The 117,235-nt window shown below is 43.4% G+C and overlaps 2 protein-coding genes and 2 pseudogenes across 2 annotated transcripts; 3 read left to right on the forward strand and 1 right to left on the reverse strand.

Annotated features, from left to right (window-relative positions):
- Nucleotides 1-27,900: 27,900 nt before the first annotated feature.
- LOC131831198 (mitochondrial fission regulator 1-like) lies at nucleotides 27,901-74,669 on the forward strand (annotated as a pseudogene).
- On the forward strand, nucleotides 69,836-69,962 carry LOC131832791 (U4 spliceosomal RNA; annotated as a pseudogene).
- Nucleotides 74,670-96,641: 21,972 nt separating the features above from the next.
- On the reverse strand, nucleotides 96,642-99,225 carry PROP1 (PROP paired-like homeobox 1). Its single transcript, XM_059173374.1, has 3 exons — nucleotides 99,114-99,225; nucleotides 98,730-98,962; nucleotides 96,642-97,981 (listed from the first exon to the last, which is right to left on the reverse strand). Exons 1-3 carry the CDS (start codon nucleotides 99,223-99,225, stop codon nucleotides 97,643-97,645), a joined length of 684 nt encoding a protein of 227 aa, XP_059029357.1. The 3' UTR covers nucleotides 96,642-97,642.
- Nucleotides 99,226-113,325: 14,100 nt separating this feature from the next.
- Nucleotides 113,326-114,264, forward strand: LOC131832638 (olfactory receptor 1E1-like). Its single transcript, XM_059175884.1, has one exon. The coding sequence runs from the start codon at nucleotides 113,326-113,328 to the stop codon at nucleotides 114,262-114,264; it is 939 nt and encodes a 312-aa protein (XP_059031867.1).
- The last annotated feature ends 2,971 nt before the right edge of the window (nucleotides 114,265-117,235 follow it).

Raw genomic sequence — 117,235 nt, forward strand, 5'->3', positions numbered from 1 at the left:
CTGCCACCACTATCAGATCCTATAGGCTCTTCTCTCCTAGTCTTTCTACCCTATGTAATTTCCTTTTAATGTCCAGAGCGTCTTGGTTAACAAAAGCCATAATTATGGCAGCTTTGGTCTCTGGGGCCTCTGGATTCATAGGGGTGTGCTGTCTGAATGCCTCTATTATCCTTTCTAGGAATGCTTCCAGACTCTCATCTTTACCCTGTTTTACATCATATACCTTGGCCAGATTGGTAGGCTTGCATGCTGCAGCCTTGAGACCTGCCATTAGAGTCTCGCGGTAGACCCGGAGCCTCTCCTTACCTTCTGCCAAGTTGCAGTCCTAAGTGGGGCAAGACAAGGAGAAAGCTGCATTTATAAGATCAGATTTCTGAGTTGGCTGTCTGTTGTCATCCAGGATGGACTTCCGGGCATCCATCTGTATTTTATCTCTTTTCTCAGTGGTAGAGAGAACCTACAAGAGCTGCTGACAGTCATCCCAGGTGGGCTGTTGGGTGAAAAGAACAGTATCCAAAAGACCAATCAGATCTTTTGGTTTATCGGAGAACTTTGCATGTTGGGTTCTCCAGTTGTATAAATCACTAGTAGAGAATGGCCAATATAACATGGGCTGTCCCCCTGTTTCATCGGGGGGTCCCATGGTGCGGAGGGGAAGGACAACGGAATCGGCTGGTCCCAGGTTTGAGGCTGGGGCCGCTGCATGGGTCCGTCCACATGTCCCTGCTGCCGGCCCATGCATGGGGGCCCCTCCATCTGGGAGGGGGAGCAGCACTCCCTTGACAGCCCCTGATGCCTCTACTGGAGGAGATGGGGGTGGGGAGACCTGGTAGGGCGGCAGTAAAATCAGGTCCTCCGTGGGAGTGTCCTGGAAGACCAGGTAAAGTGGAGTCTTTGGTTTGGACTCTGCTTTCTTGTTAAACTTAGGAGTTGGTTTCTGCAAGGCCAGGATCTTGGGTGTAGGTCCTGCTTCAGGAGGGAGAAAAGGTTTAGACAGGAGGGAGGATTCTCTATCATGTCTTGCCAGACCAGTATATAAGGTATTTGGTCAGGGTGGCCGTGTGGTTTTTCTCTGAAGATGACGGCCTTAACCTGTAGGATAATAGGCAGTTGAAAGGTTCCCTCCCGGGGCCATTTTACATTAAAAGCTGGCCACTCAGACATGCATAAAGTCCGAAACTTTCCCTTTTGTATGTCTGTGCTCAGATTATAAGCTCTCTCCCTGACGTCTGAGAAGTGGTTAATCATCAGGGACAGAGGGGTAGTCTGTGTCTGTCCCATCACGCCTTCAGTCCACAACAAGGCACATACACTTACAACAATTAACAAGAATACACTCACACAGACAAACGATCCGGCGTGGTTGCGAAGACAAAACTGAAAGGAAGTTAAGGTAGAATCTGACTGCAACAGCAGCCAGCTCTCTTCACAGATGAGGATCTTGTCCTCCAGGCGGGGATAAGGGATGCCTCTTCCAAAAATTCCCATAAACTTAACAACCAGCACAACAGACAAAATTCCCATACATTTAACAAACAGTATAACTGACAACAAGAACAAGACACCTGATCGCCTAGGGGGACTTGAACCCTCTGGCTGCCTTGGGGGACCACAAACCCACTGGTGACTGCTTAAGGGGACTCTAACCCACTGAAATGGTGGGGGACTCGAACCCCCTGGTGACCGCCTAGGGGGACTCTAACCTTCTGAAGCGGCAGGGTACTCGACCCCCCTGTGGGAGCAAGGGACGTCTCCCAAGACCCCCTGTTGATGGCCCAACATGCGTCCGCTTGAGCCTGTGTCGACCCAGATACAAGTTGGAATTCCTACGGGTAAAAATGCAGATTGGAGCTTTCAAAGTATGCGCGCAAATAGATTAAAACGAGTGCACTCACCAGCTAGCTCAAGACACTCCAGGTTGGGGTCGTGGAAGTCTCCCAGATCTCGGTGGGACTGCGAATGTTGTATCCGAGTATTCACGTCTGAGAGACCACCAAAGAGGCAACACCGATGCAATCACATGAGGATTTATTTAACAAGCTTAAGCTTGGGCCCAAGTATACCCAACACAGTGGAGTAGGGTCTTGGACCCCGAGCTTAGTTAAGGCAGGGGTATTTATGGGTTCCTGTTACAAAAGCAGGGTGGGGATTCCTGTTACTAAAGCAGGGTGGGGGTCTCTGAAACCAAAGCAGGGTGGGGGTTCTTGTTACTAAACAGGGTGGGGGTCTCTGGAACCAAAGCAGAGTGGGGTTCTTAGAACTAAAGTAAAGTAGGGGAAAGTTCAGCCGTTGGGCACAGGGGTCTGAGATGGCTGCCGGAGCTAAGATGGCTATACTTATGCTAAGGCTAAACCTGAGGGGGGATGGCCTTAATTTTTCTCAGCCTCCACACAGCCTGTTTTGACTTTTTCAGTAATTTAAAGGGAAATGGTCATGTATGGCTTCATAAACACCATTGGGATTGTTTGGATCACATCTTGGAGCTATATATTCCCTAATAGCAACTGGGAAATTAAAATGGAAAGTATTTAGAGCTCCTGCTCGTTTTGCCCTAATGAGGCCTTTTTGAATGGCATTTCTCCCTCTTTTCATTACATGGCACCCTCTCCCAAGATGGTGGAGTGGATGGCCGTGGCACAGTAACAGTTGCTCCCTCCTTTTGTTCTATTATTGGAGGAGGTAGAGGAGGGAATTCCTCTTCTATAACTTCCTTTACAATAACCTTAGTAATCTCTCTTCCCTCTGGAATGGAATACTCAGTTTCTTCCTTCTTAGTTCCTCCTGAACATTCATTATCACTCTCTGAATCAAGGGTTGGGAAGGGCTCCAGAATAGAGTGAATAAGGTCCAAGTAGACCATATAGTAATTGGAATTGGTTTTCCTTTAACATGTAAAAGTTTCAACTCATGATCTGCTTTTTCCCATGTTTGTAAGTCCGAAGTCCCTAACCTAATGTAGGGAACCAGGAGCAGTGTTCTTTGATTTCCTTTAAAAGCTCCAAAAGTTGGCCCTCGCTGAATTTTGCTCCTCCTGCCTTTAGGAGCTGTCTCAATAAACATATGTAAGGGCAATGTTGGTCTGTGCTCTCTGTATTTCCCATACCCTGAGAAAAGTACCCACAACTCAACAGCGGGAGTTAGACACAGCTGTGCAAAAACTCACGTTGGGGTTTCTTCTCCAGTTTTGATTCAGGTCCCTGTTAAGGCGCCACTTGCCACTTCCTGATGGCGCATGGGAGAAGAATGAGGCACAAACAAGTCAGCAGCAAGAGAAAGGAAGTAGGGGTCGAGCGTTGAGAAGACTGTCTCCAGGAACAATTCTTCACTTTCCTATTTATTGGAAAGTAGATAACAATTAACAAAGAAGCCTAAGTAGGTTGTACACTAACCATAAGTCTTGTAGAAGAAAGGGGGAATATACATTAACCATAAGTCTTATACATAGGTAAGAAGAAAGGCAGAATATGCCTTGTCACATAGTGCATAACTTATAGTTGAGGAAGTACATTCAAAGGGATTATCTGATTAACTGCAGGTGATCTCTGGGGAAGGGCAGATAACAGAAAAATGAAGCAGGCAGTTTTGCACAGCTGTGTCTCGTTCTGCCCTGAGCTGGCCGGGCATTCCCGGCTTCTGGGCTTCCATGATGTCTATCATCCTCTCCCACAGAGAGGCCTGTTGCTAGTATGTTTTTCTTAAGGCTGTATTTAAGCATGCTTGCCTGACTAGTACAATTTCTTGTGGATTATATTTTAAGAAGTACATTGTTCTGAGGGACCCTCTTCTTAACTTCTCAAACCCTTTCCCAGCCTGTGGACCCAAGGAACTCCCTATTGGATGAAGAAACTCTTTATCCCCTCTATGGACTCCTTGTCTACTTGTGCTTCTGAAAGGAGCTGCACACTAGTGTCTTACTTCTTGGTCCAGCACTAAATCCAGGTCTAGCTCCCTTTCCTGACATGTTATGTTCCTTGTCCCGTGGTATACTAGTTGTGGATGGCACACCATCTTTAATGACTTCTAGAACAATCTGCTTCTGGAGGTTTCTTTGCCAGATCCTTGTTATCCTCCATGTTGACTTTCATGGAGCTAGGATCCTGCCTCAATGAAAGAAGGAATGTGGGTGAGCTGGCTGATGATGGTGTCACCTGTGTTCAGTGTGGACTAGGCCTCTGTCTTGGGGCAATTAGCCTTGCTGTAGGTAGGGGCACTGGGGATGGCTGAGGAAGCACTCTATTCCTCCTGGTCCAGAAGGACCATATGGCCCAGAAGGACCAGGTCATTCCTGTCCCCAGTGTGGCTCCTGGAGAGTAAACTCTGGGGCCTAGAAATGTTTTAAATTCCACCTTCTGTTCAGGATCCATATCTTACTGCATTTGCTCCTGTGGATTTTCCATCAAGTTCTTCCCCCCACCACTGCCCCTCATTCAGTTTCCTGGAAATCCTACTTTAGACCATTGGAAGCAAAGCAAAATAGAATATTTTGAATTAATTGCAAAATGGGTCTCAATCACAGTCCTTAACTTCACCACAGAAGAAAGCCAGTGTTAATTAATGAAACGACAGTGTCCAAGTCCCAACAAGCAAAAGGATGGATGGTGATTGTATCTCAAACAGCAGGCACACAACCCACTACAAGCAGACAATGGGAAATGACAGAGGAGGAAATCTGAGAAGAACTTGAAAGCATCTGATAAACAGACTTTAAACAGATTGCTGTGGTGAAGCATTTAGGGAGAGTCTGAGCACAGAACATATGATAAGAACCATAATCAGGACCTAAATTCAATATTGGAGATGCACAATAGAATGAGGGAGCTCACAGAGCAGAGCAGACACAAAGGCCCCTTAACATCAGGAATGTTGCCAGAACAGCCCAGGAAGGCTTTCAGGAGCATCATGTAGCAGCCCCCTGCACTGGAGCCTGAGTGCTGAGTCTATTCCCAGCTCAGAAGAGCAGCTGGATCAAGGAGGCCACCACCCTGCTCTGTGAATACTATCTAGAAGGCCTGTCTCAAGGATCCAATACTTCCCTATTTGTAAAATAGAAAAGTGTATGGCATGTATTTCTCAGCTGGGAAAATGCTCGTGTAATGAAATGAAAGACCCTCTACTTTTCATTGACACTCAAGAAGCTGCCTCCTGGACTGGCCTCCTTTTTCATTCTTGAGTCTGCCTTTTAATCCATTTCTTGGCAGCAACTAGGCTGCATCCAGGGCTCAGAGGTGGCAGTTCTATGTTTTGCTGGAAGTTTGGGAGTCAGAAGGTCCCAAGTGTAGAAATGAGTTTATGGTCTTCTGTGTCTGGCTGTTTCTGGTGCAAATGGACATCTTGCCACTACTGAAGGGCTTGGGTATGATTTAGACTTGTCCCACATAGAGTGGCCAGTCAGCTCACAGGAGGACAATTCTCTCCAGAACCAGTGTCTTGTCCTGGGCATCAAGAACTCCATTCCAGTGAGAGGGTCTGTGATGAATCTCAGCACTCCCACTTGCCCTGATCTGGGCCCTCCTTTACATTCTCCTGAGTCCTGGCATCTTGCACTGCAAAAGAAGAACACTTCTGTCTCACTCCCTTGATAGGGCAATCCAGGAATCATGTTGTTAATTTAAGAACTGGGGACTTGAGTTGCATCTGGGGAAGAGATAGGAAATGGGTGTGGAAGTACCATGGAGGACTGGGGGTGCAAGGGTCCTATTGGAGACCACAGGATGTTCCATGTGGATCACATTTCTGGGGCCCACAGCATCTCCTCCTAGAGAACAATTCCTGAATTTCCTTTATCCTTCACACACAGTTTCAGCTTAAGCAGAAATCTTAATCCTGGATTATAAATACACAATGAGTGGGATGTTCTTTTCACACTAGAACAAAAAGTCTGAGCATGAAAGGTCACTCTCATGGAAAACCACTGTAGCATTCTTATGGGGAATCTATTTACATTGTCCTTGATGTGCAGACCAAAACTATTTGGTCAGAACAGAGGTTTCTTCTGTGTCTATTTAGTAGATCAGATCAGGTTGATGCTCTCTCCACCCGCCCAATTCATGCTCCAGCCACATTTCTCTTCATCATCCTGAGTAATGGAACATGATTTTCTTAGGAGGCTGATCTGTTATTGTTGCACATTTCCCTTCAGTGCTACTCATCCAGCTGGCTCCTACCCCTGACTAAGGTGTTACTCACTTTGTACGTGAAGCCCTTCCAGACCGTGCCCTGTATAGATGCTGTCCCCTTGGTCTGTCTTTGCCCTCAGCCAACACATGGTAAAGTCCAGTGTAAGTCCTTGTTCAAGACCCCTCTCAAAGCTCCAGTGAGCTCAGCCAGCTCATGGATCATGTGTGCAAGTGAATTTAGTTGGCAGAACAGTTTCCTAGCTCTGATGCTATACTACGCTTCTCTCAAAGGTCAGTCCCAGTGTTTGAGCTCTCAAAACATTTGGACAGAGGTCCAGGGTTTTATTTATTTTTAAAAAAGATTTATTTATTTGACATAGAGAGAGAGAGAGAGAGAGAGAGAGAGAGAGAGAGAGAGAACACAAGCAGGGGCATAGGGAGAGGGAGAAGCAGGCTCCCCACTGAGCAGGGAGCCCAATGCAGGGCTCGATCCCAGGACCCTGGGACCATGACCTGAGCCGAAGGCAGAGGCTTAACAACTGAGCCCCCCAGGTGCCCCTGGGGTTTTATATTTTTGATGTCTCTGGGTGATTTCAATATTCAGCCTGGGAGACATCTACTTCCATAGAGTAATAGCATGCTCTGTCATAAGCTGCACCTGAGAATGGGGGCCTCTTGTCCTGAGCTGCTTTCTGGATTTTTTCTTTGTCTCTGAGACTTCTAAGTTTTACCATTAGATGGTGGGGAGTTGACCTATTTTTATTGATTTTTGAGGGGGGTTATCTGTGCCTCCTGGAATTTGAAGCCTGTTTCCTTCCCCAAATTAAGGAAATTCTCCTCCATAGTTTGCTGCACTGTACCTTCTGCCCCTCTCTCTTTCTTCTTCTGGGATCCCAATTATTCTAATATTTCATCTTATCATATCATTTATCTCTCCTTCTCCCCTCATGACCCAGTAGTTGTTTCTTTTTCTCAGCCTCTTTATTCTCCATCACTTGGTCTTCTATATCACTAATTCTGTCTTCTGCCTCATTGATCCTAGCAGTAAGAGCCTCCATATTTGATTTCTCCTTACTAATAGCCTTTTTTATTTAGACTTGGTTAGATTTTAGTTCTTTTATTTCTCCAGAAAGGGATTCTCTAGTATCTTATATGCTTTTTTCAAGCCCAGCTAGTATTTTTTTCTAAGATTTTATTTATTTGACAGAGATACAGTGAGAGAGGGAGCACAAGCAGGGAGAGCGGGAGAGGAAGAAGCAGGCTTCCTGTTGAGCAGCGAGCCTGATGGAGGGCCTGAACACAGGACCCTGGGATTGTGACCTGAGCCAAAGGCAGACACTTAATGACTGAGCTACTTAGGCATCCCCCAGTTAGTATCTTGATAATTGTCATTCTGAACTCTAGTTCCAACCTCTTACTAATGTCCATGTTGATTGGGTCCCTGGCAGTCTGTACTGCCTCTTGTTCTTTTTATTTGGACACAAGTTTCCATTTTGTCATTCTGTCCAGAGAAGAACAGATGAATGAGAGAACATAATGCTAAAAGCGTAACAATGAGACCAGAAACATATACAGTAAGCAAACCAGAAGAGATCTGAAACCATGGGGAAAAGAAAGAAAAAGAATATGATCAGGCTGGTGAGCAGAACAAAGTCACACACTAGATTTTGGGTGTATTTTGTTAGAAGTACACCCAAATAACAATAGGTTATCCTGTTAGAAAAAACTGCCTCCCAAAATTTTAAAGAAAGAAAGAAAGAAAAATATATATATATATGTACACATACACAAAAATAAGGGTAAATATGATGAAGGGATGGAATATGACTGTAAAGATGAAAATTAAAAGATTTTTAAAAAGTAATTGATAAGATGTTGGTTGAAAAAGGAAAGAGGAAAAATGAGAAAAAATAAAATAAGAAAAAAAAATTTAAATTTAACTTTGAAAGACTAAAGAATCATGGGGAAAAAAGCCATGAATTCTATATGCTACATTCCCCTGTCTCTGGACTTCTGCAGTACTTTGATCAGTCAACTTGGTCTTGGCTGGATGTTTTTGCTGATCTTCTGGGTGAGGGGCCTGATGCCGTGTTTCTTAAATGTGTTTGCCTGGGTCAGAATTGCACCACCCTTGCCAGGGGCTGGGCCAAGTAATCCGCTTAGGTTCGCTCTTGGAGCTTTTGTTCCCTGAATGCTTTCCGTAGAGCTCTGGAGGGTGGGAATGAAGATGGTGGCTTCCCAATCTCTGGCCCAGAGGAGCCGAGAGCTCAGGGCCCCTGCTCCTCAGTGCACCCTCAGAGAAAAGCGCTCAATCCCTCCTGTCTCTCTGGTCTCCGGCTGTGCTCTGAGCTCACCCAGCCTGTGACCAAGTGTTTCTGTCTCTGGCACATGGCCCCGCCTGGAGTCTCCAAACCCAGCAAATTCCTGTCACGCGCTCCTGCCACTCCTCCTAGGAGGAAGGTGAGTCTCCCAGATCTGCCACTTGCAGGGTCCCCGCTCGAAGAGCAGTGGTCCGACTATGCCTCGGATCATGGTCCGACTATACCCGAGCTGAGACCACCCCTCCAGCTCCGCCTCTGTAGCCAGCTTCCCTGCTCTGATACCGGGGGCTCTGCTGCACTCAGGCACTTCCTGTCTTTCTGTGACCCCGTGGGTGCTGAGACCACACTGTCCCTGCGAAGGTTCCACCCCCCACTTAGCCTCTGGAGCGACGTCCCTTGGTGGAGCAGACTTTTAAAAGTTCTGACTTTGTGCTCTGCTGCTCCACTGCTTGCAGGGAGCTGGCCCCTCCCGCCGTGGCCTATCTTCCCATGGCCTTGGATTCACTTCTCTGCTTGTCCTACCTTCCAGAAAGTGGTCACTTTTCTGTTCCAAGAATTGCTGCTCCTGTCTTCAACCTCTTGTTCAGTTTGTAGGTGTTCAGAATGGTTTGATAACTATCTAGCAGAACTCCTGTGACCCAATATTTAGGTCCCTTCTCCTCTGCCATCTTTCCCCTCCCCCTGCCATAGCATTCTGATGGGGACCCTGCTTATGTGGTTGCTGGTATGTGGACCACACCTTCTTGTTTAACTCTTCAGAACAGTGGTTTCTCCCACATCCACTTGACCGATCATGCTGGTCTTTGTGCATTACTTTAGGCATTACATGCCAGCCTTACTGATATCCTACACTGTAGTGAGTAGGCCAAGCACCTTCCTGCTCTCCTCCTTATGTTAGTTGCATGTCACCCTCCAGTTCTGTTAATCCAGCTGGCTCCCTCCCCTGACAGAGGTGCCAGTCACCTTGCGCAGGAAGGCCTTCCCGGTGGTGCCACTTGTAAATCCCAGTGTAAGTGCTTGATTAAGCCCCTGTCCCACGCTGTCTAAGCTCCATGAGCTAATGGATCATGTACACAAGTGAATTCACTTGGCAGAATAACTTTCTAGCCCTGATGCTACAGTAGACTCCTCTTTTCCAAGGTCTGTCCCAGTGCTTCAAACATAAGAATATTGGACGGAGGTCCAGGGATTTGTATTATTAAAAAGTCTCTGGGTGATTTCTACATGTAGGCTGGGTAGAGATTTGCTCCCTAGAAACACTGTGATCCTGTCATGAGGTGCACCTGAGAGCAGGGGCCTTGTTGGTCCTTCCCCACCTCCCCTTGCTCCAGGGGGCTGGGATTTTCACACTGGTGTTGTAGATTAGAACTAGTTGGAGAGGGACCTTCCTGTGCATTGGGAAATCCTTCTTCAGTGAGTCCAATGACCTGGTCCAGGTGAGGCCTAAATAGCAGCAGGACATGAAGGTCCTGAGTGGTTGTCATGTGCATTCTGGGTGGAAAAGAGGGTCCAAAGAGTCAGATTTTTCTATTTTCCCCCTTGAGAGACTGAAGAGCTCTTTTTAAAATACCAGAGCAGCTCAGGGAAAAGGACAAGGGTCTGTTCTAGAATCTTCCTGAGCTGGACTCTGGAGGTATGTTGCATTTGATGAAGTGACTTTTCAGATGTCTCTAAGGCTGTCTGTCTGCTTGAAGACATGTGAGGAAATCCTTGTTTTCACCTTTTAAAGCTTATGGCACTTCCTTACTGTAAGGGAAACTGTGTGTCTGCAATGTAAAACATTTTCAGTAGAAATAAAATACTTCTGTGTAAATACATCTAAGCTCTTTACTGAATGCTTGAATACAGGGAGTGCTGGTGATGTCTTATAGGCAAAGTACTTGCAGTGAATGAACATACTAGGTTTTCCTGAAAGAGGGTCTTCATGGGTGAGAATTCTAGGAGCCTGGGTGAGTCCAGGACAGTTTCTGAAGTCCCTGGAAGTAACTGGAAGTGTTTGGAGAGGTCGTCACCTCAGATTCCTGGGTGCCATAAGGAAAACTGTATTTCAACAGAGGCTACAGTTTAGGGGAAATGTGATGAAAGCCAAGAGAATGAAACTGGTGCGGGCTAAAATGGCCTCAAACAGTGTCTCAGAGTGTGATGAGAGCCTGAATTAGGTGAGATGGGTTTGGGGACAGGGGGGTCAGCCACAGTGACCACACTGAGCTCAGGGGGAGTCCCATCGTGATCTTCCACTAGAGACAGCTCTGCCTCCTCCAGTATTGGTCCTCCAGCCGGACAATGTCTCTACTGCCCCCTGGTGGTGGCTGGTGCTTCTCACAGGTCTCTGGGAGAAGGGTGAGGAAGAACAGTCTGACATCTGGGTCATCCAGGTGTGATGTGAACTTGGGTCAGAACTGCAGCATGTTCAGTCTTGACTCCTCGGATGCTTCCCGAAATCTAAGGACAGCCAGTTGTCCCTGGAAGCTTCTGGGTGGGTGGTGGGTTAGGGAAGGATATCGGCCTAGAGCCACTGTAGGTACAAGACCCACCTATCAGCTAAGATAGAGGAATCTCTGTTCTAGTGTACCTGGGGCTGATGGTTCTTTTCTGTGCCACGAGGAAAGTCTTTGAACAGCTTGGCAGGGCAAAAACTTGGCACTCAGGGCTAGTCGGGTTAAGCCACCAATGCCTCCCCCTGTGTAGAGATGGTTCCATGTAACTGAGCCTGTGCTGATTGCTAACTGATCTGTGGGTGGGCTGCCCACTCTGGGTCCTATCAGAGCCCCTCTCTGGCTTTGACACACAAGACCCAGGGGCCAAGTCCATGAGGATGTTCATTTTTGGATCCTGGCCATTCAGAGGTGCCCTGTAGCAACCACAGAGCCAGTTCAGTTCTCATGAAGCTTCTATTGTTGGCAGGAAGGCAATGCTTGTCAAAAGGCTGAATCCTGATAACTTTGACAAAGTTCCTTAATAACAAGGGCAGCTTTTCAAGAGAAAGATTGGGGCAAGTCAGGATCTAAAATGGGAAGAAAACTCATTCACTTCTTGCCAGAAATAGGAGAAACTGATGCAAGATGCAGCATGACCCTCACCTATCCAAATTACAGGTATACATACATGACACAAAAGTGTTCTAGTAAGAGATTACTTATGAAACTTCAGCTCAATATTAATGAGCCAGGAAAGTGTAATACTAGTAAATGAATTTATGATGCTGGCCGGCTGGGAAATGCCAAAGGCAGGATGTAAGAGCTGTCCCCTCTGATGTGCAAGTTGTTCCTTGAAGGTCAGTGAGCCTCTGAGTGCTAAGAATGAAAGAGAAAGCAGGGGAGAGGGGGGATAATCTCAAGGCCCCAGGAAGTTGAGGCCCCTCCCAGGTCCTTGGTTTCCCTGTTCCTCTCCTCCAATCATGGCCACCAAGGTGGAAATGTAAGGGCCGACTTAGCTGGAGCAGCCCCACCTTGGTAGAATAGCCATTTTGCTGTTTATGCAGTGAGCTTAGATTGACCCTGCCCCCCAGAGGAATTCACTTAGAAACGGGTCTGGGGAAAGTAGTTAGCCACTTCTGGCCACGCGTTCTGGAGCCCGTTATATCAGTGTCTCTATTTCCACAGACTGGAAACAATTCAAATATCTCAACTGGCAAATGGACAAACAAAATGTGATACATCCATAGGATGAAATGATACTCCACAATAAAAACGAACTGATAACGTAAAAAAAAAAAAAAAAAAAAAAAGAAAGAAAGAAAAGAAAAAGAAAAAGAAAAAGAAAAAAGAAAAGAACACCCAAAGAACAAATAACCCAATCAAGAAATGGGCAGAGGACATGAACAGACATTTCTGCAAAGACATCCAGATGGCCAACAGACACATGAAAAAGTGCTCCATATCACTCGGCATCAGGGAAATACAAATCAAAACCACAATGAGATATCACCTCACACCAGTCAGAATGGCTAAAATCAACAAGTCAGGAAATGACAGATGCTGGCGAGGATGCGGAGAAAGGGGAACCCTCCTACGCTGTTGGTGGGAATGCAAGCTGGTGCAACCACTCTGGAAAACAGCAGGGAGCTTCCTCAAAATGTTGAAAATAGAACTGCCCTATGACCCAGCAATTGCACTACTGTATTTACCCTAAAGATACAAATGTAGTGATCCAAAGGGGCACGTGCACCCGAATGTTTATAGCAGCAATGTCCACAATAGCCAAACTATGGAAAGAACCTAGATGTCCATCAACAGATGAATGGATAAAGAAGAGGTGGTATATATACACAATGGAATACTATGCAGCCATCAAAAGAAATGAAATCTTGCCAATTGCGACAACATGGATGGAACTAGAGCGTATCATGCTTATTGAAATAAGTCAAGCAGAGAAAGACAACTATCATATGATTTCCCTGATATGAGGAAGTGGTGATGCAACATGGGGGCTTAAGTCGGTAGGAGAAGAATCAATGAAACAAGATGGGATTGGGAGGGAGACAAACCATAAGTGACTCTTAATCTCACAAAACAAACTGAGGGTTGCTGGGGGGAGGGGGGTTGGGAGAAGGGGGGTGGGGTTATGGACACTGGGGAGGGTATGTGCTTTGGTGAGTGCTGTGAAGTGTGTAAACCTGGCGATTCGCAGACCTGTATCCCTGGGGATAAAAATATATGTTTATAAAAAATTAAAAATTAAAAAAGAAAAGAAAAGAAACGGGTCTGGGAAATAGGTAAATTATGCCTGACCAGCCCCTGATAAAAGAGACCATATCCCAGGACGTGTCAGGTCAGGGAGAGATAACAGAGCCCAGAATGCAAGGACGAGTCAGGCCAGGTGGAGGCGTCCAATCAGGAAAGCGCACATACTGTCTCCCTGACTACCAAAGAATGTGGGCCCCGCCTTTTGGGCACCAATTCTGACCAAGGTGATAGGCTAGTTCAAATAGCTACTATGGGTGAATTGTAATTCAACTGGCCACCTGTGTGTGACCTAGCATGACTGTGCAACTTTCTTTATGTGTTGCAATCTCATTAGCCACCTGTGTGTGGCCAGGCTCAACCACATGGCCTTTGCTCTGTAAAAGTTAGTCTGTGAGGCTGGGAGGGGCTGCCTTCTCTGTAAGAGGCGGCCCCTGCCCGTCGGTTTGGTTCTCGATGCTTGGCATGAAATAAAGCTTTGCTTTACCTTCGCTTTGTATCAGTCTCATCCTTTTGTCCACAGACCTTTCAGAAATGAAAGTAGTCTGCTTCCATTCCAGACTATCTTATGACACTGGCTTGGGGAAGGAATGATTCGTGATGACAAAGGACTATGCTAAGGCCTTGTCTCTCTAGTGGAATTAGGGTCAGTATTCCAAGATTCTCAAAGGCTCTAGATCTGGTTCACAGTCAGAAGAATTTGGCTCCTGCTCCTGAGAGCTGGGAGCCTCTCTTGGGGGCAAACTTGGGAGATGGACCCGGGGAAGACTCAGGCCCTAGGTGCCTGGCTGGATCCTGGAGGTTCTCACCACACATCAATTGCCGGGTCCCCCTGAGCCCCTGAAGGGCCCTAGTCATGTCTGAAGTTCATAGCCCAGAGCAAAGTATGAGCCAGGGCCAGAGTGCCCTCAGCCAGAGCAGCCCCTGCAGCCACAGGGCCAGGAATGTGACCCACCCCACTCACTTGCGGGAACTTGAAAGAGACAGCTGGTTTCAAAGTTGAAGTCTGGAATCTGAATACACTGCAGGTGACATGCTAATAATCTTGTTTTTTCCATTTGGAAATCAGGTGTTACCTGCCCAACATGTTTCCAGGCAGTGTTCATGGTTCATGCTAATGGCTTTCTGGGTGTGACAGAACTCTGGGATGTAGTGGGATTTCTTTCTTTCTTTTTTTTTTTTTAAAGATTTTATTTATTTATTTGTCAGAGAGAGCCAGCGAGAGCGAGCACAGGCAGACAGAGTGTCAGGCAGAGTCAGAGGGAGAAGCAGGCTCCCTGCGGAGCAAGGAGCCTGATGTGGGACCCGATCCCATGACGCCGGGATGATGACCTGAGCTGAAGGCAGCTGCCCAACCAACTGAGCCACCCAGGCGTCCCTGTATAGTGGGATTTCTGATGATGGACCTTGAACATGGACCAGAGAGCTTCCACTTGCCTCTTAACCTTACTAAGGTTCTGGATCCCCTTGCTTCTTCAGCCTCAAGTCACCCAGTGTCAGCTCATCAGCTCCCAACCATGTGGGGAGAGGTTGGTAGTTTCCAGGCTGCTACTCACTTTCCAAAGGGAGGCTTCTTGCTTGAAGCTGAGCTCAAAGGTTCTGGAATGCAGCCATGGCTTTCAGCCTCCCTTTCCCTCTGCTGAGAGCTATCTCTGGACCTCAGGGATGTGTCCTGGTAGGTTTCCATGGCTGCCTGTAGATTGAGTCCAGCCCAGCCAGGCCACTCTCCCTCTTGATTCACTCCAGGATGTGGACCGTTGTTCTCTGCCAGTCCTTGCTTACCTGTATGTGAACGAGGCTTTGACTAGAATACTGGGAATGCATGTGCTGTGGCCCAAGAGGAAGATGGGGGAGTCCAGATTCACATGTTCAAACAACTTTCAATTAAATCATTTAAAATCTTGCTTGAAACTCCATGTTTATATATTGGATGAAATAAGCACACTTTTGGAAAGTGTTTTCAAAGCTTGTTTATAGCCTCTTTCTTGGCCAGAGGAGCATCCTATTTTCTCTAATAGGATAGAAAGCTCACTCATGATTGGTCTAGCATGGGTGATCCCAGTGAGATATCTGTGGTTGTTTTTAAAGACTGGTCCTGTGGGCTTCCTGACCTTCTTGGGCATTGCCCCTTCCAGAAGGTCCTCTAGTGTTTTCAGTAGCCGCCCCCCCCCCCATTGGGGAAGTAGGGTACCACTCTGTGCATATGATTTCAAAGAGCCCAGTTGGCATCAGCTCAACCCCAGTGAGGGCTCATTTGCCAGGTCCACTGCCCTGGGATATCACATATATCCTGGCTGGTTTCGAGAAGAAGGTGGGTGAGAGTGTGTCACTGACTCTGACTCATCATGGAACACAGCACCATGGTGAACCTGTGATACTGTGGGCATGTTCCATGCTATTACATGGTGCATAATTGTCCCTGGGGTCCAGTGGCAGGTGGAAGGAAAAAAGTAGTTCAGTTTCTCTCTGGATCCTAAACCCCACCCAGGATGCCCCAACAGGCACAAGGGAACGTCTCGGGGAGGCAGTACCTGGATCCCCTGGTGGTGCTTGGGTCCCCCAGTGGTGCCTAGGGATGCCCCTTCTGTACAACTTCTTCAGGAGAGTTTCAGACAGCTGCTCATGTTTGGGTACCTGGAGTCTGTGGGTATCTGCTTCAACCTCCAATGCCCCAGCCAGCCTGGATCCTGACTTCCCAGAAACCAGCCTCAAAGTCTAGGTCTGGTCTCACCAATCAAGGTGAAAGATGCCAAGCATGTTGCTGTCTGTAGCTAACCAGTAGGCCACCTTATCTATGTGGTTCTATTTGGTAACTTATCTTTCAAGGATCAAGAAGGATGGGGACAGGAATGTGAGAAGTATGACCCCAAGTCTGCCAGAACCTGAGTTCCAAGTTGTACCTTGACCTTTGTCTTTTCAGGGATTCCTTGAAACTCAGGGTCCAAGTAGAGAAGAAGGTCATTCAAGTTCAAATCTTGTTTTCCCTGTACTGGGTTTGGGGGAGGAGTGGTGAGTTCATAACTCTGATATTCGTTTCTCTCTCAAGCCGAATCAAAGTCCTGTTTCCAGTGATAAATTCTTGATCAGGTTCTGGGTGGTGAGGATTGCTGATGAGTGTAAAGGAGGCTCTGTGCAGGAAGCATATGGACATATAATGACAAAGTTATAGTGCCAAGTTCCCTAGGAAGCCAAGTTCCCTCCATGTCTCTTGTCTTTATTTTCTGAATCCAAACTAAGCCCCTGCTACCACAGAACTAAAGGATAATCTAGTTACATTTCATTTTCTGTCGTTTTACTGTTTTGATGAAGAATGTGTTCATGGAAATCTTGCAAATGGAATTGGGATCTTGGTTCTAATTTTAAGTCCAGGATCTGGGTGATGGACAGGGGAGGTGGACCATGCTGGACCTTGGCAGCTACTGGGAGAAAGGCAGGACACAGGCATAGTGAGAACCATGCAGGGCTCCAGAACCAGGCTTTTCCTAAGAATTAGTGAGATTTTGTGAGATTTTGGTTGGTGGCATCTGCATGGGAGGACCAGAGAAGATAGAGAGGCCTCAGGAAACCTCATGAAGACCTCATATATCTTCTTGCTGAATCTTTGCCTGAAGCCCAGGGCTGTATCCACTCTGAACAAGTCCAGGGGTAAAGTACTTCAAAGCTAATGCTTAATGGGCTGCTTAACCCATTTTAATGGAACTAAAATATAGTAAAATAAAATATTTATGCACATTTACTAAACAACCCTAGCAACCTTTTAGGAATTAAAGAGAAAGTAGTGGGAACATTTTCTTGGGTAAACTGTTTTTGGACTTGGAACTCAAAACAAGCTATTTGGGCTTTTGACTTTAATTCCATCAGGTTCCTTGGTCTTGACTTGCTTTAGTAGCCTTCCACCAGGGATCAAACATGGCCTTATCCTTGAAGTGCCTGGTTCTCAGCCCTCCAGACATCTGGATGTCATACTGGCAATGCAGCCTTGGGCAAATTCCCTTGGTTGTTCATATACAGGCTGTACTCACCATGGGTATCCAATTCAGCAACGGATGGGGTGCTTCCTGTGCTTCTGATTCACTCTACTATAATCCTCCTCCTTGTCACTCTCCATAGCCCAGTTCTCCATGGTGTCTGGCAGCGTGCTGCTCCGCTGTTGGGCAGGCCAAAGAAATCTCCCAGCTGCTTCTCATCTTCTGGCTTCATCAGATAATTAGTGCCTTCTGTTGGTCCCAACTTACTTGGAATTTTGCGGGTGTAATCTGAAGCAGTTCTCATATTTGGAGGGCAGAGAGAGACTGAGGAGGAGGCAGACCACTCCACAAAGTAGGTGTCTGGTTTAATAAGACAAGCTTCATATATATGTATCTTTATTTAGGTGGCCACAAGACAAAGAGCTCCATACCACTGACAAGTCCTGGAAGTTTATGGAATGGTCTTAACTTGGCTCAGACACATGTGCCATTTAAGTGATCTCGACACCTTATACTCCTAAAAATTTGTCTTTAGAGCAGCCCCCATAGTGGGGACACTAGGCAGGGTATATATTCGAAGGACAGGAGAGGAAGTGAGGAGGATCTAACTGCCTGGGTGCTGGTGGAAGGTCAGCAGGGGGCCCCCTCTCTAGATTATCTTCTCCATCTCATTCCCACTCAGGAGGCCCAGCCAACTTCTTTTGGATGGAATTATTCAACTCCCTGGCAGACCATGGACTCTTGTCCATGGGCTCCTTGTCCACTTCATGCTTGCCAAAGGAGCTGTACCATCTATTTCCTCTTTTCTTTCTTGGTCCAGTTTTGGGTCTAGGTCTAGCTCCCTTTCTTCTGCTCTGTTCCACTCCAGTCCCAAGGCCTGTTGATCACAGAGGGAACATCATTTTCAATGACTTTGAAAATCTGTCAGCTTCTGGACGTTTCTTCTTTTCCAGCTCTTCTTTACTCTTCATCTTGATTTTTTCCCCCCTTGCTTGGTCCTAGGATCCTGTCTGTCGGGAGCCAGTACAGGAGGCCTACTCTAAGAGCTGTAAGGGACTGAATATGATTGGCTGTTCATTTAGGTCCACTCTCGCAGGAGGTGCATGAGCACTGCATTTTGATTGGTTAACACTGCCTGTATAAAAACGCATGCGCCGAGGGTAGAGGGGAGAGAAAGAAAAAAGCGATTAAAGAAGAAGGTTCGCCGCTACGTGAGTCTCCGAGTCGTTCTTGCGGGCCGAGAGCGACAAGTGGTGCTGAGACCCGGGAATCTCATCGTGAGAGACGCACGGAGTTGGCGACGATCAGGTAAAGAGTGCACCTATTTCTGTCTAGTGACAGGGAAAGTTCCTCAAGTCGAGGACGAGCGTAGAAAGCTTTCCGGGATGGGAAACGAGATGGCTGCAAAGTTCCTAGGATAAGGACGAGAGTAAAGCTTTCCGGGATGGGAAACGAGGTGGCCACATATAAAATGCTGGGGCCGCTTTCTGATATCCTTAAAGCAATTGGTACTCCTTTAAAAAATAAAACAGCTCGTTTGTTTTTGAGAGAAGTGGGACAAACGGCTCCCTGGTTTTTGGAAAGGAGCAGAGGAGGGAAATCGCCCAAAAGCCAAAAGGTGAGCAAGATGCAAAAGGAGCTTGCAAAAAAGGAGGAAAAGCTAAAGAAGGCTATGGCGCAGCTCAAAATGCAGGGGAAAGTTATGGCGCAGCTGAAATTAAAAGCGGAAGAAGGAGCTATGGTGCAGTTACAAACAAAGACGGAAGTGGTAGATAACTTAGATCCTATGCCCACGCGCCCAGCCCCAACAGCGCCACCTTACGAGGGGCCTCCTCCGTATAAACCTTGCTGCACCAAGGCCTGCTATTGTGTGAGCTGCACCGCACGAGTGGCTGCCATAGTAGCCTCTCAGGAGTTTGGGTGGGAACAGGATTCTCATTCAGTCCTAAAATCCCCACTTACTCTAACTCCACCGTTTTTGGCTATAATTATACCTACCAAGACCCGGCGTAAGGCGCGTCAGCTCACCTTCTAGATAGGTGGCTGCTCTGCAATGCTGCACAGGCATGTACAGGCTTGGAAAGCCTTCACTTTATTAATGGGTCTACATGGCGTAACTGTACGTACAACTATCACGTAGGCTCTCGATTTGAAACAAATGTTACTTGCAATTGCACCTCAGCTAAGCACGTAAGTTACTCACCAACGCCCGTCTGTGTTAGAGCTCCCTTTCTCTTCATAGTTTTTAATGCTTCTACTATTAACAAGTCATCTAGTCTCTCTTGTGAGTCCCAGAATTGTCTGCTATCAGAATGTTGGAACGCCACGGTGGGAGACTCGGCAGTAATAGCCAAGATACCGACGTATATCCTGATGCCAGTACAGGTGAACCCCGACAACCTGCTGGTGCTGCTTCGACATACACGAGACTTTGGAATAACAGCAGCCATTATTGCAGCTATTGCAGCATCCGCCGCCACTGCTACTGCTGCCGTGGTAGCGTTGACAACCTCGGTACAGACAGCTACCACGTTCAACAATGTCACAGGAATGGTCGCTGAAGCATTGGCTACGCAAGAACAAATTAACGGACATTTGCATGCTGGGATCCTTATTGTAAATCAAAGGGTTGATTTTGTACAGGAACAACTTGATATCCTGGAGTCAATTGTGTCGATAGGATGCATACATAATATGGCCGGACTTTGTATCACCCCTATAGCTCATAACAACTTATCCTTAGCAGCTAACCTCTCTAGACAATTGGGAAATATGCTTAATGGTACCTGGAACCGTAAATTTCAAAATTTAACTAGGCAATTACGAGCTCAAATTATATCCATATATTCTACCAAAGTAACTATTGCACCTGTTAGTGAGTGGAAAAAATGTTACAGCAATCTGTTTCGTTCCTCAAACAGTGGGCCGGACTTGGTGCCATGGCTGTTCTCTTAATCACAGCTAACGTACTAATGTTACGTTGGGTGTGTGGCCGTGTCCGTCGCAATCAATGACAATAACACCTCATGGTTCAAGCCATGGTGGCTCTTGAAGCTGGTACCTCCCCCCAGATATGGCTAAGTATGCTAGATCGGTAGTCAAAGACGGGTAAGACTGATCCCACACCATAGCAACCTAAGACAGGGGCTCTTCGACCAGGGAGAGTACCCGATGACGGGTAAGCATGTGTGCTGAGGATTGGCAACCTAAGACAGGCACGATCTCAGCCATTATAAATAAATAAAAAAGGGGGAGATGTCGGGAGCCAGTACAGGAGGCCTACTCTAAGAGCTGTAAGGGACTGAATATGATTGGCTGTTCATTTAGGTCCACTCTCGCAGGAGGTGCATGAGCACTGCATTTTGATTGGTTAACACTGCCTGTATAAAAACGCATGCGCCGAGGGTAGAGGGGAGAGAAAGAAAAAAGCGATTAAAGAAGAAGGTTCGCCGCTACGTGAGTCTCCGAGTCGTTCTTGCGGGCCGAGAGCGACACTGTCTCAGGTAGTAAGCGATCTCTGAGCTTGCTGACTAGTGTTCCCTGTGTTCTGTGTGGACTGGGCCTCCATAGTGGGTCAGTCTGCCTTGCTGTGGCTCATAAAGCCCTGTGGGACCAGCTCATTCCTGTCTTGAGTGTGGCTCCTAAAGAGTGTATGGTAAACATTGGGGAGCTTTAAACTTAAATTCCACCTTCTATTCAAGATCCTCATCTTTCTGCATTTGCTTCTATGGATTTTCCATCAGTTCTTCTAGATCTTTCACTGGAGATCCTAGCTCAGACCATCTGAAGCAAAGCAAAATACAATCTTTTTTAAAAATTGTGAAATCAGACTCATTCACAGTCTTCACCTTCACCACAGAACGAAACCAGTATTTAAGGACACCAAATTATCCAAGTTCAAACAAGGAAAATATCTGATGCTGACATATCTAAAATCAGCAGGCACAAAACCCACTACAAGCAGACAATGGGAAATGACAAGAGGGGGAAATCAGAAGGATTTGAGAGCATCTCTGATAAACTGACTGCTGTGGTGAAGCATTTAGGGAGAGTCTGAGCACAGGACATAAAATAAGAACCATAATTAGGACCTAAATTCAACATTGGGAGATGCACAATAGAATGAGGGAGCTCACAGATCAGAGCAGACACACAGTCTCCTTAACATCAGGAATGTTGCCAGAACAGCTCAGGAAGGCTTTCTGGAGGAGCATGTAGCAGCCTCCTGCACTGGAGCCTGAGTGCTGAGTCTATTCCCAGCTGAGAAGAGCAGTTGGATCAAGGAGGCCACCACCCTGCTCTGCCAAGTAAGGTAGTAATAGCACCACCCACCATGCCTTGAGGATTGAAAATTTCCACACTTGTAAAATATATAACTGTGCATAGCACAGTTCTTCAATGTAAAAATGCTTGCATGATGAAGTGAGACAATCCAGCTATCTTCCCATACACCCAAAGAACACTGCCTCCCTGGACTGACTTTCATTTTTATTTGAGTTTTCCCTGTGATGCATCTCCAGGCAGCAACAGGGCTGCATTTAGGGCCCTTGCAGCTAGCACTTCCTCTGATTTTTTTTCTGGAATTTGGTTAGTCAAGAATTCCCAAGTGTGGAAATGTGTTGTTGTCCTCAACGTCTGGCTGTCCCTGTTGCAGAGGGAGTCCCAACTGATAGCAAAGGGCATAGATGTGATTGCCCACAGTAGGACAGTTCCCTTCAGAGCTGTGTCCTGGCCAGGCAGTGAGCCCTGGGCATCAAGACCTCTGTTCCAGTGAGAAGGTCTGCGATAAGTCACAGCATTCCCTTGTGTCCTGATCTGGGCCCCTCTTCTGTTTTTCTGAGTCCTGGCATCTTGCACTGTGAAGGAGAACTTCTGTCTCACCCACCTGATTGAGTCAGGCCAATCTGTGAATCCTGTGGTTAATTTAAGGATTTGGGGCTTGGGTTACATCTCCCAGATCACTTACAGGAGCCCATAAACTAGCATCTGATTGGGTAACTGGGATACAGGGTGTGCATGACCACAATGAAGGGAGTGATAGCACATCATTGGGCCCCATGTGCCAAATGCAAATATTTCTGAGGCAAAAGGGTGCTCAATGTACTTGGGAAGGCACTGCCTCAGAAACTTTGTTCCTTCTATGTTGTTCCTCACTCCCCAGTGCTAGTCATTGAGCTGGCTTCTCCTCCTGGCTCAGGTCATGGCTCCCTGTGCATAGAGACTCTCTCAGATGAGGACATCATCTTAGACACTGTGCCCTTGGTCCTTGACTGCAGCTAACTCTTAGTAAATGCCAGTGTTAGCCCTTTGGTCAAGTCTACCTCTCCCACTGGCTTCCAAGCTTGGTGAGATCGATTGTATGTGTAAGTGAAACCAGTTGTAGAACAGCTCCCCAGCCCTGATGCTTCAGTAGACTTCTCTATTTTAAAAGTTCATTCCAGTGATTCAGACTTAATTATCCTGGGCCTGAGGCCCAGGAATTTGTGTTTGTAAAAAGTGGGTGATCCAACACACAGTCTGGCTAAAGGCATACTCCTTTAGATCCATGTTCCTTTAGAAGAACATGGCATACCATGTCATGAGCCTACCCTGAGGGAGGGTCCTTTCTGCCTCTGTGTGGCAGGGGCTGGGGAATCTAGCAGTGGAGTTCCATCCAGGTTGGAGACTAGAAATGCCTGAGAGGCTTTCACAGCACCTTCTTTTTTTAAATATAATTTTTATTTCTTATTAACATATAATGTATTCTTAGCCTCAGGGGTACAGATCTGTGAACCGTCAGGTTTACACACTTCACAGCACTCACCATAGCACATACTTGCCCCAATGTCCATAACCCAACCACCGTCTCCATATCCCCCTCCCTGCCAGCAACCCTCAGTTTATTTTGTGAGATTAAGAGTCTCTTATGGTTTGTTTCCCTCCTGATCCCATCTTGTTTCATTTATTCCTTTCTTACCCCCTAAGCCCCCCATGTTGCCTCTCAACTTCCTCATATCAGGGAGATCGTATGATAGTTGTCTTTCTCTGATTGACTTATTTAGCTCAGCATAATACCCTCTAGTTCCATCCATGTCATCACAAATGGCAAGATTTCATTTCTTTTGATGGCTGCATAGTATTCCATCATATATATATACCACATCTTCTTTTCCCATTCATCTGTTCATGTACATCTAGGTTCTTTCCATAGTTTGGTTATTGTGGACATTGTCACAGCATCTTCCTAAGTGATTCTGATGTGATGATCCAGGTGGGATCTGAAGGTCCCAAGTGGTTCCAATCCACAATCAGGGTGGGAGAGTTCAGCTTGAAAGGGTTTCAGTTGGTCAGGTTTTTCTGTTTTTGTTTTCTTTCCCTTGAGAAATAGAAGAGAGGTTTAAAATCTATGCAACTTGGGGCAGAGGACCAGGGCCTGACCTTAACTCGAGAGATTGAGAATGAACTGTCCCACCAGGAGGAGGAGCTCTGGCAGGTGGGTGCTTTCAGGTCCCATCAGATGTGCCTACGGCCATGCCGTCACTAACTAATCTGTGGGTAAACTGCCCACCTCATTAGTTTCTAGCAGAGTCTCTGTCTGGCCTTAGTACACTACACGGAGTGTCCTGTCCCCAAGGATGTTACTTTGAAATGTTGCCATTCATGGGTACCCTCTAGCAACTCTTTGAAAGCTTATCATCTTCACGGAAAAGTGTATTTGTCAAAGGATTATAATTTTAATTCATCTTCACTGACTTTTTAACTGGTAATGGAAGTGTGATGGGTTGTGTACAAGTTTTTCAACAGAAAGGCTAGGTAAGCTGAGACCTATATAGTGTAAAAAGACATTCATTTTGATATGCTTCAAACAAGATAGGAGGGAGAGAAGACTGGTAGATTTCAAGGCACCCGGAATCTGTGCTCTATGTCCCTTGGTCTCTATAATTTTTTCTCAATATAATTCTGGGTCCCATCCAAGCTGCTGTCACCAGGATGAAAGAAATGAGAGCCATCTTGTTCAATTTCACTTTTTTTTTTTTTTTTTTTTTTAGGACATTGGGTTATGGAAGGGAAGGTATCCTGTGTATATGGAACTGTGATTTTTCCACTGTCTTGAGTGCAGAGGAGATCACACTTAAATGGTCTCTAAATTCAAAACCAGAGTCAGCAGGGATCCACATTTTCTGCTGGGGCCTGAGGTTTGCCAGCAGAAGTACAGGAAATGGGTGCAGGGATGACCAGGCAGAACTCAAAGCTTACGAAACCCTTCTTAGTACTTGAGTGTCTTCAGTAACTTTACTTGTGGGGAGGACCCAGGGCTTGACCCTTGGGAACATGGATGGCAGTCCTGGAGCCAGTTCTGGGAAGTGGGAGGCGACTGTGTGCTCAGGGAATTGCTGAGTGGAACAGACCCTTTCAGGACTGGCTTAAGTGGCCCAAACCCTCTCCTTGGATCACTGCCTCTTGACTTGCCTTCCATGGGGGTCATGGCACCTCTGAATAGGTTGGCAGCAAAGGTCCTCAGCACCATAGTTTGGGCAATCTCAGTGGGTTAAGTTCTGTCTGGTTTCCTGAAGATGGGACCGTGGGCAATCTCTGGTCTCATAATTCTCCACCCTGCTTAGGGCACAGTGTGGTGGCTAGACCAGCCCTTGATGGTCACTTGAAGTTGAATATAGAAAAGACCTACCTGAGGCCCAGAGTCTGCTGCAAGGCTTCTCCATAGGGATGGGCTAGGGTTTACTGTTGGCTGTGCGTATTGTCCAGAGTAAGTTCTGCAAAGTCATCATCATCTGGGGACATTGTTCCCAGATCTTTATGGTCCTGGGCTTGGGAGGGCAACTGTCCTTGTCAGAATGTTATCTTCTTCAAGATGAAACTCATTTCCAAACATTCCCCAGTCTTGTAGGAAACTCTGGATTCCCTAGTCTCTCCCAAAGACTGGCCTGGAAAGGATAGAGAAATGTGGATACACCCTGGCATATCACTCTGTATATGTGAGTGGTTTTCAGAGACTCCTACACTAATAAGGCCCACACATGCCTTTATGTCTGCTGGTGGAAGATGAGAAATACTTAAATGGGAGGACTGGAACCAGCATCACTAGAAGTAACATCCAATGTCTCTACTCACAGGCATATTGGAAAGCATCTCTGTGCTTCAATATTGTTTGTTCAATAATGAATGAATAGAATCTGAAAACCTTCAGAACAGTTTAAAGTATTTTAATGGATTACTGGTAAGGAAGGGATCTTCCTTGGTTTCAGGGAATATTAACAGTCCTTATGAGGGTCCTTGTTCACCTTTAGGTCATCAGGACTTTGTGTACCTGGAGCTCTGACTCTGCCCACAAAGTCACAGACTTGTCATCCTCAGAGCTTCCCTGTGGGCTGGGAGGGGAACTTGGGGCTGCTGAAGGCTCTGAGGCTGGGGCCAGAAATACTGAGAAAACCAAAAGTAGCTGCTAGTTTGTTGTAACCAGAAGGATTGCCTTTTTTTTTCTTCTTCCCTTCTGTGTTAGGTGACTCTTGACAGAAATATAAAAATTCTAACTTAAACATAATTTTGCACAAAATGACCTGTAATGCCTTGCCTATGAATCTGTTAAAATATAGTACTGAGAATAATCTACCTTATGGATGCTAAGAACTGAGTGAGAAATGTATCATTTTAAAGTAGAAAAGAATCTAAGTCAAGTTAGGAATCAAGAATTGACCTCAAAATTCTTTCTGACCTTCCCCTTCTGCCTATGATGGAAGAAGAAGATCTAGACCCCCTCCAGCATCAAGTAAAAAGCCAGATGAATGACATCATCTGAATGTCTTAGACACTGGACAAAAGGAGGACAGTGTCTGGAGGCAGGAAGCAGGCTGGGGTCCCTGAGACTGCCTGGCTCAGTCTGCAGAGCTTCCAGGATTCAGTGAGTGGGGATCCAGGCAGAGAGAGGGGGTCCCTCTGAAGTAAGGAAACTGAGATGAGAACACAAGGAGGGGAAGTCAGCTGGGAGTCCTAGAGAGGACCTCCAGAGAGGAGGAAAGCATGGCTGAATTGGGTGGGGGGTAATATTGAAGAGGAACTGGCAGAGGGGGTCATTGAATCATCTTCAGGAGTAAGGGTTAGTGCAGATTGAAAAATTAATTTTCTTCTGGTGTTAAAAGGAAAAGACACTACCTCTTCTTTTTCTTTCAGAGCATCTTTGTATCTTCAAATTGTTTCTCTGCCCATTGGTATATCTTTTTATAAGCTAAATAACCTTTCTGTCAGCTTTTCGTTGATAAGTCTTTCTCTAGTGCCTGGGAACCCTCTTCGTGAGGTTGCTTTTCACACAGTTTCTAATTTAAAATACTCCATTGAGAAATTTTATAAATTATTCACACAGAACATCTCTTTAATTGTAATCAAAGAAGGTGAAACCCCTATGTCACAATCACTTTGGGAGGGTAGAGCTCCGGCAGGTGCTGGGCTGTAAGATACAAACCTATCTCCTTGTCTTAGAATATTAGGGATTTTTTTTTTTTTTTTCCAGGAAAGGAAGATGGTGGTGAAGTTAGGAGGACCCTACGCTGGTCTTGTCCCATGAACACAACTAGATAACTATCAAATCCTCCCAAATACCCCATTTGGCCTGAAACTGGCCTGAAGATTGACAGGACAAACTCCATAACTAAGGGGAGAAAAGAGGCCACCTTGAAGGAGGCGGGGACATAGGCAAAAAGCCAAGATGGAGGAATTCATCTCAAATGAAAGAACAAGATAAATCCATGACTGGAGATCTAAGCAAACAAGATATAGGAAAGATGCTTGATGGAGAACTTAAAACAACAATCATAAGGATACTTGCTGGGCTTGAAAAAAGACATGAGTGAGACCCTTATCACATATTTTTAAAAAAAGATTTTATTTGAGACAATGAGTACAAGCAGGAAGAAGGGGCAGAGGAAGAGGGAGAAGCAGACTCCCCACTGAGCAGGGAGCCCAGTATGGGGCTGGATCCAAGGACCTGGAGATCATGAAGTGAGCTGAAAGCTGACACTTAACTGAGCAACCCAGGTGCCCCAGAAGATTGTGTGTGTGTGTGACAAAAGTCATATATTTTATAATGGATATCAAAACATGAAGTTCATTATGACCAGTGAACTTAAAGAATCTTAAAAGATTCTTTATGGAACTCAAGTGCTGACAGAATGCCCTGATGTTACTGCTCAGATATTATTTGCTGGGGACAACTTAATATCTTGGTTTCCTCCTTGTATTTTTCCTTTTAATCTTCTCCACACTCTTCATCAAAAAGACTTATGATTATACTCATGTCCTAACCGTGCCATTGAATGGGGAATGTGCCAATTCAATTTCTTTCTTTCACAGGCTGGAGACTCTAAACTGTTATTACCTGTGGGAACTTGTAGAGCTTAAATAGTGCAATGTGTCCCCTCCCATGACTGCTGCCAGTTTGGCCTGCCTTTGGCAGCTGTAATTGGGGAAGGTTGGTGTAAGGGCCTACCCCTCCCAGAGGAACTTACTTATAAACCCCGGATATAGGGGGTGGGCCAGGCTGGATGGAGACATCCAATCAGTGGGGTGCGCATATATTTACTGAGGTGAGTTGAAATCCCATTGGCCACCAGTGTGTGGGCCGGGCTCAACCACCTCTATAAAGGTTAGTCTGCGAGGCTGGGGGGTGGGGGTAGTAGGAGGAGTCAGAATTGTAGTTAGAATAGCTGTTAGGATAGCCAGTAGGGTAGTCTTCAGGAGAGTTGGAGCGTCCTGGTCATCATGGTCGTCGGGAGCGTTTTGTTTGTCCTGGTCATCGTAGTCATAGGCAGTGGCACCATAGCGAATGGCCTTGCCGCCAGCAGCCTCACTGCCAGCAGCGACCCCCCCCCCCCCCCCCCCCCGCCGCCCCAGTGAGCAGCCTCACCACCACTTAGCCGCGCCCCGCTGCAAGTGGCCTCGCCGCCCTGGGCAGCGGCGCCACCACCGCAAGCGGCCTCACCGGAGCGGCATCATTCTGGGGAGCGGCCCCATCCGGGGAGCGACCTCATCAGCAGTGGCCTTGTCCTGGGAGCGGCCTTGTCCAGAGTGGTCTCTTGGGAGTGGCTCCAACCGGGGAGCAACCTCATCCTGGGAGCAGCCTCATCCTGGGAGTGGCCTCCTCTGCAGAGCGGCCTCATCTGGAGCAGCCTTCTTGGGAGTGACCTTGTCGGGGTCATCGCCGTGGTCTCTTCATAAGCGATTGGCCCCTACCAGTCAGTTTGATTTTTGATGCTTGGCGTGAAATAAAGCTTTGATTTTCACTTTGTGTCAGTCTCGTTCCTTTGATCACGCAGCCTAACAGTTGGATTCCGCAAGGAAAACACCTTGGGAGCTCTTCAAGGTCCTGCCAGCCCTGCTGTAGACCTCATAAAATATGAAATCTCATAAATGTTGGGCAAAATATAAGGGTCTCGGTTGATGTCTTCCACAGCAAATTCTAGAATTAGAGCCCTGCTGGCAACATTTGTAAACCTACCTTCAGGGAAAGAAAGAAGTCATCAATTCTCTCTGGACTTTCATGGGACTGTTGATTCCCACCACCTGCCCCCCATCCCCAGAGCAGTTCTAGGTTTACAGCAAAGTTGAGTGGAAGGTAGAGTTCCCATATGGCTTCTGTCCCCACACATGCAGAGCCTCCCCCCACTACCAACATCCCACACCAGAGTAGAACATTTGTTTCTAATGAATGAACCTACAATCACATGCTTCTGTCACCCCAAGTCCAGAGTTTACATTAGGTGGTCACTCTTGGTGTTCCATTTGCTGGGTTTTGACAAGTGTATAATGACCTGTTTCCATCATTGTAGTATCATAGAGAATAGTTACTCTGCCTTAAAATCCTCCATGCTCCACTATTCATTTCCCTGTCCTCCCAACCACTGATATTTTTTACTCTCTCCACAGTTTTACCTTTTTGAGAATGTCCCATCATTGGGAAAGTACAGTATGCAGCTTTTTCACGTTAGCTTCTTTAACTTAGGAATATGCACTTAAGCTTCTACCGTCTCTGTTCATGGCTTGATAGCTTATTTCTTGTTAGTGCTTAAGAATATTCTGTTGTCTGGATATACTCCAGTTTATCCATTCACCTGCTGAAGGACATCTCTTACGCTTCCAAGCATAAGTTGGTGGTCTGGATTTTAGCCATCCTAATACGTGTGGAGTGGTATCTCATTGTTTTGATTTGCAATTCCCTAAAGATGTGTGGAGCATCTTTTCAAATACCCATTTGCCATCTGTGTGTCTTCTTTGGTGAGAGGTCTCTTCAGAGCTGCCAATTTTTGAATTGTTTTATTTTCTGGGGGCATTGTTGAGTTTTAAGCGTCTTTCATGTATTTTGGGTAAAAGTGCTTTATCAGGTATATCTTTTGAAAATATTTTCTCCCAGTCTGTGGCTGTCTTCTATTATCTTGACAATGTATTCTGTAAGCATAAGTTTTTAATTTAAACGCAGCCCACGGTATAGGTTATACCTAACTATATAGGTATAGGGTATAGTTGCTTTGGTGTTGTATCTTAAAATGTCAAGACCAAACCCAAGGTCATCTAGATTTTCTCTGGTATTTTCTAGGAGTGTTACAGTTTGGCATTTTGCATTTGGTCTAGATTTTACTTATTTGAGAGAGAGAGCCCATGAGCATGGGGGGCGGGGCAGAGAGAGAGAGGGAGAAGCAGACTCTCCACTGAGCAAGGAGTCTGACATGGGGCTAGATCTCAGGACTCATGAGGATCATGACCTGAGCTGAAAGAAGACACTTAGCTGACTGAGCCACCTGTGTGCCCCAAGACCATCTTTTTTCTTTTGTCCTATTTTGTTGAAATTCAGTTAACATCTAGTATACCATTAGTTTCAGATATAGAGTTCAATTATTCAATTGTTTTTAACACCCAGGGCTCATAATATCATGTGTCTTCTTTAATGCCCATCATGCAGATACCCCATTCCCCCCACCCACCTTGCCTCCAGAAACCCTTAGTTTGTTTCCCAAGATTAAGAGTCTCTTACGGTTTGTCTCCCTCTCTGATTTTGTCTTGTTTTATTTTTCCCTCCATTCCCCTATGATCCTGTTTTGTTTCTTAAATTCCACAAAGGAGTGAAACCCTATAAGTGTCTTTCTTTGACTTATTTTGCTTTGCATAATCCCCTCCAGTTCCACCCATGTCATTCCAAATAGTAAGATTTCATCCTTTTTTATGGCTGAGTAATACTCTATTTTGTATATCTGTCACACCTTTATCTACTCATCTGTCAATGGACATCTGGGTTCTTTCATATTTTGGCTATTGTGGACATTACTGCTATAAATGCTGGGGTGCAGGTGCTCCTTCAGATCACAATGTTTGTATCCTTTGGCTAAAGCCCTACTAGTGCAATTGCTGGACTGTAGGCTATCTCTATTCTTAACTTCTTGAGGAACCTCTGTACTGTTTTCCAGAGTGGCTGCACAAGTTTTCATTCCCACCAGCAATGTAAGAGTGTTCCCCTTTCTCTGCATCCTTGCCAACATTTGTTGTTTCCTGACTTGTTAATTTTAGCCATTCTGACTGGTGTGAGGTGGTATCTCCATCCTTTTTCTTTTTTTTAATTTTTGATCCCTTCTCAAATACCAGTTCACTGTATTAGTGTAGATCTATTTCTGGACAGTTCTATTTCATTGATGTATTTGTCTGTTCTTTTGCTAATACCACAGTGTCCTGATAACTTTATAGTAAGTCTTGAAATCAGGTAGTGTCAGTTCAACTTTTCTCTTTTGTCTTGGCTATTGTAGATCTGTTTCCTCTCTGTATAAACCCTTTGAATAAGTTTTTTGATTTCCACAAAATAGTTTGCTGAAAACTTTATTGGGATTGCACTGAATCTATATGTCAAGCTGGGAAGAGCTGGCCTCTTGACACTACTGAGTCCTTGAACAAGGGTTATCTCTCCATTTATATAGTTCACTGATTTCTTTCATTAGAGTTTTATAGTTTTCCTCATGTAGATCTTCACACATACTTTGTTTTATAGCTAAGTATTTTACTTTGGGGGTTGCTAATGCAAATGGTATTGTTTCTAATTTCAGAATACACTTGTTCATTGCTGGTACATACGGAAGTAATAGATTTTTGTGTATTAACCTTATATCCAGTAACCTTGCTTATTAATTAGTCCCAGGAGGTTTTGTTTGGGGAGGGTTAATTTTCTTCATATTGTCATGTCATCTGTGAACAAAGACAATTTTATTTATTCCCGATCTGTATTCCTTTCACTTTCTTTTCTTGTCCTATTGAATTATCTAGGACTGCTAGGATGATGTGGGAAGAGAGTGATGAGAAGATGAATCCGTCTTCTTCCTGAGCTTAACAGGAAAACCTCTCATTTATCATTGTTTTAGTATGATGTGAGCTGTACTTTCTCTGTAGGCTTTCTTTGTCAAGTTGAAGCTCCTCTCTATTAGTATACTAAGTTTTTTAAAAAATTTTTTATTTATTTATTTGACAGAGATCACAAGTAGGCAGAGAAGCAGGCAGAGAGAGAGGGGGAAGCAGGCTCCCCTGAGCAGAGAGCCTGACACAGGGCTCGATCCCAGGACCCCAAGATCATGACCTGAGCCGAAGGCAGAGGCTTAACCCAGGTGCCCCAAGAATATCTTTATTGTAAGAAAAACATTTGATTAAAAAACCAAAGGAATAGGGCACCTGAATGGCTCAGTGGGTTAAGCCGCTGCCTTCGGCTCAGGTCATGATCTCGGGGTCCTGGGATCGAGCCCCGCATCGGGCTCTCTGCTCAGCAGGGAACCTGCTTCCTCCTCTCTCTCTGCCTGCCTCTCTGCCTGCTTGTGATCTCTCTCTGTCAAATAAATAAATAGAATCTTTTAAAAAAATAAACCAAAGGAATGAAATCTTAATGTTAGAATTTATTTTTAAAATCACAACTTGAACTTGTGATTCCTTTTTCTTATTTAAAAAAAAAAAAAGACATAGCCTACCTTCCTAATATGAAAAGGCATGGAGACAATGATAGTTTAATATCAACGAGGACCCCTAGAATAGATTAAATCTTCTAAATATTATTCACTACTCAAAAGAGACAAGGGTCCTTGGAGAAAAACAATCTAAGTATGAGGAGCACATGTACAAGAAAAGGTCATACTAAAATTCTTGGGGATGACCTGGCATATCAACAAATTTACTTTAAAACACATCAGCAACAGGGGTGGGGGGGCGCCTGGGTGGGTCGTGGGTTAAGCTTCTGCCTTCATTCAGCTCAAGTCATGATCCCAGGGTCCTAGGATCGAGCCCCTGAGCAGGGAACCTATTTCTCCCACTCCCTTCACCCATTGCTCCCCATCTCTTGTGTTCTCTGTCAAATAAATAAAATCTTTATATATACATATATATAATTTTATAAATAAAATATAAATTTTATATGTGCTGGAATAAATATATGCTGGAATATATATACATATATGTGTGTGTGTGTGTGTGTGTGTGTATATATATATAAAATCAGCAATGGAACACCTGGTTGGCTCAGTCAGTTAAGCATCTTAATTGTGGCTCAGGTCATTCTCTCTGGGTCATGAGACTGAACCCTTTGTCTGGATCCCCACTCATTGGGGAGTCTGTTCTCTCATTCTCCCTCTACCCTTCTCCCTGCTCTCTCTCTCAAATTAAAAATAATAAAACACATTAGCAAAAAGAAAAGATAGGCGGGGATAATGGTGGCAAAATGTTAATTGCTAAACTATGTGATAGGCCAATGAATTATGCCAGACAGATACATGGAGTACATCCAGTTCTTTTGCTGTTTGAAAACTTTTAAAAAAATTAGTTTCAGAGGTGGAATTTAGTGACTTATCAGTTGCATATAACACTCAGTTCTTATTACATCAAGTACCCTCCTTTAATGTCTATCACCCAATTACCCCATTCCCCACCACCTCCCCTCCAGCAACCCCCAGTTTATTTCCTATTGTTAAGAATCTTATGGTGGGGCACCTGGGTGGCTCAGTGAGTTAAAGCCTCTGCCTTTATCTCAGGTCATGATCTTGGGGTCCTGGGATCGAGCCCTGAATCGGGCTCCCTGGGAGCCTGCTTCCCCCTCTCTCTGCCTGCCTCTCTGCCTACTTGTGATCTCTGTCAAATAAGTAAATAAAATCTTTAAAAAAAATCTTATGGTTTGCCTCTCTCTCAATTTCATTTTTCCTTCCCTTCCCCTATGTTCATCTGTTTTGTGCCTTAAATTCCATGTTATCAGTGAAATCATGTATTTCTTTCTCTGATTGACTTCTCAGCATAATACCTTCTGGTTCTATCCACAGTGTTGCAAATGGCAAGATTTCTTTCTTCTTGATGGCTGAGTAATATTCCAGCATGTGTAGACACCACATCTTCTTAATTCATTCACCTGTTGATGGACATCTGTTCTCCTTCTATAGTTTGGTTGTTGTGGACATTGCTGCTATGAACACAGTACAGGTGGCTTTTCAATCACTATCTTTGCACCCTTCAGGTAAATACCTGGTAGAGTAATTGCTGGGTTGTATGGTAGCTCTATTTTTAACTTTTTGAGGAATCTCCATAGTTTTGAAACTTTTGTAATAAAATTTAAAATGAAAGAAATTTCTCTAATTTGACTAGGAGTATTTGCAAAATCCTACTACAAACATCATACCACATAGTGAAATTTTGACTCCTTTTGAGATCTGAAGTGATACTTGGCTATTTGCTATGACAATTTCTGTTAAAAATTGGGGTAGGGGTTCTACTTCATCACGCAAGGCACTGTTGATCCTCTATTGTGTCTGTTTTTTCTTTTATCTTTATTTCCTTTTTCTATTTTTTTTAAAAGATTTTTATTTATTTGACAGACAGAGATCACAAGCAGGCAGAGAGGCAGGCAGAGAGAGAGGGAGGAAGCAGGCTCCCTGCTGAGCAGAGAGCCTGATGTGGGGCTCGATCCCAGGACCCTGAGATGATGACCTGAGCTGAAGGCAGAGGCTTAATCCATTGAGTCACCCAGACGCCCTTCCTTATTCTATTTTGAATTAAGTTCTTAATTTCGACACTTGACTAATATTCAACTTTTCAGTTATTTAAATACCATCATTTATTTCTAAATGCTTTTTATTTCCATTGATATCTTGTATCCATGTTATTTATATATATACACACACACACACATGCACATATGTGTGTGTGTGTATTTGTTTTACACACACACACACACACACACACACACACACACAATTTGCTTATTTAACCTTTGTTTTTAGGAACTGCAGGACTGTTTACCAAAGCAGCTGCTCCCTCTAGAAATGTCTGAGGGTTCCAATCTCTCCACCTCTTCACCAACACTCTTTAAAAAAAAAAAAAAAAAAGATTTTCTGTGTCAGGAGAGAGAGAGACAGTAGTATGAGCACACAAGCAGGGGAAGCAGCAGGCAGAGGGAGAAGTAAGCTCTCCACTCTGCTGGGAGCCCAATGCGGGGCTCCATCCCAGGGCCCTAGGATTGTGACCTGAGCTGAAGGCAGATGCTTAACTGACTGAGCCACCCAGGTGTCCCGCCATCACTCATTGTGTCAGTCTTTTTAATTACACGCATCCTAGTGGGTGTGAGGGACATACCATTTTGGTCTTTCAACCCTTTAAAACTGCTCGTGGTTTGTGTCTTTGACCAAGAGGTATGGGTGCCCATCTTTCCGTAGCTTCCATCTTTGTCTCAGGTGACTAAGATTGAGTCCCAATTTCAGCTTTAGCTCTTTTTCTTTTAACAGCCTGCCATTTCCAAAGCTCATTTTCATTAGAGGGGCCAGGTACTCTGCAAACACACTACAGCTAATGTAATGCACTGGTCAGGCCATTTACATCAGCACATCCTTACACAAGCATTGCTTCACTAAGTCACATAACATTCCTACGGATCAGCAAGAACTCTGCTCCCGTTTTCTCTGGGTGGATAAACTGAGACCCAAGGAAGATAATGTGCATGCCCAAGGTCTTCAAAGTGAATCAAAATTTTTATAACCGCTAAGTATGGTGTGGTCAGAGAACACGGTATGTAGGCTAATTTTTATACATCTCCCAAATGGCCTTCTCAAGACTATGTATTCTAATTGTTGATGGCCCAATTCTGTGTACTCATTTGCTTAAATGTATTACCTGGGCTTTTTAAATGTTCTGTATCTTTGCTGATAACATTTGGCCAATCAGTAACTGAGAGCAAATGTTCAAAGATCCCAGTATGATAGATGATTTGTCACTTTCTTGTCAAAGTTCTATCAACTTCTGCTTTGAAGAATCCATGAACAGGAGGATGGTTAAAATAACTGGGGTTTTCATATCCTCATATGTAGCCACAAAAATTGAACAAGACAACCTGTGTGAATATTAAAACCTAATACTGAACAAAAGCCAGATTTATAAAATGCCTCTGGTATGACTTAATAAAGTTTGGACAAATACAATCTGTTATTAGATGCATACAGGTATAGAATTTTTATATCTTTAAATTCTTGTAGCTTTAATGCACATTTTTATTATACTTGAATATAATAATTTTAAGTCTACTTAAGTCTTAAAAGTCTCTTTCATCTGATAGCAGTATAAGTATACCGAATTTTTTTGGCTAGCATCTGCCTGATCTTTACATAGACTTTGAAACTTTCTATGCCCTTACATTTTAAATTTCTTTTTGAATGCATACAGCTGGATTGTTATCAATATTATCATTACTCAATCTGACAATCTTTTTACCTCTTACGTTTAGTGAATTAGCAATTGATTTTCATATATTTGGACTTATTTTTATCTTAATACTCTATGTGATTTTTTTGCATATTTTTCCTTTCTTTGCTTTTTTTATATTCAGTTCACTATTTTTCCTGCTTCTGATTTTTTTTCCCCTCTAGTTTGGAATTTACATACTCTAGTGGTTAGCCTTGACATTTTAGCATGTACAGGTAATTACCAAAGAAAAATTAAACAAAAATGCAACAATAAGCTTTTAGCTTTAAAGTTTCATACCTATTTCTATGATTCAATATTTCAAATACTTTTTGGCTTCACTAGACAAACACTATATTACTACTTAGGACACTTATTCATTTATTGTACCTTTCTATAAGCCACGCTGTGCTTCTGGGATCACGTCTCTTCTGCAGTACAGTTCCTGGAGTATTTTGATATTATGGTCTGCACTGGGCATTTTATGTTCTATAAGGACAATTGTAAAAACCACGTATTGTTGAAACCCACAGGTACTTTCCTATCCATACCTTGTTTTATGTCTTTTGGACACCCTAAAAGTCACTCCAATTGTGGGAATCCACAAATATTTGGAATTAAACAGCACCACTATAAATAATCCATGGGTCAGAAAGGAAATAACTAGGAAAGAATATTATAAATGAGTCCAACACAATTGACAACGTAGATAAACTGGGTGAATCATTGATTACCAACACTGACTTAAGCAAAATTCAATTTCTTATTATAGGTCTACTCAGGTTATTAAGTTTTTCCGCAAATTTTAGGAAAATTGAATAATTAATCCCTTTGTCCACCACACAAAAATATTTGGAATAAAAATGTAGACTAACAAAAAATGGGCATGACGGATCTTATTAGGACATGAAAATGTTCTAGGGGCGCCTGGGTGGCTCAGTGGGTTAGGTGTCTGCCTTTCGCTCAGGTCATGATCAAGTCCCGCATGGGGCTCCCTGCTCAGTGGGCGTCTGCTACCCCCAGTCTCTCTCCCTCTCTCAAACAAATAAAATCTTAAATGTTCTAAAACTGAATTGTGGTCACACCACTTCATGAAGTTACTAAAACCCAGGCAGAGAGGGAGGCTGCCGGCCCGGTGCTCTCCACCTGCTGTCTCCCAGCGTCGACTCTGGCAGTGGCACCGAGGACCGCAAGTGCACCAGCACATTGGGCATGGACTTCTGCTCAGTCACCGGCAAGAGGCTGGAGCGGCCCCCAGGAAGCCCGTGACTTTTCTCCCGGTCTGCTGGCAGCCTATGGAAGCCGGGGCACTGCCTGTCCACATCCCCAGGTGGTTGGTCTAAAAGCGCTGCATCCGAGTGCCCAGGAGGTTTATGGCAGAAAGCTGGGGCCCTGTGCCCTCTGATTCTTCTGCCAGGTGCTCCTCCCAGGTAGCATGTGCAGGTGCCAGCTCAGCCTCACCCCAAATGTCCCTGGTGCCTCCTGTGCCCTCCACCTATGCTATGGTCTGGCAGTACCCACGCCCCCTCCGAGAGAATGCTGAGCCTCACTGCTGGGTGCAGGAGGAGAGATTTCCCCGCCTCTGGGAGGAGGAACCTCTACTCTTTGATGCACTTGCATGGAGTGTGTTTATCTGAAAATGGGTTTACCTTGCAAGAAGCAGAAATCACTGCACCCGCACTGGTCAAGATCATGAAGGCCAGAGAGGGTCACCAAGATGCAGCAGATCATGACTCTTCAGCAAATGTCTCAGGTCATTCATGTGAAATGGGAGAGGACTGTCAGGTAGAAAAGTGAATTTTTGGCCTTCAGATTAGAAGATGAGAAAACTTCAACTACCTCAGATAAAATGACAAAGAGTGAAGTGACCGAAGTCCAAACAGGTACCACATTAGATTTAATCCAGAAAAGAGTAAAATATTCATCAAATAACTTTATTCATTGAAAATAATTGTACTCCTGGAATCCATGGAAATTGCTGGAAATGAGGACAGAAAAACAGTGCTGCTCGCCCAGCAAGCTCAGGCGCCCACCCAGGGAGACACCGAGGTTGCCCACCTCCAAACCATGCTCTAGTCTTGTAAGCCTGATAATATGAAATGTTAAGCAGGGTCTGTATTTCGTGTGCCTAACAGCAACTCTGGAGTTTTATCCCTATGGATATAATAAACTATTTAAAGAAGGAAAAGAAAGATACTAAAAACCACTGATAAGAAAAAAGAAATCACAACGAAATACTTACTCCATCCTCTGAATCACAGCTCCCAAGGGATTTTCTTCTGACTCCTCTGGTCACTCCTGAGTCTCCTATCCAGGTCCCTCTGTGCCCACTGTTCCATAGATATAAGGTTTTATAAAGCTCTCTTCTGAGCCTTCTGTTCTTTACACTTCTCAAAGAGCTTAAATGTCTGTATAGTCTTTTTGTTCTCAAAAAACACCCATGACTTTACATACGGGTTTTATACCAGAAAACTGAAAATTTCACCGCCAGCCTAAATGTCTTGACTCCCACTGCTACTCCGCCCACCACCTGTGTGATAGCCACTCAGATTCAGAGCTCGGTCTCTAGGCTTCACGCAAACTCATCTAAACCACTCGGGAACAGACTAACGAGTGGCTTGCTTCATAACCTTGGCCACTTTCTGGCTATACAGTGATTGGCATCTCAGCTGGGATTCTCTGAAAGTGCAGCCCAACCGAGTGGTCTCACAGCTTGTGAACAGCAGGCAAGGGTCCCAGTCAGCATCTTCATGTGAATAATGGGATATCAACACAGTTATTTTTACATCCTTAATAAGCCTGATGAAAAAGCCACATTCCAGCCATCTCCCCTTCGTGTTTTTAGCCACAGGAGGATTTTTTTGTTTGTTTAAACTGTAAGACTGACACTCCCTGACTCTATCCCAGAGAATTCAGGGCCAAGGAGAGCAACCAGATAGGGCACTCTAAAAAGGCCTCTTCTTACAAGTTGGCTCTGATCCCAGGCCCGTCCCATCCCTGACCCTCCATGGAGAGGAGCACTGAGACTCTGGAAGGAGAAGGACCAGGCCTGCAGGTTGTGCTTATGGGTTCAGGGCAGCCCAGATCCCTCCAGATAATACCATCTCCCAGCAGTGCCCTGAGCCCAACTCAGCGGGTAGAGCTAGGGAAAAGCCTGGGAGGAGAAGTTGAGGAAGACCCCTTGCCTGTGGCTTTGTTGACTGTCACTGTGACCACCCAGATCCTGCCTCTGCTTCCGACCTCAGGGCAGGACTGACCTTCAGTGCCCTGAAGTGCTGAGTTCATGGACTCACAGCTCTTACCTCACAGCATCCCTCCCCTGATCTCCTTGGGAAGGCCCCGGAGGAGCTGGGATGGTTTGTACCTTCAGCTTTGTATTTCAGGGTCATGCAAAGATGGCTGTCACAGCTTACTGGGTACAGATGAAAGCAGTGTCCTGGATGCATCTCCTACAAGCCCTAGGGAAAAAGCCAGTCCAGTCAATAAAAATCCGAGACACACACTTACTTAAAGTACACACACAGTGTCTGAACAATTCCCAGTCAGTGAAGCTGCGCACTTCAAGAGTAAGAGGGGGGAATATCCCACAATCACTAGGTGTCCATCCATGGAGATCCAGGGCTGAGTTGCTGGAAGCAGGAGGGCTTCTCCACTGCACACTCTGTGAGAGGGACCCACAGGCACAGTGACAAGAAGAACAGAGAGAACATCATGGCAGCTTTCTTCCCTTCCCAGACCCTGGCCTCCATAGCTAGAAAATCAGGAGGGAAAGTAGCTCCAGCTGCCCCCAAGGAGAGAGACTCCACTGGTGTTGGTCCCACTGGGCTCGTTACACTCAACCCTGTGATGTTGAACACAACTGAGGAAATGGGGACGTGCATCAGGCCCATGGGACTTAGATAGTGGTCAAGGGACAGAGGGCAGTTGTAAGACGCTGCTTGTGCTTATGGAACACTTCCGGGGGAGCACCTGGGTGGCTCAGTGGGTTAAGTCTCCGCCTTTGCTCAGGTCATGATCTCAGTGTCCTGGGATCGAGTCCTGCATCGGGCTCTGCTCCGCAGGAAGCCTGCTTCTCTCTCTCTCTGTGCCTGCCTCTCTGCCTACTTGTGTTTTCTCTCTCTGCCAAATAAATAAATAAAATCTTATATAAAAAAAAAAACAACAACCCACTTCCAGGGCATTTGCTCTGGGGAGTGGGCAAGACTGGCTCCCTCTCCCACTCACCCTCTTAGTGCTTCTGTCTGGTCTGGGCAGAGTCACTCCTGGCTCTGGGATCATCCTGCCAGAGCACTGCACTCTCATCTGCAAGATATGCTCAGGAGTTCCTGGGAATCTCCTTTCTCCAGCCTGATCCTGGGGACACAGGCAAGATGCTCTGTGCTCCCCACCCCACCCAAAGGAGGAACACCCTGAACCTTGCCTTCTTCAGCTTCAATGACTTTAGAGGTTATAAGAAACACCTATGGGGGGGGGTGACAAAGCCAAAGAGATTTCAGGGTGGCCTAGTCTGCCCCGGTGGGACCCCAGAACATGGTGGACCAAAGTCCTACCCTTGGAGGGTAAACCATACGGGAACCCTCTCTCTTCCAAGACCACTTAGAAACACAAACCCAGGAAACCTCCAGCCTGATGTGGACATCGTGACAAAGCCCTTCCTGAAGATTCTTCTAAGAGACACAGCTGAGTTAGCAAAAGAGAACACAAGTTGTTTTACCCAGTCTCTTTCAGCCTAGCATTCTTTTTTCTGCCCCCAACAGTACAGTTCCCTCAGGGGATCGTGCAGCGCCATCTTGAGCCTCAGTGCTTCTGGCTGACCACGGAGAAGTCTGTCAGTCCCTTCTGCCCAGCCCAGCTCTGCAACTTGGGAAAACACTCCAGAGACCATGAACCTGTTCTTATGGGAGACTGAGAGGTACATCCAATATTCAAGATGTTTGTCTCACTCCCATAGCCTTTGAAAACAAAGTGTGCAACCATTTTATGCATTTTATTTTATTTTTTATTTATTTATTTTTTAAATTTTTATTTTTTATAAACATATATTTTTATCCCCAGGGGTACAGGTTTGTGAATCGCCAGGTTTACACACTTCACAGCACTCACCAAAGCACATACCCTCCCCAATGTCCATAATCCCACCCCCTTCTCCCAACCCCCCTCCCCCCAGCAACCCTCAGTTTGTTTTGTGAGATTAAGAGTCACTTATGGTTTGTCTCCCTCCCAATCCCATCTTCTTTCATTTATTCTTCTCGTACCCATTTTATGCATTTTAATACTTACTAGTCAAGAGTTCAGTGGAAGGTATGAGGAAAAAAATCGTGAAATGATTTCCCCAGTATCAAGCACCATAATTTGGTTCAGGTTTTGTGACTGCTGAATCCTCACACGCAGCCCTGCAGTAATCTCATGCCCTTTTCCAGCATGCAGGTTCCCTCTCAGAGATTTTGGGGCCGAGCTTTCTGACGCTCCACAGTGGTCACATCCTAGGGAACCCTGAGGATGAGCTCCCTTCCACTTGTCGTCCACTACTTGCTTTTTCCCGTGTTTTAAGGTAATAATACATTTGGGTTTTAGAAATTTAAGTTCATTAGATAACAATTTAAAACATTTGTTTAGAAAGGATAGAGTAGGATATAGCTAAATGGTAGGATTAGTATCACTGCTAATACAAAACATAGATACCAATTAACAATAAGCACAATCTGCAAGGTCAACATCATACTTGAAGTTAAACACCGAATGTTTTTCCCCTTTCCTCCCCCTAAAAACAGGAACAAAAAAAGTTAAGGGTATCCCCTTACTGCTTCTCATTTATATTATACTTAAGTTTCTGGCCAGAAAAAGGGCAGGGGGGGGGGGAACATATAAAGAGAGGGAAAGGGTAGCATGGGGGGAGAGAGAAAGAAAGAGAAAACAAAAAATCCAAGGCATTCAGGTTAAAAAGAAGTAAAATTATTTCTATTTGCAGATGGCATAATCTTGTGTAGAGTAAATCCAAAGGAATTCACTAAACGACTGTGGGAACAGACGATTTCAGCAAGGTTGGAAGATACAAGATTGTGTATAAAAATCAGTTGCATTTCTTTAACAGCAAGCAATATGCAAATGAAATTAAGAAAACATCTTGTTGACAGCAGCATTGAAAAGAACAAAATACTTAGGAATAAATTAACAAAAGTGTAAAACTTGTTTATTATGACCTACAAAATGAAGCTAAAAATTTTAAAGAAAAAAATGATCTTAAATGAACGAAGTTGGAGGACTCATGCTTCCTGATCTCAAACTTACTGTAAAACTATAATCATCGGGACAGTGTGGTGCTGGCATGAAAACAGATCACCGAAATAGTACTGAGTCTCCAAATAGACTCTTACAGTTATAGTCACTTAATTTTGGTGCCATGATAATTCAATGGAGGAAAGAATTCTCTTTTCAACAAATGGTTCTAAAATAGAACCAGATATCCATATGCGGAAGAATGAAGTCGGACCCCTACCTCCTACCACCAGTGAGAATAAACTCAAAATAGGTTCTAGACTAGGGGCACCTGGTTGGCTCAGTTGGAAGAGCATGCGACTCTTGACCTTGAGGTTGTGAGCTCAAGCCCCACGTTGGGTGTAGGGATTATGTGAATAAACTTTAAAAATAGGTCATAGCACCTGGGTGGCTCAGTGGGTTAAAGCCTCTGCCTTTGGCTCAGGTCATGATCCCAGGGTCCTGGGATTGAGCCCTGCATCAGGCTCTCTGCTCAGCAGGGAGTCTGCTTCCTCCTCTCTCTCTGCCTGCCTCTCTGCCTACTTGTGATCTGTCAAATAAATAAAAATCTTTTAAAAAATAAATAAATAAAAAATAAAATTGGGACGATGGGGGAGTAGGACCCTAAGCTTACCTCATCCTACCGATACAACTAGAGAACACCCATATTAGAATAAATAACCCAGAAAATGACCCGAAGACTGGAAGAACAAACTCCACTACTAAAGACAGGGCAGAGGCCACACTGAAGAAGGCAGGAAGGCAGAGATGCAGCCTGGGAGCCAAATGGACCATGGCTATCTGAGCTGCAGAGGGAGCCAGTGGCCCAGAGGAGGATGGAAAACAGACTCACCGAGGAGCCCACAAATAAGGAGGACTGATTCTCTACAGTATTTGCTTGGAAAGTGAGTTCTAAAAACCAGCAGGACTTAAAACCTGGAATGTTTATTGTTGTTGTTCATAGTTTTTTTTTTAATTATGTTCAGTTAGCATCATTAGTTTTTGATGTAGTGTCCAATGCTTCAGTAGTTGCATATAACACCCAGGGCTCATCACAACACTGCCGCCCTCCTTAATGCCCAGGATCCGGCCTAGAATTCTAAATGCCAGCAGGCTCAGCTCCTGGAGAGCCCTGACAGCATTCAGAAGTGGAGCCCCCACTCTTAAAGAGACAGCACAACAGACAGCCCCTGCAGATACAGCTTAGAAAAAGCAGTTTGAAAAATGCTAGGGGCAGACAGGAGAGTGATTTTCTCCACTCGGAGTGCTGCCTGGAGAGACAGAGATCACGGGTAGACCCCTCTAGGAAAAAAAAAACAAAAACAAAAACAAAAAACAACTGCCAGGCACCCTTTCTCTCTCCTGCCTCATACCCCCATCCTTTGCATACACAAGAGCCACCCCACAGAAACCAGCGGGATGCTGGACACTCACTACCTAACTTGCTTGCACCAAGCCCCACCTCCCATGATTCAGTGGATCCACCCTTCCCAGTCACATTCCCCTCAGTCCCCACATTGTGAGCCCCTCCTTCTGGAAAAGCCCTGCCAGCCCATCTCTTGACCGAGGTGTTCTGTAGGACTTTGGTTCTGGCAGCAGTGGGGGCAGGTCTCATTTTGCAGGCAGACCACCTCACACTTCACTGCCCGAATAGGCAAGCAGAGCCTTTGCATATGACTGGACTGAACAAAAAAGGGACCGAGACTCAAGAGCAGAGCATGTGCAACACACACAGGAGACACTCTCTGAAGACCAGGCCCTGGGGAACAGGGCACAGGACACTTCAGAACAATACAGAGCCTCTTCTTCCTAAGGGCATTAAGAGCAAGAGAAGCAGCTGATTTGCCTAACACAGAGAGACACAGAAAGTCAGACAAAATGAGGAGACCGAGAAACATCTCCCAAATGAAAGAACAGAACAAAACCACAGCAAGAGACCAAAGTGAAACAAATGTATGTAATAGGCGTGATAGAGAACTTAAAGTAATGATCATAAGCATACTCCTTGGACTTGAGAAAAGGGTAGACATCATCAGTGAGACCCTTAGCAAAAAGATTTAAAAAACCCAATCTGAGATGAAGAACACAATTAATGAAATTAAAAATACACTGAATGGAATCAATTGCAGGCTAGAAGAAGCACAGAAATGAATTAATGACCTAGAAGACAGAGTAATGGAAAGTAATCAAGCTGAGCAAATGAGAGGGAAAAATTATGCAAATTGAGAATAGTCTTGGAGAACTCAGGGACTCCATCAACCATAACAACATTCAGATTAGAGGAATCCTGAAAAAAGAAAGGGGGGCGGGCAGGAAAATTGAAGGCATAATAGCCAAAAACTTTCCCAATGTGGGGAAGGAAACAGATATCGGGATCCAGGAGGCACAGAGGTCCCCACCCTCTCCCCCTCTCCCCACTGCCAATTACTCAGCCCAAGGAGGTCCACACCAAGACATACAGTAATTAAAATGGCAAAAGGTAGTGATAAAGAATTTAAAAAAAAAAAGATTTTATTTATTTAACAGAGATCACAAGTAGGCAGAGAGGCAGGTAGGGAGAGAAGGAAGCAGGCTCCCTGCTGAGCAGAGAGCCTGATGTGGGGCTTGATCTCAGGACCCTGGGATCATGACCTGAACTGAAGGCAGAGGCTTTAACCCACTGAGCCACCCAGGCGCCCCAGGAAAGAATTTTAAGAGCAGCAAAAGACAACTGTTACATACAAGGCAAACCCCGATGAGGCTATTGCTGGATTTTTCAGCAGAAACTTTGCAGGGTGAAAGAAAGAGGTATGATATATTCAAAGTGCTAAAAGGAAAAAAAATCTACAGACAAGAAAACTCTATCCAGCAAGGCTATCATTCAGAATAGAAGGAGAGCTATAGTTTCTCAGATAAAAGTAAAGGAATTCATGATCACTGAATCAGTCCTACAAGAAATATTAAAGGGGATTCTCTGAGTGGAAAGGAAAGACCATAAGTGAGAGTATGAAAAGTAAAAAAACACAAAGGCAGTAAAAATATTTCTATAAAAATCAGTCATGGGATTAGAAGAATGTAAAATAGGACACCACACACCTAGAATGTGAGGAAGAGAGAAGAATGGGTGTAAAGTTAGGTGACCATCAACTTCATATAGACTGCTAGATGCAGAAGACATTACACACAAAACTAATAGTAACCACAAATCAAAAACCAGAAGCAGATATATTTAGCTCCTTCTCTCTCTTTTTTATTTGCATATCACTAAAGAAAGCAAATAAACCATCAAAGATAGCAAGAGAAGAAAGAGTCATAGAAAATTTATAGAAACAACCACAAAACAAATAAGAAAATGATCCTGAATACATATCTATTTAATGTAAATGTCCTCACCATGGTCATCAAAAGACAGTTGCAATGTGGATTAGCATGGAGGACATGGGGAGTTAGAGAGAAGGGAGTTGAGGGAAATTGGAAGGGGAGGTGAACCATGAGAGACTATGGACTCTGAAAAACAACCTGAAGGTTTTGAAGGGGTGGGGGGGTGGGCGGTTGGGGTACCAGGTGGTGGGTATTATAGAGGGCACGGATTGCATGGAGCACTGGGTGTGGTGAAAAAATAATGAATACTGTTATGCTGAAATTAAATAAAAAATTAAAAATTAAAAAAAAAACAAAAAAAACAAAAAAACCCCAAGAGCCATCTACATGGGGCCTGTAAGAGACTCCACAGATTGAAAGTGAGGGGATGGAGAAGTACTTAGCATGCAAGTAAATGCCAAAAGAAATCCATCCAAGTAATACTTAGACAAAATACGTTTTAAAAAAGGACTGTAACAAGAACTAAAGAAGAACATTACATAATAAAGGGGACAATCCCACAAGAGGATATAACAATTTAAATACACACGCACCCAATATGGGAAAACCTAAATACAGAAAACAGTTAATAACAAATATAAAGAAACTAATCAATAGTAATACAGTAATAGTAGGGGGGTCTCACATCTCATCTACATTGACGAACAGATCAGCCAAACACAAAACACAAACAGTGGCTTTGAATGACACACGGGGAACAGATGGATTTACCTGAAATAAAGCAGAGAAAGATAAATACCATCTAATCTCACCCATATGTGGGATTTAAGGAACAAATGAGCAAATGGAAGAGACAGAGAGAGAAACCAACAGACTCAACTCTAGAGAAAAACTGATGGCTACCAAATGGGAGGTGGGGGGGGAGGGGGAATAGGGACAGGGGGTTAAATAATATACTTAGCATGATGAATCAAATGCCTGAAATAAAACAAAATAAAAATAAATACCAAGAATTGTGAGGACTCACTGAGAGTGTCTGATCTGGAGAAGGCTACTCCTTGCTGACCTAAATAGCTCCCCAGAGATCTTGAGACCCGTGCCTCAGTGTTGGCCAGGCCATTCCCAGTGGGCAGTGCTGTTAAGCCATACACAGTTTCAGAGGGAGAAGGGTACCTGTTCCTGGGCTGGCAAGCCTTCTCCTCATGGACCGTGGTGCAAGCCATGTAAGGGTCCCTGGAACACTAACCCTCAGAGCAGCCCTGCGTTCCTGTCACACTCATGCCATCATCCACTAGCTACGCACCCCAACACCAAGGGACCCAAGCTCTCAGCTGGAACCCAGCTTTTACTTGGAAGGATGGACTCCACAGAGAACCAACTTGTAGAAAGGTCCACCTCAACTAAATTTGTACTTTACTCTTATCTACCCTTTGCCTAGACAACAGTATACGTGATCATTGGCTTGTAGTAGGTAATTTCTTTAGTTAGTGGGCTAATTAAGAGATATTCTCTTACATCCTATTGGCTTGTGAGATGTTACAGTTCTAATTTATAATTCCTGCAGTGAACCTGTGTTAAATAAATTCTTGGCAAAGACAAAAAAAAAAAAAAAAAAAAAAAAGAAGACCATGTGTTATGTAATTCCATTTATACGAAATGCCAATAGACAAATTTATAGAAGCAGGAAATAGATTAGTGACTACCTAGGCCTGGCAGGGGTGGTGAGTGGGATGAGAGTTTCTGCTAATTGGTATAGGGTTTCTTTCTGAGGTGGTGAAAATATTTTTAAAGAAGATTGTGATCATAGTCAAATAACTCCTGAATAGGGGTGCCAGGGTGGCTCAGTGGGTTTAGCCTCTGCCTTCAGCTCAGGGCATGATCTCGGGGTTCTGGGATCGAGCCCCACATCGGGCTCTCTGCTCAGTGGGGAGTCTGCTTCTCTCAATCCATCTGCCCCTCTCCCCACTCATTCTCTTTCTCTCAAATAAAATTTTAAAAAAAATTTAAACTTAAAATATTTTAAAAACTCAAAATATATAAAATGCCTTTGAATTTTACATTTAAATGAGTTCATTTTATGGCATATGAATTATATCTTACAGCTTTTTATTTATTATTATTATTATTATTATTATTTTATTTATTTATTTTTTGAGAGAGAGAGAAAATGGAAGGGCAGAGGGAAGAGCAGGGGACTGGGGGAAAGAGAGACTATTAAGTGTGGAGCCCAATGCATGGCTTGATCTCACAATGCTGAGATCATGACCTGAGCTGAAATCAAGAGTTGGATACTTTACCATCTCAGTCACTCAGGTGCCCCATCATAAAGCTTTTTAAGAAACACATAATTGCTTTTAAAATGTTCACCAAATTCAAAAGATGGCTTACAAGTTTCTATTAATATAAAATTGGGGGTAAATGGTAGAGTAGTAGGGGGACACTGGGCTTGCCTCATCCCTCAAACACAACTAGATGAATGTCCAATCACTTGGAGCACCTAGGAAATCGATCTGCGGATTAGGAGAATGATCTGTACAACTAGGGTGAGAGCATGAGTTCCTGGGGAAGAGGAGGGCAGAGGCCCAGGAACTGACAGGGTGGTTCATTATCTGGGTACACACACTGGGAGAGAACGTTCCCTTTCCTGGAGTACATTTGGAAGAGGGTATATTGCTTCTCCAAGGACAAAAGACCTGCCAGGCAGCACTGAGCGGCTGTTCATCGGCCAGGGACAGAGGCACACGGAGGGCAGGGAACCTGGATGCTGCTTTTCATGGTGCTTCACCATTGACTCTGGGCACCTGTGCAAGCATGCGACTGTTTTTCTGGGACAAAACAACACCAGACACAGCACAACCAGCTCTTCTCCAGAGGAAGGGAATGGGTCTGCTCCATGCCAGGTCCTTTAAGATCTAGAGTTTTGAATACCAGCTGCATACATTCTTGCAGAGGAGCTGTGGCACCAGTGGTTCCGATGGCCCTGGGTACTGACAGGGTGAAGGCAGGGACCCGAGAGAGGCCTGGGACACATGAGCAGAGGTTGCTTGCTTTTCTGTGAGGGCTTCCCAAGCAGCAATGGGTGGAAGAGTCCCCCATCTGGAGATGAGAGATTGGAGCAGAGCTATTTTCCCTGCCACCAACATGACTGGACTTCAGTGAGCAACACATTACCCTAGTGGAAGCTGGAACCACTTACACAGAAACCCTCCCCCACTCACCAACGCACCCTGCCCCCATGCCCTGCAGGTGCATCTTTACACCTGCAGGGCATGTGTCTGACTGTGAACCAGCGCAGAGAGCCTCTCCCCCAGAAGACCCATACAGGCACCTCACATGCACAAAGTCCACTGATCACAGAATGCTCCAAAGCATCTGCTTCAGTTCTGGTGGAAATAGGACCAGGCTTTCTAGCTCTCTCTCTCTTTTTTTTCCTTTTTTTTTCCCTCTTTCTTTCTTTTTCTTTTTAATAAGGTTTGAAGTTTTTTAATCTGTATTCTTTTCTCTCTCTTTGGATCAGGTAGCTTCCTTTTTTTCCTTTCTTTTTCTATGGAGTCAGGATTATACTTGTTTGTCTCTTTGTTTTTGTTACTGTTTCTTTTTCTTTTCTCTCTCTCTCTTTTTAAAACAGGCTTATTTTAACAAATCAAAGCACACCTAAAGGCCCAGACATTCTCCATTCCAAGCCAGGAGGAACTCTGCAGAGTACTGACCTATGGGGAAGAGCAGCCAAACATCAGAACACAACAACACCAGAAATACTTCCTGAAGCACCAGACACTGGACAGTGCATGACCCTTTCTTAATATAGCATCACTCTCAGGAGCAAGAAACATAAAATGAGAAGACAGAGGAACTCCTGCCAAAAGAAAGATCAAGAAGAAACCATGGCGAGGGATTTACTCAAAACATAAAAGCAATATATCTGAACAAGAATTTATTTTATATTTTTACTTTTTTTTTTTTTTTTTTTTTTTTTTTTTTAAAGAGAGAGCACATGCAAGCATGAGCCAGGAAAGAGATGGAGGGGGAAAGAGAGGGACAATCAGACTCCAAGCTGAGCACAGAGCCAGACATCTTCCCAGCAGAATTCTACCAAACATTTACAGAAGAATTAATACCTACCCTTCTGAAAATGTTGCAAAAAAATAGAAAAGGAAGGAATACTTCCAAACTCATTCTATGAGGCCACATTACCTTAATCCTTTTGTGTGGTTACACAAAGACCCCACTAAAATTTAGAATTGCAGACCAATATCCCTGATGAACATGGATGCAGAAATTCTCAACAAGATACTAGCAAATCAAATCCAATAGTACATTAAAGTAATTATTCACCACAATTAAGTAGGATTTATTCCTGGGTTGTAGGAGTGGTTCAACATCCACAAATTAATCAGTGTGATACACATTAATAAAAGAAGAGACAAGAACCATATGATCCTTTCAATAGATGCAGAAAAAGCATTTGACAAAATACAGTATCCCTTCTTGATAAAAACCCTCCACCACGTAGGGATACAGGGAATATACCTCAACATCATAAAAGCTGTATACAAAAGACCCACACTGAATACCATCCTCAATGAGGAAAAACTGAGAGCTCTTCCCCTAAGGTCAGGAACGTGGCATGTTCACTCTCACCAGTGTTGGTCAACATGGAACTGGAAGTCCTAGCCTCAATCAGACAACAAAAAGAAATAAAAGGCATCCAAATTGGAAATTGGAAAAGAAGAAATCAAACTTCTTTGCAGAAGACATGATATTCTGTAGAAAAACCAGAAAGATTTAAAAAAATTGCTAAAGCAGGAATTCGACAAAGTGGCAGCATGTAAAAATCAATGCACAGAAGTCAGCTGCATTGCTATGCACTAACAATGAAGCAGAAGAAAGAGAAATCAATGAATCAATCCCACTTATGATTGCACCAAAAACCACAAGAAACCTAGGAATAAGCCTAACCAGAGGCAAAGAATTTGTACTCTGAAAACTACTGAATGCTTTTGAAAGAAATTGAAGAAGACACAAAGAAATGGAAAAGCCTTCCATGCTCATGGATAGGAAGAACAAGTATTGTTAAAATGTTGATACCACTGGAAACAATCTACGCAGTATCTCTCAAAATTATACCAGCATTTTTCAGAGTTAGAACAAACAATCCTAAAATTTACATGGAACCACAAAAGACCCAGAATAGCCAAAGTAATGTTGAAAAAGGAAAGCAAAGCTAGAGGCATCATGATTTCAGACTTCAAGCTCTACTTCAAAGCTGCAGCCATTAAGACAGGATGGTACTGGCACAAAAATAGACACACAGGCATGGAACAGAATAAAGAACCCAGAAAGGGACCCATAACAGAAATGGACCATAACACGGTCAACTAATCTGTGACAAAGCAGGAAAGACTATCCAATGACAAAAGGACAATCTCTTCAATAAATGGTACTGGGAAAGTTGGACAGCCAGATGTAGGAGAAAGAAACTGGACCATTTTTTTACACCACACACAAAAAATAAATTCAAAATGGATGAAAGACCTAAATGTAAGACAGGAGTCCATCAGAATTCTAGAGGAGAATACAGGCAGCAACCTTTTCAATCTTGGCCACAATAACTTCTTGCTAGACACGTCTCCAAAGGCAAGGGGAGCAAAGCAAAATCAACTATTAGGACTTCATCAAGATAAAAAGCTTTGGCACAGCAAAGGAAACAACAAAACTAAAAACAACCTACAGAATGGGAGAAGATATTTGCAAATGACTTATCAGATAAAGGGCTACTACCCACAATCTATAAGGAACTTATCAAACTCAGGACCCCAAAACCAAATAATCCAGTCAAGAAATGGGCAGAAGACGTGAATGGACAACATACAAATTGTCAACAGACTCACGAAATAAAAGGTCCACATTATTGGCATCAGGGAAATACAGATCAAAACCACAATGAGATATTAAATGGCTACAAGTAAGTCAAGAAACAACAAATCTTGGCAAGGATATAGGAAAAGGGGAACCCTCTTACACTGCTGGTAACAATGTAAACTGATGCAGCCACTCTGGAAAACAGTATGAAGGTTCCTCAAAAAGTTAAAAATAGAGCTACCCTATGACCCAGCAATTGTCCTGCTGGGTATTTACCCAGAGGAGACAAACACTGTGATCTGAAAGGGCACCTGCACCGCAGTATTTATAGCAGCAATGTCCACAATAGCCAAACTATGGAAAGAGCCCAGATATCCACTGACAGATGAATGGATAAAGAAGATGTGGTGTGTGTGTAGGTGTGTGTGTGTGTGTGTGTGTGTGTGTGTATACATATATATGTATATATATTTTATATATTATGTATATATGTATATGCATATATACATATATATGCACACACATATGTATATATGTATATACACACATATATAATGGAATATATATATTATATAATATATATATTATATAAGATTTTTATATATGTATATACATATATATGCATATATATATTATATATATATGTACACACACACACATATATATAATGGAATATTATGTAGCCATCAAAAAGAATGAAATCTTACCATTTGCAATGATGTGGATGGAACTACAGGGTGTTATGCTGAGTGAACTAAGTCAATCAGAGAAAGACAATTGTCCTATGTTTTCATTCACGTGAAATTTAAGAAACAAAGCAGAGGCTCATAGGGGAAGGGAGGGAAAGATAAGACAAAATCAGGGAGGGAGACAAACCATAGAGACTTAATTCTAGGAAACAAACTGAGGGTGGCTGGAGGGGAGGAGGCAGGTGAGGGGATGGGTGATGGGCATTGAGGAGGGCACTTGATGGAATAAGCACTGGGTGTTGTATGCAACTGACAAATCACTAAACTCTCCCTCTGAAACTGATTATACACTACATGTTAATTAATTGAATTTAAATAAAATAAAAAAGAAAGCAACACCGGCCATAGACAAAAAGTGTTGCTGTTATTATTAGGGGCAGGGGTCCTGCTTAATTCGTTTTGTATTACTCCTTGCACTCTTGATAATTTTGTCACTCACTTGATATTCATCAGAAGCTAATTTCTTTGAGGGCACCCAGGAAACATAGAGTCATTCTTCGCTTTTATGGTGAGGTTGCTGAGGATCAGAGGCATGGGGTTGCTGACACTACTCCTAACTCACCAAGCTCTGCTCAGAACCCAGGCACTTTGACCTTTAGTCCAGAGCTCTTTCATTGCCCTGTACTCAGTATTAGGGAAATCAAGAGGCAGTTGGGACCAGATAATTTTTCAGGGGAATGTATAGAGTGGTTCACGCTCATCCTTTCTGGTGCTTCCATGACCCAGGAAGGGGAAGTGAGGACAGGGTTTCAGTGGGAAGCAAATGAGAAATACAAATAAGAAATGATGTAAGATCACAGGGTGGTAGGTACAGCCATTATACGACTGGCTACAAGTAGTTTCTGAAATGCTCTTTTTAACCAAAAGCAAGAAATTATCAGTTACCAATATAAACGTTGTCTAAGAGATACAGTTTAAGTGTGTATGTCTTAGGAAAAAAAAAGATTTTATTTTAGAGCATGCACCAAGTGGTTGGGGGTCAATGGAGAAGGAAATAATCTCCAGCAGACTCCCCACCTTGGGGCTCGATTCCACAACCCAGGAGCTTATGACCTGAGCTGAAAACAGGGCTGAGAGGCTTACCCAACAGAGCCACTCAGGCACCCCATTAAGTGGGTATTTCTCTGTAATTATGATTATAGCATTTAGTGAATCATTTTTTTTCTTTCCAGGTTTATTGAGGTATAATTGACAAATTTAAAAAGCTGTATATATGGGGTGAACAGTATGATTTAATATATGTACACACTGTGGAAGGATTACTACTATCAAGTTAAATATACATTACTCACATAGTTACCATTGTGTGTGTGTGTGTGTGTGTGTGTGTGTGTGTGTGGTGAGAGCCCTTAGGATCTACTTTCTAAATAACTTCCATGTTTACAATACAGCATTATTAAGTAAGGTCACCCTGCTAAATGTTAGATCCCCAGAACTGATTCATCGCTCATGCCATGTCTGCATAAATGTGCATGAATTCAAATCCAAGTATAGTTAATTAACCATTCCCTTGAAAATTTCCACTTTTAGTGAATTACATCCCATCTTCATGGGGCCACTGGGAGGTGATGAGGTCAGGAGAGGGATGTTCTCATGAATGGGAGTAGAGCTTATGAAATATCACCCAGAGAGGTCATGTGAGAACACAATGAAAAAAACAGTGGTCAATGAGGAAGTAGCCCTTCACAGATCAAAACAGTGTGGTTCCATGATCTTGGACTTCCCAGCTTCCAAAGCTGTGAGAAATAAACATAAATTTAAAAAAAAAATCTTCAATGAACACTCAACTATTTTGTTGTTGTTACTTGGCTTGCATTCTCCCCCTTATGACAGATTCCTTGAAGTGTAATTATTCCATGAAAGAACATGAGTATTTATGACTATTGGTACATATAGCCAAGTGACTTTTCCAAAGAGTTGTGTTAATTAACATGATCAGCAATACAGGCAGGAAAATAAGCTTCACAGCATCACTGTACATATTGCATACTGTCACTAAAATCTATCTTGCAAAACAATAAAACAAAAATAAATGAATTTTGCTACAAAAAATGACAAAAGAGTACCTCATGGATTCCCTTTAAACTCTGATGATTAGTGAACTTCAACATGTTCCTGCATGGTTTTTTTTTTTCTTCATTATGAATTGTTTTTTATTGTGTAGAGCAATCCCATGCATGAAAAGACATTTGGCATTTCTGGCTTCTGGGCAAGAGATAACAACACAACCTTTTAAGTGCTGGTCAGTGGGACAACCAAACCTCACCCACATATTTTCGCATACATGTTTATGAGATACCGACCACTGGCTGCTGATCTAGTTTAAGGCCTGGACCAAACACAGGCTTAAGTATCTATTCCAGGCCTTCTTTTTCTTGACTTTTATCGTGGTTCCAGTATGGCCTTCATGGGCAAGAGGAGGCCTCTTGCGAACAAAGAGTTAATAAGGCACCCCCAAGAAAAAGTGTTGTCTTTGTAACCTCACTGACAGGTTTCTCCTCTGACACCTGGAACAGAGTTTATTCTTGGTCTTCACCTACATTAGAACTCCTCTTGTCAAAAATAAGCACATAGATCAATGGAACAGAATAGGAAACCCAGAAAAAAACCCCATAATTATATGGTCAATTAATCTTTGACAAAAGAGGGAAGAATATCCAATGGGAAAAGGACAGTCTCTCCAATAAATGGTGTTGGGAAGACTGAACAGCTACATGCAAAAGAATGAAACTAGACCACTGTCTTACAACACACACAAAAATAAACTCAACATGGATTAAAGCTCTAAATGTAAGACTGAAACCATAAAAATCCTAGAAGAGAGCACAGGTGTTAATTTCTCTGACATCAGTGGTAGCAACTCTTTCCTAGATATGTCTCCTAAGGCAAGGAAATCAAAAGCAAAAATAAACTACTGGGACTCCACCAAAATAAAAGCCTTCTGCAGAGTGAAGGAAACAATCAACAAAACTAAAAGGCAACCTATAGAATGGGAGAAGATATATGCAAGTGACATGTCAGATAAAGGGTAAGTATCCAAAGTTCATAAAGAACTTACACGGGAAAAAAAAGAACATACACGATGCAACACCAAAAAAACAAATAATCCAGTTAAAAAATGGACAGAAGAATAGACATTTCTCCAAAGAAGACATCTAGATGACCAACAGTCACATGAAAAGATGCTCAACATCACTCGGCATCAAGGATAATGCAAATCAAAATTAGAGTGAGATATCACCTCGCACTTGTAAGAATGGCTAAAATCAGTAACACCAGAAACAAGTGTTGGTTAGGATGTGCATAAAAGGGAACCCTCTTGCATCACTTATGGGAATGCAAATTGGTGCAACCCCGGTGGAAGCAGTATAGAGGTTCTGCAGAAAATTAACAGGATTACCATACGATCTGGTAATTGCACTACTAGTTACCCCAAAACTACAGAAACGCCAATTAAAAAGGATACAAGCACCCATATGTTTATTCCAGCCTAACTGAAATAGCCAAATTAGAAAAGCAGCCTAAGTGTCCACTGATAGATGAATGGATAGAGACAATGTGGTGTACACACCATAATGGAATATTATTCTGCCATTAAAAAGAATGAGATCTTGCCATTTGCAATGGCATGGATGGGGCCATAGAGCATTATGCTCAGCAAAATTAGTAGCCAGAGAAAGATAAATACTATAAGTTCTCACCTCTTATGAAGAATTTAGAAAACAAAACAAATGAGCAAAGAAAAAAAAAGAGGGAGAAACAGAGAAAAACCAAGAAACAGACTCTGAACTCTAGAGAACAAACTGATGGTTATCAGAGGGAAGGTGGGTAGGGGATGCATGAAATCGGGGTTGGGGATTAAAGAATACAGTTGCCATGATGAGCACGGAGTAATGTACAGAATTGTGGGATCACTATATTGTACACCTGAAACTAATCTAACACTGTTGACTATAGTGGAATTAAAATTTAAAACTTAAAAAAAATTTAAAAATTTATTTATTTGACAGAGATCACAAGTAGGGAGAGAGGCAGGCAGAGAGAGAGAGGGAAGCAGGCTCCCTGCTGAGCAGAGAGCCCGATGTGGGACTCGATCATAGGACCCGGGAATCATGACCTGAGCTGAAGGCAGAGGCTTTAACCCACTGGTTAAAGGCATCCCCCCCCCACAAATAAAAAGTTTTAAAAAGGAACTTCTTTTCTTGGATGAAGCTTTGAGCCTCCCGGAGGATGACCGTGTTCAGCCAGAACCTGTTTCTCACTTTTGGCCAAACCGTGGTAGCAGAAGACGGAGACTCTCGGAGAGGAGGCTGGGAAGGAGAAGCAGTGTGGGAGACTGGAGTTCAGGTGACAACCCACACTTTACCTCTAGGCAAAGAATTGCTTAGGCCACCCTGATCTCCAATATGAATGTAATCCTGCTATTGCCAAACCAAACACACTAGCGTCTTCATTACAGTCATTCCACAGTATATTAACGACTTTGATAATAAGCCATAAAATTCCTTTGTTGGCATATGCTAACAATTTTTTTTGGCCCCTTTTTCAAGGATCCAAGATTCTTTCATAGGATGTCTATCCACTCAGATCTACCCTTTTTATCAGGGTTCTCAGGTTGGCCAAACACAGCAAAGGCGCTTCAGGAAAGCATAGATTTTTGTTTCAGCGATGGGAGGTCCAGAATTCTTGGATTACAAAAGATTCCATGGCAATGAATTTTAAATTCCAAAATAAAGAATCAGAAATGCTTTATTAAAAAAAACTACCAGGATTCCTCTTTCAACTTCAGCTTCCATCTTTACAACAGGAAAAAGCTGAATGCGCTGGAATTCATTTACTTTCCTTAGATTTATCAGAAAATTAAGGTCACAGGGCAGACCACCACCCCCAAATCTGGACAATTGCACATACACAGGGAATCCTAGCCAAGCTGGGTCTGCCTGATCTTGTACTGTATGCACGGTACGGACAGTACAGTCAGTACTGATGGGCACACTTACAGGGCACCTGATGAATCAGGCTGAGTGTGGACTAGACAGAGTGTTAAAAGTTCCTGGGAATCAGTCCTTGAGGGGAGCCTCAGACTTCCATGGATTTTACTTCCAGGATCCCCACCAGGTTCTCCTCGGGAAAAGAGAAAAATCCACTCATGTTTTGGGCATTGGAAGGGGAAAGTAACTGTTTTGAAATACGCTACGGGCTTTCTGCATAACAAAAGCCTACACTGTCAGGGAAATTACTCTACCAGAACTATGTATTTTTTAAGGTTTTACTTAAATTCCAGTTATTGAACACACAGTGTAATATTAGTTTCAGATGTACAGTATAGTAAGTCAACACTTCCATACAACACCTGGCACTCATCACAACACAAACATGCCCCAATCTCCATCACCTGTTTCCAGCATCCACCCACCCACCTTCCTACCTGAACCTCATTTGATCTGACCAAAGGGAAATTAGACAACTCCAAACACCTCTAGCTCTCCTGCTTCGTTTAAGGGGAGTATAAAAAGCTAAGAAATGCTTCTAAAAGCTCAGAGCAAGATAACAGTGGAGTGGGAAAAAAAATCAGAGAACTGAAGCCTTTAGCACTTACAGCTATAGCAAACAGTAAACGTAACCCCCATGACCCCTCAAGTTGCTATGACCTGAAACATCATGTCTGTCTTTCAACACAAACCTATAAGGCTACTGGCAAATGATACAGAGTCTGAAGAGACAAAGCAAGCATCACAGCCAGACTGAGATAGGACATATTTTAGTATTCTCACTTTAAAATAACTATGACTAACAGGTTAAGGATTCTGACGGAAAAAGTAGGTAACAAGAGAGAACAGATGGCTAATATAAGCAGAGAGATGGAAACATGAAGAATTAAAAGGAGACACTCGAAATAAAAAACCCTGTAAGAGAGATAAACAGAGCTGAAAAAAATAATCAGTGAGCTTAAAGGTAAGTCAGTAGAGATGTTTCAAACTGAAATGCAGAGAGAAAAAAAATTTTTTTTAAAGATGTTATTTATTTATTTGACAGAAAGAGACACAGTGAGAGACGGAACACAGGCAGGGGGAGTGGGAGAGGGAGAAGCAGGCTTCCCACCACCCTGAACCAGAGCAGGGAACCTGACTGGGGGCTTGATCCCAGAGCACTGGGATCATGACCTGAGCCGAAGGCAGACACTTGATGACTGATACATTCAGGTACCCTGAGGAAAAAAAAAATTGTTAACTAAATAGCTATCCAAAAAATGTTGGACAATTACAAAAATTATAACACTTAGGGGTGCGTGGGTGGTTCAGTGGGTTAAGTGGTGACCTTTGGCTCAGGGCATGATCCCAGGGTCCTGGGATTGAGTCCCAGGTCAGGATCCCTGCTCAGTGGGGAACCTGCTTCTCTCTCTGCCTGCCCCTCCCCTTCCCTTCCCTCTCCTCCTGCTCATGCTCAGGTGTTCTCTCTCTCTCAAATAAATAAATAAAATCTTTTAAAAAAAAGTATAACAGTCACACAATGATCCAATTGAGATATGAGGTAACTCAATGGATAAAAAAACAAGAAACATCTTTTTGATGCCAGAAAGAGACTCAGTTCAAACCTAAAGACATGTATATGCTAAATGTAGCATACCTAAAAAGATATGCTATGTAAATGAAAAGAAAAAAAAAAGTTGGGGTAGTAATAGTTATATCAGAAAAAAAGGACTTTAAAACAAAAACTGTAATGAGACAAAGGAGGGAATTTCATAATGAAAAAAGGAATCTATCCAACAAGAGGACGTAACAATTGCAAGTATCTAAGCACCTAACATAGGAACGCCTAAATAACACATTAGACCTGGTAGACTGAACAGATTATATAGACAGAACATTCCATCCCAAAAGAGCAGAGTACACATTCCTTTCAAGTGCACATGGAACATTCTCCAGGAGAGATCACATATTGGACCGCCTCAGTAAATTTAAGAAGACTGAAATCATATCAAGCATCCTCTCCAACCACAACTGTTTAAGAAATGAGAAATTACAAGAAAAAGTGGAAAAACAAACACAAACAGATGGAGGCTAACCAACATGCTTCCAAATGGGTCAAAAAAGAAATCAAAGAGGAGATTTTAAGAAAAAGATAGAGAAAAATGAACATGGAAAAACAATGGTCCAAAGTATTTGAGATACAGCAAAAGCAGTTCTAGAAAGAAAGGCTATAGTGAATGGGGAGGAGCAAGATGGAGGAGAAGTAGGAGACCCAAATTTCATCTGGTCCCAGGAGTTCAGCTAGATCAAACCATTCTGAACACCTACAAACTTAACAGGAGATCAGAGAAAAGAAGAGCAGCAACTCTAGGAACAGAAAAGCGACAACTTTCGGGAAGGTAGGATGTGCGGAGAAGCGAATCTGAAGTGATGGGAAGATAGACCGTGGGGAGAGGGGCCGGCTCCCGGCAAGCAGTGGAATGCAAAATTGGAACTTTTAAAAGTCTGCTCCACTGAGGGATGTTGCTCCAGAGGCTAAGTGGGGGTGGAGCCCTTGCAGGGACAGTGTGGTCTCAGGACCAGCAGGATCACAGAAAGACGGGGTGTCTGAGTGTGGCAGAGCTCCACACTCAGAGTGGAGGAAGCTGACCACAGAGACAGAGCCAAGAAGGGGCCCTCAGCTTGGGGTTACGTTAAACCATGATCCCCAGCACAGTCAGGCCACTGCTCTTTGAGCAGGGACTCCACAAGCGGCAGATCTGGGAGAATCAACTTCCTCTCTCGGAGTGCGCGGCAGGGATCTGCAGGGTTTGGAGACTCCAGATGGGGCTCTGTGCCAGAGACAGAGATGCTTGTTCACAGGCTGGGTGAGCTCAGTGCTCAGCTGGCCGGAGACCAGGGAGACAGGAGTGACTGAGCACTTTTCTACGAGGGCGCACTGAGGAGTGGGGCCCTGAGCTCTCAGCTCCTCCAGCTGGCGATTGGGAGGCTTCCATCTTCATTCCCATCCTCCAGAGCTCTACAGACAGTGTTCAGGAAACAAAAGCTCCTGAGAGTGAACCCGAGCAGATTGCTTAGCCCTGCCCCTGGCAAGAGCAGTGCAGTTCCTCCTCAGGCAAAGACATTTGAGAATCAGGGCAACAGAAGATCAGCAAGAACATCCAGCCAAGATCAAGTTCACCTATCAAAGAAAACTCGAAAACTCAAGAGATACAGGAATACAGCACACAGAATTCATGGCTTTTTCCCCCATGATTCTTTAGTCTTTTGAAGTTAAATTTTAAAATTTTCTTTCTTTTTTCTTTTTTTTTTTTGAAAATTTCCCTCTTTCCTATTTTAACACTGTCTTATCAATACCTTTTTAAAAATATTTTAATTTTCATTTTTATAGTCATATTCTTTTTTAAAAAAAATTTTATTTATTTCTCAGAGACAGAGAGCGAGCGCACAAGCAGGCAGAGTGGCAGGCGTAGCTGGAGAGAGAAGAAGACTCCCTGCCAGGCAAGGAGCCTGATGCAGGACTTGATCCCAGGACTTTGGGATCATGACCTGAGCCGAAGGCAGTGGCTTAACCGACTGAGCCACCCAGGTATCCCTACAGTCATATTCTATCCCTTAGTTGTATTTAACCATATTGTGTGTGTGTGTATGTGTGTGTGTACGCACGTGGGTGTGCATGTATGTATGTATATGTATGTGTGTGTGTGTGTATTTGTTTCTCTTTCTTAAAAATTTTGCGATAGTTTCTTCTAACAGACCAAAATATACCTTAAATCTAGTGTCTAGCTTTGTTCTAGTCTTCCACCTGATCACATTCTCTTTTTTACTTTTTAAATTTTTTTCTTTTTTCAACCAACTTCTCAATTCACTTTTTAAAAATATTTTTAAATTTTCAACTTTATAGTCATATTCCATCCCTTCATTGTATTTACCCTTATTTGTGTGTGTGTATGTATGTATGTATGTATGTATATATATATATATTTGTGTTTTCTTTTTTAAAAATTTGGGAGGCAGTTTCTTCTAACAGGCCAAAGACACTCCAAATCAAGTGTGTGGCTCTGTTCTATTCACCAGCTTGATCCTATATTTTTTTTCCTTTCTTTTCCCCCAAGTTTCAGGTCTCTTGATTTGTTGAGTGTGTATTTTTCTGGGGTTCTTTTTACCCTTTTAGGATTTTATTCTCTCATTCATCTATTCCTTTCTGGACAAAATGACAAAATGGAAAAACTCCCGGCAAAGAGCAAGAGGCAGTACCAACAGCTAGTACCTAATCAATACAGATGTTAAATGAAAGAATTCATGGAAACAAATGAAAATGAAAACACAACTGTTCAAAATCTTTGGGGGTGCAGCAAGGTGGTCCTAAGAGGAAAGTATATAGCCATACAAATCTTTCTCAAGAAATAAGAAAGGTCTCAAATACACAACCTAACCCTAACCTAAAGGAGCTGGAGAAAGAACAGCAAAGAAAGACTAAACCCAGTAGGAGAAGAGAAACAGTAAAGATCACAGCAGACATCAATGAAACAGAAACCAAAAGAACAACAGAACAAATCCATGAAACTAGGAGCTGGTTCTTTGAAAGAATTAATCAGATTGATAAACCCTTGATCAGACTTATCAAAAAGAAAAGAGAAAGGACCCAAATTAATAAAATTATGAATGAAAGGGGAGAGATCACAACCAACACCAAAGAAATACAAACAATTAAAAGAACATATTATGAGTCACTATATGCTAGCAAATTAGACAAACTGGAAGAGATGGATTCATTCCTAGAGACATATAAACTACCAAAACTGAACGAGGAAGAAATAGAAAATGTGAAGAGACCCATAACTAGTAAGGAGATTGAAGAGTCATCAAAAATCTCCCAACAAGAGCTGAGGGCCAGACTGCTTCCCAGGGGAATTCTACTAAACATTTAAAGAACTAATTCCTATTCTCCTGAAACTGTTCAAAAAAATAGAAATGGAAGGAAAACTTTCCAACTAATATTATTAGACCAGCATTACCTTGATTCCAAAACCAGACGAAGACCCCATCAAAGAGAATTACAGATGGATGCAAAAATTCTCACCAAAATACGAACCAATAGGATCCAACAGTACATTAAAAGGATTATTCACCATGATCAAGTGGGATTTATTCCTGGGCTGGAGTTTGGTTCAATATCCTCAAATCAATCAATGTAACACAGTACATTAATAAAAGAAAGAACAAGAACCATATGATACTCTCAATAAATGCAGAAAAAGCATTTGACAAAGTACAGCATCCTTTATTGATCAAAAGTCTTCAAAGTGTAGGGATAGAGGGGACATACCTCAATATCAAAGTCATCTATGAAAAACCCACAGCAAATATAATTCTTAGTGGGGAAAACCTGAAAGCTTTTCCCACAAGGTCAGGAACAAGGCAGGGCTGTCCACTATCACCACTGCTATTCATCACAGTACTAGACGTCCTAGCCTCAGCAATCAGACAAGAGAAAGAAATTAAAGGCACCAAATTGGCAAAGAATAAGTCAAACTCTCACTCTTTGAAAATATGATACTTTATGTGGAAAACCCAAAAGACTCCACTCCAAAACTGCTAGAACTTGTACAAGAATTCAGTAAAGTGGCAGGATATAAAATCAATGCACAGAAATCAGTTGCATTTCTCTATACCAACAACAAGACAGAAGAAAGAGAAATTAAGGAGTCAATCCCATTTAGAATTGCACCCCAAACCATAAGATACCTAGGAATAAACCTAACCAAAGAGGCAAAGAATCTATACTCAGAAAACTATAAAGTACTCATGAAAGAAATTGAGGAAGACACAAAGAAATGGAAAAATGTTCCATGCTCCTGGATTGGAAGAATAAATATTGTGAAAATGTCTATGCTACCTAAAGCAATCTACACATTTAATGCAATTCCTATCAAAGTACCATCCATCTTTTTCAAAGAAATGGAACAAATAATTCTAAAATTTATATGGAACCAGAAAAGACCTTGAATAGCCAAAGGGATATTGAAAAAGAAAGCCAAAGTTGGTGGCATCACAATTCTGGACTTAAAGCTCTATTACAAAGCTGTCATCATCAAGACAGCATGGTACTGGCCCAAAAACAGACACATAGATCATTGGAACAGAATAGAGAGCCCAGAAATAGACCCTCAACTCTATGGTCAACTAATCTTCAACAAAACAGGAAAGAATATCCCATGGAAAAAAGACAGCCTCTTCAATAAATGGTGTTGGGAAAATTGGACAGCCACATGCAGAAAAATGAAATTGGACAATTTCCTTACACCACACACAAAAATAGACTCAAAATGGATGAAGGACCTCAATGTGAGAAAGGAATCCATCAAAATCCTTGAGGAGAACACAGGCAGCAACCTCTTTGACCTCCGCCGCAGAAACATCTTCCTAGGAACATCGCCAAAGGCAAGGGAAGCAAGGGCAAAAATGAACTATTGGGATTTCATCAAGATCAAAAGCTTTTGCACAGCAAAGGAAACAGTTAACAAAATCAAAAGACAACTGACAGGGGCGCCTGGGTGGCTCAGTGGGTTAAGCCGCTGCCTTCGGCTCAGGTCATGATCTCAGGGTCCTGGGATCGAGTCCCGCATCGGGCTCTCTGCTCAGCAGGGAGCCTGCTTCCTCCTCTCTCTCTGCCTGCCTCTCTGCCTACTTGTGATCTCTCTCTGTCGAATAAATAAATAAAATCTTTAAAAAAAAAAAAAAAAAAAAAGACAACTGACAGAATGGGAGAAGATATTTGCAAACAACATATCAGATAAAGGACTAGTGTCCAAAATCTATAAAGAACTTAGCAAACTCAACACCCAAAGAACAAATAATCCAATCAAGAAATGGGCAGAGGACATGAACAGACATTTCTGCAAAGAAGACATCCAGATGGCCAACAGACACATGAAAAAGTGCTCCATATCACTCGGCATCAGGGAAATACAAATCAAAACCACAATGAGATAGCACCTCACACCAGTCAGAATGGCTAAAATCAACAAGTCAGGAAATGACAGATGCTGGCGAGGATGCAGAGAAAGGGGAACCCTCCTACGCTGTTGGTGGGAATGCAAGCTGGTGCAACCACTCTGGAAAACAGCATGGAGCTTCCTCAAAATGTTGAAAATAGAACTGCCCTATGACCCAGCAATTGCACTATTGGGTATTTACCCTAAAGATACAAAAGTAGTGATCCGAAGGGGCACGTGCACCCGAATGTTTATAGCAGCAATGTCCACAATAGCCAAACTATGGAAAGAACCTAGATGTCCATCAACAGATGAATGGATAAAGAAGAGGTGGTATATATACACAATGGAATACTATGCAGCCATCAAAAGAAATGAAATCTTGCCAATTGCGACAACATGGATGGAACTAGAGCGTATCATGCTTAGCGAAATAAGTCAAGCAGAGAAAGACAACTATCATATGATCTCCCTGATATGAGGAAGTGGTGATGCAACATGGGGGCTTAAGTGGGTAGGAGAAGAATCAATGAAACAAGATGGGATTGGGAGGGAGACAAACCATAAGTGACTCTTAATCTCACAAAACAAACTGAGGGTTGCTGGGGGGAGGGGGGTTGGGAGAAGGGGGGTGGGGTTATGGACATTGGGGAGGGTATGTGCTTTGGTGAGTGCTGTGAAGTGTGTAAACCTGGCGATTCACAGACCTGTACCCCTGGGGATAAAAATATATGTTTATAAAAAATTAAAAATTAAAAAAAATCAGCTGTATTTTTATATACCAACAACACAGAAGAAAGAGAAATTAAGGAGTTGATTCCATTTACAATTACACCCCAAGCCATTACTTACATACCTAGGAATAAATCCAACCGAAGACAAAAAAATCTGTACTCAGGAAACAAAAGAATACTCATGAAAGAAACTGAGGAAGACACAAAGAAATGGAAAAATGTTCCATGCTCATGGATTGGAAGAACAAATATTGTGAAAATGTCTATGCTACTTAAAGCAATCTACACATTTAATCCAGTTCTTATCAAAATACCATCAACTTTTTTTCAAATAAATGGAAAAATCCTAAAACTTTTATGCAACCAGAAAAGACCCCAAATAGCCAGAGGAATGTAGAAAAAAAAAAAAAAAAACAAAGTTGGTGGCATCACAATTCCAGACTTCAAGCTCTATTACAAACCTGTAATCATCAAGACAGTATGGTACTGGCACAAAAACAGACACATAGATCAATGGAATAGAATAGAGAGTCCAGAAATGGGCCCTCAATTCTATGGTCAATAATTTTCGACAAAGCAGGAAAGACTGTCCAATGTAAAAGACCATCCCTTCAACAAATGGTGTTAGGAAAATTGGATAGTCACATGCAGAAGAATGACCATTTCCTGACACCACACACAAAAATAGACTCAAAATGTGAGACAGGAATCCATCAAAATCCTTGAGGAGAGCACAGGCAGCAACCTCTTTGACCTCACCTGCAGAAACTTCTTCCTAGAAATATGGCTGATGACCAGGGAAGCAAGGGCAAAAATGAACTATTGGTATTTCATCAAAATCAAAAGCTTTTGTACAGCAAAGGAAATAGTCAACAAAACCAAAAGACAACATACAGAATGGGAGAAGATATTTGCAAATGACATATCAGATAAAGGGCTAGTATCCAAAAATCTATAAAGAACTTATTAAACTCAACACACAAGGAACAAAGAATTTAATCAAGAAATGGGCAGAGGACATGAATAGACATTTATGCAAAGACGACATCCAAATGGCCAACAGACATATGAAAAGGTGCTCAACATCACTTGGCATCAGGGAAATACAAATCAAAACCACAATGAGGTACCACCTCATACCAGTCAGAATGTCTAAAATTAACCAGTCAGGAAACAACAAGTGTTGGTAAGGATGCAGAGAAAGGGGAACCTCCTATACTGTTGGTGGGAATGCAAGCTGGTGCAGCCACTCTAGAAAACAGTATGGAGGTTCCTCAAATAGTTGAAAATAGAGCTACCCTGTGACCCAGCAACTGCACTATTGGGTATTTTCCCCAAGGATACAAATGTAGTGATCTGAAGGGGCACGTGAACCCCAGTATTTATAGCAGCTATGTCCACAATAGCCAAACTATAGAAAGAGCCTAGATGTCCACTGACAGATGAATGGGTAGAGAAGAAGTGGTACAAAATGGGAAGAAGACATGAAATGACACTTCTCCAATGAAGACATACAAATGGCTATCAGACACATGAAAAAATATTCATCATCACTAGTCATCAGGGAGATTCAAATCAAAACCATATTGAGATACCACCTTATACCAGTTAGAACGGCCAAAATTAATAAGACAGGAAACAACGTGTGTTGGAGAGGATGTGAAGAAAGGGGAACCTATTACACTGTTGGTGGGAATGCAAGTTGGTGCAACCACTTTGGAGAACAGTGTGGTGATTCCTTAAGAAATTAAAAATAGAACTTCCCTATGACCTGGCAATTGCACTACTGGGTATTTACCCCAAAGATACAGATAGTGAAAAGAAGGGCCATCTGTATCCCAATGTTCATAGCAACAATGGCCACAGTCACCAAACTGTGGAAAGAATCAAGATGCCCTTCAATGGATGAATGGATAAGGAAGATGTGGTCCATATACACTATGGAATATTATGCCTCCATCAGAAAGGATGAATACCCAACTTTTGTATCAGAAGAACAGGACTGGAAGAGATTATGCTGAGTGAAATAAGTCAAGCAGAGAGAGTCAATTATCATATGGTTTCACTTATTTGTGGAGCATAAGAAACAACACAGACGACATGGAGAGATGGAGAGTTGAGGGAAATTGGGGGGGGAGATAAACCATGAGAGACTATGGACTCTGAAAAACAATCTGAGGGTTTTGAAGGGGTGGTGGGTGGTAAGTTGGGTGAGCCTGGTGGTGGGTATTATGGAGGGCACATATTGCATGGAGCACTGGGTATGGTGGATAAACAATGAATTCTGGTACACTGAAAAGAAATTTAAAAAAAAAGAAGTGGTATAGATATACAATGGACTACTATGCAGCCATCAAAAAACCCAAAATCTTAACATTTGCAATGACATGGATGGAACTACAGGGTAATAAACTAAATGAAAGTAGTCAAGCAGAGAAAGACAATCATCATATAATCTCATTGATATGAGGAATTTGAGAAACAAGACAGAGAATCATAGGGGAAGGGAGGGAAAAATGAAACAAGATGAAACCAGAGAGGGAGGCAAATGATAAGAGACTCTTAATCTCAGGAAACAAACTGAAGGTTTCTAGAGGGGAAGGACTGAAAGGGGTGGGGTGGCTGAGTGATGGACATTGGGGAGGGTATGTGCTATGGTGAGTACTGTGAGTTGTCTAAGACTGATGAATCACAGAGCTATACCCTGAAACAAATAATACATTATATATTAATAAAAAAAGAAAGTTTATAGTGATACAGGTCTACCTGCATAAGATAGATCTCTTGATCTGCAGTCAAATGCTCTAGCCCTGAGGTATACCCCCAGGTTAAGATAAATCTCAAATTAGCCATCTAACCTTATAAATAAAGGAACCATAAAAATAAGAACAAAGCTCAAGGTTAATAGAAAATAGGAAATAATAAAGATCAGAGATGAAATAAATGAAAGAGACTTAAAAAAATAGAAAAGGTCCATGAAACCAAGAGCTGGTTCTTTGCAAAAATAGACAATTTTGATGAACTTTTAGCCAGACAGCTCAAGGCAAAAAGGGAGAGGACCAAATAATTAAAATCAGAAACAAAAAAAAAGATAACCACCAATACCACAGATATATAGAATATTATAAGAGACTACTACTAAAAATTATATGCCAACAAAGTGGAAAATGGATAAATTTGTAGACACATACAATCCTACAAAACTGAATCAGGTAGCAGTAGAAAATCTAGACATACCAATTGCTAGTAACAAAACAGAATCAGGAATAAAAAACTCCCAACAAACTAAAGACTAGGACCAGACTGCTTCACAGGTGAGTGAATTGTACTAAACATTTAAAGAAGAGTAATATCTATGCTTCTCAAACTATCCCCGTAAAGTAAAAGATAAATTCCAAATTCAGCATCACCCTGATTCCAAACCAAAGACGCTACAAAAAAGTAAAACTATAGGCCAATACCCCTGATGAACCTAGATGAAACTATCTTCAAAGAAATATTAGCAAACTGAATTCAAAGATACATGAAAGGATTTCATGGACTGCAACATCTATAAATGTTGTAATCTATCAATGTAATATATTCAGTTAACAAAAGGAAGGATAAAAAATCACAAGATCATGAAATGCAGAAAAAACATTTTATGAAATTCAACATATGTTCATGATATAAATGCTCAAAAAAAGTGTGTGTAGAGGGACCACACCCCAACTAATAAAGGGTTATAAATCACAGACTCACAGCTACCATCATACTTAAAATCAGGAAGAATGATGTTCATTCATGCCACTTCTATTCAGTGTAGGACTGGAAGTTCTAGCCAGAGCAATCAGACAAGAAAAAGAAACAAAAGGCATGCAAATTGGTAAAGAAGAAGTCAAACCATCATTATTTGTAACTGATACTATATATAGAAAACCATAAAGACCCCTGCAAAAACTATTAGAAGCAATAAATGAATTCAATAATATTGACTATACAAAATTAATATACAGAAACCTGTTGCATTTTCATATACTAATAACAAAGTTGCAGAAAGAGATTCAAAGAAAACAATTCCATTTATCATTACACTAAAAAAGAATAAAATACTGAGGAATAAATTTAACCAAAGAAGTAAAAGACTTATATTCTGAAAACTGTTAAGACATTGATGAAAAAAGTGAAGTCAGCACAAATGCAAAGGTATACCATGCTCATGGAAGAGTTGGTATGTTAAAATGTCCACACTACCCCCAAACAATCCAAGGATTCGATGGAACCACCATCAAAATTCCAACTATATTTTTCATGTAACTAGAACAAATAATTCTAAAATGCATCACAAAGAACCTTGAATAGCCAAAGCAGTCCTGAGAGAGAACAAAGCTGGAGGTATCACAAACTCTGATTTCAAACTACACTACAAAGCTATAGTAAACAAAACACCATGGTACTGACACAAATATAGACACACAGACCAATAGAACAGAATAGAGAACTCAGAAATAAATCCATACTTACACATCAATTAATCTATGACAAAAAAGATAAGAACATACAATGGGAAAAGACAGTCTCTTCAATAAATGGTGTTGGGAAAACTGGACAGCTACTTCAAAAGAATGAAACTGGACCCCTTTCTTACACCATACAGCCAATTAAACTCAAAGTGGATTAAAGACATACATATGATACCTGAATCCATAAAAGTTCTAAAAGAAAACACAGAGAAATAATTTCTTTGACAGCAGCCTTAGCAACTTTTTTTCTGGATAAGTCTCCTAGGCAAGAGTAACAAAGCAGAAATAAACTATTGAAACTACACCAAACTAAAAAACTTTTACACAGTGAAAGAAACTAAATAAAATGACAAGGCAACATACTGAATGTGAGAAAACATTTGTAAATGATATAAGCAGTAGGAGATTAATATCCAAAATATATAAAGAATTTATACAACACCTAAAAAACCCACAAATAATCAGATTAAAAAATAATCAAATTAAAAAATGAGCAGGGGTGGAAAGAACCAAGATGCCCTTCAACGGATGAATGGATAAGGAAGATATACTCCATATACACTATGGAGTATTATGCATCCATCAGAAAGGACGAATACCCAACTTTTGTAGCAACATGGACGGGACTGGAAGAGATTATGCTGAGTGAAATGAGTCAAGCAGCTTTGCGCAGTGGCAGTATCATAGCCAATGAGGTTTATCCAAGGCGCGATTATTGCGAATTGAAATGAGTCAAGCAGAGAGAGTCAGTTATCATATGGTTTCACTTATTTGTGGAGCATAACAAAAAGCATGGAGGACATGGGGAGTTAGAAGGGAGTTGGGGTAAATTAGAAGGGGAGGGGAATCATGGGAGACTATGGACTCTGAAAAACAATCTGAGGAGTTTGAAGTGGTGGGTGGGTGGGAGGTCGGGGTACCAGGTGGTGGGTATTATAGAGGGCACGGATTGCATGGAGCACTGGGTGTGGTGAAAAAATAATGATACTGTTATGCTGAAAATAAATAAATGAAAAAAAATGAGCAGGGCACCTGAATGGACATTTTTCCAGAGGAGACATAGAGATGGCCAACTAACACGTGGAAAGATGCTCAACATCATTAATCATCAGGGAAATCCAAATTTTAGCCACAATGAGGTATCACCTCCCACTTGTCAGAATGGCTAGTGTCAGAAAGACAAGAAATAATAGGTGCTGGCAAGGATGTTGAGAAAAGGGAAGCATTATTTACAATGGCCAAGATAGGAACCAAACTAAATGTCTATTGATAAATAAGTGGATACAAGTAGATGTAGGTGTATACAGACTCACATACAAGCGAATATTACTCAGCCATAAAAAAGAATGAGACCTTGACATTAATGACAATATGGGTGGACCTAGAGGATATTATGCTAAGTGAAATAAGTCAGACAGAAAGACAAACACTGTATGATTTCACATATATTTGGAATCTAAAAAACAAATAAACAACAAACACAAAACTCCAGAGAAGAGGGGTGTGGAACATGAGCAAAATAGGTAAAGGGGATTAAGAGGTACAAACTTCCAGTTACGAAATACATAAGTCACAGTGATGAAAAAGTAAAGTATAGATAATATAGTCTATAATATTATAATACTGTCTGGTGACAGATTGTAACTACACTTATAATAGTGAGTACTGCATAATGTATAGAATTGTCAAAACATGACATTGTACACCTGGAACTAATATAGCATTCTATATCAACTATATTTCAATAATAATAACTTAGCTGAAAAAAATCTGGGGGACTACTGTTTGTTCAAAGTAATGAAAGTAATGTATTATGAGATTAGAGTATATGGATAAGTTAAAGGAATGATAAAAATGTCATAAGGAAAGGATATGGAATTGGGAATATTCTTATAAGATAACTGCACATCCCATGAAACAGCCTAGTATTAGATGAAAGTAGGCAGAGATGAAATGAAAATGTGTATTGCAAACTTTAGGGCAACCAATAAAAATTTTAAAGGAGTATAGTATGCTAAGAAAGGAGGAGAAAACAGAATCATATAAAATGCTCAATTAAAACCAGAGAAAGCAGAAAAACAGGAGAAGGTTTTTGTTTTTTTTTAAAGAACAGACATAATTGATGAGAAAAACTTATAACCATGTTAAATATTAATCCAAATAAATCAATCACTTTCACTGTGAGTGGCCTGAGTATACCAATTAAAAGAGACCATCAGAGTAGATTAAAATAAGAAAAGACTCACTATATACAGTCTGTAAGACACCCACTTTAAATACAAAGACACATATAGATTAACAGTAAAGGGATGGAGAAAGATATACCATGCTAACTCTAATCAAAAAAAAGATGGAGAAGCTATATTAATTCCAGACAAAGCTAATTTCAAAAGTAGAAAAGTTATGAGACAAAGAGATGTTACACCATGATAAAGGAATCAATTCTCTAAGAAGACATAATAATCCTTAATATGTAAGCACTTAAGACAGGGCATCAAAATATGTGAGACAAGAACGGATAGAACTGTACAAATATTACATTTGGAGATTAAAATGTGTCTTTATCAGTATCTGACCCATCCAGTTGGCAGAAAATCAGGAAGGACAGGGTTTAACTAGATAACACTATCAATCAGTTGGACCGAATCAACAGTCTATAGAATATTTGAACCAACCACAGCAGAATACCCATGTTTCTCAAGCTCACATGGAACGTTCACCAAGATATTCTACATTCTGGGCCATAAAGACACCTTAACAATTTTTTTTTTTTAAAGAAAGTGTGCACATTCGTGGGGTGGGGGTGAGGAGAGAGAGAGAGGATCTTATGTAGGATCCACGCCCAGCACAGAGCCCAATGCGACGCTCAGTCTCACGACCCTGAAGTCATGACCTGAGCCGAAATCAAGAGTTGACAACCAACTCACTGAGCCACCCCGGTGAACCAACAATTTTCTATTAATGAAAATCATACAAATTGTTCTCTCAGATCACAATGGAATTAAGCTGGAACTCAATAACCTAAAGGTAGCTAGAAAATACCAAAAAATTTTAGAGATTAAATAACATACTTTTAATAACACTTGGGTCAAAGAGGAAAGCAAAAGAGAGGTTTAAAAATATTTTATCTAAATTAAAATGAAAATACAGCATATTAAAATATGTAGGATGCAATAAAAACAAGGCTTATAGGGAAATTTATAGCAATTAATATATATATTAGAAAATTAGAAGTTTCTAAAATCAGTAATCTAGACTTCCACCTTAGGAAACCAGAGAAAAATGAGCTCTATAAACTCAGAGCAAACAGAATAAAAGAAATAATAAAAATTAGAACATAAATCAGTGAATTTAAAAACAGAAAATCACTAAAGAAAAATCAATGATCACCAAACATTAACTTTTTGATATAACTCTATCACGGCTAACAAGAAAAAAAAAAAAAAAAAGAGAGCGAAATCACAAATTACAAATACACAAATATCAGAAATGAAAGAGGGATCACCACTGTTGATCCCACAGACACTAAAAAGAGAAATTACAAACAATTCTATGCCCCCAAATTTAATAGATTCAATAAAATTCTTTGAAAGACACAAAACTTACACAATGAGAAATCCATACTCTGAATAGAGCTGTATCTATTAAAGAAACTAAAATAATAACTTTCTAAAAAGACAGCACCAAGCACAGATGTTTTCACCAGTAAATTCTGCCACGCAATTGAGAATGAAATACCAATTCTCTACAATATCTTCCAGAAACTAGAAGCAGAGAGAACTCTTGTGAACGTATTCTTCAAGGCCAGAATTACCCTAATACATAAACCAGATGAAGACTTTACAAGTAAACTACAGACCACTACCTTTCATGAACATAATTGCAAAAATTCTCAACAAAATGTTAGCAAATAGATAAAAAAATGTATTAAAAATTATATACCATGAGCAACGAGGGTTTATCCCAGGCATGCAAGGCCAGTACAACATTTGAAAATCAACTAATTAGGGACGCCTGGGTGGCTCAGTGGGTTAAGCCTCTGCCTTCAGCTCAGGTCATGATCTCAGGGTCCTGGGATTGAGCCCCTCATCAAGGTCTCCATTTGGTAGGGAGCCTGCTTCCTCCTCTCTCTCTGCCTACCTCTCTACCTACTTGTGCTCTCTCTCTCTTTCTGTGTGTCGAATAAATAAATAAAACTTTAAAAAAAGAAAATCAACTAATGTAACTCATCACACTGATAGGCTAAAGAAGAAAAATCATACAAAGCATGTATATAAATGCATAAAGTCATTGAAAAAATCCAACACTTATTCATGATTAAAATCAACAAGCTAGGAATAGAGGGGGACCTCTTCAACATGATGAAGAAAATCTACAGAAACCTATAGCAAACCACACATATCTAGTGATGAGAAACTAGATCCTTCTCCAAAGACTGGGTAGAAGAGAAAGATGTCCACTCTTCATCGACTCCTATTTAACCTTGTTCAGGAATAAAATCAGGGGATAGCCAAGCTGGAAGCCGGAGAAGTTCAAAGTACCTGGGTTTTTCAACAGCTTGGAGGAAGCATGCATTCGGCAATCCACATGGTTCATCTCAAAGTATCGTAAGGAAAATTGGTACTAATTTATCGCTGATCCCGTGCCTAAAAGTTCAGTTCCAGTCACCAGCCCTACAACAAAAGGGAGCCCGAGCCATCCTGGAGAGGATGCAGTGGTGTCTTTTGCTGATGGCGGATGGGTAGCCAAAGAAGGAGAGTGTTCAGCAAGACAAAGGACAGAGGTCAGATCAAGGGAGTCTCTTCAGGACGACCTTCCTTTCTTTGAGAAACTGCCAAGCAGGCAGTGTTCCTTACCAAACCTGTCTCCAGAAGAGCTTCCACAGAAGACAGCACTAGCAAATGAGGAGGCATTGCAGAAGATCTGTGCCCTTGAAAATGAACTTGCTGCTCTCAGAGCTCAGATGGCCCAAACTGTGACCCAGTAAGAACAGCAACATGTTATTCCAGGTGACTTAGATCCTACCACATCTGTTACTACACCACCATCCTCTGTCCCTCTACCGCCCTCACCCCCACCTCCCCCAACCCTCCCCCACTGGGGCTCCACCAAAGTATATCACCGGCTGCCGACCTGATGAGAGTGAAGAGAGAAAAATACCTGTGCTGGAAAGACCTTGGTTAAGAACAGTCCAAAGAAACCTGATATGACAAATACGTTAGAGATCCTTAAAGATATGAACAGTATAAAATGTCGGTCAGTGAAAAGTTCAGAACAGGATATAAAGCCCAAACCGGTGAATGCTACGGACCCTTCTGCCCACATACCAGGGGCTCTGAAAAAGGCATTTGCCTATCGATATCGAAGCCATAGTCAAGGTGAAATCCAAAACCTGCATCAGAGGCCACCTCAGAATGGTGCTGTTGGGGCCACACATGTCGAAGTCTACATGAAATATGAAGGCTTTCATTGAAAATGTTTCAACTTCCCACTAGACTGTGAGCAGAGAAAAAACTAGCCTTGTTCCAGCTGTTGGTTTGTTAGGGCTGTTTGAGGAGTGGAAATCAACACAATTTAGTAAATACCTGAATTTAGTATTCAGTGGTCTCTCAGCAATAACAAAAGTACTCTAAGTTTCTGGGTTTTTTTTTTTTTTTTTTTTTTTAAGGATTTTATTTATTTGACAAACAGAGATCACAAGTAGGCAGAGAGGCAAGCAGAGAGAGAGGAGGAAGCAGGCTCCCTGCCAAGCAGAGAGCCCAAACCGGGGCTCAATCCCAGGACCCCGAGATCATTACCTGAGCCAAAGGCAGAGGCTTAACCCACTGAGCCAGCCAGGCGCCCTGGGTTGTTTTTTTTTTTTTTTGTTTTTTTTTTTTTTTAATGAGAAGATTAGTTCTGAACTGGGATTCCCATAACGTGTATTCAGACATGTGTTTTCTTTTTTTCCAGACATGTGTTTTTAATGTAGTCAGGATGTTTAGGTTTCTAGTCTTGAAAACAATTATATAGATTTCAGAAGAAAGGACATTTGTAGAGGTGTTTTTAATTCTTAATACTAACTTATCTCTGCAGATATTTTATATGCACATTTTGGATATAAAATAGTATATAAAATTTAATAATGATGTCAGTGAGGGTACTGTTACCATCATTAGTGGTCATTGATCATTTACTACTCAGTGACAGAACAAGGTTGTTGTAGTAAAATATTTAGGATTGCAACCTTTTTGCCTCGAATAGGACTTTTACTTTAGATTCTCTCATTTCCTTGGAGATGGGGTTCAGGTAGGAACCAGATAATGTTCACTGCTGAAAATTCCATAATGCTTTCATTTAAAGGAAAGTCAAAGACTATGAAAGCTGCTTTCACTTTAGTGCTGTCCAGTGCTGAGGGAAAAAAATGTAGTTTTCACATAGTGAGAAATCAAATTATTGAATTAAATCTGTAACAGGAGAAAACCAGAACGTACCATCTTTTTTCCCCCAGTTGAATAAATGGCATCAAAAAGATTTGTTGCTAAGTTGATATATAATGGAAATAGCAATATAACGGAGTTTTAAGATTTTTAATATTGGTCAAATATAGTAGCTATATAATGAAACCTTGAATAGGTGAAAGAATTTCCTGTTAAGTTGTTCATCATTGGTCAGAGTGTTGTCCTGTTGAATTACATTAAGCAGCAAACCTTAGGTGCTACTGGAATTGTTTTAAGTGATCATTTGTGAATGCTTGGTAAATCTTCACGGTTTTCTGTATTTCTGTTAAACTCAGCTATAGTTAATGCCAGAATCTCCTACCATGAGTAAATATTTGATTTACTTAAATCTAGTAAAAAGAAGTGCAATGTTCTCAATATTAGCAAAGGTTATTCAGCTTAAATCTGAACTGTGACTGGGTGCCTGGATGATTCAGTGGGTTAAATCTTCTGCCTTCAGCTCAGGTCATGGTCCCAGGGTCCTGGGATGGAGCCCCACACTGGGCTCCCTGCTCAGCAGGGAGCTTGCTTCCTCCTCTCTGTCTCTGCCCGCCTGTCTGCCTACTTGTGACCTCTCTCTCTGTGTCAAATAAATTAATAAAATCTTAAAAAAATAAAAGAAGAAATCAGTGGTATTTATATGAATTGTGAAACACCTGAAAAAGAAATAAATAATCCTGTTCACAATAGCATCAAAACAGTAAAAACTTAGAAATACATTTAACCAAAGAAATGAAAGAGCTGTGGAAAATAATATATAAAACTTTCATGAAAGAAACTGGGAAGAAATAAATGAAAATCTATTCTGTGTGCTTGGTTCAGAATTAATATTAATAAAATGTCCATACTACCCAAGGCCATCTATAGATTTAATGCAGTCACTATCACCATTCCAATGGTGTCACATAATTTGTCACAGAAACACAAGAAACAATCCTAAAATGTGTAGGGAACCACAGAAGACCCCGAACAGCCAAGCAATCATAAAAAGGAAAAACAAAGTCAGAGGCATCACATTTCCAGATTTCAAACTATACTACAAAGTTACAGTACTTAAAACAGTAGGATACTGGCATAAAAATAGATGCATGGGCCAAGAGAACAGACTAGAGAGCCCAGAAATAAATCCTCACAGTTAATGGTAAACTAATATTTGACAAGAGAACCAAGAGTCCTCCATGCAGAAAGGCAGTCCTGTGCAAGAACTGAATACCACATGCAGAAAAATGAAATTGGACAGTTACCTTACACCCCTCACAAAAATAAACTGAAGAGGATCAAGGATGTAAGCTTAAGACTTGATATTATAAAAATCTTAGAAGAAAGCATTCACAAAATAAGTCAGTCAGACAAATCTATGATTTCGTTCATGTGTGGAATTTAGGAAACTAAACAGAAGAACATAGGGAAGGAAGGAAAAATAAGATGAAATCAGAGAGGGAGACAAACCATAAGAAACTCTGAACTCTGGGAAACAAACACGGTTGCTGGAGGGGTGGTGGGTGGGGGAATAATATTCCATTGTGTACACTGGGTGACGGGCATTAAGGAGGGCATGTGATGTGATAAGCACCGGGTGTTAGAGGCAATTGATGATTCACTAAATTCTACCCCTGAAACTAATATATAGTATGTGTTAAAATGAATTTTAAATAAAAAATTTTTTTAAAACAGAGAAGAAAGCATTCAAAAGAAGCTCCTTGATATTGGTCTGGGCAGCATATTCCCTGGATAGGACACCAAAGTGTAAGAAGGTAAAGGAAAAGTTAATAGGGGGACTACACCCAAGTAAAAAGCTCCTGTTCAGCCCGAAAGCAACAAACCACAAGATGAAAAGGTAACCTATTGAATGGGAGAAAATACCTGTAAATCATATACATGATAAGGGGCTAATAGCTAAAATATACGAAGAACTGATAAAAATATATAAAGAACTCAACAGTAAAACAAAATCCCCTTAAAAAAATGATCAGAGGAACTGCATAGAGGTTTTATTTTCAAAGAAGACCCATTAATGGCCAACAGAAATGAAAAGATGCTCACCACCACCGTCAGCAGGGAAATGCAAGTCCAAACCACAATGAGCTATCACCTCCCAACTGTTAGAATGGCTGTTAACAAGAAGACAAGAATGACAAGCATTGGCGAAGATATAGAGAAAGGGAATCCTTGTGCTTGGTTGGGGGGGGGGGGAATGTAAATTGCTGCAACCAGTACCAAGAACAGTATGGAAGTTCTTCAAAAAATTAAAACTGGAAATACCATATGACCCAATAGTCCTACCTCTGTTGTATATATGTTAAGGAGAGGAAATTAGGGTTTCAGTGAGATTATTTCCACTCCTGTGTACACTGCAGCATTACTCACAAAAGCCGCAACACGGGAACAAGCTAAGTGTCCTTCAGTGGATGAATGAAGAAGACCCGGTATTGTGTGCGTGTGTGAGTGTGTGCGCGTACACAATGGAATATTATTCAGCTACGAGAAAGGAGAAAATCCCACCATTTGTACAGTTTGGATGGAATTTGAGGGTATTTCGCTAAGTAAAAAAGTCAGACAGAGTCCATCAGAAAAGTCAAAAGACAAATACTGTGTGAAGTCACTTAGATGTGGAATCCTCAAAAAAAGAAACCTGAACTCAGAGTAGAATAGTGGTGACCAGGGACCATGGGGTAGGGGGAAATGGGAAGAGGTTGATCAAAGTGTACAAATTTCTGGTTATAAAATGGGGCACCTGGGTGGCTCAGTGGGTTAAGCCTCTGCCTTGGGCTCAGGTCATGATCTTAGGGTCCTGGGATGGAGCCCTGCTCAGCAGGGAGCCTGCTTCCCCCTCTCTCTCTGCCTGCCTCTCTGCCTACTTGTGATTTCTCTCTGTGTCAAATAAATTGAAGAAAAAAAAAAAGAAATGGGAATTATGTGAGGTAGTGGGGTGTTAGCTAAGGCTTCAGTGGTAATCACTGCACAATGTGTGTGCAGCAAATAAACACGTAATACATCTTAAACTTGCACACGTTTATTTCAATCTCATCTCAATAAAGCTGAAAATAAAGGCTTACTAATATGCCAATAATCTTGAACCTGAATCCAAACAGAAGGTAAGGTCTGAATTCCTTTAAGGAGAAGTCAGCAAGTCTAGAGGCCCAACCAAGTATCACTTAGTGATAACAACATGCATGCATGTTCCCAGAATATACTATTTTTCCTGATGATATTGCAAGCTACTGCATCCCTAGAGAGGCATGAAAATATAGGGCCTTGTAAAATTACCATACTCTATGAAGATTTTAGCTAGGTATAGAAATTAGAATTTAAAAAATAGGCAGTATTGAGACAACAGAATTCAATTCATAGAAGTAGCTCTTTTTAGTGGATTTTGGTCAAAAGTAAAAAAATCATATACGTATTTACTGTTGTCTGCTTTTTGAAGAGGTTAAAACACTCAAGAGATTAAGATCTATTAGGTTGGAAATGGAAGCGAACTTTTTTTTTTAGATTTTACTTTTATTTATTAAGCAGGCCCCCCCGCTGAATGGAGAGTCTGATGCGGGGTTCAATCCTGGGACCCTGAAACCATGACCCGAGCCAAAGGCATAAGCTCAACCCCCTGAGCCACCCAGGCACCCTGGAATTGAACTTTTAAAAGTAATTTGTCAGATAAGCTTGCAATTCGTTCAAAAGGAAGACATCTTATTTTAAATCCATACATTTTGATTTGTTATTAAAGAAGTATGTGACTATTTAAAAGAAATGATGATTAATACTGAGAATACTTAGTAAATTCACAAAATGAATAAAGTTATGGGGGTTCAACTCCAGGCATAAAAGCTCTTGGACATTAATGAATCAAATGGTAGATATTAAAAATTATAAAAATTATTATTAAGATATTAAGATATAAAGATATTAAAATTATTAAAAATTAAAAATATCCTCTTAAAAATAGGATAATGGGGAGGGAGAAATCCATGAAAGATTTGGTAAAGAAAAAGATGTTATCCACAAGTTTAACAAAAAGACAGAGAAACAGGAAATAGGAGGAAAAGCCTAGAAGCCTAGAGGACAGATCCAAGAGAGCCAATGCCAATGAAAGAAATTCCAGAAATAGAGAACAAAGAAAGCCAAAAGAGACACAATTTTATGCAAATGTTTCAGAATTTAAGAATAGAGAGTCACTGGAATGAAAGGGCAGACAAGAGTAAAGAGAGGTGTTTTCACAGCCATTTGGGAAATACAAAAACCCCAGAAAGGAAGAGAAGATCTGGAAGCCTTTAGGGAGGTATGAATCAACGCATAGGATAGCAGTCTCCAGAAAAACAAACAAGACGGGTCTAACTGATTATGTGATTGATCTGAAAGTTCAGAAAATAATCTTAGTTAGGCATTTTGTGTTCTTTCAGAGCAATTGGGAGAACAATTAAAAAAGCAAGGGAAGAGGAAAACAAGAGGTAATTAGATGATCCAGAAAAAAATCAAATGTTACAGGAGATGAAATGCAGTAGTAATATACAATTTCTGGCTGTGCTAAATTAGGTTTACAGTTGTAAGGGCCGATTTAGCCAGAGTGACTCCACTTTGGTTAAAAGCCATTTTATTGTTTGTGCAGTAAAACTTAAACCCACCCTGCCCCCCACCCCCCTCCGCCCGGAGAAACTTACTTAGAAGCAAGTCTGGGAAGCCAGTAAAATTTGGTCGGCCAGTTCCTGATAACAGAGCCCAGAATGCAAGGACGAGTCAGGCCAGGTGGAGACGTCCAATCAGTAAGAAGCACACATACTCTCTCCCTGACCGCCAAAGAATGTAAACCTGCTGTTTGGGCGCCAAACTTGAGCACCAATTCTGACCAGAGTAATAGGTTAGGTCAAACAGCTACTACAGGGTAAATTGTAATTCAACTGGCCACCTGCACGTGGCCTAACAGGACTATACAATGTTACAATCTCATTGGCTACCTCTAAGTGGCCAGGTTTTTGCTCTATAAAAATTAGGCTGTGAGGCTGGGAGGGGTCGCTCTCTTCGGGAGCGGCCCTGGCCGGTCAGTCTGATTTCTAATGCTTGACATAGTTTAAAGCTTTGCATAACTTTAACTTAGTTCACTCCTAATGCTTGGCATATAATAAAGCTTTAAATAACTTTCATTTTGTCTCAGTCTCGTTTCATTTAATAACGGACCCTAAGACAGTGTTACAGAATCATTAACACTAACTACCAACTGAATCAAAATTTTCCTGTAACTGTACTGGGAAGAGGAGAGCAGGAACATGGGTAGAGAAGAGTGAAATCTTCATCTACAATTACAGAAAGTCTGTATTTCATATTACTGGGGATGGAACTAATAGCAGGTTGTTTTTTGTTATGATCCCAAGAGTAGCCTTATAAAAGTAGTAAAAGCTGCTTCTAAATGCCATTTTAAAAACCTGTAAAACAAAGCTATTACTTCAATCACAATAGAAGTAAATTTTAAGATAATTGTTGAAGACATGAACAGATTCAAGAAGAGGTGGTATGGAATCCAGATCATGGGATGGAATGGCTGGGACAGATTCCATACTGGCTCACTTGGAAGAGGATAGGACTCAAGATCTCTAAGGTTGTAAAACAACAACAACAACAACAACAACAACAACAACTCTAAGGTCATGAGTTTGAGCCCCATGTTGGGTGTAGAGATTACTGGGGAGGGGGAAGGGGGAACACTTAAAAAAGACCCTGAGGGGCGCCTGGGTGGCTCAGTGGGTTAAAGCCTCTGCCTTCGGCTCAGGTCATGATCCCAGAGTCCTGGGATCGAGCCCCACATCAGACTCTCTGCTCGGCAGGGAGCCTGCTTCCACCTCTCTCTCTGCCTACCTCTGCCTACTTGTGATCTCTCTCTCTGTCAAATAAATAAATAAAATATTAAAAAAAAAAAAAAGACCCTGAAATTCAGACAGTCCTCTTGAATAAGGTAGAGGAAGTGCAGCCCAGCAAGAAATGGAGAAAAATCTCTTCTCTGATGGCTGTCCCTCTGTGTCTGACATCCTGAATTTCCACTGGGTGGTTCATCCTTCCTCTTAGAGAGCAAATAAATAGGAAAATATTTAAGTTTCTCATATGAAGAAGGAAGAGGAGTAGGGTTAAAGAAGAAATAAAGATGGTACATAAGAATGGTACACCTAACAGTAGTCAAAGAAAATGTAAACAAGAAAAAAAAATACTCTTGCTTCTTGTTCACTCATAAAATTGAGAATTCCAATGAAATTGGCAATACGGAAGAAAACACAGGAAGAAGCAAAATTAGACAAAAAAAAAAAAAAAGGAACAAAGAATAATACCTCGGAGGCCTTGGGATCTAGACCGTTTTAGAGAAGACAATTTCCAGTTCATAGATTTTTTTTTTTTTTGGAAAGAACAAAAGATGTATAATGATCCAGCTTATTATGCAAAAGGAATCTATGATACCTACAGGTCAGTGAGAGGAACAATTATTCCAATAAATGAAGCCAGATAACCAAACAGAATCTAAGGTACAGTAAGAGAATGACCAATATAATCACGTTGGATTTATCCAGGGAGTCACAGTAGGTCCACTGTGATAGATCCTATATGGGGTTCTCTATGGGGGGAGAAAGATCATTTCAATTTAAGTCTTGGTGAAGCCTCGCACATTTCTCTACTTTAGGTATAAATGAGCACATATTCATACACACATGCCTAACAAGACTAGGATGACGGTTCCTTCCAAGTCAAACTATCTAAATCAAAGCAACGTTCCAGCACGGGAGACACCTCCACACCACCTGGGCAGAAACACCGGGCTCTGCTAGCACCTGTGCACCACACGGTTCAAGGCGTGTTAGCCAATGCAGCTGAACTTGAAGCTCCAGAAGATGTTAAATATCTTGAACTTTTCCAACAGTGTGGATCAAGGAACAAATAAAAATAAGGTAAGAATTCAGAAAATGGTTCAGCAAGGGGACTGACAGAGGAACAACAAGCAGAAGGTTTCCTATCCATGGCTAATACAACAATCAAGAAATGGGGGCGCCTTTGTGGCTCAGCTGGTTAAGCGACTGCTTTTGGCTCAGGTCATGATCCTGGAGTCCCAGGATGGAGTCCCCTCTGGGCTCCCTGCTTGGCAGGGAGTCTGCTTCCCCCTCCCACCCTCCCTCCTCTCATGCTTGCTCTCTCTCTCTCATTCTCTCTCAAATACATAAATAATTTTTTTTTTAAATTAAAAGTGGGGTGGAGGACGGGAGTTGGGGAGCCCTACTCACGGAGCAACGAAGGGGAGTCCGTGGATGTAATTCCAATAAGCTGCGTGAGAAACTTAATGATGACAACTCCAAGCGTTTCCTGAAAATTAGAAACCGCGAACCTGAGAAGCAGACCCGCGCAGGTGTTCCACGACGGCGGGGCTCCGAAATGAGACAGGCAGCGTCAAGGTCAGGAAAGGAGCGAGGGACGGCAGAAGGGCGCTCAGGAGGTCCTGTTTGGAGGCCGTCTGGGATGGGGGCCTCTCCCCTGCTGGAACAGGGATCCGCGGGGGCATCCAAGCCGACCGCCCTCTTACCAGGACCGCCGCCGAACCGAACCCAGCCAGCCAACTGCTTTCCAAGTCCGAGGCAGCTGCCTGGGGCGATCCCGGCAAGCGCGCGCGCGCGTGGAAACACCGCGGCGCTGGCTAGGGATTGCAGTCCCTTTGCGCTCTGCGCGCATGGACGCGCACCGGGTCCGCAGAAGTAGCCGGCCGCCGGGCGGAGCTAGTCGGGCCCAAACCCCTCCAGCTGGGGAGCCGGGGAAGGGCATGAAACCCAGGCATTCGGAAAGGTTCTCAGGGCTGAGATGGAAAGCGCAGGAGACGCGCAGACCCCCAAACCTCAAAGTGCAGGTTCACTGTTTCCAGGGTCTGCTCTCAGAAGGACACGGCTGCTCTGGCCCCCGTTTGTCTGTGGGTGTGGTGTGTGGTCTGCGCGTGTGTAAAACAAACACAACGTATGTTGAGAAAAAGTAAAATTTGTTCACCAGCCAGTCAGTCCTCGCTTTTCTAGACCTAGGGTTCTCAGAGTGCCATTTGCAATATGTACTCAGTTTGTCAATATCTACAAAGGAAGGGGGGGAAAAAAAAAAAGCCTGCGGGGATTTTGATTGGAATTGCATTGGATCTCTGGATCAAATTAGGAATAACTGACCTCCTAAGAATATTGAGGCTTCTGAGCAGTGAAAACGGTGTATCTTTTTATTGAAGTTTTATCTATTTGTGTTCATCAGAATTTTATAGTTTTCAGCATACAAATCCTGCCCCTATTTTATTAACCATATACCTAAATACTGAATTTTGCTACTATTTTAAATCACGTTTTTATTATTCATATTAAAATTGGTGTATAACATGGTCTGCAAACCTTGGGCCAAACCTGATCTCCCACCTGTTGTTGTTATTTTAAAATAAAATAACAAAGCTAAAAAAAACAAAATAAACATGATGACCTCAAACTTTTTTTTTGGTTGCTGTTTCTCATTATATCTTTCCAATTATTTAGTTTTATCCCAAAGTTTTTCAACCTCAACACTGCTGAAATTTTGAGATAATTCTTTGTAACAGGATTGTTCTGTCCAGGGTAAGATGTTCAGCAGGGTCCCCGGCCTCTCTTCGCACCAGCACCTCCTAGTTCTGAAAACCAAAATGCCTCCAAACATTGCCAGCTGTATGCTGGTAAGCAAAACTACCCTTCTCCTCCTTTATAACTACTGTTTTAACCTGCCTGTGTCTTTCTATTTAAAGTAGGTTTCTTGGGGCACCTGAGTGGCTCAGTAGGTTAAGCCTCTGCCTTCAGCTCAGGTCATGATCTCAGGGTCCTGAGATCGAGCACCCCCCCCCCCAAAATCAGGCTCTCTGCTCAGCAGGGAGCCTGCTTCCCCCCTTTCTCTGCCTGCCTCTCTGCCTACTTGTGATCTCTCTCTCTGTGTCAAATAAATTTAAAAAAATAAATAAATAGGGCACCTGGGTGGCTCAGTGGGTTAAGCCACTGCCTTCGGCTCAGGTCATGATCTCAGGGTCCTGGGATCAAGTTCCACATCGGGCTCTCTGCTCAGCAGGGAGCCTGCTTCCCTCTCTCTCTCTCTCTGCCTGCCTCTCTGCCTACTTGTGATCTCTGTCTGTCAAATAAATAAATAAAATCTTTAAAAAATAAAGAAAGAAAGAAGGTTTCTTGCCGACCACTTATAGTTGGGTCCTTCTTTTTTTCTTTTATCCAATCTGACAATCTCTTGTCTTTACCTGGTAATATTTAGGCCATTAATATTAGTGGTGTTTATTGGCATGGTTGGATTAAAATCTATGTGCTTGCTAAGTGTTTATTATTTGTTTTCTCTTCTCTTGCCTTTATGGATTTAGTTTTATTATTTCTTTTCACCTCCTCAATTGACTTATTATTGATTCCTTTTTAAAATACTTCATTTGTAGTGTAAGGACCTTATACGTGTTTATTCCCAATTCCTCCTTTCCATCTCTTTGTCATTGGGTCACACACCTCACTTTAAAATACGCTACACATATAGAAGACATTGTTCCAATTTTTACTTTAAGCAGGTAGCTTTTAGAGTGATAAAAATAAGAAAAATATTTTACTTTGCCTTCATTTCTTCTATTTCTAATGCGGTCATTTCTTTGTGTAAATCTAAATTTCCAACCTATATTGTTTTCTGTTTGTTTCTTTTAAAGATTTTATTTATTTGTCAGAGAGAGACAGAGCACGCACATGTGAGTACTAGGAGGGGGAGGGGCAAAGGGATAATCAGGCTCCAGGAGCAAGGAGCCAGATGCTGAACTGGATCCTGAAGCTCTTGATCCCAGGATCCTGGGATCACGACCTGAGCCAAAGGCAGACACTTCATGGACTGAGCCTCCCAGGTGTCCCTGTTTACTTTTGTTTTTGCCTGAATCACTTACTTTCACGTTTCTTGTAGAGTAGGTCTGCTGGCAGTGAATTCCCTCAGTTATTGTTGGTTGTGAAAATTATTTCTCCTTCACTTTTGAGGGATATTTTCACTAAGTAAAAATTCTGGATTGACAGTTTTGTTTCTCAGCACTGTAGAGATGATACTACCATCTTCTCGCTTGTACGTAATCTGATGAGAAACTGCTGTACTTCATAGCCTCGTCCATCTGCAGCTAATGGGTCTTTTTTCCCCTCTGGCTGCCTTCAAAGATTTTGGTTTTTTGTTTTTAGCAGTTTGAATATGATGAATAAATGTGATTTTTGGTGGTGGGAGAGCTTTCTATCCTTCTTGGAATTTGTTTTCATCAAAATTTATTAACAAAGATGTCAAAAATCCAGAAATAAAAGAAGACCAACAAAGAGTACTTGGTAGAAGTTTATTGGTACACATCGAAGACATTTTGCAAACTGGGAGCACTTAAAGGAAAATATGGAATGTGGCTCAGGGATATGTTGTTATAAAGCAGCTTAGATAGTGAGAAAGCAGTGATTGCTTATTCTTCACAGTGATTGGTTATAATAGAATTTTCTTAAGTGATAGGGAATTGATCAGTGGTTGGTTTTGCTTATGATTTCCAGAGGTATTAGCAAGAAATGACCCAGGTCAAGTTAGACTTGCAAAATAGGCTAAATTAAGCTTTGCTTGTGTGACTAAACTGGTTTTGCTGGCTCAGGAAATTTGCCAGATTGGTCTCTTTGTTTTTTATTTTAACAAAGCTATGGTAAGGCCAAACACAAATCAGAAGGAGAGAATGACCATGAAATAATAAAATTATTGTATTCTAGTTTCTTGGGAAGAACACAGCACTCCACAGAGCTGTTCAGGGGAAGTTCTGGGGTCAATTACAAGACAGATGGAGAGGGAGGAAATGTGGACTAGTGCCTTTTTTGTGATTTCTTCCAGAAGGAGGAGGGAAGAAGGAGGTTCCAGGATTGGCTAGCTATATTAAAAAGTGGCACCCTGGGGCTCCTGGGTGGCTCAGTGGGTTAAGCCTCTGCCTTCGGCTCAGGTCATGATCTCAGGGTCCTGGGATGGAGCCCGTGTTGGGCTCTCTGCTCAGCCGGGAGCCTGCTCCCCCCACCCTCCCTGCCTGACTCTCTGCCTACTTGTGATCTCTCCCTGTCAAATAAATAAATAAAAATCTTTAAATAAAAAATAAAAAAATAATTTAAAAAGTGGCACCCTTGTGACCTCATGCTGTGCTAGGAATGTGGGGACGTTAAATGGTTATCTTCCCTCCCTAGTAGTTTCCCTAAAGTAATTGACATCCATCTTGATGATATAATGCATCAAGTTACAGAAATGATAAAACATGATTGATACAAAGTTCATCGAGCTTGTGGGATTGGTGGTTTCGTGTCTGTCACTAATATGGGAAAAAAAATCTCAGCCATTATTTCTTCAAATATTATCTCTGCCCCATTTTCTCTTTCTTCTTTTTCTGGGATTCCAATTATGCATACGTTAAACTGTTCCATATTGGTCCACAGCCCACTTTTTAAGGCTTGTTGTGATGAACACCCACTGAGGTTAATGGAAGAAAATGTCTCCAAGAGGATGTGTACTTTTCCTTTTTTTTTTTTTTTTTAATGGTTTCCAGGGGATTCCTAGAATGCTGTTAGGTTATAGTCACTCTTAACCAATTTGTCTACTATGCTAACCGACCTCTTCTTTCTCCTGCACTGGCTTTCAGATTTCAGGCTAGTGGGTTACTCTATGACCTCAGCTTCCAATGGGTTCAAACAAAGTAAAAAAAAAAAAAAAAAAAAACCAAACAAACAATAAAAAACCGATGTTACAGCAGCTCTTTTTTATAGCAAGAATGAGAGCTACCCTTCTTCCAGCTCTCCACAGTCAGGTGGAGATCAGAATTCTGACCACTGATTTTTTTTTTAATATTTTATTTATTTATTTGACAGACAGATATCACAAGTAGGCAGAGAGAGTGGGGGAGGGGGGAAGCAGGCTCCCTGCTGAGCAGAGAGCCCAATGAGGGGCTTGATCCCAGGACCCTGAGATCATGACCTGAGCCGAAGGCAGAGGCTTAACTCACTGAGCCCCACAGGTGCCCTGCCCACTGATTTTTTTTTAAGTTATTGTTTACTAACTGTTCTGTGCTATGTTATATCCTGCAAAAATTCCTAAACTGGAGTCCTCACTCCGGTACCTCAGAATGTGACTTTATTTGGAGATAGGGTAGTTTCAAAAGTAATGAAGTCAAAATAAGGGACTTAGGTGGGCCCTCATCCAATAGGACCCGGTGCTCTTGTAAAAAGTGGAAGTTTGGAGACAGACACATACATTGGGAGAATGCCACATGAAGATAAAGGCAGAAATGGGGTGATGCTTCTGTAACCCAACATTGCCAATGAACCACCAGAAGTTGGGCAAGAGGCATGGCACAGATTCTGTCTCACAGTTCTGAGAAGGAATGAACCAGCAATCTTGAACTTCTGGCCTCTGAAACTGTGAGACAGCACATTCCTGATTGTTCGCATCATCCCAAATCTACGGTTTACCTCAGGGTTTACTCTTGGTGTTGCCAATTCTGTTAGTTTAGACAAAGGTATAATGACCCATAGAGTAGTTTCACTGCCCTAGGAGTCCTCCACCTTCTGCCTACTCATCCCTCCCTCCCCTGACAACCACTGATTTTTTTTACTGTCTCCATAGTTTTGCCTTTAACAGAAAGCCACATAGTTGGAATCATACAGCCTTTTCAGACTGGCTTCTTTCACTTAGTAATGGGCACTTAGGTTTCCTCTATGTCTTCTCTTGACCTACAGGTCATTTCCATTTAGCACCAAGTAATACTCCATTGTTTGGATGGACCACAGTTTATTTATCCATCCACCTCCTGTAGGACATCTTAATTGGCAATTATGAGTGAAGCTGCTGTAAACATCTCTGTGCAGGCTTTGCTGTGGACATAAGGTTTTCTTTTCTTTTCTTTCTTTCTTTCTTTCTTTCTTTCTTTCAATGTTTTAGATAATGTCTATTTATTTATTTAAATATCATTTAGATAATGTTTATTTGAAAATAAACATTTTCAAAACTACCTAAAGGAGTTTTCAACTCCTTTCGGTAAATACCAAGGAGCATGATCCTATGACAAGACTGTTTAGTTCCGTAAGAAACTGCTGGTCTTCCAAAGTGGCTGTGCCATTTTTCATTCTCACCAGCAGTGAATAAGATCTCCTATGACTCTGCATCTTCCCCAGGATTTAGTGTTGGTGGTGTGGATTTCAGCCACTCTAATAAGGAGTAGAGTCATTGTTTTAATTTGTGTCCCCGGTAACATCTGGTATAGAGAAATTTCTGTTTGTAAGCCACTTTGTGTTACTCGGTGGTAACAAAAGTTCTAGCAAAAATGGACACTTAGTAGAGGAATGTAGCTCAGATATCCAGGTTTATGACTTGGGGGTATTTTTCTCTTTGACTGACAGAATCAACTGTTGCTTTCTAAGAATTTCGGTCATGAAATAGTTGGACATGGTTGCATTTTTAAACGCACTGCATTTGCCCTCAGGAACATGAGCTTCTTGAATACACTGAGAATGCCCTAACTAGATCCCATGCAACTTTCCAGTGGGTGATTCATGGTTGCCCTGCAAGTGCAGAGACTATCTGCAAGTCAGCTTACTTTCCCAAACCTCAGTTTCTGCACCTGACAAATGGGGATATAAATTCAAAGCCCACTGGAAGATCAAATGCGATAATATCATAAATCTTTTTGAAGTTCGGAGCCCACAAATCTCAAGGTCTAAAATCCACTATGTTTGCAGAAGATCTGTCTTCACGCCCTCAAAAGTCATTACAACCACTTTGTGAGGTCAATGTAATTAGGTCTCGCAAATTCTTTAATCCTATTTTTCCTTGTTTTCAGTAGTAAACCGTGAATAGGAAAGAAGGAACACATTCGGCAACCCCCAGGAGGTGGGTGGGCAAATGAATATCTAAAATATACAGGTTTGGGTGCCTGGGTGTCTCAGTGGGTTAAAGCCTCTGCCTTAATGCTCAGGTCAAGATCTCAGGGTCCTGGGATCAAGCCCTGCACGGGGCTCTCTACTCAGCGGGGAGCCTGCTATCTCCCTCCCCCTGCCTGCCTCTCTGCCTACTTGTGATCTCTGTCAAATAAATAAATAAAAATCTTTTTAAAAAAATCTACAGGTTTAATGAATAAGCAATTAAAGGATAATAAGTGCAAGTCTGGACTGACCAGAACTTTCACATTCTAAAGAAGGATTTGGCCCTGTGCTCTGCTCCTGGGAGGTAACCTCTAAGCCCTATTCTTGTTTACTTGGAGGCCTTGGGTCACACCAGACAGTGATGGGGCTTGAGCCAGGTGGTATGGCCTTGACCTCCACAGCGGCTGGAGACTGAAGGTCAGGTGTATGGTTGGTAAGTCATGCCTATATAACTGACCTCCAACTACAGACACTGGATACTAAAGTTCGGTGAGCTTGCCTGGGTGGTAATGCTTGTTGTCCACAAACCGGAGAACTGAGCACTGCCCACAACAGCATTTGGAAAGGACAGCTGGAAGTTTGCTTGTACCTGTTGGTCTCCTGGACAGGCCCGGCGTGCTTTTTCCTGTGGCCGATTTGAATTCGTTTCCCTTTGCTATAGTAAACTGTAGCGGTGAATAGAAAGGCTTTCCTGTGTTCTGTGAGCCCTTCTAGTGAATCGCGGGGCCTGGGAGTGGTCTTGGGGACCTTGGAACTCCACCCCCCATCACTGCCTACCTACACAGGCTGTATTTAGGACTCTGACATTCTTTGGGACAGGAAAGACATAAATGAGATTTCTGTGCAGATGGATGGAGGGCTGACAGGCCCAGTTACAAATGAGACAGAACATGCACAGCTCTACCGAGAATGCAGAAACAAGGGAGCACACCTTATGCTTCCTATTCAATGAGATTAATAGGGTCACGTCACCTCCTCTTTCTAGACATTACCAACTATATAATTTTGTTACAATAGTGCAAAGCTTGGTAATGGCCGTACTTATTAAGACAAACACCAACAAAAACAGGATCATGCAAAGATCCAGAGTGTGTGGTAAGAGAGCTGAGGAGGGACAGCTTACATTTCCCACCTGACTCTGCTTAACAGTGACCAGTGAAAGGCGAGACTTGACAAGGGGAGATACGAACATCTAGAGTTCTAACCTCTACAGTCCCATGAAAATTTACTAGTCTCCACGACATCACAAAATCAGGCTAGAGCCCATCAAGTGGCCATTAACAAGGCAGTTTGGAGAATTTCCTTTTTTTAAATAAAGATTTTATTTATTTATTTGACAGGGAGAGATCACAAGTAGGCAGAGAGGCAGGCAGAGAGAGAGGGGGAAGCAGGCTCCCTGCTGAGTAGAAGCCTGATGTGGGGCTCGATTCCAGAACCCTGAGATCATGACCTGAGCCGAGGGCAGAGGCTTAACCCACTGAGCCACCCAGGTGCCCCTGGAGAATTTCCTTTTAAACGAAAAAGTTGTAAGCCCTGTTATCCCCACTATCTCTCTTGGGGCTCCCGTTGCAGTCCTGTCCTACAAGGAGGGGGCTTCAACCCTGGTGGAGATCCCAATAGCCAAAGGGAAGCTACAGTCTGGAGCCCCACATGGGCCCTCAGCTCAATGGGCCTGGACTTAGAGCAGAAGGAACCTCTATAGCACCCCTCCTCCTCAGCACCTGGGGCCTGAGGTCACTAAGGCTGGTCTACCAAGGTTGGAGCAGAAGGGAAGCCTGCCCTGCCCAGTCTGGAGTGGGCAGGAGAGAGGGGCATCCCCCCAGGGCTATCCCAGGAGTCCACAGCTGCTGGGAATCCTGGCACCCAGCTACTCCCTGTTGAGTTTCACCCTATCTCAAGGTCCAGGAAGCAGCCACCCTAGAATTCTGGGTAGAACGATGAGGTAAGTCTACAACCTGTAAGCAGGACCTTACCAGACGCCACTGGGGACTAGACAGCAAGGAACAGCCAGATGGTGTTCCGTTCCCACCTCAGGAGATGTGGCCTGGTGGTGGGGACAAACACTGACTGCCAAGCAGTGACCAACCCTCACAGTCCCCAAGGAGGACACCTGTTAGCAGCAAGGAAAGGCGATCAATGCTGAGGCAGGTGCCCAGGTCCATTTCCTGTGCCCTGCCCCACCCTGGCACGTTATGTAGTAGGCACAAGTCAGGTGGCCTTCCGTCCCCCCCACCCCCCGCCCCTCAACCAGGTCCAGAAGTTAGAAGGGTTCCTGAGATCTGAGCACAGGAAGTAGATCCCCCACCCAAAGGCAGCTGCCTCTATGAATACAAGGCTAAGTGCCCCCTCACACACCCCCCCCACCGTCTGTCGGGACCGGGGTGGGGGGATGAGGGGGTGGGGGGCGATTCCCACAACTCAACAGACTTGGAGTAAGGAACGGCACCGCCTTCCTTCCCTGGCTACACCAGCCGCCCAAGACCCAATCTTCCCCTAAGGACTATTTTTCCCCCTTCAAAGCCTCACTGTCTACCTCCCAAGTCACCCTGCAGTCAAGGACACACAGCCTCGCAGCAGCGGGGAGACGCGGGCGCAGACCGGGACTCGGTGAGTTAAAGGCTCTGCAGTGGGCCGCCACCCCGGAGGGCCGGGAGTGTTCTGTCCCGAGTTCACGGCTCACAGCACCCCCCCCCCCCCCGCCCCGTTCCCTTACCTGGGCTGCCTGCGACAGGCAGGGATGGGGGCACCGAGCTCAGCCAGGAAGCTGACCTGGGAAGCGGGGACCATTACACCTAAGGGTGGCAGCCTCGGGAGAAGAGCAAGAGAATCTCCCTCTGGAGCTGCCAGTGTCCCCGAAGACCCGTGTTCAGAGCGGCTGGCTCCCAAGAGCTTTGGCCAAGGGCTTCTGTGGGTGCCTGTCTTGAGCTGGCGCTGCCAGGACACTCCCACTCCTTCCTCTCCTCCGCCCAGACACTGGGGTGGCAGCTCCTGTATGTGAGCTGGAAGCAGTGACAAGGTCGCAGAGGTGGTGGGGGGTGGAGAAGAAGATCCCCCTTTGGTGCCTTATATTTTTTTTTCTCTCTGAGGCTGGGTTCACGTGGTCCTCCCCATCCTGGTATGTCCTGGCATCTGGCAGGATTTCTTGGATTCAAGAGGAGTCCCTGCATCTGACCCCCATCTTGACACTAAGGTAGGCGATTCACAAATGTTTGCACAGAACTAGCTTTCTAGTTGCCTTACCTGAGAACTAGAAGCAGAAGTGTTTATAACGGTGCAGCGGGGGAGGTGGTGGTGGGAGGCACGGGCACTGAGCAGGTAGCTGGCTCTTCCCCATTGCTCTCAAGGTAGATGGCTTGGTCAGGGGTCAGTTCTGTCTTTTGGAGATGGGCAAGAGGACCTGACCTCTTTGACCTTGGGATCCCTGTCCCTGTGACGGAAGGGCCTATGTGATGGAGAGGCAGCTGTCTACACCCATGTGTCCCCCCTTCACCTCCCTCACCTGGCTCAGGATCTTGAGGGGTCCCTGTTCCCCTGACCCTGGAGTGCATGGGCCCATCTTACCCTAGAAATGCCAAAATCTCCCAGAGGTGTTCTGGCTGCTAGTTAGGATACACTACACCAGCTCTCTGGGTCCCATTTGCTGATAAGAGGACACCAGGTGTCCTGCAAATAAATTGGTAAGTGCATGGTTTGAGTACCCTAAACCCCAAAGCCTTCGGCCATGTGGCTTCCTATACTTCCTATACTTATCCAGACACTAGCCCCAAACACACATACACACACACACACTCTCTCTCTCTCTCTCTCTCTTTCTCTCTCTGAGTCACCCTGTGGGGCTGACCTCTACTTTTATTCCACTTTGGGCTTCTTAGTTGGGTGCCAGTAGAGAAGTAAAGGATCCCATAGGCCTTTAGATGCCAACTGTTAAGGGAGCATAACTCAGAGACTGATGGGAGGGAAGAGAGGAGGCACCTCAGCGGAGCAGGAACTTGGAAAACTGAAGCTAACAGCCCAAATACAAACCAGGCAAATTCTCAGAACCCCTCTTGCTGTTGGAACTTCAGCCTCACCGTTTGCACCTATCTCAGAAAAGAGAGAATGGGGGTACTAGGAAACTGGGAAAATAATAAGAAGTCTGATAAGCACCCGGGGTGAGGCACCCAACCGGTACAGTCTTAGAGCCTGGCACCTGGGCCCCTAGTGTGGGCCCAGCACTTGGAGGGCCCTGTCTGGTTCCCCTCTACCTGGTGAGAAGTTCTCAGGGTCCCTGCTCATGCCCCATTTCCCAGTTAGGTCTCATACCCAGGTCCCCAGTACAGTGATTCCCTGTCTGAATGGCCCTGATCCCCTTTCTAGGGTCTGCAAGATATAGTCCCCAGTTCCATCTTCCTGAAGGCTGAGCCTTGGTCCCCAGGGAACCAAAGCAGGACACTGTGTGGATGAGTAGTGTAGACGGCACCTTGAAGAGCAGTCTGAGTGCACCTGGAACTGAAGAGGTCTTTCTGGGCACAGCAAGTAGGGGCTGGTAGAGATGTCAGGCAAGCAGTGGACCGGAGTCTACACTTCTCTTGCCAATCTCGGGAGCCAGGCATCCCGATTCTGAAGGAAGACTGAAAATGCGCGTGGAAGTCAAGTCTTCTCAAGACTTGCTATCATGGGTGGCACGCTAGCCACGTTTCGGGGACAGTGAGCTCCAAACCGGAGAGCTGCATCTTGCAAGGCGGCCAGGTTCAGTGTGCACTGGCCAGACAGCCCACAGGCCAGAGATGCGCCAAACTCCTGCGGAGAAGTGGACGCACTGCCTTCCAGCTCCCGGGTAAGGTGAGACCTGTGGAGCCAGAAGCAGCCCCGACCTGGAGTCTTGCGGGTTCCCGCTGGTCCCTCGATGAAATGCTCCTGGCAACTGAAGCTTCTCTCGGCAGCTGAATGTTTTACAACCTCTGCTTTCTCAGGCCTGGTTGGTAAATCGGGATCGCCGGTCGCTTCCGTTACACAGAAAGGCACCTGCCGCCTGCAGAGGCTACCTTGGACCGCGCACGCGCACTCCCTGTGCCCTCCCTGCATGCTCCACCTTCCAGTCTTCACTGGTATTTCATTTCCCAGCGCAAAGATGAATTCCTAACCTTTTCTCCCTCGAGTGGCTGCTTTCCCCTTTGGTTGACGGGGAGGTGGAAGGGGATGTTGCTGCTTGTAGGACTGGTTTTTTCTTTTTTAAAGTTTATTAATTTATTTTTTAGGTAGTCTCTACACCAAGCACGGGGGTCGAACTCATGACCCTGAGATCGAGCCGCATGCCCTAAGGACTGAGCCAGCTGAGCTCCCCTTTTTCTTTCTTTTTTATTCCCAACTGGGGTGCAGATTCCAACCCTCTGCCAGTTTTAAGAGTATCACTTCTCCCAAGGAGGAAGGACAGGGAAACGAGAAGAGTTGAGGCGCGCCCTGCCCTTCCATTGGGTTTTACAAGAAAACCTGCCTGGACTCCTTGATGCCATGTTAACCCTTAAGGCTCCAACGTGCCGGGTCATTCTCCTGCACTGGAGGCACCAGGGCTCCCAGGTGAGCCGAGAGAAGGGGCCCGTAGGGAGCAAACGCCCTCCAGAAACTGCTGCTCTGCGATTTTTACTTAATCTATATGCATCCTAATATGCATTTAAATTTCTTCCACCTTTCAAGTTGTTTTGCACAGTTAAAACTTTATATAAACGATATGATATAGTGAAAGTACTTCTCTGGGAAAAAATGCTTTTTGCTCAAATAAGGCTTTCGGAGTCAATCCAGGTCAATACACATATAAATATACTGCCATATATGCTGTATATGCCATATATATATACACACATATATGTATAATATTTTGAGTAGACTTGTTACAAAGAGTACTTTTGTAATTTATAAAACTCCTATTGAGATTTGTTTTAGATATATGTGTGTGTATACATAAAGAACTTTCCTGAATGATATAAGAAGAGTCTGGAAAAAAATGACAGGACACATCTGTGCTTGGATAACATGACTTAACATTTTAATAGATATCAATAATCGTTAAATTTCACAGAATTATAACCCTAGGATGGCGGTGGTGCCAGAAGGGATGAGCTAACTGATGGGAAGAACCAGGCGTCTACAACTGTCTTGTGTGTAAAGGAGAAATTAGTGTGTGTGAAAAAACAGGGCTTCACAAATCAGTGTCAGACGACCAGATACATTTGACTGGTAAGACTGGCTGGCTGGTCAGGAGGAAATTACATGAAAACTGTGCATGACTGCACATCCTAAGATAAAGTTCAGATAATTCAAAGTGGAGTGTTTTGATCTGGATGGCGGAGGGAATGAGGCTGGAGCTGATAAAAACAAGGGGAGAGGTTCCTTGGCCAAACCACCCCATGCAGAGAATGACCCATGGGAATATTTCTTGGGTTCTACCAATTCTACATAACTGGTAGCACTCCAGGCACTGAAAACAGAAGTTACATATGATACGTACCGACAGCATTAGGGCTTAATCCTCTCAGGAAAACCTTGCTCAGAAAGGCTAGAACACAAGTAACAAATAGCGAAGGACAGCCACCACACATCTAAAAAGCGACTTCTACCCCTACTGCACAAGGCGCCCTCGGTCACTAAAGAAAGATGATTCTACCAATACACAAATCCAGAAATACTGAAGAAGCCAGACAGAAAACATACAAGTTTCCAGTAAACATGACACTGTTCCCCCTCTCACTAGCAGCGCTGTAAATGAAAACGGACAAATAAGCAGTAAGGAGACATCGCCCTCAGGGGACAAGAAGGTCAAAATGGTGCAGGTCAACAAGGACGTGCTGAAACCAACACTGGGGGAGTTTTGGAGCTGGCGGCACATTTCTGGAAGGCAGTCTGGCCCAAGCAGATAAATCCATGGGAGGGCGAAGGTACAGTACAGAGGTTTTAACTCCAGGCTTTTATATATATATAAATATATATACATATATATATATATATATATATATATATATATATATATATAATTTTATAAATAACATGAATATCCATTCCTAGGGGCTTGTTTTAAGGATTTTTCTATGGGCCTGCCAATAAGGGAGGTAAGCAAGCACATAATGAGTAAAATACCTTATAAGCAATAGGATATATAAACGGGGCCACCAATGAAGCCGCACCAGGTTTCTGTGAGGGGGGCTCAGACCAAGGGACTTCCCAGCGGGTTCTTTCCTGGGAATGACCTCCTGCGAGCCTTAAGGCTCCTGGCTGGCGTTTGGAAAAGTCAGCCCTGAATCTCATTGTTTCTTCTCTGTCGGAAACCATATATGTTATGACTTGCAATCGATTTCAAAGTCAGGTTGAAGGTAATATTGAAGACTCAGATGTTTGGTTTTTTTTTTTTTTTTATTATTGTTTATGAGATATTGGAGAGCTTTTCTGTGATGATCAGATTTGCAGGGTCCTGTTGGTAAGGGGAAAGTCTGGAGCTAAGGGAGCCACTGAGGAGGACCAGTTAAGAAGATACGGGGCCGGAAAAGGCAAAGTGTCTGCCAGAATGGAAAAGACAAGAAAAAATTCAAGAAGTATTCCTAGAACATTAATGAACAAAAGTGAATGACCGATTTGGGTGGCGGGTGGGTGACGGAGAAAGGATGAACAGGTAGACTTTGAATCGAAAGCCTTATTAAAAAGAGCTAGAAACTGCTGTATGAAGATCTTCAACTGTGATCTTGATCAACATAGCTCGAAAAGTTCTGTCATGTTCAACCACTTCCATTCACCAGTAGCAACAACTGCTTCCGTCAGTACCCGCCCTTCCACTAGTCACCTCCCCGGAGGCTTTTTACTTCTATCTTCTAGTTGGTTCACCTCCCTAAATTCCCTCAACTAATGACCTGTGGCCTTCTTCAGCATGACCTCCCATTTCTAAATTCCCAGTCTCTGAGCTGCCTCTCACTAAATTTCTACTTGAACCTTGGAAGAAGGGAAGCCACCCAACTTTCTGTGCATTTCACCAGGACCACAGGCTGGGGTGGGGGGGATTTCCATATCAGTACCTGTCTGACCTTAGTTCCAGGACTTTGGGGGATCAAGGCTGAGGGGAAGCATGCTAGGGGGTGGGGGGCAGGGCAGATGGCCAGTGGGCGTTGGAGGCAAGGTGGGATACCAGTCTTCAGGCTGGTGGGGTCGAGCAAAGGAACTGCCTGTGGAGGGCTGAGAGGGAAGGGCGTGGTTGTAGGGGTGAGGGAAGCAGGTCATGGGTGGAGGCGGTGTTGGGTAGGAGTAGGGGTAAGCAGGGGACTCGGGCAAGAAACCAGAGAAGGTGGCAGGAGACAGATGGGCCAGTGGCTGGAGGAGTGACCGCTCTTGCTTCCTCTGCTTAGCTCTGCGGTTCTGGAACCAGACCTGAGGGAGGGGGAGAACAGCCGCATCAGAGCCTCTCTCAAGTAGGGACACTCTCCCCGTCAATGACAGAAGCTTCAGGTACTGAACATAAGCCTCTCCCACACTGCAGAGGAAGGAGAGCTCTTCCCAGAGGCACAGCTGAGCTGGGCCTTCTCACAAAACAAGATGCAGACCGTCACCCCCAATCTGCGTCGAGATTTGCTCTACTGCAAATCTGGGAGAGTCCAAGTGTCTGCTTCCCATGAGAAAGAGATAAACCATGACACCAAATGACATTTTCCCCTCCATGGAGAATAGGAAACATCCTAGAGGGTTATTAGAGATTAAGACTTTGGATGAGTTTAACTGTTAGAGACGGGGCTGGATTTCGGGTAGGGTTTGTACCTAAGATTAACTACCTCGATGGTTCGGATGGAAGGAGCAGCAGGCTGGCTGGGTTTCAAGGCCATAGTTAGGGACAAGGCTACATGGGCATGCAAACAGCTAAGACTGTATTTCTGCTGGAATTCACATCCAGTTAAGGCTGAGGGTAGGATGCTGAAATTCAAATTAGATCAGGTTAGAGCTTGGGTTCAATTCAAGGGACATTCCGGAAGTAGGTGAGGCGGTGTGGACTGTGGGTCAAGGCTGTGTTCTGGGGAACACTCAGGGGGAAGTTCTAATGTCTAGGAGAATTGAGAGCCCAGCAGTTCCCAGGCACCAGATCTGCATCTCTTCCCAGAAGAGGAGGGGGATCCTGGGACCTCACCTGGATTCTGGCCTCGCTGAGGCCTGTGTCCCGGGCCAGGCCCTCTCGGGCCCAAATGTCGGGGTACTGATTCCTCCCAAAGGCTGCCTCCAGCTGCTCCAGCTGTGCGGGACTGAAGGTGGTGCGGTGGCGGCGTCGGGAGTGTGGGCGACCCCTCTGTCCTCCATGGGGGGACAACCTTGGTCTCCGCACTCCTACACCAGAGAGGCTCCTGTAGGGCCGCGGGCCGGTGTCTGAGGAGGGAGGGGAGACAGAGGTTGTGCGGAGTGGACCCACCTGTTCCCCTCCCCAGTTTCTCCTCAGTGCCCCACTGCTGCTGGCACACTCTGCCCTGACCAGAAACCCTTCAGCTCTGAACGCAGCTCAGCCTCGTCCTGGCCTCACCTCGGGTGCCCTGACCTGCGCCCTGCTCTCCGTACACACTGTACAGATAAACTTGCTTCAACCCAGGGCCCTGACCGCCTCCCCTCACTGTATGCCCATGCCCGTGGATCATTCCCGCGCAACAGGCACCCCTCCTGTGCCTTCCACCTCTCTGAGCACATGTACCACCCTCCAGGGTCTCAGCCCACGGGGCTCCTCTTTGCTCTGAGCCACTAACAGACTGTCATGTTTCTAAGACCCTGGGTCCCTGCTCCCCAGGTTCACACTGAGCACACACCCTCTTGAGACGTCTCCCATCCCCATCCTCCCAAGCCCTCTACCTGGGCAGATGCAACATTCCTCCCTCTTGTGCTCGGGCCCACCCTCCCCTCACATGCATTTCATCTTCTCTCCTACCCTGGCCCTGGCCTGGGCCGCCGGGCGGCGGAACCTGAGCTCGTGGGAAAGGCTTGCCTCTCCTCCACACAGGCTCACTAAGCCCCCATACTAATTAGTCTGAGAGCCAGCCGGGGAAGGGAGAACACAGAGCGAAAGGAAACACCTGGAAGGGACACACTGTGAAAAGGAGATGTCTGGAGCTGAGGCACCCATCCCCATGGGGACCAAGAGTGTGGCTCCCACCCAGGGCTCCTGGTCCACCTGGGGGACACACATGCATCGAGCTGCTGGTCACAGGGGATCCCGAGCCCGGGCCCCTCCAGTTGCCCATCTCAGAGGAGGCCGAGCAGCGGGTGACCCAGGGGCTCGGGAGTGAGGTCCCGGATGTCATCACCTCCAACCCCACCCCCAACTGCAGGTGCTGCTCTGCAGCCCATCCACACTGGGGTCTTGGGTCCCGTTTGCCAAGCCAACGACTTGTCCCTCCCCGCACTTTCTGAGATGCCCAAGGTTTTAGCATTCTCGGATTGTTTTTTTATCACCTTTCTCGTGGGGAGCCACTGCCCCCACGAGCCTAAGCGTGGAGCACCCCCACCCCCCACTTGCCGCCTCCTCAGGTCCAGCCCGGAGATTCACTCACCGGCCGTGGAGGTCAGAGTCCCAGCGGCGACGCCGTGGCTCTGGGGCCAGGGACTGGTGCAAAGTCGCCCCTTCTTTTGCTTACCCTGCTCACTCCTCCCTTCCGCTTCCATGACTAATAACAGAGACCTAAGAGGTCCGGTCCCCCGTGTCCCCGAGTCTCTGCTCCTGGTCAGTCTTTCTCTGGTGTGTCCTCTCTACACCTCCTTCACCCTCTGTATGTACCTCTGGCTCTCTGTGTAGATGTAGGTACAGAGGGATATCTTGGCCTTTCTCACTATCTCTCTTTTTTTCTAATCTTTTTTTCTAACTCCCCCTTCCTTCTCTTAAGTATCATTTCATTCTCTCTGCCTTGCCCGGACTCTGTCTCCGTTTGTGCCTCAACTTCCCGCTACGGGTCCCCTGTCCCCGCGATACGGTCCTCTCCCTTTGCTCTCAGCTGCCTACTTCCCCAGCTTGCAATCCCACACCGCCTCCTTCTCCCTGAGCCTTGGAGGAGTGACCTGCTCCTCGCCCCTGGGGGCCCGTCCAATCATTGCCTGGCCACCAGGGCCCCTTCGTCTGGGGAGGATCACAAGCCGGATGAGGGAAGGTGCTCAGTTGGAGGGTCCAGGGACTGGGGCCAAGAGCTCGTATTCCCAGAGGACCAAGTTCTTTTGTCCTATTAAATCCCCTCCTGGGAGTAGGCAGGGTAAGAAGCCAATGCATTCCTCCCAAGACCCTTCCTCAGAACCCCACCGCGGGGAGAGGGGGTGTAGATGTGGGCCAGGAGCCGGGCCTGCCTTGGTGACATCCAAGGATCTGTTTCCGGGAATCTAAAAAGCTAAAAGACACCAGCACATTCTGGCCCCTCCTAGATGTTCTGATTCTCAGAATATACTAGACATACCCCCCCACCCCCCACTCCCCTGCCACAGCAGGACAACCTGAGCCACAAAATGGGTGTCCTGGAGACCATAGTTCTCAAGTACGGTCTGCTTTCTTCCCCCACATCGCCTCCTCCTTGTTCACTCAGAACCCCTGGGACTCCATGACCTTCTGAGTTCACTGAAATAGAAAACCTTGACCCTGAGGAGCATTGGAATGCCAGGGGCTTCCTGACCCCTTGGACTCATGGACTCTGCAGGAGACTGAGAGTCCCATGACATTCTGACACTCTGATTCTTCAAGGAAACCCTGACACCCACAGTAGTCGGCTTCTTGAGATGACTTAGACTCAGGAAGTCAGGGAGCCATTCTGACACCTGCAGGCCATCCTGACCCTTTCAAGACAACCTGATACCTCAGGATTCTAGGATATTCTAGGACACCCTGAAATCCAGAATGTTCTGCCTCAACTCAAAGATCCCCCTGACCCTGCCATGAGATCCTAACCCCTCAGGACACACTGACCCAATAGAGACACCCTGTGCCTCTTGGAAGGGACAATCTGGATCCCCAGGTCATGCTAATCTTTCACACACATCCTTTAAAAGCACCCTGACAATTTAAGACACCCCCCAAATCCTCTAGGAGCTTTATGTTTCCAACATGGCCCACAATCAGCAGCATCAGCAGCACCAGCAGCTTGTTAGAAATGCAGAATCTCAGCCGCCCCCCCCTTAGTCTTATAGAAACAGAATCGGTGTTGTAACAAGACCCTCTAGTAGAAATGGATGTACATTTCTCTTCATCAGCTCAGGCTTCCATAACAAAATATCCAAGGATGGGTGGCTTACACAGTAGACATTTATTTCTCACAGTTCTGGAAGCTGGTAAGTCCAGGGGCCAGAGACCAGCTGATTCGGTTCCTGGGGAAGACCCTATCCCCTCATTGTAGACAGCTGCCTTTTGGGTCTTCATGAGACCCATGGGCTCGTTTCTTAATATATCTCTGTGCCTCAGCTTTATCATCTGGGGATAAGAGAGAGAGAGAGAGAGAGAAGCACCTCTGGTCTCTCTTTTTCTTCACGTCCAGATGCTAACCCCAAGACTGGAGTCCTCGCCTTAGGATCTCATCTCCCTCCGATTGCCTCCCCAAGGCGCCACCTCCAAATGCTGTCACACCCACTTAGGGCTTCAACATAGGAGTAGAGGCAGGGGCGACACGAACATTCAGTCCATAACCACATTCAAGAAGAGAAGAATCGATCCAAGATACCCACCTTTCTCCTACCCCAGCATACAGTGTGATTTCCTGGAGCAACCCAAGCCCCAGGACATCCTGATGCCCCAAGACCCAGTAACTTGGATCTATAAGCAAACACTGAATTCCAAAACAGCCTGCAACCTCAAGGTACCCTAAGCCTACAGGGAAACTGCCCAGCCATCCAGGACAGACTGATTGATATTACAAAGAAACTCTGACCCACGACCCCTGCTCCCCAAGGACGTTGAGACCCTGACAGTTTGACTTGCCTTTCCAGAATACCCACAATCCCTCAGGGTACTGGGAGCCTTAGGGGCATCTGGTCTTCCAGGGGGCATCCTGACTCCAATTGCCACTCTCGACCATCACGGAGGCCTGACGCCCAGAAGCCTCTCATCCTACAAGAGGGAGAATGGTGTGGAGGGTAGGGGTGTAAGTTCTGAAGCCAAACAGCCATGGGTTCAAATACCAGCTATACCACTTGCTATGCTATGTGATCCTGGGCTTATTTCTTTTCTTTCTTTCTTAAGATTTTTAAAATTTATTTGAAAGATCACAAGTAGGCAGAGAGGCAGGCGGGGTGGGGGGCAGGTGGGGGAGCAGGTTTCCTGCCAAGCAGAGAGCCCAATGTGGGGCTTGATCGCAGGATCCTGAGATCACAACCCAAGCTGAAGGCAGAGGCTCAATCCTCTGAGCCACCCAGGCGACCCTTGGGCTCGTTTCTTATATATCTCTGTGCCTCAGCTTTATCATCTGGGGATAATAATATAGTTGATTCTCTTTTATTTTATTTTTTATTCATCTGAAAGCGAGGGAGAGAGAGAAAGTAGAAGCAGTGGGGAAGGTCAGAGGGAGAGGGAGAAGTAGACTTCTGGCTTAGCAGGGAGCCTGACACGGGGCTCGATCCCAGGACCCTGAGATCACGACCTGAGCCAAAAGCAGATGGTTAACTGACTGAGCCACCCAGGTGCCCTGATTCTCTTTGAGGTAGCTATGTTCCATAAAGTCACTACAAACACCGAGTCAGTGAATATTGAACCACTGCTCCAAAAAAAGAGGTTCCACAATATTTTCTTTTTTGAAAATTCTTTTATTTGTGAGGGAGAGAGCACGCAGGAAAGAGAGGGGGAGAGAGAAACTCAAGCACACTGCCTTTTGAGCACAGAGCCCAACAAGGGAGCTCGATCCTAGGACCCTAAGGTCAGACCTAAGCCAAAACCAAGAGTCTGATGCTTAACTGACTGCACCACCCAGGCATCCCTGGCCACAACATTATCACCAATCAATATGTGACCTTGTTGTATGTGTTTCTGTTTAAAGATATCTTATTTTAGTACATATTGCTAACTTACCAACATTGACCTTGGGGCCAACAGCACTGTGATTCACGCCTGAACCTGGGTTACTGAGCATATATATTTTCTCCCTAAAGCACATCGCGGCCTTCCTGAACTTAGAATTTGAAGCACTATGCTTAGAAGCCACGTTGAGCAGCAAAATTACCCCCCAAAACACAAAAATGCAAGAAGTGGCGGCACTTGGGAGACTGCAAAAAGACACTTGTTTACAGCATGGAAGTTAAAACAAGAAGGCAGAACAGCTAGAACAGCGGCTTTGTTTGACCTCGGCTGGGAGCCTGGCGACTCGAAGTTTTCACCCCCTGCGCACGCGCACGGCTGCAAATGCCTGCCCAGCTGCCAAAGAGCATTGCGAGTACTGACCTTCTCTGGGTTTTAAATACATTTTAGTGAGTAGGCGACTGCCCAAACACGGAACCCACAGAAAGTGAGGATCACCTGTACCTACCTGATGAAGATGGGGGGACTGAGAGTCAATGAGAGAGAAGCATTTAGGATGTACTTTGAATGTAGGAAACACAGGCAAATGTGCTACTTTATTTCATTTATTAGCATTCTTTTAACTACCACAATCCCTGGGAGACTCTAGCCCTCAGAGTCATTCTGACCTTATCTGATTCCTGAATCCCGAGGGTACACAGTTGAATTCAGTCCCTAGGACACAGGAATCCTCCAATAAGTGTTGACTTGCACACCTCGGAGTGGGCACAATAACCTGAATTCACAATGTTCCTCTACAACCTTCTAGGGCACCCAGAACTTAGACCGCCAACATGTCCAGACTAAAGGCACGGTGAGATTTGGGAAACTCTGACCCTAAAGGAATTCCCTGACCTGAAAAGATCCAGACACTCAAGGGCGTCCTGCCTCCTAGTCCATTCAGAACCCCGGGTTGGCTCTAATTTTGCACAAGGCATGCTGACATTGAAAAACCATGTACTCTCCAATGCCCCCAATGCAGGAGATGAGAGAGAAAGAGGGAGAGAGAGGTAGGGACAGAGGAAGAAAGAAAAAAGTCTTAAATCAGTTACCTAACCTTTATCTTAACAAACTAGACAAATGACTGTCTAGTTGCAAATGAAACCGAAAGTAAGAAGAAAAAAGAACATACAGAGATCAGATTGTTGACAAAGATTTTTTCATGGACAAAGAATGAGTCGGGCTCCTGAACCTTCTCTTAGGCCCATTTGTGTATTTCCTTGTAAATCCCAGTTTTAGCAAGAACCCTTCAAAGTCAGTTTAACCAGAATCTCCCCCGCTAGGTATCTTGTCACCCTCCATCCCTGGTGGGTTCCACATCTTCCAGCATCCCTCAAGTGAGGTCTGCCCATCCTGGTCTGTCTTCAGCAAAGAATCCTCTTTGGTTGGTCTTAACTAGAAGCCTCCACTATACCTGGTGTCCCTCTTAGCAACTTTCCATCACCTTGCTCCTTGACTAAAAATTCCAACTTGCTCAGGCTATATTCTGAATTAAACCTGGTTCTTATACTTAGGACTCATTTCCCTATTGCAATAAACCTGAATAAAATCTGTTTTTGACACTTTAACTACTGTCCAATTCGTATTTTCTTTTTCAGTTTCAATCAATGAAATAGAAAACAGGTGATAGTGAAAATTAATAAAACTGAAGGCTGGTTCACTAGGAAAATGAAAAACACTAGAATCTCTCGCAAAGCCGATCAGGACAAAGATAAGACAGAAAAGACTAACACAAAGAATGACAGAAGTACATCAGTAGAGATTCTAGAGACATTAAAAGGATGGTAAGAGAATATTATGGACAACTTTATTCCGGTAAAGTTGATAAATCAGATGAAATGGACAATCTTACAAAAGATAATCTATCAAACCTAACTCAACAATAAATAAGCAAAGTAGTCCTATATCTAATTAATAACTGAATTATAGTTTTAAAAAACTTCCCACAAAGAAGATTTCAGTCCCAGATGTCTACACTGATGAAATCTATCAGACTTTTAAGAAATATGTAATAAAACTAGGCACAAGTTCTTTCAGAAAATTGAAAAGGTTTGAGTACCTTCCCAATTCATTTTATCAAACATTATAATAACAAATATTCTTTTTCTTTAAAAGATTTTATTTATTTATTTGACAGACAGATCACAAGTAGGCAGAGAGGCAGGCTGGGGCGGGGGTGGAGAAGGCTCCCTGCTGAGCAGAGAGCCCAATGTGGGGCTCAATCTGAGGACCCTGGGATCATGACCTGAGCCAAAGGCAGAGGCTTAACCCACTGAGCCACCCAGATGCCCTGACAGACCAATATTCTTTATGAAAATAGATTCACTGGGGATCCTGGATAAAACAGTATCTCATCATAGTTAAATGGGATAATACATATGACCAAACAGGCTTCACCCCAGGAATGCAGAGTGGGATTAATGTTAGAAATGCAAGCCATTGTAATTCATTGTATTAACAAACTAAAAAAGGAAAACCATCCCAATAGACACAGCTAATGCAACAGACAAAATGCAGCATACATGCAAAATAGGAACAGAAGATTTCTTTAACTTGATTAAAGTCGCACATGAAAAAACTATAGCCATCATCCCTTTCATGATGTTGAAAGGGAGACTACTTTCCCCTTAAAATTAGGAACAAGGGGGCTCCTGGGTGGCTCAGTAGGTCAACTGTTAACCATCACACTCCTAATTTAGGGTCAGGTCTTGATTTCAGGGTCCTGGGAGCCAGCCCCTCATGGGGCTCTGTGCTCAGCAAGGAGTCTACTACCTCTCTGTGTCTCTCTCTGCCCTTCCCCCACTCATGCTCTCTGTCGCAAATAAATTTTTTAAAAATTAGTTACAAGGCAGGGTTGTATGTTCTTACCACTTCTACTCAATATTGTACTAGAGGCTCCAGCCAGTATAATGAAACAATAAGAAGAAATAAAAATGTGGTGTAAGTGGATATATATATTTAATCTTCATCCCTAGTTCCTGACACAGGAGCTTCTGAAACCCTTGGGATCTCCCGAGTGAGGGGGAGAGAGGACCATATTTTGTTATGCACAATAAGCCCCTTAAACCATACCTAAATGTATGCTAATGAAATGACTCTCAGTGGGCCCCTAGATAGCTTCGGGATGGGGGTTGGTGACCAGAGGAATCAACGAGGTGACCAGTCAGTTGTAACTTTTAACCCCAGTCCCCCACCTCCAGGGAGGGATGAGTCACTGGAGATTGAGTTAATCACCAAGAGCCCATGATTTAACCAACATGCCTACACAGTGTTCTCTGCTTGAATTCCTAAACTACAGGATTCAGAGTTTCTGAGAGGAGCTGTGTGTTGGGAGGCTGGCACCTCTAGATTCCATGGCATCAGAAGCTCCTATACTCAGGGCCATCCCTGGCTTTGCCCTACGGTGCCTCTCTATTTGGCTATTTATTTGTATCTTTTATAATATCCTTTATAGTAAACCAGTGAGAGTAAGTAAAGTGTGTCCTTGAGTTCTGTGAGCCGTCACAGCAAATTAACCAACCTGAGGAAGGGGTCATTGAAATCTCAATTTGTAGCCAAATTAGAGAGAGTGTGGGTAGCCTAAGGACCCACTACTTGTAACTGGCATCTGAGGTTGGGGCAGTCTTGTAGGACCATACCCTTAACCTCTGGGGTCTATGCTAGGTCAGGATAGTGTTAGAACTGAACTGAATTATGGGACACCCAAGTGGTGTCCCAAGAGAGAACTGGTTGTCAGTTGGCAGAGGGGGAGGGAGAGAAAAAACAAAAAACCAGACAGGACCCATTTGTTGGTATCAAAAGTGCTGTGAGCAGAAAATAATTTTATTGAAGAGCAACTGGATTAGAAAGAAAGAAGAAAAATGCCTGTGTGTGTGGACGAAACACTCACACAGAGAATTTATGGTGGAATTATAAACAATCTACCAGAACTAATTAGTGATGTTAGTGAAGTTTTAGGATCTAAGGGCAAGTTTTTTTTTTTTTTTTTTTTGTATTTATTTTTTTAATTTTTTTTTATTTTTTTATTTTTTATAAACATATATTTTTATCCCCAGGGGTACAGGTCTGTGAATCACCAGGTTTACACACTTCACAGCACTCACCAAATCACATGCCCTCCCCAATGTCCATAATCCCAACCCCTTCTCCCAAACCCCCTCCCCCCGGCAACCCTCAGTTTGTTTTGTGAGATTAAGAGTCACTTATGGTTTGTCTCCCTCCCAATCCCATCTTGTTTCATTTATTCTTCTTCTACCCACTTAAGCCTCCATGTTGCATCACCACTCCCTCATTTAAAAAGTCATACAACCAACAATGAGAAATTCAAATTAAAACCTTAGTACTAGTTACATAAATGCCGATTATGTAACTACATAAATGCTAATTTAGCATAAAATATGAAATATTTAGTGTTTAAAGCTGTCCAAAAATGTGAGCAATCTGTCCACTGAAGACTAAAAATAGCATTCATGAGAGAAATGAAAGAAAACCTTTTAAAATGAAGAAATGCGCTATGCTTTTAGGTCAGGAGACTAAATGCTATTAAGCTATCCATTTTCTTTTTCTTCTTTTTTTTTGTAGAGAGAGCACCCAGGAGGGTAGGGGGCAAGGGAGAGGGAGAGAGCGAATCCTAAGCAGGTTCCTTACTCCTAGCTCAGCGGCCGATCCCGGGCTCGACCTCACAACCCTGAGATAATGACCTGAGCCAAAATCAAGAGTCTAAGCCTCCACCAAAAGAGCCAACCAGGCACCCCAGGCTGGCAACTTTTGATTGATGAAATTCCATGCAATCTCAATCAAAAGCTCATCAGGTTTTTCCATAGAAACTGGCAAATTGAACAATTTATATAATAATGCAGGGAACCTATCTGGTTGTGGGAAGCTACCAGCTGCAAAGGGAGGCCAAGAACTGTAGGATAGTGGAACCATTCTGTAAGTTGATTGTGGTGATGGTTACACGACTGCACATGACTAACCAGACTCATCAAAGTGTACCCTTCAATGGGGCCTATTTATTGTTCAAATAGAACTCAAAGCCTGGACGAGTTAATTTTGGAATAGGGGAAAAATAAAGGCATGAAAATGAAACCAATGAAAAAAATACGCAATGATTAATTTCAGGAACATCCAAAACTTGTACAAGGAAAAAAAGTTAATGTAAGTACACCCACCGGGTGTAACAGAGTCAGAATGTTGATAATAAAATACTGACCTGCCTCAAAGTGTAATGTGCCTACATTAGGGGGATTTAAGGAAGAAGAAATGGGACAGTCATCTGTCAGATGGCAAGAAGGTAGGCAAGAGTGCAAATCAAAGGTCAAAAACAGTACTATATACCTGAAACTAATGTAACATCGTGCGTAAACTGTACTTCAATAAACAGAATAGCATTAGGGGTGCCTGGGTGGCTCAGGGGGTTAAGGCTCTGCCTTTGGCTCAGGTCATGGTCTCAGGGTCCTGGGATCGAGCCCCGTATCGGGTTCTCTGCTCAGCGGGGAGGCTGCTTCCCCCACCCCCTCGGCCTGCCTCTCTGCCTACTTGTGATCTCTTGTTTGTCAAATAAATAAATAAAAAAGATTATTTTAAAAAGAGGATATATTCTATAAAATCAGTGTTTGGGGCCCCTATCAATAGTTTTTGTGATAGCCTAAAAAGGACCAAATCACAAATATGTGATTGTTTCCTGGGCTGGAAAAAGAATGTGTCATCTCCATTTACAGGGTGGAACTAGATGTCTTTGAAATCAGATTTCCTCATGGTTTAAATAAAATCTCTGCCATATTTTTTTATTAACTACTTTATCACATTCTGGGAAATGTATGTTAAAGTCTATCAAGATATTAACTTAATCAATCTTAAAAATTTTCATGAGTCTTTGCCTTATGTAAACTGTTGTTACACTGTTTCATTTGGTGATTCATAAGAGTTTTCCCCTTATTATCATAAGATATCACTTTTTGGGGCACCTGGGTAGCTCAGTCAGTTAAGCGCTCGACTCTTGATTTCAGCTCAGGTAGAGATCTCAGGGTTATGAAATCGAGCCCCAAGTTGGGCTCTGCACTTAGTGTGGGGTCTATTCCATTCCCTCTGTTCCTCTGTCTCTCTCCTCTCTCTTGCACATAAATAAATAGACAAATAAATAATATCTTTTAAAAAAAGATGTTAGTCTTTTATGACTTATGCTCCTGGTTGACTTAATTACTACCCTATCCATAATTAATAATGTCACCCCGATTCTCTCAATTTTTACCTAAACATCTATGCCCAACTTCACATTTGTGTCCTTTTTTTCTATTTTTTAAAAGGTGAGTTTTGAAATATACATCTTTTGAAAGTTTTGCTTTGTGTATGACATACAAATGCAAACTTAGAAATACACACCCAAGTTCCGAGAGCCATTAGATACCATTTAGATGACGACATCCACACCCATCCCCAGAACCCCTACCCAGTCTACAGGCCAGTATCTCTAGGCGATGACTCCAGTTTCCTGCGCTGGGGACATAGTCACTATTAGATCAAAACACAGATTTGAGGCTCTGTTCTAAATAATTACTTTCTCAGTACAAATTAACAAATCAAACTGTATGTTTGAGAGAGGAAAAAGTTCAGGGTCCTGAAACCTTTAGGATTCCAAGCGAGTCAGGGCAGGAGCAAAGTGTATCCAGAACAGAGTTTCTATAGTGTAGGTGGGCCAATTTCACTGACTTCACGATTTTTCTTCAGGTCCACTTTGGGCAGAGCAAGGGATGAGGTAGATTCTGTGACATAAAACATACTTGAGGTAACTGGGAGTGACAAGTCTGAGTACCAAACTGAGTTCCTCTCACACAGAGACAGTGGTGTCCAGAGAGAAGAGGAACAAAGAGCCGTTGGTATGTGTGTCTCTAGCGGAGCTATGGGGAATCTACCCTAGGGACCCCCAACCTTAGCAACTATTGCTACCTAGAGCCCCAAGAAAGTCCCAGTCTCCAGGGAACAAAGATATACTTCTTTGCTCCCAATCCTCCAAGCCAGACCTGGGAGAGCCCCATTGTCTAACTCCAGATGTTCTCCTTCGGTGAGAAAAGGTTCTTCAGTCCTCAGAGCTGAGACCCTGCAATCATCCAGGGTCAATCAAGGAGCCAGTGGTGACAGGGGTCCCATAACCACATCTCCACATCTCACAGCAGAGAAGACCCCGGTAAGAAGGGCAGGGTACCTCCAACAACAGACAGATTCACATGGATGGAAACACACAGACACACAACACACACAGTTGTACTTCTGCAAAAACAGACTGATGACATCCCTCTGCACCTAAGCAAGCGGGAAGGGGACACATGTCTTGGTTTGACCTGTACAACCCTTTCTCTTTTCAGGATGTGCTGCCCAGGGAAGGACAGCACAAGCTTGTTTCCAGGGTGGAACTGGAAAGCAGCAGTGGGAGATGAAGGAGAGAGCTAAGGTCCGTGGTGCCAGCATCAGTGACTGCGGGCTCCTAAAAATCCTGCCCCAAAGTCATTCTGCCTCCCTCAACCCCCAGAGACTCTTCTGGAAGGCATTCCAGACCCTTCCATGCTGCCCCTACTCTGCACCTTCCCAGCAGTTGCTTCCCTAGGTTTGCTCATCCCGCAGTATCTAGGTGTCCCAGAGGGAGGCTACTTGGGTGCCACACGGAGCCCCACAGAGGGGACTCAGCTGGGGCTGGGGACAGGGCTCAAAGCAGCTTCAGTTCTGAGGTCCAGGAACACAAACCCTCAAAGCTGCACCTGTGTCAGATGGCTCAGAGATGGCCACACACCAACACGACTCCAGAGAGATCGGGGCAGGAGACCAGTCATAGGTATAGTCCTTCCCCGGGCGCCGGCAGGAACACTCTTTTCCTCAGAGGACGCTGCATGGGAGACTGAGTGAAAGTTCAGGGGTGGGCGGTGAAGGGCCATTCAGAGGAAGAGGAATTCAGGGGGTGACTACCATGATGTGGCTGGTTTCCTGGGGAGTCTGGATTTTAGGGGTGCAAACTATGAAATTATAACTTTTTTTTCCTCCCGTAACTGACACTCCCAATGCTGGCATAAAAACTCCATACCAGGAAGCACGGAATACTTTGGGCTTGTTTTACTCAGTCTTTGGCCTTTGGTAGCCAACCAGAGGCGATCAGACCACTCTCACTTGATACCCTATTGCCCCTCTTTTATCTTTTCCTCTGTTTCCATTATGGGAAACCACCTGTGTTTACATCCAGAACATTTGCTGGTGCTGGGCAGCCACTGTCTTGTTTTCTTGATCTGTATCTCTCTCACCCCTCAGCGTCTACAGTCCACGGTAACCATGCTCCCTGCAGAACACCTTTGAGCTTCTGTCTAGTACGGTTTTACGTACCTATGATCTGGGAAATAGTCCAGGTAATAAACAACATCCAATCTGAGCGCTTTCCCCTTGATTTTACTGATTGAAATCTCACAGCGATAGGGACCTCACTGTCTCCATTTTATGTGTATCCTACAGCCAACTTCCTAGGAATATTCCCTTCAAGGTCTTCTGGCCCAGCCACGGAGTCACATCACAAACCAGTTCCCTGCCTCTCTTTCTCCCCTTTCTCCACTCAGGCCTGAGTAATGAACGCGTGCCCTCGCCTTTACTATTCCCAAACCATATATTTTTCCAGGAACATGTCTTTCACTGTGCTTTACTTGACTCCCACCACCCCCCCCCATCCTATAATGATTTCTTAGTCCTGGGATTATTTGCTGGAGGTAACATATGAATTTGGTCTTTACCCATCAATAAATCCCTTCTGTCCAAAAGCAAAAGGACTATATTATTGAATACATATATGCTATATGTGACTGTATCGTTTTCAAAAATATACCTGTCTTTGTTCTTCTATCAGAAATCAGAGGAATGTTTCACACCACACCCTGAACAGCACACTTAGGATAGCCTTCCCAACAGCTGTGATCTATGGTTCGGTCAACCTCATAGCAGCTAAAATGTTAGGGACAAACTGCCAACCCGGTCTTTCCAAACCTGCAAATTCTCCATTATCTACATAATCTGGGAAAATACAAATGTTACAGATAACGACCGTAGGTTTGTAATACAGCACTTAGTACAGAGCCTGCCACATGGTTAAGTTGTCCTAATAAATGGTTAGCTAATCAAAAAATACCACACAGGGGGTGCCTGGCTGGCTCAGTGGGTTAAAGCCTCTGCCTTTGGCTTGGGTCATGATCTCAGGATCCTGGGATGGAACCCCACATCGGACTCTCTGCTCAGCGGGGAGCCTGCTTCTCCCTCTCTCTCTGCCTGCCCCTCTGCCTACTTGTGATCTCTGTCAAAGGAATAAATAAAATCTTAAAAACACACACACACACACAGAAAAAAAGCACTTCACCCTATTTGGATATCTACTAACTTTTACTGTCTCGTGAGTGTGGAAATATCACTTAACTATCCTGACCCTGGTTGCTTTATCTGTTGAATGAAATTAAGTATCTCAATTATTAGACTGGGTTAAATACTACACATGAAAGTATCAATATAGGATACTCAGTAAAGAAAGTGGAATAAATTGAACTACAGCCATTGGTAATTAAAAACTCTTGAAATGAAGGAGGATTTTTCTGTAAAATGATTATTCATCTTTAGTTAATTTTGAACTAAGTAAATAAACTATTCCAAAATCCATTGGCTTAAATGTTAACATGTGATCTGACCCTGTGATTACATTTTCTCCTCTGCAGACATGGATGGAGACAACCAGACTATTGTCACAGAGTTCCTTCTCCTGGGACTCTCTGGGCGGTCAGAGCAGGAGGACGTTCTCTTTGGGCTATTCTTGGGGATGTACTTGGTCACCATCATTGGGAACTTGCTCATTGTTTTGGCCATCACCGGGGACAGTCACCTCCACACCCCCATGTACTTCTTCTTGGCTAACCTCTCCTGTGTTGACATCTGCTTTTCGTCAGTCACAATCCCCAAGATGCTGGTGAATCACATCCTGGGAAGCAAGTCTATCTCTTACGTGGAATGCATGACCCAGATCTACTTCTTCATCACTTTCATCAACATGGATGGGTTCCTCCTGAGCGTGATGGCCTATGACCGGTATGTAGCCATCTGCTGCCCACTCTACTATACCATGATCATGAAGCTCAGGCTCTGCATCCTTCTGGTGGCGGCATCTTGGGTCATTACAAACCTGCATGCTCTGCTGCACACTATTCTCATGGTCCAACTCATATTCTGTTTCGACAATACTGTGCATCACTTTTTCTGTGACCCCTATGCAATTCTAAAGCTGTCTTGTTCTGACACCTCTATCAATGACCTGGTGGTGTTCACTGTGGGGGGAATGATATTTCTGATGCCGTTTACCTGTATCATCCTTTCATATGCTTATATCCTCTCCAATGTGCTGAAGTTGCCATCTGCCCATGGAATAAAGAAAGCCCTGTCCACGTGTGGATCCCACCTCACTGTGGTCTCCCTCTTCTATGGGACAATCCTGGGGGTATATATGCGCCCTTCATCCTCCTACTCCATCCAAGACACGGTGGTCACTGTCATCTTCACAGTGGTGACTCCCCTGGTCAATCCCTTCATCTACAGTCTGAGGAATCATGACATGAAGAGAGCCTTAAGGAAACTAATCTCATATTCTAGAACTAGAAAATTTTAGAGCTTAGAAGATTTTTGGATATCATGTTTTTCATTTTATAATCAGAGGACCTGAGGTCTAAATTCACCTAGGACTATTTCTCTAATTAATGATATATGGTCATGCCCATCCTTTTAGTATGAGGCTGGTGGTTGCTCTTAAGTCATAAAAGCATTAGTTTGGGGCGCCTGGGTGGCTCAGTCGTTGAGCGTCTGCCTTCAGCTCAGGTCATGATCCCAGGGTCCTGGGATCAAGCCCTGTATTGGGCTTCCTGCTCAGTGGGAAGCCTACTTCTCCCTCTCCCGCTGCCCCCTGCTTATGTTCCCACTCCTGCTACATCTCTGTCAAATAAATAAATAAAATCTTTAAAATAAAATAAAATAAAAGCATTTGCTTGTATCTATAAAAAGGGTGGATTCTAAAACACTCATTTTACACACAACAAAACTCAGGACAAACGACGTATTTGGATATTTTTGGATGGTTCCAGCCACCGCATGAGACAGTGGCCACCATAGTGATCTAGGAATTTCAGAGGACTTTGGAGCTGGCGCTACTCAGCATCATTTGAGGCCCTCTTGGCTTTACATTAGAAGATGTTAAAATTATTCCCAACTTACTGAGTTACAGAAAGGTTATTGTTACCAGGACTGTACGACTAGTAATTATTGACTATAATATGGTCCTATATACTCTCAAGGTCATTGGTCATTACTGAGTTAGGCAATGTTCCCCCTCTCTCCTAGAGTCAAGACAAATCTGGACCTCTCAAAGATCATAACCCTGCCCCTACACTACTCCTCTCCCTGCTACTATTCTGAATTTTTGGTGCTTTGCTATTGTTCAGAATGGGTGTCAGGAAGCCTCAGACAGTAGCTAGACTTCTTCATGGAACTCTTGGTACCCTTTCAAGTTTAAACAGGCTAAGAGACACAGGTTCCCTTGATGCTGAGGTGTCCAGAGTTACTATAGCACCTTAGGGACATGAAAATATGAATATAGGATTTGGGTGGGGACCCAGGACTTCTGATTCAAAGTCAAGTTTGTTCTACTCCATGAGACCAAGTGTCTAAGAGTCCCAGCTTCTTCTCCTAGTCTACATCTGAGGGCTAGGAACCCATAAGTCAGTTCCCATCCCCTCTTCCCTGGTGTCCAGAGGTCACTTCCCTAATCTCCAGTGGCCAGTCTTCAGTACCCCTCCCTCACTGGCCTTCTTGCCTCTCGCTTCTCTCCTTTCTCAATCTCCGATCTCAAGGCTCATAGTACTCCTTATCCTCACCATCAGATCCTTTCTGACTCGGTCCTGACACTGACCAACCCTTACCGTGACCACCACAACAGGCTTATTGTGGATGGCTACCTCCCACGTCTCCCTGCCCTTATCTATCCTCCATACAGGATCTTTTAAATCCTCCTAAATCACTGAGTATATTCTGTCAGCCAGTCTGTATATAAAATGATGAAGAAGCCAGGATAAATCCAAGTATTACCTTTGAATATGAGGCCTAACATGACTTGGACTCAAGCTATCCCCACACTTTGCTCATAACTCACATATTCATCTGTTCCATGACTTGCCTCTTCTAATTTTCTTTCTCTTTCCTTCGTTCATTCTCAGTTAGAAGACTGCCTTGATTTTAAAGACTCTAACAGTAGTGCATTTCCTTTAACTTCTTTACTGACCCCATCCCATAGACCTATACTGAGCACATAACCCAGTGCTTCTCAGGTGCAGTAAATGAACTCCCTTTGCATACTGGTGCCAGTGGAAACCTGACTATAGGTGATAAACCTGATGTTTATCTTTCCTGAGCTGTGAACTGGAGTAGGTTAGTGCAAATGCTTGAGATATAATAACATAGAGCAATGCTGGTGTTTAAGGTTATATGACTCATCTCACAAACATCATATTCTTTGTGTTACCCATATCTATCTGCTCACGTCTCATTACACTATTGATTATTACATTACATACTTATTTCAAGAAAGGACTGTAGATTATGCATGGGCATATCCCTACAATGCTTAGTAGAGTTTTTGTTCATCCCAAATAATCATGTGTTCACAAGTCATTGATGATAGGGTAGTAGGCAAGTCTAATGGAAGACTGGAAACTGAATATTCCTAAACATAAAAAATTACAGCACTAAAATTTTTACATCTAGGGAACTAGAATAGTGACAGATTTACTCCAGAACATGGAAAGGTTTCACTGAATTCTGGGACACAAAGAGGCAGCAAGGTTGAATGGAAAAGAGCCATGGTTTGGAATATAGTTTTATTTCTCATTCCCTCTCTCCCTCCACTCTCAAATGTTGGGTATGAGTGAGAAGGAGGATGAAGAAAGAGGCAAGTCATCAGGAAAATACAAATCAAAACCACAATGAGATACCACCTCACACCAGTCAGAATGGCTAAAATTAACAAGTCAGGAAATGACAGATGCTGGTGAGGATGCGGAGAAAGAGGAACCCTCTTACACTGTTGGTGGGAATGTAAGCTAGTACAACCACTCTGGAAAACAGCATGGAGGTTCCTCAAAAAGTTGAAAATAGAGCTACCCTATGACCCAGCAATTGCACTACTGGGTATTTACCCTAAAGATACAAACGTAGAGATCCGAAGAGGCACATTCACCCGAATGTTTATAGCAGCAATGTCCACAATAGCTAAACTGTGGAAAGAACCTAGATGTCCATCAACAGATGTATGGATAAAGAAGATGTATAGTATTCATCTACACAATGGAATACTATGCAGCCATCAAAAGAAATGAAATCTTGCCATTTGCGACAACATGGATGGAACTAGAGGGTATTATGCTTAGTGAAGTAAGTCAATTGAAGAAAGACAACTATCATATGATCTCCCTGATATGAGGAAGTGGAGATGCAATGTGGGGGGTTGGGGGGTAGGAGAAGAATAAATGAAACAAGATGGGATCGGGAGAGAGAAAAACCTTAAGTGACTCTTAATCTCACAAGACAAACTG

This window comes from Mustela lutreola, chromosome 5 (genome assembly GCF_030435805.1).
Source record: "Mustela lutreola isolate mMusLut2 chromosome 5, mMusLut2.pri, whole genome shotgun sequence".
In the NCBI taxonomy this organism is placed as follows: Eukaryota; Metazoa; Chordata; class Mammalia; order Carnivora; family Mustelidae; genus Mustela; species Mustela lutreola.

Excerpts from the sequence above, each read along its gene's own strand:
- PROP1 (XM_059173374.1), bottom strand. The coding sequence starts at position 99,225 with ATGATCCACGGGCATGGGCATACAGTGAGGGGAGGCGGTCAGGGCCCT. Across the intron at positions 98,963-99,113 it reads CGCAGGTCAGGGCACCCGAG|ACACCGGCCCGCGGCCCTAC; the intron begins GTGAGGCCAGGA and ends CTCCCTCCTCAG. Across the intron at positions 97,982-98,729 it reads TCAGCGAGGCCAGAATCCAG|GTCTGGTTCCAGAACCGCAG; the intron begins GTGAGGTCCCAG and ends CCCCTCCCTCAG.
- LOC131832638 (XM_059175884.1), top strand. The coding sequence starts at position 113,326 with ATGGATGGAGACAACCAGACTATTGTCACAGAGTTCCTTCTCCTGGGA.